This window comes from Tasmannia lanceolata, unplaced genomic scaffold (genome assembly GCF_043159265.1).
Source record: "Tasmannia lanceolata isolate RefF3 unplaced genomic scaffold, GAP_Taslan_0.1 ptg000019l, whole genome shotgun sequence".
Lineage (NCBI taxonomy): Eukaryota > Viridiplantae > Streptophyta > Magnoliopsida > Canellales > Winteraceae > Tasmannia > Tasmannia lanceolata.
Window position 1 is genome coordinate 26,375,813 of NW_027518696.1, and position 144,179 is coordinate 26,519,991.

The 144,179-nt window shown below is 39.1% G+C and overlaps 2 protein-coding genes across 4 annotated transcripts; one reads left to right on the forward strand and one right to left on the reverse strand.

Moving 5' to 3' along the window:
• Positions 1-15,390: 15,390 nt before the first annotated feature.
• On the forward strand, positions 15,391-82,270 carry KEG (protein kinases;ubiquitin-protein ligase). Its single transcript, XM_077361624.1, has 16 exons — positions 15,391-16,466; positions 20,807-21,175; positions 21,933-22,163; positions 22,250-22,375; positions 22,489-22,825; positions 23,274-23,431; positions 41,170-41,327; positions 63,103-63,224; positions 63,414-63,548; positions 71,325-71,449; positions 72,017-72,121; positions 72,277-72,510; positions 79,361-79,694; positions 79,798-79,986; positions 80,091-80,396; positions 80,702-82,270. The coding sequence occupies exons 1-16, from the start codon at positions 15,709-15,711 to the stop codon at positions 81,938-81,940; spliced, it is 4,926 nt and encodes a 1,641-aa protein (XP_077217739.1). The 5' UTR covers positions 15,391-15,708; the 3' UTR covers positions 81,941-82,270.
• A 14,849-nt stretch (positions 82,271-97,119) lies between these two features.
• NUDT16 (nudix hydrolase homolog 16) lies at positions 97,120-121,670 on the reverse strand. 3 transcript variants are annotated; one of them, XM_077362253.1, is made up of 4 exons: positions 121,381-121,670; positions 115,719-115,833; positions 106,619-106,702; positions 97,120-97,621 (listed from the first exon to the last, which is right to left on the reverse strand). In XM_077362253.1, the coding sequence occupies exons 1-4, from the start codon at positions 121,449-121,451 to the stop codon at positions 97,358-97,360; spliced, it is 534 nt and encodes a 177-aa protein (XP_077218368.1). In that variant the 5' UTR covers positions 121,452-121,670; the 3' UTR covers positions 97,120-97,357. The 3 variants fall into 3 exon arrangements, with proteins under 3 accessions (XP_077218368.1, XP_077218371.1, XP_077218369.1); XM_077362256.1 differs by lacking the exon at positions 121,381-121,670 and adding an exon at positions 121,201-121,332; XM_077362254.1 differs by lacking the exon at positions 121,381-121,670 and adding an exon at positions 117,327-117,397.
• Positions 121,671-144,179: the final 22,509 nt, after the last annotated feature.

The following is a 144,179-nucleotide window of genomic DNA, read 5'->3' on the forward strand; positions in this document are numbered from 1 at the left end:
TCTCATTTAGAGTGCTTATCCCTTTTAGGAGGCTTCCATAGCCTCATTTATAGAAACCCTTTGTAAGTTGCACCCCAATTTAGTGGAAGACTAATTTAGTCTTGTGAGTTGCCATAACCCTATTTATCATTGCAAGGGCAGTGATAGGGATACTTGAAGCCCATCTCTGTGTCTAAGAGACTTATTCAGTCTCACTAGCACCTTTGTTTACTCCCTCTTTATAGAAAGTCTTTGACTTATTTATCCCATTTTGGTAGTGTTATTGGCGAGTCTTTGACCTATTTGCACCCCTTCTTTAGTAGTACTTGTCTAGAATTTTATCTTTTTTATTTGGGAGTTTATCTTCTTGTTTAGGAATTTATTATCTAGTTTAGGAGTTTATCGTTTGGTTTAGGAGTTTGCTTGTTAGCATAGACACTCCCTTTTTCCTTTAGAGACTAGCTCAGTCTGATTAGAGTCTACCTATTTGGGATCTTACCGTGTTCGTTTTAGTTATGATACTAGTTTACTCATTTTGGAATAATTTCACTTTTAGTGAGTTTGTTTGTTTGGGGTTTCTCCTTTAGCCCTAGGGTTTGGCCCTAGTGTGCTGTTTTGTTTCTTCCCTTTGGCCTTTGACCAAAAGGTTGAAATCATTTTAAAAAAAAACTCAAAAATATTAGAAATTTGAAACTAAAAAATACTTGAATACATCCGAAATTTGAAACTAAAAAACACTTGAAAATATTTTAAAAATTCAAAAAAACATCAAAAATTTGAAACTCAAAACCATTTTGAAATGTAAAAAATTTAGGAGCGTACTAGGAAAGTTTGTTTCCGAACTACGTTGGCTTGATCCTTTTCCACGAGGTACGTAGGCAGCTTGGGATCTTTATCCCAAGTCCAGTCAAACCTTTGTAAATAAACATTTCAAATTTTGTAAATAAACCATTCATTTAAAAAAAAAATACAAAAGAAGCTTTTCGATAAACATTATTTTTTAAAAGCTCTTCCTTTAAAGTTAGGAGTTTGTACTCAATAAAGTGTTTTGATTGTTGTGTGTTTGTTTTAGAGTTAGGAGTTTATTCTGCTAGGAACGTCTCCGTCCTGTTAGTTGGCGATTTACATCGCCGACTGATGACTAGAATAGGATGTGTTAGTCTACCTACTGTTTTTCTTAGGATACACAACCTAGTTACACATAGGATGTAGGGTCCACCTGCATTAGCTTAAGGCTAACTTGCACTTAGTTAGGGCATATAGGGAATTCTAAAATCCACAATTCACTTAAATTTAAATATCGCAAAAGAAGTTTTAAAAATCAGTCTAGTCTTTTTGGTCGACTCTAGTTTAGTGGTCTAGATGTCTTAGGCATCATAGTTTAGAATGGGCACGAAGAACTACGTTGCTTTGATTTCTGTCAGAGGCAGGGATACGTAGACAGGCTTGGATGAACACCAGACCATCCAGGATTCGAGCGACAACATTTAGACTTTTAGGATTTGTTGTTAGAGTTTTAGGATTTGTGGTTTATCGTTTGATTTGATATAGGTATATGATAGTGTGTTTAGTTTCATACTTTGATTGTTTATTGATATGATTGTTTGTTCTTATGCTTAGCGATATGTTTCTTTGCAGTTTTTTATTATTTTGATTATGGTTGTTAGTTGTTTACCTTACTTCATTTATTAGTTTATCTCATTATATATATATTTATTTTTTTCCATTGCTGCCTATGCCAGAACTGATATGAATTAGGGCGTTATGTAATGCCTAGAACTTATATTATATTAGGGCGTTATGTGTTGCCCTAATTTTATATTTCATTAGGGTGCTATGTGATGCCCTAATTTATATTTCATTAGGGTGTTATGTGATGCCCTAAGTTATATTTCTTTAGGGTGCTATATGATGCCCTTAAGTTATATTTCATTATATTTTTATATGTTTGTTATCTCTTGCTCATTCTTTACTTCATTTACTGTCTTCTCATTTTATTTCTTGATTAACTGTTTAGCTGTAGCTGAGACCTTATACCTTTAGCTGTAGCATGCATGTGTTTGTCCACCAGAACTTAGACACCAATTAGGCATGACAGTCATGACCTAGCTACGCATAGGTGTCACTTCTTTCATTTATCTTGTATGTGCTTATTATTTTTATCCCCGGGTCATGTATGCTTAGGTAGACGTTCTCTCGGGGATATTCGTTCCTATTTCATATAATTTTTGCCCAAAATGAGGTGTTCTTCGGACCTTCCTCATTCGTAATCAGGCACGGACCCATATATATTTCTGGTTATCCATTGCACAGAGGATTTATTTTTATGGGTTCAAGGGCTGACTTCCCTGGATGGCGACTCTGAGTTATTTTAGGTACGTCTATTGTTTCGAGCCCTGGCTCCCTATAAAGAAGTATCTCTTTTTTATCGCCACTCGTGCTATGCTATGAGAGTGGCACAATATCGACAGTTCCTTGGTAGAGCTCTCTTTCACGTGGATGATCCCAAAGGACTAACGGGGATCCGTTCTCTTGCCGCCTCCTCAGGATCGGGGTCCACACCCCTCAGGTCTAAGGACATGTAAAGGGTCCTGTCTGGTAGAATCACCTTACTAACTCTTGTCCACAGGCTATTCTAGTGTGATCTTGTTCAGTGTGCAATCCCTATTGTCTCACACACTCTTCTTGCTTAGGGTATACTACTCAAGTGACTGAGATAAGCCACTACACGACATGTGCATGTAGACAAGACTGGTGTTGGTTGTCTACAGGAAGAGATGTTCAATATCGACCCCAACCAGAAACTTTTAAGGTATGCCAAGAACTGGGATATCATATCTTCCTGCTCCTTATGATCTGTGAATCCTTGATGATGGTATTCCTACTTTGCTACCTAAGGAAGAATATGTGCCAGATAATAATATGCACATCACACATACTCAATGTGATAATACCCCAAAAATGTCATGAAATACTTCCTTTATTATTTTAATATGACAAGATATGCTAAATGTACTAGACTAACTCTAAAAGTGTCGCCATGTATTTCAAATCGATCAATGCACTAGAATTTCCTGGGTCCTACTTACGTCATACACAATTAGGGCTTAGGTTAAGCAGAGGAGAGAGAAGAAAGAAACTTGAGAGAAAATGGTCATAGTGAAAACAAAATTTGAAAAAATAAAATATTATGCGTCATTTTGAGTGAGGCTTTTAAATATTATAAAAATACTTCTCTTGAATAAATGAATGAAAATATAGAAGGTACTTTTGTCTATTGGTGACCCACCATTTGGATGTATGGTGGTCGATCAGATTTTGTGTCCATGCCGGAGTTCACGATCCGAAATAATTGTAGACCTTAGGATATAGATTTAAAGAATACATTTAAAATCCAACTGCTACACCCAGATCCTTGTAGACACCCCCATTTTGCTCTGCTTAAGTCAACAAAGAAGTTAGTGTTTTCCTATCAGTTTTTTCCAGTGTTTTTCATTCTCGTGTCCGTCTCTTACATTTTCTCGAATCTTTTCGGTCATTTTCGCCATGTTTTGCATTTTTTTTCCCAAATGTTTAGAAGGGTTATTCATAAGAATCCAAACAAGAGAGAATTTGGACCCATTTGGTGGGCCCGCATTGAACATTTTGATTAGATTTGGATCAAGCAAGTGTATCCTGCATTGTTTTTAATGAAAATCATGAGTTTCGAACTTATTTGGATCTAATAAATAAAATTTCTTTCCTTGGGGGGGGCATATATGTTTCAGTCAGTATGCAATGGGGTCCACTAAGCGTCGGTTTTATAGAGCAATGGAAAAGATTTAGGGGGCATGACTAATATGTATTGGTGACTCACAAATTGAACGGTTGGATCACCCTACGAACATGATTTATGGGGTACAACATATTCACATTGTGACCCATCATTTGGTACGGTTCGGATGATCCTATAGAAATGATTTGCAGGGTGCGGCCAATTTGCGCCATGGTTCAGTCAAATGAACAGTTAAGATCATCTTTGAGAAATGATTTGAGGGCACGACCGATTGACATTGCCGCCCACCATTTGGACCGTTTGGATCATCTTATAGAAGAGGTTTGGAGACACAACCCATTTGCATTATGGCTCGCAAAACAGACGGTTCGGATCATTCTATGGAGGTGGTTGGCAGGGCACGACCTCCCATGTTATGACCCACCAATTGAAGGGTTTGGATCATCCCACAAAATTGATTAGGTGGTCACAAGCAATTTACGTTGGGGGTCATCAGATGGATGATTTAGATCATCCTATGGAGTGGACCACACCAATTTCAAGAATTATGATGCAATATGTAGAATTCGGCCAATAGTGAATGGGCCCATTAAAAAAATAATATATTAAAGCTTATCTTGTTTCAAGCAGCTACGAATAAGGGAGAATACTTCATTGAGCGCATTCATGGGGGATTCATATTTTTTGGGTTATGGGAAATTGAACTCAAAAAAGAGCAAGTCTTCTTTTATTTGATGTTTTCTGAAATGGCAACTTGGGCAAGAAGTTGCTGGAATATTCCGATTGCCATTTTCTTGTGAAGTTGCTATTGCTCGTGTGTAAGATTGGAAGCTTACCATGCTTGGAGAAGTTTCTGGCATTCTTTCGAGGTGGCTGAAATTAGTAAGATTCTTTTTTCTTTCCAAGCCCATTAAGAAACATACCATTTATATCACAAAAATTGAGAAGCCAAAAAAAAGAAGATTTCATCAGTATAGAAAAAAAAGAGTGCGGCAATTTTTGCTCTTATCCCATTTTAGCAATCTTCTCACATTGGAACCGTGATTTGTTCACTCTTTGAATTATGGCAACTCTTATTTTTTTTAGCTGAGGCAACTAAGGCAACTCATCCCTCAATAATGTGGATTTCCTTTTCTTATTTTGGAATTTTATTGTAAGAATTCTATTTAGAGGAGGGCATTGATGGAAACTCAAAAAAAGAGAAGACAATTGGTAATCTTTTCTCTCCCTCACGGTTTTAGAAACAGTGATGCAACACTTTCTTATACGATATATAGCAGCAGCTGAGGGCAATCTATGGAGGTAATTTTGGAGATCTCTTACACTCTAGATCTCTCTCCCTACTAGGAAGAACGGATCTACTCCTCAATGCCATACATATAGCCTTCCCCATTATTTTATATTGGCAGCCCTCTGTCATCCCTTGATACCCTATTACAGTCCTCTCTCGTCTCCATTACGGGCAGCCCTCTCTCGCTCCCAATACCTACAGTCCTTTCTCCTCTCTAGTTCTCACACAAGTGCGTCTCAGAAGTTACGCTTCTCCCGTGTGAAAAAGAATCATTCTCGACAACTCCATCAATTCTGGAAGTCATATCCTCCGACGACTTTGTCAGCTATTTCCAATTTCTACCACTTTTGTAATTTCTTCTACCTTGCTTATATCAACGCCGCATATCACTATCCTTGGCAGCAAGAGGAGGAGGTTAGAACATCATTGCAATGTAGAAATAGAGTCGGGAGAGCTCCATTCCATTTGAATTGCTTCGGATTATCCATTATCAGGTAAGATACATTTTTTTTTTTTTTCGTGCTCCAATCATTCTTCTTCTTGCTTGTTATAATTTCTGTTTTTTTTAATCATGGTCAGCAATAGATACTTTCGGATTTAGGATTTTGAATCCTAGAGTCAAGGTATCTCTGAATTCTTTTGGGCCAAACCAATTTTTAACAACACAAGATCACTTCACAGATAAATTGATAAAAAACCAAATTTGTCTTGAATAAGCAAAATACAATTCGTTCACACCCACCTCGATTAACCTGCGAATCTAGCTTCATATAAATTGCAAACTCAATTCAATTAAACCTACAAACTCACTTTAATTGAACTCTTAAAAAAACACTTTGAAGTACCCAATAGCCACTTTTGATAACGCCACACCCCTCCAATTCGAAAACACATGAAAGCCAACTCCGAATTGATATTAAAACCCCCATTGCCTAATTGATAACAACAGCCCCATGTATGCCCAATTGATGACAACAGCCCCATCCCTACCCAATTGATAACAACAGCCCACTTCCCAATTCCCAATTGATAAACACATTCCCCATTCAATTTTGCAGCTTCATTTCTATCTAATAAAAGACAACCCACCATTTCAAATTAGTATCCACAGCCCTCTTCATTTGAATAGCATCAGCCCCTATTTCAATTTGATGTTAAAAGCCCATCTTCCCAAGTGACAATAACAGCCCATTAATCACAAAAAAGATAAGAAGTAATATGACGAAACGTGGTGGTGCCAATATCATTCCCGCCATAGTGCTGGTTGCCCGTCTTGTAACCAGATTTCGAACCACTAAACCATAGATTCACAGAAAATGGTAAACTACAAAGTTGTAGCCCTTTGAAAGAATTTTCTAACACATATTTACACTTTAAATTTGGCCAAGCAGATAAAGAGTTATGATAGTTTTAGTAGGCTGTGTTCGTTAAATCTTAAATGGTCAAGGTTTTGTCGAATTTGTGCAATTGTCGAAAGATGGTTGTGTTAATGTTGTTCTCCAAACCAAAACCTAAAAGACACTAATCTAAAATACACCTAACCTAAAAGTCACAAATCTAAATTCACCCATTTAAAAAACCCCGCTTTAAATCCGTTAAAAGTCATTAACCAAAAGACCACTAAAAGTCACAAGTGAAACTAAAGCCTTATAAATAAATAACCTAAAAGACACCAAACACACACCTGAATATTTTCAGTAACAAAAAACTTTCAGAAAACTCTAAAAGACTCAACAAACTCAAAATGAACTCGAAATTCCCAAGAGCTTTTGGATTCAAAACTCCTTTAAGAACCCTTAGAGCCTCTGAGGAACCCTTAGTCGTTAGGCTAGTTCAACCTTAGCTTTAGGTCACTTGCGAATCCTTAAATCCTCTAGGTCAAGCCTAGTTGCACCTAGAAGGTTAGGTCATTTCATTAGTTGCATATAGAGATCCTAGATGGAACCCTTAAGCACACATAGTCAGCAATCACCAGTCCTAGCCTCAGACCTATAAGTTAGGCATTTCAACATGTAGTTTAGGCGCCTAAGGACATTGAACTACGAGTTGCTTGATCCCCAACGGTTGGGGTACGTGGGCAGCTTGGGTGGCCTACAAGTTTAGTCCCGTCCTTCTTTTTTCTTTTTTTGTCTCTTTTTGTATATATTATTTCATTGTTTACTCTCTCAAATATATTATTTACTTGCTCATGATATCCATTGCCTTTTATTTTCTTCTTTGCATACATCATTTTTATGGTTTGCATGATTATTTGCCTCTTGCTTTCTTTATAAATAAATTAAATAAAATGTTAGGTCTCACATTCAAATTAGATCTTGACGTTGCATGTCACATAGATCACATCATAAATTAAGTAAAATGTTAGGAACCACATCGAAATTAGATTCTTAAGTTGCATATCCCGTAGCTCGCACATCTTATATAATCAAACAAGCCTTTTTCAAATAAGTTTAAGTGAGTTATCTTTTGAAATAGAAGACCGGTTTACCGGGCGAGAATGATGCCTAACACCTTCCATTCTTGTAATCAGGTAACGGACCTACACATATGGGATCACAGACTATTTTGCAGTGTCACTTATGGGCCATTTACCTAGGTGGCGACTCTGGTATTTTCTTTTATGTGAAATTCGGATTGCCTTTGTAATCCCAAGTTTACAAAAAAGAAAGCTTTAATAAAATTCATAAACCAGTAAAGAGTAATTTAAATCCAAGCCACCCTAGTGGGTCGTGAAGTGACCTCCTCCTGGATCAAGCTCTACAATCCTTTCCACTAACATTCAAATCCTTTGGATTCGTCGGATTGTTTTGGTCCATTGATACCCTAACTTTATGCCATAGTTCCTCCTATTGCCTCTAATTATAGGGGTGCAACTTGAGTCAGGTTGGATCGGGTTGAGCCAAACCTAACTCAACCCGAGATAGCATTCCCTCAACCCTAACCTAACCCAACCCTACCCGAGCCTCGGGTTGAGGATGGTCAACCTTAACCCAACCCGCCTCGAAATCTCTCAACTCTAACCCAACCCATCTAACTCGAAATTGGGTTGGATTGAGTCAAGTTGGTTCGGGTTCACCTTGGGCCAAACAGAAAAATGCAATAAATAAAAAAAACAAGATAGACCTAGAGGTCGAAGGTCGGTTCGGGTTGCCATGGCGTCAACCCTAACCCAATCCAAAATAAATCGGGTTGGCTTTTCCCAAGCCAACCCGGAGAAATGCCAACCCAACCCGTCGGATTCGGGTTGAGCCCGATCCAAGTTTCACCCCTATCTAATCTGCCTTCATGAGATGATCTTAGCCCCTTGACCGAGGGTGGTGAAATATACCCTCTAACAATTTTTCTTCGTTGCCCTGATTGTTTTCATGCCTCAATGTTGCAAATTAGATCTCCTTTTTTATGTGGGATTTGGGTCAATTGTGTTGTCTAAGGATGGTTCATCAGATTAATGGTCCCGATCACCAACATTGTATTTCTTGTTAATCAATTGACGAGTCAATCTAAGATCACATATTTCAAATAGGAGATATCATATGATGGGTGGAAGTATAAACAAGTTATTTTAGATAATTATGTTGGATTTTTCGCCAAAGAAAACCCACTTTAATTACGAAGCAAATAAATATGTGGATTTAAAGAACCAAACAATTAAGAGAGCAACCACACAAAAGAACGAAAAAGATTTACTTGGAAACTCAAACGAAGAGAGGAAAACCACGGGGCGAATCCGATGAAATATCCACTGATCAAATAAGTAATACAACGTCTCTTTCTCAAGTTTTCATCCAAAACTTGAGCCAATACAAGAAACAAGAGAGATAAAAGGTTACCTCGTTGCGAACAACGAAACCCACTTTCTCACCAAAAATACCCACTTCGATCTTCAAGTCGAAGAAACCCAAATACTCACGAAGTCTCCGTGCAACGAGAGGATTCAACGGCGTGGTGAAAATCTCCAGGAAGAAACGCTCCAAACGTTAGGTTTTGATCCCACACAAAACCCCCAAAAAAGGAGCACAAGAAAAACCCTAGTTTTCTTCTCCTCCTCCTCCTCCTCCTCTCTCTCTCTCTCTCTCTCTCTCTCTCTCTCTCTCTCATTCTTTCTTTCTATCTTTTTTTTCTTATACCGTTTTTTTTCCTTTTTAACATTTTATTGACGTTTTGTAAAAACGTCGCACACCCACCCACAACTCTCTCTCTCTCTCTCTCTCTCTCTGAATTTCCTCTTACAATTAGGAAAGCAATTGTTTCCTATTTCAATTAGACCCACCAACAATCTCCCCCTCCAGGCCCATGAAGAGGAGACACCAACCTTGACTCTCACTTGGAGTCCATGCCAACTATGCCTAAGCCTAGCTCGAGCTTTCCTTTTGAAACAACCATAGTTAACATATCAAATGGATTCTTGTCAGTGCGAATCTTCTTCAACTGCACCAACCGTGTTTTGATCACATCAGAGATCCATCGGTTCCTGAAAATCCATTCCACTATTGACAAGTATTCTTTGCCTTTATGAGATTTTGTCTCTTGAAACCTCTTTGCCTCCCCCTCACTAGTGACCAATATATAATCTAAGGTAGGATATCTTGTTGATGGCCGATGCTCTCTAGTAGATCTTCCAACCTGAGACTGCTCTCCCTGCTCATGATCTATCACAGTATCATGACCACCTGCATCTGATCCATGATCACTACCATCTTCTTGTACTTCTCCCCCATGTGTAACATGCTCGAATGGAGAATGAATAGATGTAAGATCAGTAATACCATCAACCACACTCAAGTTTTTCAACCCTCTCAAAATCTACAAAAGTCTGGTCTTCGTAGAACACAACATCTTTACTTCTGACTATCTTCTTCTTTTCAAGATCCCATAATCTATAGCCAAATTCTTCATTTCCATAGCCCACAAATATGCACGGACTAACTTTATCATCAAGCTTCAACCTTTGCTCTTTGGGCACATGAGCAAAAGCTTTACACCTAAACACCCTCAAATGAGAGTAGGAAACATCTTTTTCTGTCCATACTCTTTCTGGAATATCAAAATCCAACACAGCCAAGGGAGATTTGTTAATCAAGTAGCAAGTAGTGCGGACTGCTTCTGTTAGCCCAAGGGTTCATTCAATCACCTTGTTTTGATTATTAACAAACTCAAATTGATTAGTCGTTTATAGACTGATCGTTTGCCTTGAGTGTTGTGCTAGAGACAGGTAATTCACAGGTCAATCCATGCTAGCACACACCATTGATGGCCTATGCTTGAAGATGGACCAAACACAATGCAAATGAGCTAAAGCATACTTTGATCAATCATACCTTGGAGGATCAACCAAGGAGAAGCTCGACATTAGTTATCTCAAAGCATTGAACAAACAAAGGAAGATCAATGAAAGCCAAAGCTTGTGGATCAAAAACTTGCAAAGAAGCTTGAGCCAAATGGTGGCATCATCTTTAGAAGGTGTCAAGTATAGAAGCTCAACTTTGAAGATCCCAAAGCAAGCCATGAACTAAAGAGAAGATCAAACAATGGCTACATCTAGAGTTCATTCAAGAGAGTGGTAAAAATGGTAGATTGTATCACCTATCTCTCTTGTGTTTTCTCTAATCAAGGCACATCTTAAAACCCCTAAAAATATATTTTTCAAAGAGACCAATAAGCTTAAAGAATGACTTAAATGGATAAGTGAATGGCCATGGTAGTGTACCAACATGTTGGGACCCATATAGCATTCCATCACATTTGAACAAAAACTGAGTTCCGAAGGCCAACCTAGACCAGCAACTAAATCCTATCAGAACTTGTTTAAAATATTTTCAAATATTTTTGAAAATATTTTTAGCATATAGCTCTAATTTTTCTCATATCCGTAGAGTATAAGAACATCGAAATCCGATAAGAAACGAATGAGATATGAATTTTACAAGATAGGAATATCCTGCTGAAAATAGTCTACTCGGAACTCCGAGACAATTTCTCGGAGCTTCGAGAAATAGTCCAGGTTCAATGATTAACCTGTAATGGTCCACTCGGAGGTCCGAGCGCGGAATCCGAGAAGACTGTTGGGGAGTCTAAAAAGGTCATATTTCATTCAATCTCCTCTATATATATGAACCTTATGGCCTTTGGGAAAACACTCGATGATTAATCCAACCTTCCTTGAGCATTTATAAGGGTATTTACATCATTCTAACAAGGAAAGCACTCTCCCCTTCTCTCTTGTGCCTTGACTTTAGATTGTTCTTGAGAGACCTTAGGGCTTTTACTTGTTCATCTTTTTTTGAGTGAGAGTGAGTATTATTTACTTGTAATCAGCCACCTAAGAGGCAAGTATGCTACATCATTTCTTCTCTACATTGTACTTGGCAACGAAGGACACCGTATTTAAGACCATTTAAGCTTGGACGCTCGGATTGTACTTGGCGAAAGGAACGCCGTATTTAAGTTCCTTGGAAGAAGACTAGTGGAATCCTCAAGCAGAGAAACTTGAGAAGAGTGGAGTAGGTCTTGGGTTTAAGACCGAACCACTATAAAAACCTTTGTGTCAAGCCTCTTGTCTTTTCATCTCTTCTTTATTGGTAAGTGCCTTAACTTTTGAATTGGAATCTCATTCTTAATCCTTTTAAACTAAACTAAAACTAGTGTGAGCTAAGTTTTTAAATCCTTAAAGTTTTTTTTAAAAGAAACCCAATTCACCCCTCTCTTGGGTTGTTTAGTGGAATTTCACTTGGTATCACAGCTTAGGCTTTCACATAGGATTTTCTTGAAAACCTACAAGGAAAAGATCCAAATGGCAACCTTCTCTCAAAGTAGTGAGGGGCAACCTTCTCTCAAAGTAGTGAGGGGCAATCTACTACTGGACCTCCCTATTTCAAACGGATTCTTAATGTGGGTGTAGGGCCTACATGGGCTGGACACACCAACAAATTAAACCCCTATTTAGCCACACAAGCTTATCTTCATATCTTTTAGCTTTCAAATAAATAAATAAATAATGTCTCTTTGAAAAGAAATAAGAAGATCACCAGTGAAACTTTTCTTTTCCACTCGAAAAAAATAGACAGAGTAAAGAGTGTACACATTTACATAATTGTTCATTTAGTAGATAGTCAATAAGCGGACCATGTACGAAACCTAATTGTCTCCATTATTGTATAAAATATTGTTCATTTAGTAGATAGTCAACAAGTGGATCATGTACGATGCCTAATTGTCCCACTTTAAATGGATTATACTAGTTCATTAATAAATAAAGGGCTATATTAGTCACTCCCCTAAATATATAATTGTTTTTATAGGCTTGTACATGGTACACAATCCCCCCGTTGACAACCAGGTGAATGTCTTGATAGGTTTTCTCACAACAATTTTACTTTTGGAAAATGGTAAAAAGGAAGTTTCGATTGGGCTCCGTCTCAATATTTACTTTGTAAAGGCCTAGGCCTGTAGTTCAATTGGTCGAGGCATTGTACCTCAACCTTGAGGTCGTAGGTTCAATCCCAATTTGCCTACCAAAAAAAATTACTTTCTAAACCCCATGTTGACTTGACCAAGGAGCACAAGTTCAACCCATTGAAGTTTACTTGAGCTTGATAAGTCGGTTCAAGCTTCTAGATTAAGCATCCTCTAGAGTTCTAATAAGAAAGGAGATTGATTTATGAATGTTAAAAAAAACCTAAAAAAGACAGATTTCCTATAGTCAACCCTAGAAGACACTTGGTTCCCATTTTTTGTCCCGTTCAAGTAATCGAATGGCCATTTTGATGCATCAAGCCTCATTTAGGGTTTTTCCATGAAAAGCTAAATAGACGAGATGTGACCAAGACCATGTGGGTTACCTCACGATGTTCTACAAGTTGAACGATGTTTATGCCACATGCTTGTCTTCCTCTGCTATCATGTAGGACCCAACAACTGATTTTTTACCATTTTTTTTAAACGTAACCTTATGCCTATTCTAGTGGTGCAACTTGCGTTAGGTCGGTTTGAGCTTTTGGTAAAAATTAGATTGGAATCAACCTGAACCTAACCCAATTTTAAGATAAAAGCACTATCCAAATTCCCAAAATTAGGCCTGAGTTGCACCCCCAGCCTATTAATTCTCTTTGGAAGGCCAAATATTAAAAATGAGTTACCCATTGCTATTGAAAAATCCCTAGGGTTGTCCAATGATGGCCTACAAGATCAACAATCTCAATTACACCTACCTGTTCATATTGCTTGATTATTAGGATTGATCCTAGTGGTACCGTTCATATCTTCTAACTCTTTAATCATTTACATTTGCAGCCGTTACACAATCCTTTACTATATTTACAATCATTGATCGTGCACACATGCCAAGTGTACAATACTAGCAAGAGTACAACTTCAGGTGAGACTGATAGAAAAGAAAATCTACCTAGCAAATCTCCAAAAACTAATATAAAATACTAGTATCTGATCAGGTGAAAGAAATAGTGTGGGCGGAGCAAGGGCAAAAGAAAGAAAAAGCCTTCTGTTTTGCGCCCCCCACGCCCCAAAATCCACTCATGGATCTACCAATTTCCCATCCACCCTAATTTCTATTACCCCTCAGATTTCTCCTATCTCTCACAGATTAGAAAAATACAAGACAGAAAAATGAAGGTTACCTCGTAATTTCTACCAGTTCAACCACATTGATCTCACATACATGCCCCCTCTCGCGTCATGTAGGATCCAGCAATTGCTTTTTTTAACCATTATTTGTAAAATTAACTTCACAACTATTCATTCTCTTTGTAAAGGCCTTAATCTTACAAATGAGTTATCCATCTGCTACCAAATAATGCCTCGGTGTTGGACCATGATGGTCTACAAGATCAACAATCCCAATTACATATACATGTTCATATTCTAAACCAAAGCTTGTTTTTAGGATTGATCCCAGTGGTACACTTCATATAGTCCAATTCTTTAATCATCTATCTATCTATAAATAGGGATTTGCTAGTGTCCATCGCATAAGGCATTTCGTGGATGGTCCATTGCATGTGAGAGCAGCCACCTCATGAATGGAGGCAAAATCTACTGAAAAGTGAGTCTGCGTGGCTGCTCTCACATTCAACAAACCATCCGTGAAATGCCTTCTGCGATGGACGCTAGCAAATCCCCTATAAATAATATATACTAACCATGTTTTTTCCGGTTGTCATTGGCCAAGAAAAAAATTATTGGAAAATTTATTATTTATTATTATACCTCATGTTTTTGTGCTGGCAGGGTGGGGCCCAACATTTCATACCCAAGCATAGCATGGCTGTGGGCCACCATTTCACACCTATATGGTGGACCACCATCTCCACCAAAACCCATGCATTGTGTGTGGCCATCATCTAGACCCAAATCTATGCATAGGGTGGAGCCCACAAGTTTACCCCTAAGATTATTGATGTGGTGGGGACTACCATCTCTACCAAAATCTATGCGGCTGCTCACCTTTTTACACCTCATGTTTCGATGGTGTGGGCCCCACCATTTTACACTCATGTATGCATGGGTCCAAAGCACTAGTTTAGCTTTACAGCCTTTGATCGAGTAGCAGCCATGATCGTTCATCTATCACATGAGCATCCTATGCACACACATGCCAAGTGTAAAATACTAGCAAGAGTGCAACTTTAGGGAGAGTCATAGAAAAGAAAATAGTAAAATGAAAGTCACATTTACTAGACTCCATGCTAAAAAACACATACGGGGCCCCATTTTTGTGTCATGTAATCGAATGATCCTAGCCCCCTTGATCCATGAAGGATCGTAGCTAAATAGTTAATCTTGTAGCCCTTGATCTTATGCAAAGGATGTGACAAGACCATGTGAGTTACCTCTCGATGTTCTACAAGTTGAACCATATTGATCTCACATACTTGTCATCCCCTGCCATCATGTAGGACCCAACAATTACCTATTACCGATAAGTTGTGAAAGTAACCTTATTCTCTTTGGATAGACTAATCTTAAAAATGAGTCACCGATTCGCTACCAAAAAATGCCTACCGTTTCCCCATTTTTTGTCAACAATCTCAGCTACACGTAGATGTTCGTCTTCACACCCGAAGCTTGATTTTTTGGATTTATTCCCAATGGTCCTGTTCATACAATCCAACCTTTTAATCATTTATGTTTAGAGCCATTGATCGAGCACACACGCGCACAGTTGAACGTTCATTTATACTTCCAGCCACTGATCATAAGCATCCTATGCACACATGCCAAGTGTACAATACTAGCAAGAGAGCACCAGTAAGACTTCAGGTGAGACTGATAGAAAAGCAAATCTCCCTAGCAAATCTCTGAAAACTAATATAAAATACAAGTTCCTGATCAAGCAAAAGAAATAGCGTGGGCGGAGCAGGAAGGGGCAAAAGAAAGAAAAAAAGCCTTCTGTTTTGCTCCCCCTATATACCCTGCGGCCTGCGTCTTTCTCTACCCTCCCTTTTTCCCATTTCCACCCCCATTTCTACTCCCCTAAACTATTCCTCTCTTTCTCCGATCACATCTCAAATCAAATCCCAATCCATGCCTTCCCTTCACCCCAATCCATTCCCACCCATGGATCTACCAATTTCCCCTCCACCCTAATTTCATTTCCCCATCAGATTTCCCCCATCTCTCTCTCAGATTAGAAAATACATAGAAAAATATGAAGGTTCCTTGTTGTTCAGTATGTCAGATGAGATACAACGAGGAAGAGAGAGTTCCTCTCCTCCTTCAATGTGGCCATGGATTCTGCAAAGAATGTCTCTCTAGAATGTTCTCAGCCTCATCAGATACAACCCTATCCTGCCCTCGTTGTCGCCACCTCTCCAACGTAGGCAACAGCGTCCAAGCCCTTCGCAAAAACTTCGCAGTCCTAGCCCTAATCAACTCCTCATCTTCTTCATCTTCCCCTTTTGATATTGACCTAACCGATTCCGAACAAGACGAAAATTCTGACCAAGAAGAAGAAGAATTCGGCCGCCGGAGAAGCAGCCGGCAGGCGCACGCTTCGAGCTCTGGCTGTAACTCCGGCGGGGTAGGGTCTGTTATTGATATTGGCACCCACCATGATTTGAGGCTTGTTAGGAGGCTTGGGGAGGGGCGGAGGGCGGGGCAGGAGATGTGGTCGGGGGTGCTTTCGGGGACGAATCCGGGTTCGTCGGTGTCTTCTTCGGCTGGGGTTTGTCGCCATAGGGTTGCGGTTAAGAGGGTGAGTGTTGGGGATGAGGCGGATTTGGTTTGGATGCAGAGTCAGTTGGAGAATTTGAGGCGGGCATCTATGTGGTGTAGGAATGTTTGTACCTTTCATGGGGCGATTAGGATGGATGGGAGACTTTGCCTTGTTATGGATAAGTATAGTAGTTCTGTTCAGGCTGAGATGCAGCAGAATGAAGGGCGTTTAACTTTGGAGCAAATCCTCAGGTTGTTTTGGTTTTATTGTCTGTTGAATAATTTGCTTTATCTCTGAATTGATACTTTGATTTCATATTTGCAAGTGCTTCCCCATGCCTGAATTCACTGCCCATAACTTGCTCTACTTTATGTATACGCGATTGTCACTCATTTTGTCTCCTTAAGATGAAAAATTATGTACTTTTCCTCTGAATATAATCTGGGTTCAGAAATTTAGAGAATATTCATTTAAATCTTTATATAGTGATCTAGTTTCGAGAGCTGATGTAGGGAATCTTATAGAAGGATCCTCAGAAACCAAGAAGGTGACATATATAACGAATGGTGTAGGATTATCAAAGATATTATCAAAGATACCGTTTCTAATTTTTAATAAGAAATTAGAAACGAAGGGTGCATGGATGATGATAGAAATCTGTGTTAGAATCAGGAAAAACTATCAAATAAAGTCACCAATTCAAGGAAGAAAACCCATTCCTTCGAATCCTTTAAGCTTTCCATGGTCTAGTTTTGGAGAATTCTGCACCGTTGCTTTTGGGATTATGCCAAACTCGTCGTGCTGGTCAGGGGCTTAGTTACTCCCCTAATTAGGAGACTATAAAATAATCATCACTCTAGGCTGTTATTTGATCTGAATTGATTTAAGAGTCCTTCCGTGCCTCATTTTCTATTATTGTCCATAGTTGCCAAAAACTCCTTGGGCGGATGGGGAACCCGTTTCCCATAAAACGCGTTTCTCGCGGTTGGGAAACTCGTTTACCCTAAAATGAGGGAAACACGTTTTCAAAATATGATACAAAATTGGAGAAATGTTTCTGAAACCCTTGGGAAACATATGGAAAACTTATGTAAATAATGTGTAAACGCATGATAAACGGATGCGACACTCGTAGAAAGTGCATATGAAACGTGTAGGAAACATGTGTGGAACTTACGAAAATCATTTTGGAAAAAACACATCATTTCCTAAGACGTTTCTCGTACGATTTTCTATTGTTTCTCGTTTCTCGTTTGTCCTTTATTTTTTTTCATGCGTTTCCCGTTTTCGTTTCCCGTTTCGTTTCCCGAATTCGTTTCCCACCCTGGTAACTATGTTATTGTCTATGTTTAATATCTGCCTAAGTTCTTCAAAATGGCCACTAGACACGTTTAACCTACCATTCATTACATTAACTATCCAGGTTGTCTTTCTCCCAAGAGTGGTTTGGCATATGGTACCATTCAAATTATTTGTCATCATCCTCCACCTCTATTTGCCTAGCGGTAGAGCTTGGTTCTCTTGCTTGGATCTAAGCAATATTAGTGAATGGTACCTACAACACCATAGAGGGCATTTGCACGGATTTCATGTTGGGTTTATCGCAAATCCAATGTTGTACAAGCTCTACATCTTTGTGGTTGTTGATCAATCTTCTAAGGTGTCACACTTCATAGGTTTTACGAGGACTATAGATACAACCCATATGTTGAATCTTTACATCAAATAGGTCGTGTGTCTACACAGAGTGCTAAAGACCATTATCTCCAATCATAACTCAAAGTTTCTCTCACATCTTTACAAAGGTGGCAAATTGGAGTTGGGAAATCTTGTAGGAAGCCTTTTTGTGAGAATTCAAAGCAGTCAGATACTATTCCACCACAAGCTGAGTTTGCATAGTACTATTCAAGAAGCTGCACTCTAGCAAGTGCCCATTTGGGATTGTCTATGGCGGGCAGCCGATTCATTATTACACCTTGGCTCGTTTGCCCAATCTGGTGAATGCAAGCAAGGAATTGGAAGAAATGACCGAACACATGAAAGAGCTGCACGAGGAAGTCCAAAAAAAAGATAGAAGGCATGAATGCAACATAGAATGCCAAAGCAGATGTTCATCATCGTCAACAAGTATTGGAAGAAGACAAGGTTATGGTGAAAATTTGTGAGACCGTCACATGGGACTATGGACGGTGTTGAAGTGAATCAATGACTGATGCTTATATGATCGAGCTACCCGAACACGTGTATTGACAATACCTTTAATGTAAAAGATCTCTTTCTCTATTGAAGATGCCAAAGCATCCTTGAGAAGCACATAGTTGAAGTCTTGGAGATGGTGTTGGGGAGATGGCTGAATATTTAATGGAATATGCTGACACAAATTCAGAATATGCATTGCGTTAACAATGTTGGGGTTATTTGAACCCTTGAGCTCGTGGGTGAGTTCTTTCAAAAGAGCAGCAATTGGTGCAAGTAATCTCCTATGCATGAAATTAATTAAAGAAGCACTATAGCGATCAAGGAAAAAAGAAACCAGGGAGGTGTCCACAATGCCAAAATCTGGCTTAACTCTAGATTATTGTTGTAGGCCCCACTTGGAGCATATCGGTTGGGACTTGATATGGAGAGGATCATCATCAAATCATGAAGTTAGCTACCTCCAGTTCAAACTTTATGTGGAATGTATGCTTTTGTTTTTATGGATTTAGAATGAGAGAAAGTCCGGTTCATGAAAAAAAAAGAATGAGAGAAATAAGATAATGGTTGAAAACAGAGACAATGGGTTTGGAAATCAACAAAGGAGATTAAAAGGTCGTCATTCATTTGGCTTGTGCAAGTGAAGGATTTTAATGTATATGAGTGCAAGAATATCATTGGAAGTGGAAAGAGGTGAGTGAAAGATGACAAGAAATGGAGAGGAAAGGTCGTAGCACTTCTCAAACATACTAGAACTCAACATCAACAAAATATCATTATGCAATCCATGTCTAGTAGGCATCACTGACTAGTTTTAGTACTGGTAGAGTAGTGGTACTGAGAGTCTAATTGAGTCTATTGGGATAAAGGATGCTAGTGAAACTCATCCATGGTCATTTCTTAGCAGGATTTGTACCTTCTGTTGCGATCTGCCTAGTAAGTTGGTGAGGAAGGGTGATTCTTTTAATGTCATTTTCTTTTAATGTCATTGATAGGGGAACAAAATGTGGTCCGGGCCCACAGAGGTTTGCTCATATCATCGATGATATATATACATATTTTTTTGAAAAGTATATCATCGATGCTATTTAGTTTTATCTATTATGATGATGTCTCTTTTTATCATGGGAAGTTAATAATGTAGCAGATAATTTGGCCAGGAAGGGTGTTCCCCTAGCTGTAAATTTTGTTTTGTTTCGTCCGAAACTGTAATGATTCTCATTGGTAGCAAAACCGGTATGTAAAATTAGAATGAAATTTAATTTGTTCCTTACCGATCCATTTCGTTCTGTTTTGTCCATTTTGGTAGAAACACCCAGTTTCGTCAGAATCTTTTTTTTTTGAAATTAAGCTTTTTTTTTTTTTTTCATTTTTACTATTTTAGCCTTGTTTTAGGCCAGTTTTATAGCTGGTTTAAGGGCATTTTATGACCTTTTTCCTCCTCAAACATATGTGAGAGTTAAGCACACATAAAAATCCTAACACATTAAGAATTCCCAAAATAGCCCTAGAGAAGCAAGACATAACACATAAGCATAATATTTTTCTTAATTTTTATGTGCTTCTACTTCCAAAGCTTTCTACACTAGAGTGAAGATTTTTTCTACTTCAAAATACTCTATTAGAAAGAGGTACCAACTAGAGCCAGGTAGATTCCTTTCACCTTCTTCATGAAATTTTTCTAAAGGATTCATTTAGCCGACCCCAACTAGTTTGGGACAAAGGCTTCGTTGAGTTGAGTTGAGTATCTGTATTTTAGGGTTTATTTTGTTATATTTTTATTTTTATTGGTAATATTTGTAGTTAGCATTTGATGTGATACTAGGTTAGTTTCATTGTTGTTTTGCACTAAATTTGATATTAATTAGGCACATCAAGAGCCAATATAATTCCTAAGGTAGATGTTTGGAGTAGTAAAATGTGTCTTTTTTTTTTGTTGAACTTGGTCGATATAGCATTTCTTATGTTTTTCAAACAATTTTTTTTATTTTTCAAATTTTAACTATTAAAAAAATTCTTTAGTCATCGCATGTTTTTCGAAATGAAACACTGAAACAGCCCGTCCCACTTACCAAAAGAAAACGCTGAACGAAACAAAATTGACAACTATGTGTGTGCTCGTGCAAGAGTTGGTTCTTGGCAACCTTTCTTGATTCGGCATGCATTATTTATCATAAAAAAAGGAATTTCTAATTGCCAACCTGCTACTCCACCAACCAACTCTCGTTACATACATTTTTTTTTCTAGTTAGGGCCAATTTAGTGCTTTTCTTGCTTTCTAATATCACCTTTATGTCAACTTGTTCAAATAATGTGACAATATTCAATATCTTTGGTGTTTATCCGGTACATTGTGACTTCTTTTTGGTTTGACCTATCTATGTTGTGATTGCAGATATGGGGCTGACATTGCTCGTGGGGTGGCAGAACTCCATGCAGCGGGTGTTGTCTGTATGAATCTAAAACCATCCAATCTTCTTTTGGATGCAAGTGGTCGTGCAGTTGTTTCTGATTACGGCCTTCCAGAAATTTTGAAGAAGCCTTTGTGCCGGAAAGGTCGTTCAGTTCCAGAGGATGACACTTCAAAGATGCATTCGTGTATGGACTGTACCATGTTGAGTCCTCACTACACAGCTCCTGAGGCATGGGAACCTCTAAAGAAGTCATTAAACTTATTTTGGGAGGATGCAATTGGTATATCCGCAGAGTCAGATGCCTGGAGTTTTGGCTGTACCCTGGTGGAAATGTGCACTGGATCCATCCCGTATGTTCAGTAATTTTATTTTGGGAAAAATGCAGTTACACCCCCTCAACTTTCTGACATTTTAAACTCTAACCTCGACTTTTAAAAGTCACCAACTACACCCCCTGAGGTTTCAATTTGTATAAGGTAGACCACCTCCTTTGAAACACTATCAGTGCTAATGAAGATCCCGTACCCCCCTCCAAACCCCATATCTAAATCCAAATGCTAACAAAAACACAGTGGGCCCACATTTTTAGGATGCTCCAAAGCGTTCATTTGATGGGCCTTGACATAGATAGGGTGTGCCAAAAAAAATCAGCTCCATAGGATCATCTTAACACTTCGATCTGTGGACGAACCGTCAACTGAGGGGGTCTACCTTATACAAATTGAAACCTCAGGGGGTGTAGTTGGTGACTTCTAAAAGTTAGGGTTATAGTTGAAAATGTCAGAAAGTTGAAGGGGTGTGTCTGTATTTTTCCCTTTTTTTGTTGTACTTGTAGTCTTGTAGCCATGGTTTTAAATTTCAGCCGAAATACCGAAATTTCGGATTTCGGTCGGGACCGAAATTTAAAACCGAAACCGAAATTATAAGATTTACACCGAAATTTCCACAGAAACTGAAACCGAAATTGCCACCGAAATTTCGTTTTCGGTCGAGGCTGAAACCGAAACCGAAATTTCAAACCTTGCTTGTAGCTTAACAATATTAATTAGCTGGGTTCATTCAAAAAAGAAAAAATTAGCTGTGTAAAAGAGGATGTTGTTTGTGCAGGTGGGCTGGATTAAGTTCAGAAGAAATCTATCGAGCCGTTGTCAAGGCCCGGAAGTTGCCTCCTCAGTATGCAAGTGTAGTAGGTGTTGGGATACCTAGGGAATTATGGAAGATGATTGGTGAGTGCCTACTTTTCAAAGCTTCAAGGAGACCAACTTTCCATGCAATGCTAGCAATATTCCTTCGCCATTTGCAAGAGATACCTCGCAGTCCTCCTGCTAGCCCTGATAAGTAAGAAATGTCTCTTATCATTGCCTTACCTTGGAGGTTGTACCATTTTCTCTTATCTTGACATATAAATGTCTTGTAAAATACAGTGATTTTGCCAAGGGTCTTGGAACAACTGCCATGGAGCCATCCCCTACATCTGTCTTGGAGGTTTTTCAGGGTAACCCAACTATTTTGCATCGACTTGTATCTGAAGGGGATCTTGATGGTGTTAGGTGAGTCTGAGTTTTCTGCACAGCCTACTTGTCTGACAGATTTTATGAATAAAGGAACTGTGATTTTATGTCCAACTAAGCTCACGCTTTTCCATTTTTTTTGATATATGCAGAGACCTACTCGCAAAGGCTGCACTGGGAAACAATGGGTGCTCTGTTTGTTCTCTTTTAGAAGCACAGAATTCTGATGGCCAAACGGCTCTGCATTTGGCTTGCAGACGGGGTTCTGCAGAACTTGTTGAAGCTATTTTGGAGTACAAAGAAGCAGATGTTGATGTCCTAGATAAGGACGGCGACCCTCCAATTGTGTTTGCTTTAGCTGCTGGGTCCCCGGAATGTGTCCGTGCTCTCATTGGAAGATCTGCAAATGTTGGTTCCAAGCTAAAAGAAGGCTTTGGTCCATCTGTGGGCCACATTTGTGCTTTTCATGGCCAGCCAGATTGCATGCGTGTAAGCTTTTTGTAGGCGACATGTTCTCCTCTATGTCACAAATATCTCCTATATTTTCAAAATATCGCGACATTTTGATAAAATGACAAAATCCTGAGATTTTAAAAATACAGCGATATTTTCATTTTATCATAAAATATCGCGATAATATCACGTTATTATTCCAATAATTTTACGATATAATTTTTTGGTAATGGAATTTTACGATGTTTTTATTTTATATTTTTTTCTTAAATTTTATATATTTATATATTTTTAAATAATTTTATTTTTATCATATTTTCCTGATAGAAACCAGAAAAAATAAAAAAAATTTAATATATCCCGAGATTTTCCTTTGCTGAGAAATCCCCGAGAACGATATTTGTGACATAGGTTCTCCTGTTTTTCCTACTCCTTGGTTCAACATTTTCTTCAATGATTTAAACTCGTTTTTAATGATACACAGGAGTTACTATTGGCAGGGGCTGATCCCAATGCCATGGATGATGAAGGTGAAACTGTGCTGCACAGAGCCATTGCCAAGAAGTGCACTGACTGTGCTATTGTCATATTGGAAAATGGAGGCTGCAGATCAATGGGTGTTCTGAATTCAAAAAAATTGACGTAAGAATTTGTGCTGCATTCATCATGTGAAGTTAATGCTTTGTGCTGCATTCATTATGTGAAGTTGATTCTTTATTTTTTCAGTATTTATCAGTAGACATTTTTTTGTTGGTTTTCTTCTACCGCTATATGTTGTAGTGATCGTTGTAATTTATTCATCTAATTTTGCCTAACCTAAAGGAAGTTGGTCCACAATGAGGTGTATTATAGTCTTTCGGCATCAAAGGTATTTGACCCACTTAAATGGGGACAGCATACCTGTTTCCTGAATTTTTGGCTTTACCAAACCGTGTAAGGAGACCAACAGCATTCAAAGCACCGTGAGATATGTTATAATCTAACTGCTCTCACCGATGTGCTGTTTGACTTGGGAGCAATCTGCCACCAGCCCACATCCATAAGTCATTATAGATTTCCCCGAAATTTGTTAACATATCTGCAAAATCATTTCCTTCCCGATGGATATGAGAACATAAGTACTTAGACTAGTTAGTGATAATATCATGCATTTTCACGAATTGCCTCCTAAAATTTCAGAACGAAGGTTTCAACTTTTTAAGCCAATGGATAACGTTTAGGAATCCACTTTTGATCCAAAGTTTATGAACATTGCCTTTTTTATCAACAGCCTAACACAAGGAGCTTTAACTAGTTCCAAATTGCCATAACCTCTGGATAGATAGCATGAGCCTTATTACATGGTCTTGAAAAGGAAAGGATAATACCACCATTAGAGTTTGAAAAGGGTGCCCTCATAACCAGCCTTCCTAGCTTAGGGAACTAGCAATGTTCTCCCATCAAAGTTAAGCTTGAGCTAGCCCAAATGAGGGGTGGTCCAGGAATCTAAGGGCTTGGATGGGGCAGAGAAGCCAGTCCTCACAAGGATACATTAAGAAATGATATCTTGAAGGTGAGTGCTCATATAATATTTATTTTTAAATGCATGCCGAGAGCTTAACAATAATCCCATTAATCAACTGCACAGAGCTATTAAACTTCCTATTAAGAAATGATCACTTCTTCCCCTTTAGATTAGCCACATGCATGGTGGAAAAAGGATTTTCAGATGCATTGGAGCCCCTTGTTAACAGTAGAGATGACACCACTGATGTCAAAAGTCCATGTTAGTCTTAGAAAGATCAGGCACGAGGTTTATGTGAAACAGACTAAAGAAGAAACTCCAGATGTGCATTGACCATGAGTACTGAGCAAAGATGTGAATCAAAGTTTCATTCGGAGGTCCATCGAAAGGGCAGTTCATACCTATACTAATGCTCCTCTTATGGAGATTGTCTCCCTTATGGGTCACTTTTGAAAGAGAAGATACCGTAATGACCGGGACACCGCATGATTTCATCCTGACAATCCTGAGAAGGAAAGTAGAAAGAGCCAAGTTTTTCATCCATATTGAGAAACTTCCAGTGGGCTCTAGAAGTGTTCCCTAGCCTCAGGATACTAGATGGTTGAGTTTACATTTCTATTCAAGTAGCTCGCCACCAAATCCTTTTGGGTTAATAGCTTTGGTGAAGAGGTTTGGGAATTTCAAAACGAAGGTAGAGTTGTTGCACCATTCATCCAACCAAAAGTTGGTATCTGCCCTATCACCTACAGAGCGAGAGAAGTTCTTAGAGAATGATAAGAATCCATTTTTCCAAGAGGTATGTGGGGACCTCACTTCCTTTGATCTCCTTGCCAAAGGTTGCCATCGTCTTTCTCGTATTTATCATAAATAACAACAGTTCATAGGTTATATTTGGAGTGGAATAACCTCCACGATGGAGTTTTGGGCTATGATTATTTTAATTGCCAGCCCCCAATCCACTTTGGTTGGTAGACCTTCCAGTTAACAAGATGAACCGTCCTAATTGGAGTTAACAAGATGAACCCTCCTAAGTGGAGGAACATCACCGCCACTATAAAAGAGAGGTCATAAATACACTAGAGTCATTTAAAAAAAAAGTGGAAGAACATCATTCCAGAGGAAGGTCCTTTGGATTTTCTCAATGCAATCCGCAACTGGGGTAGGGAACATGGTACATTGAGAGGAAGTAGGTTGGGGTATTTGCAAGGGCAGCCTTGAGAAGCAGGTGCCTTCTAGCTAAGGAAAGGTGCCTACCCTTTCCAAGATTCCATCATGGCTTGAAATTCTTTCACAACTAGATCGGAGTCATGGGGGACAGTGTTATTATATTACCGCCCTTGAGGGGAAGGCCAAAGTACTTGATTGGAAGGGATGTCAGGCAAAAGCCTAACTCAGAACCTATCACAACCGCATGAACCTCATCCAAATTAATACCACATACCAAATATTTGTTTCGATTCATTTTAAAGCGGAAGTTTCCTCAATAAACGGTTGTTGAGGTTGGTTGAGTTTTGGAGGATTTAGCCATATTGATTGTATCATTGTTGTATTGGAGAAGGGTCACACCAATTCCTCTTAACTTGACTTCGAGACTCTTAAGGAAACCACTCTCGACTACTTCAGATAGAATGTAGCCATTATTTTACGCAGCAAGGGTGAAGAGGAAGGGGGAGAGAGAAAATGCCTACCTAAGAACCCTCGAAGGAGAGAAGTAACCAAATGGACCCCATTAAAGAGGAAGAAAAAAAAATAAGAGCAGTTGATATACTACATTAGACCCATTTTGATGCAGTGCCAACATGGTAGCCATGTCATGCCTAGCTGGTTTTGGTGGAGTTCCAAGGTGCAGTCCCTCATTAATGTTGCTGGCCCGTTTTGAACCTGATTTTTGAGCTTCTAAATGGAAGAATTATGGAAAGTGGTGAACTACAAAGTTGTAGGTCTCTTTGAGATCTTTCCAACAAGCATTTGTGCTTGAAAATTGGACAAGAGGGCAGAAAGTTATGGCAGTTTTTGTGGACTGTGTCTGTGGGTTCCCAAAACAGTCAAAGTTAGTGAGTTCCTATGCAATTAATCTTATGTTAATCCCTAAGCTAGCTAGTGGAGGAGGTTGAACGAATTTGCTTTGGTTTTCTTTTATTTAAAGAGTTAGAAACCATCTTTAGAGGGGATTTTTGATGTTGATAAACTTATGTAATTGATGGAATATCAATTGGGTTGAGCTTTGCCCCCATTTTCTTCTTCTTTTCTTGTTGTGTTCTTGAGTTGTAATTTTCTTCCCTCTTAAGCACCCGCATTATCTGGTATCAGAGCCAACGTTACTCTCTTGGGCTAGCTTCGATTTGATTTTCATGGCGGCACAAAGAGGTAGAGGAAGGCGTGGTAACCAAATGATGGAAGATTTGAGAGATGAAAGAGATGACGAACTTCAAGCACTTCGAAGACAAGTTGAGCAACTTACCATGCGACTTGAACGCCAAGAGGCTCGTAGTGAGTGTGGTAGATCAAGCCATGGAGGTTCTAGTGATGAATCCGATGTGAATCCCTTCGCCAATACTCGTGAAGAGGCTAAGTTGGGAAGGTTCTATCGTGATTTCGACACCGTCAAGATTGACTTGTCGGAGTTCCATGGTCGTCTACAACCCGAAGGTTTTCTTGAATGGCTTAGTGCCATTGAGAAGTTCTTTGATTACAAGGAGACACCCGAAAGCCAACGTGTGAAGCTTGTGGCTACGCTTCAACATGGTGGGATAAGGTTCAAGAGATGAGAATCCGCAAAGGAAAGCGTAAGATCTCTTCTTGGGAGAAAATGAAATCAAGGCTTAAGGAGAAATTTCTTCCGTTGGATTTTTCCCAAAGTATCTTTTCTCAATTCAACAACCTATGCCAAGAATCCAAGAGTGTGTTGGACTACACCGAAGAATTCTACAAACTCATGGCTCGTAATGATATTCAAGAGGGTGAAGATCAACTTGTGGCAAGGTATGTTGATGGTTTGAAGTTTTCCATTCGTGATGAGGTGGAAATGCACCGATCATTGAGCGTCAATGATGCTTATCAACTAGCCTTGAAGGTGGAGGCTAAGCTTTCTCGTCGTGGTGCTAAAAAGTATGTGGATGTTCGTAGTCTCTATCCTTATTCTAAAGATCTTCACATGGTGGAGGAACAAAGTCAAGGTCCGAATATTTCAATCAAAATTCTACAAAATCAGCCCCTACACATCAAGTTGGAAATCAGCCCAATCGTCCCAACGATTCAAATGCTTGTTTCAAGTGTGGTCAAGTTGGCCATCGTTTCAAAGATTGTCCAAAGCGGCAAGTAGTGGCCTTCGGTGATGAAGAAAATGATGATAATTTTGTTGATGATTCAAATCAGCCCATATATGATGAGGTAGATGACATACAACATGAAGAAATCGAACCCGAAGAAAGAGAAAAGCTTGGTGATCCAAAGAGCACTTGCTACACCAAAGGTTGAATTCGATGATGATTGGCTCTGTTCCAATATTTTCAAGACTCGATGCAAATCTCATGACAAGGTTTGCACCATTGTGATCGATGGTGGGAGTTGTGAGAACATCGTATCTCATGACATGGTGAACAAGCACAAACTCAAAACCGAACAACATCCAAAGCAGTATCGGATTGCATAGTTCAAGAAAGGATATGAGAGTAACTTTTTTATTTCCAAGAACAAATTTGATCAAGAGACCAATGATAATGGTAAATTCAATGCTCTACTTGTTGTTGAAACTAACGAGGAGTACGATGAACTTCAACGGTAATTCAATGAATTCATCACCAAAGAAATTGGATCCGATTGCATATTAGGTGAACCGATGGATATTGAAGTGATGGGTGAATGGAAAAATATTACATCGATTTTTTCATTCAATTACATCGATCCATTTTTATTCGATCCTACATTGAAGCTCACAGTTGATGTTTATATATTCAAACATGTTCAAAATCTAGACAAGTTATCACTTCTTCATGGAGATTATGAAGCGGAGTTTGATCTTGGGAAGTTTCAATTGATGATCATTCTTCGATACTTCAAGGTTCGAGGGCGAGTTTTCTTGAACCAAGGAAGTTTAGCAAATTTCAAGATCGTGTGGATGCCCCTTTTCAAGTGCTTAAGAAAATTGGGGATAGTGCATTCAAGGTTGAGCTCCCTCCAAATATTAATACTCACCCAACTTCAATGTTAAGACTTGACAACTTATCATGGAGAGTTTGATGAGAACTCGTGGGCGAGTTCTTTCTCACCCGGAAATAATGATGCAGTGCCAACATGGTAGCCATGTCATGCCTAGCTGGTTTTGGTGGAGTTCCAAGGTGCAGTCCCTCATTAATGTTGCTGGCCCGTTTTGAACCTGATTTTTGAGCTTCTAAATGGAAGAATTATGGAAAGTGGTGAACTACAAAGTTGTAGGTCTCTTTGAGATCTTTCCAACAAGCATTTGTGCTTGAAAATTGGACAAGAGGGCAGAAAGTTATGGCACTTTTTGTGGACTGTGTCTGTGGGTTCCCAAAACAGTCAAAGTTAGTGAGTTCCTATGCAATTAATGTTATGTTAGTCCCTAAGCTAGCTAGTGGAGGAGCTTGAATGAATTTGCTTTGGTTTTCTTTTGTTTAAAGAGTTAGAAACCATCTTTAGAGGGGATTTTTGATGTTGATAAACTTATGTAATTGATGGAATATCAATTGGGTTGAGCATTGCTCCCATTTTCTTCTTCTTCTCTAAGTTGTGTTCTAATTTTCTTCTTCTTCCCTCTTAAGCACCCGCATTACATTTCCTCCAGTAAGCTCCTATTTTTTTTTTCTCCATGGTAGAACCTTGCACTCAATTTTTTCTTATGCCTTCCGGAGGTCCAATTTAAGCAGGATATCACTTTGGGTGCTATTTGATTGAATCAATCACTTAATTAGCGATATTGATGTTGTCAACGATCTGCCTGCCTTTGACAAAGTCAGATTGGTGTTTAGGTACCATAACTAGCATTACCTTTTTAAGTCTCAATGACGAGAATTAGAGATTATTTTATAGATCCCTCCCACAAGACTAATGGGGTGACAATCCTTAATATCTCAGCCATTTTTTGTTTAAGGATCATGACATAATGGACGCATTGAAAGTAGTGCTAGTCTCGTGGCGAAAGAGGAACTCTTCCAAGACTTGCATAATGTCATTTTCATTAGTCTCCTAGAACTCTTGGAAGAAGCCAAAGAGAAACCATTAGGCCCCGAGGCCTTGCTTTTATCCAGGATAAAATTTGCCAGTCCATGTACCTCATCATTGGCGAAGGCAACCTCCAAACACCTTACCGCTCTCAGGAAGAAATGGCATATTGCCGTAGACCCATGGTTTGACACTCCCATTGGGTGCAAAGTTAGATTGGAAATACTTTGTTATTTCTTCTTCTACACCATTTCTATTCTTAAAGTTATGCTCGTTGACGTAAGGCATTGACCGGTTTTTGCCTTCCCCTAAGGTGGCAGACAGGTGGAAAAATCTAGAGTTCCTATAGGTCCCTGGACCTTTGCTCCCAGAAGAGCTCTTGCTAATCATTTATTTTGCAGTCAGCCATAGGTCTTTGGACCTTTGCCTCCAGAAGAGCTCTTTTTTTTGAATGGTAACAGATTTAATTAAAAAGGCAAAGACCGAGAAGCTCCACCCAAACAGTAAAAAGAGAACAACTACAAAAGAAAAACAGAAGCACTAACAAACATAAGGCTCTTTCAAGGGGGTAAGAAATCAAACAATTCAAGATCCTGCTTGTTCACACCCTCTCCAGCAAACTTATCGGCAGTCCCGTTTGCGGATTTTCTCACATGTAAGAAAGTAAGAGAGGAGCCTCGTGATCTATCTTTAATCTTATCGAAAAAGCGAGCAAATTGCCAAGGGGCAACCGACCTTGAGCCACCTTATAACATTGAGAGAGTCTTCTTCAACTATCATTCGATCCAACCTATCTCTTTCCATATACAAAATACCCTGGTGAATCGCCCTCACCTCTGCTTCGCAGGCATCTGCGACCCCTATAGGTCCTGAGAAAGTCCATAGTACCTCCTCTGAGGAGTCCCTTAACATACCCTCAATACCAGCTGGCCCGGGATTACCAAGACTAGAGCCATCGAAGTCTAAATTTATCAACCCAATGGGTGGAGGCTGCCAATGTTGCACAACCAAGGGTCGTACACACTACTCTCCATCCCTCCCATAATTCAAAGGCCGAAACAAAGCGGAAAAGCGGGAGAGATTTTGCCCATGCAATAGTTAGAGATATAACTTTAATAAAAAGGAAGTAGGATGACTTAGCCACTCCATCAAAAACTCTGGCATTTATCTCTTTCCATAGCACCCACATAGTGGCTAGCAGAGAAATCGACCAAAGCACCTTCCCTTTTTTCCTCGAAGGGACCAACGACCAACCATCTAGTAAGTGTTGGAGGGTAGAAGGGAAGACACAATCAATTCCAAACCTGGACAAAATACCACCCCATACCTCTCTTGCCACTCTGCAATGGATAAAGATATGGTCCACATATTCCCCTGCCTCAATGTACAGGGTGCAATGATCTACAATCACCATCTTTCTAGCCCTTAAAAAGTCCACCGTTTGAATCCGGCGACAGAGAGCCGCTCAACTGAAAGTACACACCCTCAGAGGAGCGTGGATTTTCTAGACTTTTGCTTCAATTGGGAGCGCAGGACAAGGAACCAACTGTTTATAGAAAGATTTGACTATAAAAATCTCGGTAGAACCCCAGATCCACACTCTTATCTAACCAGATAAACTTATGTATGTCCCTTCTAACAACTGAAGAAGTCTTTCAATCGACGACAGTTCTCTCTCAAAGAAATTCCTCCTAAAAGGAGGCTTCCAAATTACCCTGTCCTCTGATCTCTCAAAACAATCCTTAATCATGACATCCTTGTGGGTGGCAGCAAGGAATAAATCCGGGAAAATCTCTTTTAGAGGAGAAGAGGAGCACCAACACATATCCCAAAAACTAATCCTTTCGCCAGAGTAGACTTTAAATCTGATGCCTTGATTAAAGCTGTAACTCATGCTCATTATGTCTTGCCAAACTGTGACCCCGGGTTTTCTAAAATAATCCGAAGCTTTCCAATGACCTGGCTCTGAACCATATTTACTATTTACAACTTTAGTCCATAAGTGCGATTGCTCCTTGCCAAACTTCCTTAGCCACTTCCCCAAGAGGGACTGGCTAACCTGTTTAATCTTCTAGATTCCCAAAACTCCTTTTAGCGGCTTACACACATCTTCCCAACTCACTAAGGCAAATGCCCTCTTCTCATCCGAGCCCCCCACAAGAATCTCCTTTGAATCTGTTCAATTCGGTCAACAATACTCATAGGACATTTGAACAGAGATGGGGATATTCGCCATAACTGCCTTAATAACCATTATTTTGCCGCCTCTTGATACCAGGTTCCTCTTCCAAGTGTCTAATCTCCTTTCTATTCTTTCCACAATGGGATCTGCACTATTTTTTTTTGTCTTCCAATCCCCAAAGGAAGGTTGCTCCATTGTGATCTGGTGGTCACAGGTTTGAGTCATGGAAACAGCCTCTCTGCGAAGCAGGGGTAAGGCCATGTACATCTAGCCCTCCCCAGACCTCGCAATGGCGGGAGCCTCGTGCACTAGGCCGCCCCCTTTTTTTTTCAATCCCCGAAGAAAGGTCAAGATATGTTGTAGGAAGGTTCTCCAGACGGCAGCCCATGAGATTGGCTAAACCCAAAGCCCCTTCCTCTTCTACGTTTAAGGCAAACATCCTAGATTTGGAAAAATTGTTTCTTTGCCCTGTAACAAGTTCATAGCATCTAAGGATCGCTTTGAGGTTCAGAATGTTCGAAATATGAGGGAGCTGAATAATAGAGTATCATCCGCAAACTGCAAGTGAGAGACCTCTACTCCGTTCTGGCCAAACTTAAAACCATCCACCAGACCTTTCGATCTGCCCTTCTCAATGAGAAGGCTCAAAGACTCGAAGGCTTAAAGACTCAGCCACTATAACGAATACGAAAGGAGATAATGGATCGCCTTGTCGAAGACCCCTTGAGGACTTGAAGAAACCCCTAGGGGATTCACATTAATGAGAATAGAAAACCATGCAGAAGATACACAGCACCTGATCCATGCTCTCCATCTATCTCCAAAACCCATCTTCCCAAGCAGGTGATCCAAGCACTGCCACTCTACTATGTCATATGCTTTTTCCATATCTAGCTTACAGAAAACATCCCCATTCCCTGTTTTTGCTAGCCAATCCACAACTTTGTTAGCCACTAGAGAGAAATTATACTTGATTAGGAGAAATTATACTTGGGAGAACCACTTTTAGGCGCTTAGCTAAAACCTTCGCCAGGTCTTTGTTGAGGCAACCCACCAAACTGATGGGCCTGAAATCAGAGACCTTCACTACACCCTTAACTTTTGGGATAAGGGCAATAAAAGTAGCACATCCAGACCTTCTGTCTCCAAAAGAGCTCTTGCTAATCATTTATTTGATCCATTCATTTTTAAGGCGTTCTTGGACATGTGATAGCTTTGGAGAGAGGGCTCTCCTCCATTCTATCTAGGGCCTTCTCTCCTTGATGACTTAGAGGCTAGGTTGCCAAAGTGCTCATTGTGCCATTTAGTAAGCTTACGAATTAAAGTGATTGCTTTGACAATAGCATGGGTTAGAGTCCTTTCCTTTCGGTTTGTCTCGGCCTTTGATCTATGCGAGGGATGGAGGGAGGTTTGCTTTAGTGTAAAAAGGCACCCATTTATTCTTCAAAATTGGGAGGCTCCAGCAATTAGGTTGCTAAAACTAAACTTTGATGGCTCTAGAATGGGAAACCCTGCCCAGCAGGCTTAGGCGGCGGGTCCTTAGAGATTCAAGTGGCGTTGTGATTGGGCCTTTTCAGGGCCTATCAGGATAGCAGATTCAAGTGAGGTGGAGGTTAGAGCTGTCCATCAAGGAATCAAGTGTTTGAACAAAGATTGGTTGGATAAGGTGATTGTTGAGGGCGATTCCATGAACTCCGTTTGGTGGCTTAGGGGATTGTCTGCCTCTCCTTGGAGATTCGCCTAGTTCTTTGATGAGATTCAAGATCGACTGGAAGAGTCGTGTAGAATATTTACACATGCCAGATGGTCCGCTATTAGTGTGGCTAATAGACTTGCTAGGGATGGCGTGGGGAAGCAGGGTTTGGACATGCTCGATTTCCTTCCTCCCTGATCCTTGTTCTTATTTTGTAGCTTTTCTTGTTCTTTTTTGTCGATTCTGTTTGTATTTGTGGGTTGACCATCTCAGTCTTCCCCTTTCCGTTTGATTGAAATTTGCAACCATTCATTAAAAAAAAGCAGCTTACGGATTAGCCTGAAACCTGGCTCCCCTCAAAATGGTTAGAAGACCCCCATTTCGTCACCAGAAGCCTAAATTCATTGTGAGTAAGCCACAATTGTGCAAACCTAAATGGATCCGACCTTTCAAGGTCGTCTTCTGTGCCAAAGGGAATCAGGGAAATAATCGGAGATTGGGCATGGAATATGATGATGGAACGGCTAGGGAGGCACCCCTTTCAGTTTGCAGAGAGGAGGAAGCAGTGGAGGAAGCACAAGATTTCTCTTCCGGCTATACGACCACATTGAAATCACCTGCTAGACACCAAGGGCCCTCAAAGTTCCATATATCACCCAATTCAGATTAGAGAATATTCATTTTGGTGTCATCACACGGGTCATAAATTGTTGAGATAAGTTGCACGTGTGATGGGAAGAGATGGAGAATCCTCGAGATTCAATCTTCCCACAGACCATGGTCAAGAAGGTCCCACATGTTTCCAGTTTCCCTCGAAAGACCCCTGGAGGCAAGAAACTGCCCTGGCTCCGTCTCAAATAGTTTTGATCGATCGTTAAATGATTCTAATTTGGTCTTTATAAGATGAGCCACATCATGATTGGCTGATCTAATGACATTCCTCCTATCACAACCCTTGAGATCCCAAACGTTTGAGGATATGATATTCATGGAACCTGTTTGATGATCTTGGTGCCTCCTCGGAGTGTTGTTGCTTTAACGTAAGTTTGCTTTCGTAGTTGACTGTTTTCACTAATTTAGCATGCTTGCAAGAGCTTCTTTTTACGAGGGGAACGGTTATAATTTTTTGAGATTGCATCATGAATGGACATTTCATTGGCGTCGTTTGACAATCTTAAGTTCAGAAGCCCACTCAATCAAGAAGGGAGGCCTTAGCTCCCCCTTGAATGTACCATTTCTCTTGCCAAGAAGCATGGGTAGGCATAATAAATGAAAAATAACACACCTGAGGCACCTTTGGAACGGCGTGCAAAAAGCTGCTATTCATTGAAGTTTAAGGTGTAAAGCTTTCGCCTTGCACCCTTGCTAGACTGTCTCATCACTAAAGGTGGCCGTTAACAACAAATCACCCTCATCATCCTTTAACACATCTCCCACCTTGGTTGGGCCAGCATTTCCAAAGGAGCGTCTATCAAAATTTAGCATTAAATACCTCACAGGTGGACATTTCCATCTCTTAACTATTTTATCCACTGTCTCCCTCTCTCTGCTAGGCAGAATCTCTAACCTCAACATGTATGCTATCCTCACATCTTAACGTACTTACTAAGCAATGGCATTAAAAAAAGGTACTTACTAAGCAAGCCTCCAAAAAATCAGGCTGTTGTTGGAAGGACATGGCCTATGGTAGGGCAGAACAACAATTGAAAGATGGAAGAGATGCATTGGATGGGCAACTCAAATTGAATCATGCTAGTTGCTCTCTTGGAAACTCCTGCCTTGAGTGGATTGGCAGCTTTATTAGAGATTAGGCAGTAGAAGTTAGGATGGTTTCTTCATTCAAAGAAAAAGTTAGGATGGTTTTTGGGGGCGAAAATATCATTCCCATATTCATCATCTGCACTTCTCACTTCTTGAGTCATGTTGAAATCAAGAGGGACTCTTAAATCTGGAACTCAATTGTTTAAGTAAAGGAGGGGTTGGGTTGATAAGGGTGTCCATGAACTTTTGATTACTATCCTACTTTCCTCTTTGTTAGTGTACATGTATCATACACTATTCCCTTTTACCCCTATTGTTTAATAAACTTTCTATTAGCAATCAAAATATACTTATGTAACATTTCCGCATACCAATGCCTTTAAATGTTGTTAGAAATGGAGTTAGGGTTAGAAGAGAGGAAGAAGAAGAGGAATGAGGGGAGTCTCCACTAAGGGAGTTCCTCATGTATATGATGTGTGTGTGTGTGTGTCTCTCTCTCTCTCTCTATATATATATATATATATATATATATATAGAGAGAGAGAGAGAGAGAGAGAGAGAGAGAGAGAGAGAGAGAGAGAGGTGTTCCTGCGCAGCTGTTCAGATAGCTTATCTGAGCAGTTGCTTCAAAAACTCATGTGGCCCCACATTTTTGGGGTGATCCAAAGCATTCATTTGGAAGGCCCTTCCATGGATAGGGTGTGTACAAAAAATGAGCCCTTTATGATCATCCTAACCCTGCCATTTGTGGAGGGAAAAATGGTCAGAAATAGTGTCTATCCATTTTCCCCTCCATCTTTGATTGGGTTAGGATGATCCTATAGGGCTGATTTTTGGTACACACCCTATCCATGGAAGGGCCATTCAAATTAATGCTTTGGATCACCCCAAAAATGTGGGCCACATGAGTTTTTGAAGCAGCTACTCAGATAAGCTATCTGAGCAGCTACGCAGGAACACTATTCTCATATATAGAGGCCCAAATATATGTATTTGGGCATCCAATGTACAATGACAATAATACCCTCTATCCTACAACTAATGCCTAAACTACCCTTAGATGTTATTCAACACTCCTCTCAAGCTGGAGTGTATATGCTATGGAACTCCAGCTTGGTACAAAGAAAACTACAGCAACAACTAAAAATTACAAAAAGTACATAATCTCATCCACACATCCAGCTTGGTATAATACTCATCCTCAAGCTGATGTCGTGAATACATAAGGAAAGCATAACAAAAGATAACGGCCACTATGAGAGTACGATCGTCGAGATCAGCGACCACAAAATAGGAACAACTCCTGAAGCAGCACTATGGCGAGAGCGAACAGAACAGGGCCTCCCCTGAATGAGAGCCTGGCGAATAAAGTTGCAAACCACGAAGGATAGAACAGAAGCACATCAGCAGGGAAATAGTAGCAATCCATTGAGCAAAATGAGCATGCTCAAGGCGGAAGATAACCACCAATGGGGAAACCATCGCCTAGAGAGAAGAATATAAGGAAAAAAGATAACCAACCAACAATGGGGAAACCATCGTTTGGTGACAAGGTCGACGGCATGAACATCGTCGCCTGAAGAGAGCCGACCAACGATGGGGATACCATCGCCCGGAAAGAGAGAGGTCAAAGGGGAAACCACTGCCTGTAAAAGAGCTGACCAACTATGGGGAAACCATCGCCCGGAAAGAAGGTCGACGGGGAAACCACCACCTGTAAAAGAGCCGACCAACGATGGGAAAACCATCGCCAGGAAAGAGAGGTCGACAGGGAAAACGAAATCGTCGCCTGTAGAGCCGACCAACGATGGGGATACCATCGCCCGGAAAGAGAGGTCAACGGGGAAACTGTCGCCAGTAAAAGAGCCGACAACGATGGGAAACCATCGCCCGGAAAGAAGGTCGATGGGGAAACCGCCGCTTGTAAAGAGCCGACCAACGATGGGGAAACCATCACCTAGAAAGAGAGGTCGACTGAGAAAACGAAACCGTCGCCTCTAAAAGAGCTGACCAACGATGGGGAAACCATCGTCTGGAAAAGATAAGGCATAAAAGTCGGAAAGCTAATGCGTAAAACTACTCTAAGAGAAGACACATGACGAAGGAGACGAAGAACATAATCACCAACAATACTCCCCCTCGGGCGAGACTACATGAGCCAGAAGAGAACAAGACAAGAAAAGACAACAAGGAAGATGATAATAATTACCAAGGGGATGAACGAAGAAGATAAAGAGAAGCACAACAACACTCCCCCTCAAGTTGAAGGTCGAATACCTTCAACTTGCAATGAAACAAAGACAATCAAGGCACCACATTGCTCTCGGACATTTCATCGAACACTTGGTGTGCGCCTTGAAGAAGAAGACAAAGGCCAAACACAAGAAAGAGAGAAATAGCATAATGAGGAGAAACACAAAGGCCATAAAAGATAAGAGACAATGGAAAGAAAGAGACGCAAGAAGACAACCACAAGACATAGGACCATGGAAGACAACACAACACTCAACACAAGAGATAATCGCATGACTAAATGAGTAATCGCATGAGGGAGTTGTAATCGTACGGTACATTTGATAATCACATGGTGCGATTACTAGAGAGAAGTAATCGCATCTTGCGATTAACAAGGCATCTTTTCAACTGGAAATGGGGGAGTAAAAGGAAGAGTGCGAGAGACCGAGAGAGAGAATGAGAGATTTTAGGGATCTGATGAGGAAAAGAAGGCGGCGAGGAGATTTAGAGACATTCTAGGGAGAAAATTGGAGAGAAAATATTGAGAGATTTTAGGAAAAAAAACAGGGATTTGGTTTTCCGTAAACACATAAATGAGAGAGAGAGAGAGAGAGAGAGAGAGAGAGAGAGAGAGAGAGAGAGAGAGAGACGTGATGGTGGAATGAAACTCTTCTTCTTTCCCTTTAGATCTTTGCTCTGATACCATGATAGAAATGGAGTTAGGGTTAGAAAGAAGAAGAAGAATGGAGAGATGGAGAGTCTCCACTAAGGGGGCTCCTCATGTAGACGGTGTATATATAGGCCCAAATAGGGCATCCAATGTACAATGACAGTAATATCCTCTCTCCTACAACTAATGCCTAAACTACCCTTACATGTTATTCAATATATATTTATATATCCGACCCCAACTAGTTTGGGACAAAGGACTAGTTGAGTTGAGTTGTGTGTGTGTGTGTGTGTGTCCGACCCCAACTAGTTTGGGGCAAAGGCTTAGTTGAGTTGAGTTGTGTGTGTGTGTGTGTGTGTGTGTGTGTGTGTGTGTGACCCCAACTAGTTTGAGACAAAGGCTTAGTTGAGTTGAGGTGTGTGTGTGTGTGTGTGTGTGTGTGTGTGTGTGTGTGTGTATCGACATAACATAAGTATATTGAAGATGATAAATGCGCCCCCGCCCACTAAAGGTTCATTTATCACAAAACCACTACAATGGGGCATTCGTGGTTAAAAAGTGGGCAATTTATTAGGAAAAGGTTTCTGAGCTCGAGCTCAGCCTGAGCTAGAGCTCAGAAACCACTACTCCCATAGTTGGTTGAGTCATCCAACCCATTTAGTTTATAGGTTATGCTTAGGGTTATGGGTTATGAATGGATGGCTTGAAATTATGGTCCTATAGATCAGATGGTTAGGATTATGGTATGGAGCTGGTTTGTTAGGAACACCCTATCTATGTGAGGTATTGTAAAATGAATGGGTGGGATGAGTCAAACTACTATGGGAGATGGTGTATTATAAGCTTTGGCTCAGCCTGAGCTAGAGCTCAGAAACCACGCCCTCTCTCTCTCGCTCTCTCTCTCTCTCTCTATATATATATATATATATATATATGAGAGAACGGTTTCTACACACATGTGTAGATAAGTTATCTACACACTAGCTTAAAATACAGTGGAGGCCCACATTGTTTGGGTGATCCAAACCATTCATTTGATTGGCCCTCACATAGATAGGGTGTCCACAAAAAATCAGTTCCATAGGATCATCCTAACCCTTCGAATCATGGAGGCAAAAAATGGATAGATTTGTGAAGGTTTATACACGCCCATTTTACCTCCACAAATCGTAGGGTTGGGATGATCCTATGGAGCTGATTTTTTATGGACACCCTATCTATGTGAGGGCCAATCAAATGAATGGTTTGGATCACCCAAACAATATGCCCTCCACTGGATTTTAAGCTAGTGTGTGGATAACTTGTCTACACGTGTGTAGAAACCGTTCTCTCTCTCTCTCTCTCTCTATATATATATATATATATATATATATATATGAGAGTAGTGTTTTTGAGCTCGAGCATCAAAAACTCATGTGGGCCCATGTTTTTGGGGGGATCCAAAGCATTCATTTAAAAGGCCCTATCATGGATAGGGTGTGTACAAAAAATCAGGTCCATAGGATGATCCTAACCCTTCCATTTGTGGAGGGAAAATGGACAGATACTGTTTCCCCACAAATCTGCCCAATTTTCCCTCCACAAATGGAAGGGTTAGGATGATCTAATGGAGCTGATTTTTTGTGGACACCCTATCCATGATATGGGCTTCGAAATGAAGGCTTTGGATCCCCCAACAATGTGGGCCCGCACCTGATTCTGAGCTCGAGCTCAGAAACACTATTCCCATATATATAATATACATTATATATAGGTATGCACAATTTATATAGGATCTTTAAAAAAAAAAAAATTATATATAGGGATGCACAATATATTTGTATGTGTATATACATATATAAATATATGAATATGGGAATGATATTTTCGTCCCCTTTCTAGCATTTTCACCCCCTTTTACTTGTATTTTAGTAAGAATGATTGCATTTCCACTCCTTTAGTTTGCCTTTTACATGTACGTGCTTGCGTACATGAGTACGTGCATGCGTAACTTAATAAGTTAGTAAGTAACGCGATGCGCATGTGGGTGTGTACATACATGCGTACATGCATGCGTGCATGCGTAACTTAGTATGTACGTGACTACGTGCGTGCATGCGTAACTTAGTTACTTAAAATCTGTCAACCTCCACAAATCGAAGGGCTAGGATGATCCTATGGAGATGATTTTTTGGGCACACCCTATCTATGTCAGGGCCCATCAAATGATGAAATGAATGTTTTGGATCACCCAAACAATGTGGGCCCCACTCTGTTTCTGGTCGACGGACGGACTAGATAAGTTATCTAGTCGATCGACCAGATAATGTGAACCCTATGTATATATTTCTATTTAAACACCTTCAGTCTCCTTTTGCTTCTGTTTATAAACACACATCTTGACAATTGATGTTTGTTGAGGCTTGAGAATACTCATCCGTCCTTTGTCATTTGGGGAAAACAGAGACATCTATACTCACTTAAATGCCGTGTTTCCATGTGTAAGTCCTTTGAGAAATCACTTTCCCCAAATCACCAACTAATCCAATCTACACAATTCAGACAAAAGATTGCTATATGTAATGTGAATAAACATGCTTTTCATGTAGGTGATGATTCTGTAATTTTCTTGTCACAAAAGGAGCTGCTAAAGATGCGACTCTGCAAAGGATGTTTCCAGATTTTTGGAATCAAAATTCATTATGTGACCTCCCAAAAATGATACATAAAATGCAATTTTAAAATCTTTGGTTTTCCGTTTCCTCCACCGTTCGATTTTGTTTCATGAATGTTAAATTTTTATTGTTTGAACTCTGCTTCCACCATCCTTCATCATGTGCAAAAACAATGCTCACATGCATACTACTCTTGCTTTATTTGATGAGGAAAGGAGAAAAGCGAAAATAGCAGCTCCTAAATGCGTTGGTTTGACCATTGATTTGAGCTCTTGTGCATTCAAACTCCTATTTCCTACGGTTAAAACTCTCTCCTTTCTCTTCATGATCGTAAATGACTGCACCTTCATGTATGATTTCACATTAAGATGAGCATCTCATTCGTCTTTAAAGCAATAATGGATTGCTGTAGATTTAGAGACGTTTTTGCTTTCAATTGGTTCAGCATTTTCTTTTAGATTCTGTGTTTGCTTTTCATTTTTGCGCTTTTGTTGGTGCAGACCATTGCACATGTGCATATCGACATGGAATGTGGCTGTTGTAAGTAGGTGGGTGGAGGTCGCTTCCCAAGAAGAGATTTATGAAGCAATTGAAATACCGAGTCCGGTTGGAACAGCATTGTGTATGGCGGCTGCTCTAAAGAAAGACCATGAAACTGGTAAGCTAGATTACCTGGTTTGATTAGATATTATCTGATATTTGATTCATTTTTTGGATTGTGACTGTTCCAGTTTTTGTTTTAAAAAAGTGAATTATCTTTAGTTAGAGGAGAGTTTTGAACTAGTTTTGGTAAACTAGTGCTTTCTTCATCCTCTTAGAAAAAGAGGATTTGTCAGCAGACGTAAACTTACATAGGGCATGGGTGGAAAGTGGATTAGTGGTTACTCAAACCTAATTATGGTCAAGATACATTGTTGTTTTGAAGTTGTACAATGTGTTACAATTTCCATTGCCTAAGTTGCCTGATGCATATCTATTTATTGATTTTTTTGAATGGTAAGAATAAATTTCATTCCAAGAAAAAGACAGAGAAGGTCTATACAAGGAATCAAGAACAATAAAAAAACAAATAAGAGCAACCCCAATAGAGGCAAGAAAGAAACTCAAGAACCCGAAAAAACGGGACACAAGGCGGTAGATAATCAAATAATTCCGCCTCCGCCCAACCCCAGCTCTAGCTAGAGAGTCAGCCATATCTATTTATTGATCTACCACTGAAATTGTTGTTTCGGGTTTACCTGTGAAATAGTAGTCATCACTGCTCTTATACAAAATAGGCTGCTCCATCTCTTGCATTTGATTATTATTTTTTGAATCAGAAATATATTCAAGAGGCAAAGGGGATATAAACCTAGCATGCAAACTGAGTGTTCCCAAAAAGAAGCTAAAAAAATATATATAAGAAAAAATCGAGCCGCTGGGCCCAAAAACAACCACTAGGGCCCAAAACACTAAGGCAAAGGGAAGGAGCCAACAACAATAAACAAAGGGTGAGAAAGCCAAATGTGCTTCGAAAACATGCAGTGGAGCAGAAGGTGCTCCACGCATCTACTGCACACTTCGGACAATGATTGACTAATTTGCCAGCGATGCATAAGATGTTCCACAATCAACATTTAATCATGGCATGGAATCCAATCGAAAGCAAAGCAATGTGGAGGAACAAATAAATGTCAAAGTGTAGTGTAAGGCGACGAGGCTCCACCACTCCTGTAGTTGCAGGATTTGAAAGAGCTAACCAAGAGCACCCCACTTGAGGTCCACTTACAATTTGCTTGTTCGTGTTAGCCGGATGAATGTATGTTGCTTCGCTAGTCTGAATAGACGTTCCACATCCTCAGTCTCCAAATTAAAGAAAGGACGACGAAAAGGGATGGCCCTGGTGACATTTCTATCTTGGGCCTTGTAGGTCTCTGTGCTCACCCCCTATCTGTGACCACACTATAGAAGGGAAGGAAGATGGCCAACAATGGCCTAATAACACACTAGGCATCATGCCTAACTTAACCCTTTTCCCCACTCCGACGATGAAGTTGGTGCCTTGGGTGAACTCCTCGAACAAATGATAGATTTCACGAAGGCACCGACCGAGGTATAGTCACAGGTGGCCCTGAGGACTAACAGCCCCAGCCCTCAATTCCAAACCATATTTTATAGTGATCACATCTCTCTGCTTCCTGTCGCACTTAGTACCAAACGTCCAATGGCAATGCTTAACCTCCCTCAAGCTGCTAATGCCCGAACAACCCTCCCTATGCTTGCAGACAACGACCCAATCAACTAGGTGTTATCACTTTTCTACACCGTCGTTCCACATGAAGGCCCTCTAGAAAACTCCATTTTGCATAAAACAATTCAATAATAATTTACAACACTTTCAAAAATCTACAACCTTAATGACTACGGCCACACCTATCCCCGTGACATGGTCGAAAACCACATAACTTTCCTGTATGGCAGGGTTCACAGCCATAGAAGGCACGTGGGACAGAAAGCATGATCATGCTACCAATGTTTAACCCCCAGTTGACAGGATCCAAATCATAGTCATGCCGAGAGTTTAAAGCAAATACAGAACAAAATATATCTAGGGATTCATAGAACAACTCCAGAGTATCACAGATCACAACGCATACTATGTTCACAAACCAGAATCGGTACCTTGAAGTTTGTACATCAAAATCAAATCAATTTCTGAGTAATTATATGTCAATTGACTATTTTGCATATTTGCTCCGAATAATAGATTTAAAACAATTCCATTTGTCAAAAATAGATTCAATAACAGGTTTTCTTTTCAAAGCTGTTTAAATATCAAATGAGAATTCATAGCAAAATCATTTTTCGAAATAACTTTGTCATGAAACAATTTAGAAACGATTTTCACATAAAACGGTTTTCAAAATTATGACATAAAACGATTTCACTTTTCAACATGATTCAATATTAGAATAACTTTTCTAAACTATTTTAATATAAAACTAATTTTAGTAGATAACTAGAGAAGGTAGATGATCACTTACATCTACGGAATCCCTTTGAAAACCCCTTTTTGCAACACCAGCTCAAGACCTCTTTTTTTCTGTCAACCTTGTCTGGAAGACTTTTTCCTTTTGTGAAAACCCTCTTTTTTAAATTCTGTTCTATTCCACAACCCAAAGCCGGGAGCTCCTTCCCTCACAAGATATAATGAACTCCCCTTTTTTATCATACAAAGCTCTACCCTTCCTTCAGAAACCTGAACGATAATAAAAGGGCTCTCCTTTATTTCATAATTTCAAGAACTCTTCCTCAACGTGGAACTTACCATAAAAGAGATTTCTTTCTTTCTTCTTCCATCAACCAAAATCGTTCCTCTCTGTCAAGAATAGGAAACTCCCATTTTTCGTCCAAGGCCATCCTTAACAAATCATGTGTTCCCTCCCCAAGACAAGGAGGAAACTCATCAATTTATTTTCATCCAAAGCTCTCTTCTTTTTTCTTGCGGTTTATATCACAAACATCCCATAAATATGGACAACTATCTCATAAACAATCGCTATGAATCCACCGAAACTTAAAACACACTTTAGGTACGCTTTTATAGGAAAGACTAAACAACCAATAACACTCTCAATAGTGAAATTTTTCATTCAATAAAGGGCTTGCTTTTTGTTAAGAGAGAGGAGTATTTATAGAGATAAATCTTTTTTCAAGTAGAAGTCTTGGATGTTTAAACCGACTTAGCCTCAGATGTCTAAACTGATTTGTTTGTGACGAACTGTTTGACTCACAAGGAAACAACAACCTACAAAAGAAACAACTCCATGTATATATATATATATATATATATATGAGAAAAGTGTAGCTACACATACGTGTAGCTAACTTAGCTACACCGACGGCTTAAAATACAGTGGGCCCCACATTGTTTGGGTGATGCAAACCATTCATTTGATGGGCCCTCACATTGATAGGGTGTGCCCAAAAAATTAGCTCCATAGGATCATCCCAACCCTACGATTTGTGGAGGCAAAAATGGACTTGTAAAAACCTTCACAAATCTGTCCATTTTTGCCTCCACAGTTTGAAGGGTTGGGATCATCCAATGGAGCTGATTTTTTGGGCACACCCTATCAATGTGAGGGCCTATCAAATGAATGGTTTGGATCGCCCAAACAATGTGGGCCCACTGTATTTAAGCCGTCAGTGTAGCTAAGTTAGCTACACGTATGTGTAGCTTCACTTGACTCTCTCTCTCTCTCTCTATATATATATATATATATATATATATATATATATATATATATAGCAGAAGAGAAACGGAGAGAATTATTTGAATTTCTCCCAAAATTCTAATAGAATTACACATCACTTTTTTTGAATTTTTTTTAACAAGGGCACCCCATTCAACCCACATATTTTCAATCCTACCCCCACCTTTATGCTTTTTAACAAAGGCATCCCATTAAAGCCACATAATTTCAATCCTACCCCCTCCCCCCCTTTATGTTTTTGTAATAAAAAAAGTGGACAAAGTCAACATAGTGACGTTTTTTCTTTGCAAAATTACGGATTGGGTACATATGTTACATAATACTACGGATTTTTGTGAACATATTATATAATACTACGGATTCAGAACCCCTTTCAAAATATTGACAAACCTGATTATTTTTTAATACAGAACGTGTTCATTTAGTACATAATTCTACGGATTTCGGCCACCTTTCAAAATATTCCGGGTCCCACTCGAATGCATGGGTTTGGCTATAGATGGTGCGTGAGACCCACCTGTCAAAGCATGAGTGTGAAATACTCCACCGCATCAAATGGGAAAGTGATTAACCATTTATATTTTTCTCGCCCCGTGCATCGCACGGGTGTTTTTACTAGTGTGTGAGTGTGTGTGTATATATATATATGAGGAAAATGATTGTGAGCTTGAGCGTTGGAACCTTATGGTGAGCTTGAGCTCTCAAACCAATGAGGCCCACATTGTTAGGATGATCCAAAGCATTCACTAGAAAGGGCCTTACATAGATAGGGTGTGTACAAAAAATCAGCTCCATAGGATCATCCTAACACATCCATTTGTGGTGGTCAAAATGGACAGACCACAAATCTGCCCATTTTTGCCCTCCACTTTTGGAGGGGTTAGGATGATTCAATGGAGCTGATTTTTGGTACACACCCTATCTATGATAGGACCCATGTGATTGGTGTACTCAAGCGCACCATTTCTTATTAGAGCTTGAGCGCACGAACATATTCCTCTATATATATATATATAGACACACACGAAACAACGATTTAGAAAAAAAAACAGTAACTAAAATAAACTTGTAGTGATTCCTTTTGTGAAAACTCCCTTTTTTTAATTTTTGTTCCATTCCACAACCCAAAATCGAGAGCTCATAAGTAAAGATAAAAGGAACTCCCCCTTTTGATCATCCAAAGCTCTACTCTTCCTTCAAAACACTGAACCATAATAAAACGGCTCTCCTTTTTTACATAATTTCAATGACTCCTCAACATGGAACAGATTGCCATGAATAAGAGTTCTTTCTTTCTTCTTCCATCAGCTATACTTATCCCTCTCTGTTAAGTATAGGAAATTCCCATTTTTCGTCCAAGGCCATCCTTAACGAATTATGTGTTCCCTCCCCCAGAAAAGAGTTTCGTCCAAGGCCATCCTTAACGAATTATGTGTTCCCTCCCCCGGGAAAGAAGGAAACTCCTCTCTTTATTTTTGTCCAAAACTCTCTTCTTCTTCTTCTTCTTCTTCTTTTGCTTGCAGTTTATCACAAACATCCCATACATACAAATAGCTATCTCATAAACAATCACTATGAATCCACCGAAAGATAAGCAGCAAACACACTTTAGGTGCTTCTATAGGAAAGACTAAACAACCAATAATACTCTCAATAGTGAAAATTTTCATCCAATAAAGGGCTTGCTTTTTGTTAAGTGAGAGGAATATTTAATTATTTATAGAGATAAATCCCTTTTCAAGTAGAAGTCTTGGATATTTAAACCGACTTAGCCTCATACATATAAAGTATAAATTGTTTTGTTTGCTAGGAACTATTTGACTCACAAGGAAACGACAACATACAAAAGAAACAACTCCTATATGTAACAGTCATTTAAAACCAGTAACTAAAGTCTATGCTACAAATATCTCCGATATTTTCAAAAAAAAAAAAAGAGGGCGGCCCAGTGCATGAGGCTCCTGCCATTGCGGGGTCTGGGGAGGGCTAGATGTACGTATTCTTACCCCTGCTTTATAGAGAGGCTGTTTCCGTGACTCGAACCTGTGACCACCAGGTCACAATAGAGCAACCTTACCGTTGCACCAAGGCTCGCCCTCTTCCGATATTTTCAAATATTTCAATTTTATCGCGATATTTTGGGCTAGATGTACGCATTCTTACCCCTGCTTTACAGAGAGGCTGTTTCTGTGACTCGAACCTGTGACCACCAGGTCACAATAGAGCAACCTTACCGTTGCACCAAGGCTTGCCCTCTTCCGATATTTTCAAATATTTCAATTTTATCGCGATATTTTGATAAAACAACATCCCGAAATAATCCCAAGAACTTTAAAAATATAGCGATATTTTCGTTTACCCTGATAATATCACTATATTTTTTGTTTTTTTCTTAATTTATATATTTTTAAATAATTTTATTTTATTGTTTTTTGCTCTATATAAACCTTATATATATATATATACACCCTAGATTTTCCGTTGTCGAGAAATTTCCGAGAACGATATTTGTGACATAGACTAAAATAAACTTGTAGTGAAAACTCCTAATAGGAATTGAATTCCTTCTCCTAACAACTATAATCAATTAGAGATAAATTAGGATGTCTGGTTGGGATGTTCCCACCCGTTTTTTTAGAACTCCAAACCAACTAAGATACATAAATATCCACTCATTATCAGGATAGGATTCCTTTCCCAACAAAATTAGAAAATCCAAAAGAAATCGAAGCCTATTATCTTATCTTTTAAAGTTGGAAAGTGTTAAAAAAGGGCTTTAGCCACTTTTGACAAAAGCACCCCACATAAGTTTAAAGAACCACGTGCTTTAATTTTGATATTAACGCCCTCTTCAGTTAATCTACCCGAAATGAAAACTACGCGAAATGAAAACCGAAACGTGTGTGTGTGTGTGTGCATGGGGCCGCGTGTTAAGTGGTAGCTAGATTTCTCTTATTTCAAGATTCCCAGTTGTTGATTTTTTTTCTATTCCTCTTCTATTGGTTGATGAATGCCCATTTAATATTTAACAATTTCTAATGCGGAAGGGATATGCTTGCTACCGGTGATATCAGAACGTGTGATCGACTTGTAGTTGTACAAACTGGCCTTAGGGACCAGAAGGACAAGCAACCAAATGGAAAACACTGAAAGAGAAAACTGGATGAGGGGTGAAAAATCCATAGTAGCATTTGGGGATGCATTCAGCAAAACCAGTTTTATCGATAAACCAAAGCCAATATTCATTTTGAAGAACATCTTCTTTTCCAGATTCAAAGTACGTGAGGGGTGGAGGAAAGGAAACAAGTGATGATGAATATGATGACTTCAAGAAATACACGGTGTCAAACATAGCAACCTTGAATGGCCTAATACATGTACATGCTTGTTCAACCATATTTTGGTATTGAAGACATATCAACATACTGGTCTTCATAAATCATACTATATAGATTAGCTAATAGAGAATCCATGACCTTTTTAATACAAAAGGATAGCACCTTAGAGATGATTTTGTAAACACCCCACTAGATTGATGAATGGAATTCACAGATATCTGAAGCATTCTAGTTCTTTGGGATCAGCACATAAAGAATAGATTAAAAGGATCAATCACATAAAGAATAAATTAAAGGGATCAATAGGCTCAGGACAATAAAAGAATTTTTAAATAACCACCATTGCATCTATCTTAGTTATTTGTGTTCTTTTCTAAAAATATTGGAAGAAAGATTTAGATAAATCATATGTGCCTTTTCTGTTTAGAATGCTAATCTTATTTTATATTTCATGAAAGGAAACTCGAACAAGACTCTATGCCAATCCAGAAAGGAGGAGTTTCACCATAAATATATTTAGGGGAGATATCTCCATTATAATCTTAACACATTAAATTAATCATCTGTTCCTTTCTCCAAACCTTTACCTACTACATGAGATGCACCCTCAACAAGATGCTTATGGATAAGCTTCTTTTTACACTTAGAGCATGTAGTTCTATGTAGAAAAGAAGTATTTTCAATCATTCGATTCTAGTTGCAGGGTTCTCTATCTTTGAGGCCAAACAGTGCCTTCACGATGAATATGCAGGTCCATTATTTTAGGTTTTGCTGAGATTCTTTTCCATTAGAGAAGATGCTTGAGGTTTCTCTTTTCCATACAGTAGATTGAGCTGTAAACTAAACTCTTTTCTATTTGAATGTTTACCAAATGTCTCCTACTGCATTTGTGAAGCTCCACTTCAAGTCGTATGGGCTCAACAAGTCGTATGGGGCTCAAAAATCTCTGACACTTCCATGAGAACTCCACGTTCGCCCTAGAAAGAGGAAAGGGGAAAGAAAAACTGAAAATCACATCAATTATAAAATGAATACCCACTGGCCTCAACCCCGCGGCCTCGACCTTCATCGCCGCCGGCCATTCCTAACAGATCGGAGTGCTTCTCTACTAAAGAGAAGGGTCTGCAAAGATGATCTTTCAAGGCGGGTTTCACAAAGAAAGGGATTCTGGCATTTTGGGTATCTTCTCGGATTCGCGCGCCACCGATCCAACCAGATCTGTGGTGAGGGCCATTGGGTGAGGGCGTCGGGAGATTCGATCTGATTCGTGGAGGCCGGGAGAAGTCCATTGAGGCCGGATCTGGCTGTTGAGGCCGGATCTGGCTGTGGAGGCTGTCTGGAGTCCGTCATTAGGCCCTTTTAGGACGGATCTGGAAGGTCGTGGGAGGCTGTGGAGACCGGATCTGGAAGGTCGTGGAGGCGCCGGATATGGAGGCCGTGGAAGGTCCGTGGGTTGCCGGACCTGGAGGTTGTGGAGGCCGTTGGGAGGCCATCGAGGCGGGACTTAATGGGGGTACACCGGGGCTTGGTGGTGGTGCGAGATGAATTTCGTTGGAGATTGGGTGGTGAAGATGGGATATTGATTTTAAAATGGCGGAATGGGATGAAGAAAATGGGTTGTGGTGGAGTTGGGTTTAGATCTTGAAGAAGATAGTGGTGGTGGCTAGGTTTAAGAGGTGGAAATGGATGGCTTTGTGGAAGAGATGTAGGAGAGACTGGAGGTGGTGACCGTAGAGAAGGAGGTGGTGGTCGGCGGGGATAGTTGCTGGAGAAGTCTACCGGCTCTCTCTTTTCCTCTCTCTCTCTCTGAAAATGCAGCCGAAGAAGATGGCTTGGCATACATTAGAAGAAATGGCTATCATGCACGGTTAGGGGCGCACAATAGCTCTAGGTCTTCTAGTGGGATTTTTGAAAATCGAAATCGCCAGCTGGGATGAGGTGGAGAAGTTTGTGTGGCATGGCGGACACGTATTATGACTTGGTATGGCCCACAAATATGGCACTTTTGTTGGATCTGATACAAGTTAGGCTATTGCGTAATTTAATGGGGAATGGGGATGGGTAGCATATAATGGGTATGTAAGCAAATCCTACTGTATGTAGGGGGCGGTACTGTTGTAGCCTGTTAGGAGACAACTTGTCCCTTATTTGGCACTTTTTTGAATAAAAAATGTCAATTAAAAAAAAAAGAATATCCACATTAGCTCATAGCTGGAAGGCGAAGACTTCATATGATGTTTGGTATTCAAGTATAAAAGATCCTTGGTGAGTCTCCTTCCACTAAACATAAGCCATAATTAAGTCCAATGTACACATAGTTGGGGAGGTTTGACCATTTCATTTGTGTGAAACCCAAAAATACCCTTTTGAGATATGAATTCCAAAAATCAAAGCATGGTAGAGGAGATTCAAGTAGAACTTGAATTTTTCTCCAGCCATTTGGCTGTGTTAAAGACTACTTGATCATCCCAGGAAAGCACTTTTGATTACTTTGATAATTTATTTAAGTTGAATAATTTCTATAAGTTCCAAGTGATTAACTTATTTTAAGTTTTGAACTATTTATTTTTATCTTGGAAGTTATTTCTAGGTTGAAGTTATTTGTAATTTCTGTGACTTAATCTCATGTTATTATATGCGATTATTATGAATTCTCTGTTTAAAGATTCCTTTTAGAGTTACTTTACTTTATACGTGATAGGACTTTAAAAGGTATGTTATGACTTATGCAACACATATCAAAAGATCGCTCTTTCCTTCTATGCTCGTCTCACTTTTCTCCAAGTCCGGCATTTAATATAATAAGAAGAAATAAGTGAGGATTCTCTTCCGGTTTCTTTACAGTTAAGTCTTTCTACTTTAGTGGAAATCTCATTGCCCCCTAGAGTGTGCTTCTTTGGGTGCGCAATTAGTAGTGGGAGAATCCAAACTATCGAATTTCTGAGGAGAAGGGGTATGTGGCTAGTGGATCATTGTCTTTGCTTGGAGGATGGGGAATCCATAGATCATATGTTTATCCATTGTAAAGTAGTGAGAGAAATTTGGGGTTTGATACTAGTGAGATTTGGAATCCAATGGTTGTTCCCATTATCAATATTGCAACTTCTTGAATGTTGGGATTTTGTGCTTTGGAAGAAGAAGGGGAAAGTCTTATGGAGGATTTGTCTTTTGGCGATGATGGAAAGAAAGAAATGCGAGAGTTTTTAGGGCAAAGCCAAGTCTCCATATTGGGTGTTCATCAAAATAATTGCTTTAGCTATTCTGTGGGCGAGGAGTCTTCCTTTGTTTAAAATTTGTATCGGATTTTGACCTTTGGGAGGGTTGGAGGATTGTTTGCAATGAAGTGGAAAGAAGACCTCGAGTTAAGCAATGGGTCCCGCCTCCTCATGGCTATTTCAAACTAAATTTTGATGGAGCTTGCTTTGGCAACCTGGGTCCATCGGGTATTGGAGGTTTATATAGAGATGATCTTGGGGAGGTTGTGTGGGCGTTTTCGGGCCCAAGTGGAAGAGTGGATTCAAGTGAGGCGGAAGTTAGAGCGGCGTACAATGGAATTTTGCACTTAAGTAAAGAAGAATTGGACAAGGTGATAGTAGAAGGTAATTCTTCTAATGTTGTTAGGTGGCTATCGGGGGCAAGGTTTTAAATCTCGGTTTCAGTCATTAGCGAAACCAAAACGTTTTACCGAAATTTCCGAAATTTCGGGTGAAATTTTGTACTTGACCGAAACGTTCCACGTAAATTTCCGAAATTTCACCGAAACGAAACGTTTCGGCCGAAATTTCCGAAACGTTTCAGCGAAGTTTGGTACTTTTCCGACTCAATGTGAATTTCGTTTCGTTTTCCACCGAAACCGAAATATTTCGGCCGAAACAAAATGTTTCTGCTTTTCGGCATAAAGTCACGGGTATGCTCCCTGTTGACGAGTGTTCGAATCCCGCCTCCGACTTACCTGATACACGTGGTGTGTGTGTCGTTGCGTGTATCCGTAGGGACTAGTCCTACTCCCGAAGGGGGTGGGGACATCCTACGTCATAAAAAAAAAACAAAAAAACTAAACATTTCGGCCGAAATTTAAAACCATGATCGGGGGTGGTGTCCCCTCCTTGGAGGTTTCTTAAGCTTTTTTGATGAGATATCAGATTGGGTCACCAAAGGGAGATTTTAGTAAATAACCAAATATAACACTTGGGCTAAGGGTCAAGTTGGTAATTTTTCTTACGTCTCCCCCCTCGGGAGCCTAGGTGGCAGGGTCCTCTATCATCTTTAGCCATGTTAGAAGAATGAGCAATGGTGAAGCCGATTTGTATTTCATTTTTCCTTTATGTAATGCTTGAGGACCATCTCGGTTCCCCATTAATTCAATATATCATTATTTCAAAAAAAAAAAGAAGAAATAAGTGAGTTAGTATCTTTTATGAAAATTTTTTTGACCATTATTAGGATATTTATTGTAAAATAATGTGTGTGCGCGTATCGAGAAATTGAGTATCTTGGGATGTATATAATTATTGCGAAAATATGGTCGTGTTTTTTAATTTCTTGGTGATATTTTCCTCTTCACACACCATACTCCATATCCATGGAAAGAATTCTGCCCAGATGTGCTGCCCCTCGATATGATTGGCATGCTGCAGAAACATATGCCATTAACCATGAACTAGTATGTGTGTACTATTCACAGTGTTCGTGCCAGCTGTTATCTCTCCAGCTTTTACTTTACTGAAATTCTTCACTCTCCACAAAATGCTTATTAGTAACATTAATTTGATTAATGAATCTATACTAATACTGCTTCTCTCTTTGATTGTCTTATGTTCTCCTAAATTGGCTGATGTTCATTTAGTGGAAGTTCTCCTAGTGAGAAAAAACCACAACCAATTATGAACAACAGTTATAGTAGGCTTCAGAATAGAGTGGTGAAGTAGCCCTAAAACACCATCCACTTGAGTTAATGCTATGATACTTGTTTTTAAGGGAATGTTTGGCAACGTTCTAAAGAATTGTTTTTTGTGTTTTTTTTTTATTTCAAAATTGAAAAATCATGTTTGGTTAGAAAATCAAACTCTAAAAGAATCATTTCATTTTTTTCGGCTCTAGAATCGTCTTGGACGAAACAAAAAAAAAACTCGTTTCGCAAGGGTAATGAAACATAAAATTGTTTTATCGGCATTTCTCCCCCCCAACACCCACCCACCCACACCCACACACACAAAACTCGCCAGCTTGCCAATATGCTGACCGTCCAGTCAGATCTCTCTCCCCGACCTCTCTCCCACCAACCTGGAAGCAGAACAAGGGGCCGTTTGTGTTCCTCTGGAATCTCTCCCAGTCTACGGTGTGGATCATTGAGTTCAAGCCAGGAAAAAAACAACCGGCTGATGACAGAATTTGAAATTTCTTGGGTTTCGCCATTTTTTCTGCTTCTAACCCAATATTCTAGGGTTTTGCCATTTCTTCTGCTTCTAACCCAATATTCTAGGGTTTCACCATTTTTCTGCTTCTAATTTCCCCACATATATGCTTCCTGTCAATCAAAACAAAAACAACATTTGATGGCAGAATTTTCACAAAATCCAGCCATCTGTGTCTGGCTTTGATTCTTATTGGTGAATTTGGTGAAAATTCAACCGTAGGTTTTATTTTCTGCCTCATCTTCCTGAAGTTCTAAAGGCTGATGTGATGCCTGCTCTTCAAAAGGAGGTTAATTTTCATAATTTTTAGGGACTCCGGATGTGTTTCTTAATTTTGATTCACTGGCTGCTGATATGTGTGGATGCTTAATCAAAATAGTATCTTTAATACTAGTATCATGGTAAAAGATTTTCAAGAATTTAACCCATATCATTTGTTTTTTGGTAGGTAAGCTGGGATTGAACCTGCAGCCTCAAGGTTGAGATGCAAAGCCTCAACCATTGAGCTACAGGACCAACCCAATTTATCCCATATCCTTGTTTACATTCTCAAAAAAATTGACGATTGTAGGGTTCCATGCAATTTATACTATTTTCTGAGAGGAAATGAAACATTCGCACATTTTTATTACCCCTTCAACATGGCATATATTACTCTCTCATTTTATATTACAAGATGCCCTTGCATCTATCATTCCTATCAGTTGTATTTTTTTTTTTTTGAAAAGTGACAATATATTTATATACTGAAATCGTTACAAGAAACAAGGGGGACCAAGAGCCCCCCTAATTACAGCATATAAACGACATAGAACAGGTTCTTATGCCTAAAAAACCTACAGAGACTAGAAATAAAATTTACATATTCCCCCAATTACCAACTTCATCAAACCGAGATTATCTTCATCTAGAATCTCGTAAAAACATTTCATAAAAAACCTTTCATGTGCCCTTTTACTCTAGCAAAGATAGAGATTAACAGAGGAAAAATCCTCGAGCAACGAAGGACCTAAAGTCCCTCAAGCACACTCAGAAAATCTCAATAAGTGTCCACATCTTCAATAAAGGTAGAGGGTTCCATAACCAAACCATTAATAACTTCCCCTTCCATCCATCAAGACAAAGACCAGACACAAACAACCTTCACAACCCTTCCAAAAGAACAGAAACCTCCAAGACAAAAAACACAGAAACCCCCTAAAAAACATTTACACCAGAAAAGAATAAGAGCCCCTTATTCTTGAGAGCCTTTAGCTCCCTGCTCCCCTTAGCTAGCGTCTTACCCTTCTCTATCCCATCCTGCTTCTCAATATCTAGAAGAATCTCCTTTGTCTTCTTCACGTTTTCCTCAAAACCAATTCCAAGGTCCTTGCCCATTTTCGAAATTTCTCCAATTCTTCCAAAAATGCTTTCTTCTCCTTATCTACCATTTCCACCTTCTCATCCACCGAATCCTGTTCGGCCCTTCTCAGACAACTCTTAATCTTCCTGCTAAGATCTGCATCCATGGAATCTCTGGATTGAACCGTCTCCTGATTGCTGACTACGTCCTCCCAATCCTCCTCCTCTGAGTCCGTCTCCACTTCCAAAGTCTTCTTTTCTTCAGCCAACGCCTTTTTGAAGTGGGGAAGCTCATGGAGAGGGATGCAGACCTCTTCCATCGATATCTTGCATGTAAGGGCTTCAATTTCATCTTTCTTATCCTTAGCTTCTTCTAAGAGCTTCTTCCACTGATGCTCCATATACGCCTGTGTGATTTCACCTTGTGAGGCTGATTGCTGGCGCTTCGATCGTTTGGCATGGCCATGTTTTTTGAAAGACGTTTCATCAACTCCTAAGCCTTCCTCCCCTTCCATTTTCCTTTTGCCCGTTCGATCAAACCTTCTTTCTCTCTCAGAGGAGCTGCAACTTCCGTCCATGTGAATAGGCTCCAAGAGATCAAGGAGGTTAGAGACAAGTTTTCTCTTTTTTGATTCGTATATGTCAAAACCCTTACCCTCCCTTTTCTTATATAGGAGAGGACCGACTCTTGAGTGCCTTGATAAATAACTTTTCTCGATTCCGTAACTACAGTGCATGTAGGTTGCGGGATTAGTAAGAAATCCTTCTGTATACCTTTTTGTGTATTTTTCTCGATATCTTGGATGAGGAAGTGATACAATAAATCTATGGCTGGTTTTCGAGACTCCAAATGATGGTTATCTATTAGCGGTGAAGTGAGATCCCTCTCCATCCTCGAGACTCGACGATATTTAATATTTTGTGTCGTCTTCCTTCTATTCTCACTCCCCATTTTCTTCACACCCTGAGCAGGGTCATTTAATGCCCTACTCTTAGTCGTTTTCCGGACCAACCATCTTCAGCCGCGTGATGCCCTATTTTCATCGTTCCGGCCAATGAGGACTCAATCTCCTTTGATCCTAAATCAAATTTGAAATTGGCGTACAACGGTCTTTTGTCCTTTCCTTGAGGTAGAGCTTTTTTATCTCTGCTAGCTTGTGGGGGTCTCATCATTCCAGCCAATGATGTTTCCACCCTATTAGACCCCAATTCAAATTTGAATTCAGGGTTCTTCAACGGTTCGCTCGTCTCGGCTCGAGCTGGTTTTCCTTTACTCATCTCGCCAGAGATTACCTTATCCTCCGGTGTTAATATACCAGACTTATTTCTTTTCGCAGGGCAGGACATATCTTCCAAAAGGGATGTATCATTAATGTTCATCCCACCATTAGTAATTTCTTCTGTCAAAATGTTCATGACCCTTATTAAATAACTTCTATTCTCAACCCTCAAGTTAATAAATGGACATGAATGTTTCCAATGTGGGGTTAGAATTTTTGCTGACGCAAAAGCCATACAATGATCATGGTATCCATGCATTTTAACTTGAAGGACCTGGCCAAATGACTAACCAAGGGACTTGATCGTCAATGGTATCCATGCGTGAAGTAGAATGTCGTAGAATCTTACCCAAATGGATTTAGCCCAATATTAAGAGCCGGGTGCCATGGTTGCAAAGAGGCAAAGCAATTTCCAATGGCCTCGCCTCCCCGATATAAAACTTCACTTGCTTGTTTTTCCGATTCAAATTTGAATAGAATTTCATTGGTGCTGATTAACATAGGTTTCTGGAGATTGGGCATTCCCCCACAATTTTTTGGCCCACACCGAAGCCTCATCAAGCTTCTAGGTTCTAATTTTCATACACCCCACCAAGCATGACTTGAGAAACTGCTTGCGTTCCTCAATCTCTTTACCAGAAACAATTACCTCCGGAAGTTTGCCATGAAATCCGGTGACATCATCTTTTACCTCCAAACATTTAGAGGGTCTCCGCCATCAAACTCCGACAATGCAATGTCTTCTAAAGTTTTCACAAGCATTTTCTACATCGACTTCGTCCCCCAAAATTATAATAACCACAATTAGAGCATTCCCAATCCTCCCTGGAAACTTTTCCTATTCGCTTGTGTTGCTTGAATCCATACACACCTCTCCCATTTCTTTTTCCCCTCGACAAGATCCTTTGGTATTTCATTTTATTTTATGTTTTTTTATTCAATTCATGATAGATTTTGTTCTCGTTAGTAACTTGTTTTGCATCCATTAGCTGTTTACAAGTTTGGCTTTTAAATCCATATTATAGTCTTAAGTCCATGTCAGTTTTACTTCGGGACTCGTATAGTTAATCCTCATCATGACAGTAGTTTTGATTCCTTTTTTCTCCCTCATTGTAAGGTTAAATCTCTCTTTTAAGTAATTTTAATGTTTCCATCTTCTAATCAATGTTGTTTCTAACTCATGCTAGTCTTTAATAATAATTTGTGTAGAGTTGGGTTATGCTGGTTTCGATTATGTTAAGTTTACCATGCTAGTAATGATTTCAAACTCTAATTCATTGTGTCAAATTTGTCCCCACCATTCTAGTTGTATTCTCAATCTTTAATTCATAGTGTCAGTTTTTTCATGCTATTTACTAAAGGCCATTTGGAGTAAAATAAACAATAATAAAATGATTTTTCAGTAAAGAGGAGTTTTTCAAACAATAGGGTGGATTTTGGAAACTCAAAAAAATAAAATTAAAAAGGATAAAAGGTGGCATGAACAGGGAGTTGGGTTTTGGAAACTCCAAAATTAATAAAATGACGAAAAGGGTGTGTGAACAGTAAGTTGGACTTTGGAAACCCAAAAAAAAAAGAAGGGTTGTGAACAGTATCTTTGATCCAAAGATCCAAAACGAGAGAGAGAGAGAGAGAGAGAGAGAGAGAGAGAGAGAGAGAGGGTGAATAAAATGAAATCAAAACAACAAGAGAAGAAGTTGAGGTTGAGTTCTCAAGTTTTGGCAAAATAGTGGTCCTTGAAATTTGAATTATGTCTCGGAAATAAGAATCGTGTGGGGAATCATAGTGTTCTGGTTTTATTTGAAAAAAGGCAACAGTGTTTGTTTTTTGGAAATAAAAAACAAGGTTTGGCTTGTTGTAAAAACTTGTTTGGGATTTGCCCAAATCGCACATAGTATTTTGGCCCTTGTTTGGGAAAGAAAACCGAGTTTGGGATTGGTCAGTAACATCTTAAACCATGTTTTGGAAATAAAATCATAGTTTGGTCTTGGAAATAAAATCGAGTGTATTTTTTTGGGGAAATGGTATCAACACAACCATATTTTACTAATTACACAAATCCTGTCTTGTCATTTGTAATTGAATGATGGGAGCCTTTTTGTAATGGTAATCACCTTTGACAGAACCTTTTTGCCTGCTCTTTAAACAATAAAACACAAGCAGAACTGGTGCAATTATTAAAGCATGGTTGTGTTAATATCGATTCTTTTCTCCCTTTTTTTAACCAAGTCAGTAGTATATGGTTCTAAAGCAAAAAGCATGGGGGAATCGTAATAGTTGGAAATAAAAATCATGTTTGGGATTTGTCCCAATGAACCCTAGTATTTTGGACTTCGTCTTCCTTCAAATCAAGTTGTAACCGAGCAATAGTACTAGTGTTGTTCTGAGGAATAACAATCGAATTCAGATTGTTTGGTTTCGGTCGTAAGGAGCATGAATCAAGCCAAATTTAGTGAGGATAAAGGAAAAAACTAAAAAGTTCGATTAGAAGGAAAATCATGAAAACTTTAAACAAGTTGGAAAACCCTTCTAGAGAACCCATTCCTTAGGAAGAATCCTTCCTTTAGAAAATTCAACCCTTAGGAAAATCCAATACTTCTAGAAAAGAATCCAATCTTTAGAAATCCCTTAGACACACCCCAACCCAAGTTCAACCCAGGCTCAACCCGAGTTCAACCTGAATTCAACCCAAGCCCAACCGCAACCCGACTTCACCCAACGCTGACTCAATCGATCCAACCCGGTCCAAACTGAACCCAACCCGACCTCAATTGGATCAACCCGACCCAACAGATATTATTACATACATCTAAAACTCCCCCTCAAGCTGGAATGTAGATATTATACATTCCTAATTTGTTACAAATTTCATTGAGTTTAGCTTTACTTAAGGGCTTGGTAAACACTGTCGTAAGGGTTTTCATCCCAAGGAAAAATCGCTACGCGCAGCGGTACTAGAAATCGCGTAGAACAAACATTTTCTTGCCGATTAACTCAGGATCCTAGGGTCTAGATGATCTGATGGTGATTTAAATAAAAAATAGAATAATTACCTCTGTGGCTGTCCACAATAATAGCCTCTGCTTGATCTACTCCTCGAATGGCCACGGTCGATCTCATCCCGCATATCCGCAAGTTGAACCGATGGATTCCTTCGAATTGCACATGGAGATTTTGAATAACTTTTATTCTTGTTGTGGTAATGATCATATCAGTACCCTAGATAGGAATATCGAATTTAATCTATGGAGCTTTCATGATTTTGTTTTACAAAACTAGAAGAAGAATTGGAGAACTAAGAGAGAGAGAGAGAGAGAGAGAGAGAGAGAGAGAGAGAGAGAGAGAGCATCAAGGGACGTTTTCAAAAGACGAGGGAGACGAATTTTTCACCAGCCCAAAATGTCCCATTGAGATATATATAGAGTTGGATTTCCAATTCCGACAATATCTCTTACAATCCTAGCTTAGATGAGAAACTAGTTTTCTAGTTTTATCTCTTTCCCTACTTTTCCTATTTTTTCTCCAAAGTAAAAGGAAACTAAAGATATAAAATATTATATAAAGTATCCACAAAGAAGGAAAAATGTGTTTTTGTTCGGTGAGGGGGGGTTGCATGTGGGGTCCACCCCAATGCAAAAACCCAAATCGATTTTCCATTTTTCAAATTGAATTCTTGTTACAAAGCTGGTGGCCAATTTTTGATATCGTTTTTGGACTATTAGATGGCCGAATCAGGAAAAGTCATAAACTACAAAGTTGTAGACCTTTCAAAGGTTTAAAAAAAAAAGTACTAACAAACTCATCTTGGCCCAAAAATTCAGAGATTTATGACTGTTTTAAGCTAAATACACACTTGTTATTTAATTTTTCTAATTAAATAAACTTATTTCCTCTCATCCAATGGGTTAAAATCTCCATCCATACTCAATTCAACTCAACTAAGCCTTTGTCCCAAACTAGTTGGGGTCGGCTAATGAATCCTTTAGAAAATTTTCATGAAGAAGGTGAAAGGATCTACCCGGCTCAAATTGACTTAGTCTAATCCTGACAGTAGTTGGGTTCATCTACGTGGATCATTTTCTTCCATTCTCTCCTATCCAAGGTCATGTTCTCTGTTATGACCTTGGATTCGTATACATGGATCATAAAAGCTCCAACCATAATATTCAATAATTTCCAAAATACCCCTAAGTTAACAATTAACTGTTTGGGTATTCCAAATGCGTCCTACGGTGTGTATACACCAAAGAAGCTACATAAATCTTTTCCCTCGCATCAAATGCGACGAATCTAGTTAGTCCGTGGGATCTAGTAAATGTGGGACTCACATACAACAGTGCATGGCCCCATCCCATACGCCAACATCATACCCAATAATACCATAGGCTATATCCATCAGACCATACCTCATCATCCCAATGTCTACATCCATCCCATACGTCATAACCCATTTTATAAACCATCAGACCTCATACCCCACACTCGTTATCATAACAACCAAATCCAGTCCAACCCGGACCCGCCGCAACCCGGCTCAACTCTCACCTTCACTACCAGATCCATAATAATGTTTGGTGTTATCTAGTTTGAAGTCTTCCCTTCGACCATCTCGCCTCCCAATCTGTAAGGTATTTCGACCAAAAGATTGTCGTTCACTATCACTACCAGAGCCATAGACTCACTCATGGTTACTTCTAGGTGACGAGCGAGTCGAGTTGCTGATATTCTTCCCATTACCGATTAGGATGGGGTTCTTTCTACAACAGTCTCTATGTATCTCCAGAGTTTGAAGCGCCTCATAGATGGAGTAGGCTGCTTCTATAATATCGAGATAGGTCTCTTTCAGGCTCTCAATCTTGTAGCCACAACTACAAGTTCCCCTTCCAATCGAGCTACCCAAACAGAGCACATCTGGGGATCCATCCCTCCTCTACGCAAAAAAAGTTTCGAACAGTCATCCCTTGAATGATCGGCATGTTTCCTTATTATTATGTTTTTGGAATGGAATTGTGATTTGCTGATAAAATTGATGATTGATTAATCATCAATTTTATCAGCAAATCATAATTCCATTCCAAAAACATAAAAATTATTATTTTTATGCTAGTTACCAAACATGATTCAGACTCTAGAATTAAAATTAGAATTGATAATTGAAATCAAAATCAAGAACTAGAATCAGAATTGTAGCCAAACACACCCTAAGTTTCATCTTCTTAGTTATTGGCTTTCACTTATTTCAAGATTCGAATTGATGGAATGTTATCTAATATTCTTCTATTCGATGCTTGATTTCCATTTAATATCTAACATTGTCTATCTTGTAAAGGATATTCATGCCAGTGTTGAACATAGGCACAGGGTATCAAACATAGCAACCCTGACTGGTCCAACGCATGCACATCCGCAATTAACCATATTTCATCATCAGAGATTTATAATATGTACCAATGTTGTCGATTCTGTTCCATTTCGGAAATGAATGAAGCAAAGCGAAGCAAAAATCAGCAACATGCATACTGGTCGGATATCCATTCCGATCATGTCCTTTTCAGTATTTTTTGTCTGTACTGCGGTGTTTCAGCCGTAACCAGATGAATGATCCGTTTTGTCCAGAATGCGTTTCTTTTTTAAAACTTACAGATTTACCCCACATCGACCCTTTTTTACTTTTTACTGTTTTACCTTTTTTATTTCCGTTTTGACCTTTTTATATCCGTATGAAGGGTATTTTCCTGTTTTTGCATCCCCAAACAAAAAACCCTATACAAACCCATCAAGCCTCCATTTTCTTCACTTCGTCTACACACTATCTTTCTCAATTTCTTCTACTCATCTAGGCCCTTATATAATATTTTTTAATTAATATTCTCACCTCTTAGTAATCAGTCACACTTTATATTTAAAGTTACTCATTTGAGTTTGTGAATTTGCTACCAGGGATTTACGGAGAAAATCATCGACCACTAGCGACCCTATTAGTTTAGAGAATCTTGATATTTTAATAGATTGGGTAGCAGACAATGATCATGCTGTTTTCACAACAGAGGATTTAGGTTGGTAAGGTGTGGGAGATCGTAGTGGTGTTATTGATATGGACAACAAAGATGAACATGTTGATCCTGATGAAGTTCCCTGCAATGGTGGTGATGATGAGTATTCTCTCTATTGAGTATGAGGATCCGTCTTATGACAGCCCCTAGGAGATGACTTATGTTTTTTTTTTTTTTTAAATGGTGGGGATGACTTATGTTTTAGCATTGAAATGTAATTTGTAACATTCCTAGCATTCTGTATGATTAATTTTTTTTTGTGGTCATTAATGTATTGCAATAAATTTAATGTTTTAAGTAATAAAATGTGTCTTTTTTGTTAAGTTTGGTTGGTATAATAGTTTGCCATATTTTTCTAATATTTTTTATTTTTAAAATTTAAAAATTTTTAACTATTAAAAATATTTCCAGTCCTAATGTCTTCTCCAAAATAGAACATCAAAACAGCCGAAACATTTTGTTCCACTGACCAAATCGACCGTCGAACATAACGGTAGTGACAACTACGATATGTAAGCTCATAATTTTTTTACATTTGAAAGATACACAAACGATGCAGTAGACATGAGTATATTCACACAAGATTGCTAAAATTCATGATGGGTTATTTTTTGTTGTTTTCTGGGTAAGTGTTCCTGGGACAAGTTTCCTCTAATTTTGTTTTATAATAATTTAAGTGTTTCATTTGCACTTATTTTCATTTTCTTGCTACCTGCTTCATTGGTTCTACTACCTGGCTACTGTTTTGCAGAGGGTAGAGAGTTGGTGAGAATATTGCTGGCAGCCGGGGCAGATCCCACAGCGCAAGACACACAGCATGGGAGAACAGCTTTGCATACGGCAGCTATGGCTAATGATGTTGAATTAGTGAAGGTAAGCCTAGTGCATTCCTAGTTGTTGTTTTTTTAAATATTCCTAGTGCATTCCTGGTAATCCAGCATAAACATTTTTTTCATTGTCATCCTTTTACTTATGTTTGCTGCTAGGGAGTCAAGTCCTTACCAAGTACTTTATTTTCAAAGTTTTCATTTTGATATGATACATTTTGCATTCTTTGAGTAGATTATTCTGGATGCTGGAGTTAACGTAAACATTAGGAATGCACACAATGCGATACCTCTTCATGCTGCATTGTCTAGAGGTGCAAAATTATGTGTTGGATTGCTTTTATCTGCTGGGGCAAACTGTAACTTGCAGGTAACTTTTTCTTTCCTTTTGTTATGTTTATTATGTATATTTAATATAGTAAAGGTCATGTAGATACATGCCCATTTATGTTTTTGAGTACAGTTAATGCCTGCTAATCTTGATTTTCTGTGCTGTGACTTATTGGGGGAGTTGTTTTAGGTTCACAAAAATGAATGTTGAGAAGAATACAAAGATATAGATTTAAGTGCAAAAACTTAAATGGACTAAATCTTACAGTGGTCACCTCTAACGCCAAAGGATTAGATATCAAAATGCATATAACATCTTTGTTACAATTTACTCAAAATTGGCCAGAGATCAGCCAACAATTTTCCTTCACGATGAAAGGGAACAAAAATTATCTTCATAGGCTTGCTAAGAATGAACCAATGTTTTGAAATCGGAATCGAATCGTAAGTCGTAATAGGGGTCAAATCTGATCGTAAATTGTATCATAAATCGTAAGATTCATCCAGAAATAAATATAAATTTATAATAAAAACTTATAAACAAATTAAAGAATAAAAAGTAGCTAATTATTCTTTTTTCATCCAAATTCATTAATTCGAATAGAAACTACCATGGTAAGTCATTCAATATCGTAATACGTATTATTTGCTGACAAACTTGACGCATACTAATCATCTATTTCTCGTCTAATCCCATGCATATTGGATAATAATCTTCAAAATAAAAAAAGACACAAGATCATATCATTTCTCGAAGTTTCAAACATCAAATGGCAAATATCAATCATAAAAGATTGGAGTCGTCAGTGTTGTCCTCATTATAGTTGTTTCTCACATTGATATAAGGGAGTCGTCGGTGTTGTCCTCATTATAGTTGTCTCCCGGTGTTGTCCTCATTATAGTTGTCTCCCACATCTATATAAGTAATGGCCTCTAGCCATGCACTATGCTTGACTGGTTCGATTTGTTCGAACTTTCACTCCCTGCCTTCTTCCTTCTAATGAGAGGAATTTTTAGGGCTTGTAATGTAGAAAGGAAATGGGGTCTTTCTAAAGAAAGTCCTATTTTATTTTATACGAACTTAATTTGGATAAATCGCATGAATCGTACTATTTACGATTGAATCATAAGATACGATTGAATCTATTGAATCTCATGGGATTCAAATCATTATGCATAATATTTGATTTGAATCATAAAATCGAATCGTAAATCGTTAGATTTTCAAGACAATGGAATGAACCATTGCTCTAATTCTCTTGAGAGATGCTTAGAGGCATGAATCCTTTAACCAATTGATCACACGATATAAATGTCCAATCCACACATTGAACCTCTATACAAAATGCCTTCCCATGTTCTGGTCAATGTCCTGGATGGATGAGTACAAGTGAAGAATGGATCTAGAAATGTCAGTCTTTACTCCACCAAATGCCAACCAGCAGTACCCATGTTTCATTTTGATTTACTTTGTTGCTGCCATTGAAATTTAACTTTAGAGCCATCCTTGGAGAGGCATTCCTTCTCCTATTGTAAAATTAAATTCCATCCAGGTTGTTCTTATTGTAGTTTTCAATAAAGAGCTTCTTTATCAACTTGATGTCAAGAATGCATTTTTGCATGGTTATTTACCGGAAGAGGTATACATGACTCCCCCTCGTAGATTTGTACCTCAAGGGGAGAAGGGATTAGGATTTTTATATTGAAAATTCTAGTTATGGACTTAACAATCTCCTTCCTTGTGTTTGATTTTAAATGTTTAGTAGTGCTCTTATGTGGATTGGATTCCATAACAGTATTGATCACTCCTTAATATTGTTAAGAGAAGGCTACAAGGAACTAGTATCTTGGTTGTACATTGATTATATTGTCCTAACTGGAGGTGATTCAAAGTGAAAGAATGGTCTGAAATAGCACCTTCTGCTTTAGGATATTGTTTTGGGAATTGAAGTTGCTTGATCCTCAAAAGTTATATTCATATAACATAGTAAGTATACTCTTGATCTTCTGATAGAGACAAGTATAGGCACCCCATTTTGTCAAGATCGGACTAATGATAGGTTGCTGCGATGATGGATCCTATGATAAGCCCCGAAGCTTCTCTAGTCTTTCTCTCAATATCTCTCAGTATTTCTCTAGGTTTTCAAGGACACAAAGTTATCCTATAACCAAGACAACCAACAACTAAGCCCACATCCAAAACCATCTTAGTTCATCAAAAACTTCTGATTGTGCCCTGAATTGGTCAAATAGATGTCCTAGGGATCAAGCCGATAGCTCGGCACCCGCCTTTTACGGCAACACCAGATCCTGAAGATCCAAATCACCAAAACTCAGTAAAAGCTCCATCAGAAGCCATTTCTAGGAACCAGAACCACTTTTCAGTCACCAGAAACCATCTTTTGGGAATCAGATACCCCTTTTGGCTACCAGGAACAACCTTCCTAGAGCCAAAAGCCAGATGTCAACCAACCTACAGACTAGAACCGGGAATCCGGGACCAACTCCCAGGAACCCACTTCCAGGAACTGAAAACCACTTTTCGGGGGGCCCACCCTTCCTGCGACTTTGAAACCCCCAAAGTCATAGCTGCAACTTTCCAAAGTTACAGCTGCAACTATAAAGTGCACCTGCAAACTATAAAGTTGCAGCTGCAACTTTCCATGGAAAGTCTATAAAATGAGGCCCTCCCCTCCTTCATTTCTCATGCTTAAACACCTTCGCACCCATTTTCCTTCCCATTTTCGCTTTGCTCTGGTTTTCATCCCCCCTCTTTGATAACCACACCCCCTTTAGTATTTAGACACCCCTCTCTTTTGATATTCACACCCCTTTCCCCTTTGGTTTTAGAAAATCCTAGAGAGAGAGAGAGAGAGAGAGAGAGAGAGAGAGAGGCTTGGAGAGATTTTCAGAAACTAGTCCTACCTAGTTTTTATCGAAATCTCTTCTGATACACATAGGACGTCGGAGTTCTACCTAAATCTCCGCCGATATACCACCGGATGTTGGAGTTCTGCTGAATTTATGAGGATTCGAAGCGGCACCAGCCTTTATACTAGGTATATTTACAGCTTTCAGTACTTTTCATTACGAACCGGTAGTGGGTGGCTACAGGATTTGGGGATCCTCTACCCCCAAACCCTATAGCATAAATCCCCTCCCCCTCCCCCTTTTTATTATTAAAGGATGTTTCCTTAATTTCTGTTCTTTATATCCAACAATCAATCAGATTGAGATTGACCATGCTTCTAGGTGCTTAGAGCAAAGTGTTGTATGGTCTATCTCAATCTTTTGGGTATTGTTGTCTATATTTATCAATTTATCAACTAATACTTTGTCCCAAACTAGTTGGGGTCGGCTAATGAATCCTTTACAAAAATTTCATGAAGAAGGTGAGGTATTGTTGTCTATGAATAACTAAATTAAAGAGATTCCTTTATCTTTTGTAAAGTCTAATTAAATGTGGTTTCCTTAATTTATGTTCGTTATATTAAAAAATCAATCAGATTAAGATTGACCATGCTTCTAGTTGCCTAGAGCGAAGTGTTGTATGGTCTATCTCAATCTTTTGGGTATTCTTGTCTATGAATAACTAAATTAAAGAGATTCCTTTATCTTATGTAAAGTCTAATTAAAGGAGATTTCCTTAATTTCTGTTCTTTATATTCAAAAATCAATCTGATTGAGATTGACCATGCTTCTAGGTGTCTAGAGCGAAGTGTTGTATGGTCTATCTCAATTTTTTGGGTATTGTTGTCTATGAATACCTAAATTAAAGAGATTCTTTGATTTCCCTCTGTATTGTTTTTCTTTATTTCCTAAGTCATATAACACAAATTCTATTTCACTCTGTATTTGGGAGCGAAAGTCCCACTTTCCTTACCTTTATTCTCTTTCCTTCTGTTTAAAATGCAACTCAGGAATAAGCTTAATCGTGAAAAGAGTTTAAAAATCAATTTTGCTAAAGTTTTCCCATATCCACCAATTCAAGTCAAGAGATCGGGTTTTCCCTGGCATTAAGGGTGCCTAACACGTTCCCCTCATGTAAGCTTATCCCTTACTCAGATAAATTTGAAAGACCATGCCGAAAACAGAGTCAATAGGGGCCTAGGCTCCAAACTAGATGGCAACTTTGGTTATCGCCTTTCTCGTGAAATTCAGATTCTTATCCCAAATTCACTAGAAATGTAAATCATGGGACCTAGGCCCTAACCTAGGTGGCGACTCTGAGAACTTCTCTTTTCCCGTGAAATTCGGATTCTTATCCCAAATTCATTAAAAATGCGAATCATGGGTCGTAGGCCCTAACCTAGGTGGCGACTCTGAGAACCCCCTCTTTTCCTATGAAATTCGGATCTTTATCCCAAAGTCACAGGAAATGCATACACAAACACACCCCTAACCAAAAGGAAACAAGAGAACAATAACTAGACACACACCCAAGTGTGGTAGCGAGAACTCCAGGAGGAGGAATCAGCCCAACGGCCATCGGGAGGACCCCCACCCAGATTTTCCGCAGGAACCCATGAGTAATCTTGAAGTGAAACCTATTGGCACTCCATGGATTCTAATCGTCATTTATCTGCTTATGATGCGGAAACCCTAACCAATCCATATCGTTACAGACCCCGAACTTTTACCAGACTAGATCTCGCTGATGCCATTCAAAAAACCAAAAAAGATGTCGCTGGTGTTGTGATTGTTGCGAGTCAGTTTATGCATGCCCTTAGAAATACTCACATGGAAGCTATATATATATATATATATATATATATATATATATATATATATATATATGAGAGAACATTTCCTACACACTTGTGTAGGTAAGTTACCTACACACTACCTTAAAATACAGTGGGGGCCCACATTGTTTGGGTGATCCAAACCATTCATTTGAATGATCCTCACATAGATAGGGTGTCCACAAAAAATCAGATCCATAGGATCATCCTAACCATTCAAACTATGGAGGCAAAAAATGGACTAATTTGTGAAGGTTTATACACGTCCATTTTACCTCCACAAATCGTAGGGTTGGGATGATCCTATGGATATGATTTTTTGTGGACACCCTCTCTATGTGAGGACCATTCAAATGAATTGTTTGGATCACCCAAACAATGTGGGCCCCCACTGTATTTTAAGGTAGTGTGTAGGTAACTTACCTACACAAGTGTGTAGGAAATGTTCTCTCTCTCTCTCTCTCTATATATATATATATATATATATATATATATATATCATATTTTGAGATATAAAAAAGGGTCTCATGGTCGTGGTGTGCTATACAAAGACAATATGCATGCCCTTAGATATATTATTTTTCTCTATTGCCGATTCGGCATGTCTGTTGATGTTAGAAGATCTACTTATGGTTATTGTACTTTTGTTAGCGTAATCTTGTTAGTTGGACAAGTAAGAAATAACGTGTCATTGTCGTTCAAGTGCTGAAGCAGGATATAGGGCATTGGTGTGACGAGATATGTGTTGATTTGGTCAAAAAGGATGGTTAGAGAGTTGGGAATTGGAGTAAGTTACCCTATACATGCATTTTGTGATAGCCAAGCTGCCTTTCACATTGTGTCAAAACCATCTTTCCATGAGAGGACTAAGCACACAGAACTTGTTTTAGCTACTCCCTACATTCTTACTACAGTCTAGTTAACTCCAAAGAATTAATACGGAATCATCATTAGTTTATCAACACCAATCTAGGAATGATTGTCATGTATTCTCTAGCTTGCAAAGTGTTGATGGTTGGAATAACTTTTTCTACTTATCATTCATTAAGGGAAATATTGTAATTAAATGGTAAGTACCTTTCTCTCCCAAAAACTTCTTCCTTTCCATCGCAACACACAAAACTATACTGCCTACGAAGTTTTGGAAAGAATCCCTTTGGGTTGCTTCACAACCTGCTGTGAAGGTGTTACGCTTGGTCAATGATGATCTCAAGATTGCCATAGTCTGATTGAGCCTCTACTCTAGCTCAATGGTTGATGCAGCTTATCTACCAAATAAAAAAATCTTGCAAATGAGAGTAAGGACTAAAGCCCTTTAATACTATTGCAAAGTATTAAAATCCAATCTTGTGCATCATTGTTGTGAAGATGACACATTTAGGACAACCTCTCCATTAAGTGAATTTTTTGCTTAAAATCCTCTATTGTGCAGCATGAGAAACATGTCAAGATGATGTGGAGAATACATCTTGTTCAATATCCAATTGATTACTTTTAAATACAATCTTGTTATTCTTTTGATTCAGTATTTCTAAATCTTTATGCTTTCTTGATTCTCTTAGTTCTTTTTTATTACCGTGGCTTTCAATCTTCAATTGTAGTTCTCAAATCTGTTTTCGTTATTCTCGTCAAACCCAATCCTAATTCTTTATTCTCCTAATTCTTTGTTCTTCTTAATTCGTTCATCCAGTTATCCAATTGAATCCAACTGTTTGCTTTCTGTTATTTTTTATTAATTCTTTCTGTTACATTTTTTATTCTTGATTTTGATTTCTTGAATCTGTAGAGTTGTTTCAAGATTTAAATTACTTTTTTTATTCTCTATCTCTATTTCTTGACTCTGTATCGTTGTTTCAACATTTAAATCTAGTTTTATGCTGTCAAATCTGTTTTTCTTTGTACTAAACATCAATCGATTAGAAAGCACACTTGTTCTGATCCAATCACAGTGTTTAGTACGACTGAATTGAATCTTCCTTTCAGTTTCTTGAAAATACTGACTGCCAGTTTCTTGATTTGTTACACTTGTTCCTGAACTGGATTTTGTCCTATTTCCAATAATTCCTGTTTAAATTGTGTTTCTTTTCTTTAGCTCATTAATTGGAATTTTGTTCTACATCTGGTTTCTTTAAACTGGAGTCTGTCCTATATTTTTTTAAAAGCAACTGTAATTTTATTAAACAAGTGACCAGAATTACATCCTTCGAGACAAGTTGTCCCACCAATGTAATTTACACAATACATGCCCTCCCCTGCGAAAAGTCTGCAGACCGAAATCACCACAATAAAATCCACAGGAGCTATTCCTCGTCAAAAGTTAGGTTTGGACCAACTGTGCACAGCAAAGACAAAATTGTGGCCTCTAAAACTTCTCATCACCAAGCAACAATCAACAGATTAGTATCTGTCTTGTATTTCTAATCCAGTTTTCTTTCTTTAGTTTTTTTTTTTTTTCTGTTTGAAACTATTCTTTATTTTCTGATATGAGATTCCTAGTTAATGACCTTTTCCTAAGGTTCTTGATTCATGCTCTTTGTGTTTTCCTACCCCACATTTCCATATGTTATTCTTGTAGATTCTTTTAATCTCATAAATGTGAAAACAATCACGCATGTTTGTTTTGCCCCTTATTCATTGTAAGCATGTGGAGAATACTGTCTCTATTTGGTATGTTTAACCTATTTTATTAAAAGACCATTGCATTCTTACTTTTGTCGTATATGAATGTTTTCTACTGTAAAGACACAACGACGTAGTTTTAAGATCATTTATTTTCTTGACTAAAATAACATGACTATAAAGAAATTTTCCTTATTTTGTGTCCGATGCCTTTATGAACTTTTAGGAATTTGTCATTGGTTTGTTTTCATCATCTCTGCTAGTTTTCTATGGTGTTTTTCTATGCCCCTACCTGTCGATGATTAACTTCTTGTCTTTTGGGACTCTGATTCTTATTTTTTTACATATCATTTGATAGTGAATATAAATTATATGTAGCTTTCCCTCTATATTTCAAAAGGTTCGCTTCATTCTGACTGCTTAGTTAAAATGTCTTTGCTCGTCATGATCAGGATGATGAAGGTGACAATGCTTTCCATATAGCAGCCGATGCTGCAAAAATGATACGCGAAAATCTTGAGTGGATTGTTGTTATGCTCCGGTATCCAGGTGCTGCTATTGACGTCAGAAACCACAGGTAAGTACTCGTCTAGTAGGCAAATTGGACTCTTTACTCTTCTAGGCATATAGTATGAGTCACGTTCTTTGCTATTGTTTGTACCTGTGTCACAAATATCTCCAATATTTTCAAAATATAGCATTTTTATTGCTGCATTTTAATAAAAAGACAAAATCTCGAAATAATCCTGAGATTTAAAAAATATAGCGATATTTTCATTTTTATCATAAAATATCACGATAATATCACTGTATTATCCTTATTTTTTATGATATTTTTATTTTATATTTTTTCTTGAATTTTATAATTTTTTTAAATAATTTTATTTATTTTTATTGTTTTTCCCGATTTAAACCAGAAAAAAATAAATTTTTTTAATATATCCTGAGATTTTCCCTTGCCGAGAAATTCTTGAGAACGGTATTTGTGACATAGGTTTTTACCCTTTAAGATTTGACAGTGCACAGTTTCCAAACAAATAAATTAACCTTTTCATATTTGGCAGTTTTTGGCATAGACTGGTTCTTTAAATGTTGATTTGCATCATACTAGTGACTGGTTAATAATTCTCTTGATTGGAGACAGTGGTAAGACATTACGCGACTTTTTGGAAGGCCTACCTCGAGAATGGATCTCAGAAGATCTGATGGAAGCGCTCATGAATAAGGGAGTTCATCTGTCCCCAACCATGTAAGCAGATCCTTTCTTGTGTTGCTATTATTAAAGCTCTAGCATTTTTATTGTATCATTCATGATCTTTCATTAAATTATTGTAATTGCTTGTTCATAACTCCTAATATCTGGCATGCAAACTAATTTAAGCATTGGCTGTGGATGGTAATTAGATACAACGTAGGGGATTGGGTGAAGTTCAAAAGAATTGTGAAGACTCCTACATATGGATGGCAAGGGGCAAGGCATAAAAGTGTTGGTTTTGTTCAGAGTGTCCTGGACAAAGATAATCTTGTTGTATCATTTTGCACTGGGGAGGGTCATGTTTTGGCAAATGAGGTCGTGAAAGTGATCCCTCTAGACCGAGGACAACATGTGCAACTTAAACCAGATGTTAAAGAGCCAAGGTATTCTGTTTTAATAACTGCTATAATGATTTTTAATGCAGATTCACTTTAGTAATGCTGTATTGTTCTTAACTTTTTCAGATTGTCTCACTTTTAGGCTCTACTGAGATTTGAACTTTGTTGTTATATGACTGTTGAAAGCTCTATTTTCATGGCGTTGCTTTATAACTAATTGTGATTGGACGACTAGATATTTAAGTTGTTAATCTGCTGACCTGTGTTGCATGGATTCTTTGTCCCCCTGTGCCGAATCTGTGTCGATACGTCCCTGAATCGAACATGGATTCACGTGGGACACACCCAGATTCTTGGCATAGCTGTGTCCCGAACGAATCCTATTTTTTCGGGCGAATCCGATTCATCATTATCTCTTTTAAAATGTGAATCCTGTATATTTTCCCTTTAAACGTGTTTCCTTCTTAACTTTTTTTATATGAAAGCACAACCCGTACTCTTTTAATAAAAATCATAGCACCTCGACCCTTGAACATCAACCCCCTTCCTTCCCTCTTCTTCGACTCTCGTAATAAAAACTCTAAGGCCTCACCCTACATCCTCAAATTTTTCATATTTTTTATTTTATTTTAAATTATTGAATCCGAATCCTAATTTTTGGGGTTTGCCGAATCCGTGTCGGATCCTAACACACGAATCCGAATCCATGCAACATAGCTGTTGACCAACAAAGGAGACTACTTTTACAAATTGCATTCATGGGTCTATTGTGCTGATGTGAATTTTCACATCTCCGCATCATACACAGACATACTCTTAATGGATCCATTGGTCTACAGATCCACACCCAGGAGCTCATGCATGGAGAATATTGAAGATTATCTCCCACCTTGCACATTTTCAAACACAATATAGGCATGGATATGGGGAGTAGATATATAACTCGACATTTTCCAAAATTTAGGACACATGGGTAAGGAAATCATTTGAAAACGACACAACACATGTAACTGAATAATTAGAAAACTCAACTACAATTGGGGCTCTTATAATTAATACTCCATAAATTTATAATCTCTTATATCCTATCGCGAAGGCCAGGAACCAACGTTGTTCCTACACTGGTAATTTATATTCTCTTATTTCTATTGCTTGATACAAAATTCTAGTGATTTAAGATGTAAGAGATTATCTTCTTAGAAAATGTTGTTCAAAGTGTATACTGTACGAAACTATATGCAAGTACAATATATAAGAAGGGAGAGAATGAAAAGGGCGTCAAAATTTACAGATCCCAAGCTCGCAATTGTATTTTATACCACTAATGTTTTGACAACATTAGAGTTTGTGTATGCATAGTAAGCATATTTTTAACCCAACAAAATCGCGGATGTCTTTTTTCAAATTGTGCAGTTTTGCTCCCCTGCTCCTTCCAAACATCACTTCGCAGCTTGAAAAGATTTAAAATCTCCACCTTTATTTTCAACGAGGTCCTTATCCAGTCTTCCAATCTCAATGTGCAAGGCAGCAAGAAGCTTTGCTGGTACAATGTCACATGCATCATCATCTTATTCTTCTCCTTGCCTGGTCTCTTCTCCTACTGCTCGTCACTTATGAAGATTTGGTGCATCGAGTTCCTCTATCAGGTTCAACAAATTTTCATGCTCATAGGTTGACGAATCCGCAACTTTTTTGATTTGATCTTGCAAGACCATAGTTAGCAAAACTCCGTTTTAAACGGCGTTTTTTTTGAAAAAAAACTCATTTTATTGGTGTGCCATTTAATACTCGTTTAAAACTTTTACGATGGAAAAAAACTCCGTTTTTTCAGGCAAACTTTTTTAACACGTCTAAAATGCGTTTTTTGGCCAACTTTCCAATTTTACCCCGACCATATTTTGTAAATGACAAAATTTTGAACACTTTTTCTTGTGTTTCCATATTTTTGAGTATGTTTTTTTTGAACCGGTACCATATTAAACTCGAATTTCTGCCGTCCTGTTTTTTTGCCGAATCACGTTTTGCTAACTATGTGCAAGACAGCCTAAATCTCCTTGTCTAATGGCAAAGGGTTGAAGTTCTCTGCTGCTGCAACACATGTAGCTTGCCCAATGATGGATCCATCTGACTAGCGCGGGTTAATGATCCCGCAATGCCTACTATAATTCTTGATTGTCATTGTCGTCCCCATACCATGCTGCCTTTGTCCACCACATCACTTGAAGCTAGTATCTACTTTCTCTGTCTCGTATGCATGGGGTAAGGGGCAGTGGTGATGGACATATTTTTCAATAATTAATATTCTCCAATATATTATTCTAGATAAAGAAAATATTTTTCTAATTATATTTATAGCTGTAATTGAATTACATCGAAGAGGGCGAACCTTGGCACAACGTTAAGGTTGGTCCATTAAGACCTGGTGGTCACGGGTTCGAGTCACGGAAACAGCCTCTCTGCAAAACAAGCGTAAGGTTGCGTACATCTAATCCTCCCTAGACCCCGCAATGGCGGGAGCCTCGTGCACTGGGCCGCCCTTTTTTCCGTAACTGAATTACATCGAAGGGGACAAGATGTCCCAGAAATGCAAAACTATATAGTGGAAACCCACAAAAACCTCGAACCCTCACCCATTTATACATCAGGGTGATATTGATGAAGCAAAACCTCAAATGCACAGTAGCTGGTAACAAGCTGTGACAAACTTGCGTGGCTCCCTATGATCTGCAGCTTACCGACTTCAGCCCTAGTAATCCAAGCCTAGATCCCCTTAAATTTTTGCTAATGTATTTTTTTGGTGAAATGACCCATAAGCCATTTTTCTGATCCCAACAATTTGGTCATGAAACGAACCTGAAAGTGCCTTTTTATGGAAAGTAATGTGTTTCCATTGATTCACAATCCACTCCCTCGGCCAACCGATCGACATCCTGATTTGCTGTCCGCCTCAAATACACAAATTCCACGTGTAGCGTTAGACACTGGTCGCGTATTTTAGCAATTATGTTAGCCAACTTCCAAGGACCCTGAGCTTTGTTACTAGCCCACTCAATGACATTAGATGAGTCCCTGTCAATGATTAATGAGGTGACTTGTTGACAAACCATTGCAAAGCCCACAAAAGGGCCCTCGCTTCTGCCTCATTTGATACACTCACCCTGGTTAGACGGAAAAGGTAAATAGAGTGCGCCCATCCCAGTAGCAAAATGAGTCTCCAATCCATGCTCAGCCCAGATTCCCTTTTGAGCTTTCGTCGGAATTGAGCATAGTCCATCCAGATGGAGGGGGTTGCACTTGATTTTTTATTCTCTTTCCTAGATGTCCGTTCTCCATTCTCGTAAAATATCTCCCATTGTGTATGGTGCTAAGGTGAAGTCTTTCCTGCCCCAAGAGATAGGATCTACTTTGATTTTTGTTATAATCATTTCGTCTTTTTTCTCCTTTTCTTCAAAGATGCGGCTATTCTTCTCTCTCCAAATGTGTCATATGAAGGTGTATGACACAACCCTGCAAAGTATATGCCCCAATTTGCCAAAGGGGCCGCTATTCCAACACAAAATTGTTTCTTTATAAAGTGGTAAAAAACCCATGATACACCAAAGCTCCTGGTATTACCCACCAAAGTTTGAAGAAGAATGAACATTGAAGCAGTACATGTTCCAAGGCCTTATTTTTACATAGGACGCATCTGTTGGCTACTGCAAACTTTCTCCTCTTCAGCCGTTCATGTATTTATCCTTTTATCTGTCCTTATCCAAACAAACGCTACAATCTGAGGGGGAATAGCAACTCACTAAATTCTTGATATTTTTGAGTTGTTTTCCTCCTCTCTAGCCAACCTGTAAAAGGAGTGAACAGAAAAAGAAACAGCGGTATTAGGGGTCCAAATTCTTTGAGCAGAAGACAAGGGGAACAATACTGGCATTCAAGAAGGGAGAAAGCATAAGGGTGAGGCTAATTATTTCACTTTCTTTAAGGTTTATTCTAAGAACCGGGTTCCCATTTCCCTTCCTCTCCGGGTAATCGCATACTCTTACCCCATTATTGGTCGCTAACCGGAATAGGTCTGGGAATGCATGGCATAAAGGGGGCTCACCTAGCCAACGGTCTACCCAAGAATGAGCCCCTTCCAGAGTGATGCTTTGGGAATGCCATACCCCAATTGGAGTCCAAGGTATCTAATAGGCAGAATTTATTTTGCAACTGATAGAAAGTGCATGTTTCTCCACTTCTAAGGTCTTAATATTTGTCCCAACTGCCATACTTTTGGAGAAGTTTATCATCAACCCGGATGCCATTTCGAACCATCAAAATATTCGCTTGAGATTTTTTGTGTCCTCCATGTTCTCATTTGGATAGAGAAATTATTAATGCATTGATTTAGCATGTACAAAAATGAGGGTAGCTAGGACAATGGGAATCCATGTTGTAAAAAAAGAAGTTATCTTTTATAGTGACACGTGTGCAACACAACAAAGGCAAAAGCTCGAATACCAAGAAATGCCAAAAATACTCTCGAAATGACTAAATCACCGGCCAATTAAACTGTTGTCTTTCTTTTCTAAACGGGATCCTGTTTTAGAAATGTTTTCCTATAAAAATCATTCAACAAGAATGCTATATTTTTTACTCATTAGAGTTAATTTGATTAGTAGCCATGTAGTATCAACTTTCAAGTACCATTGTCAGTGTCATATTGTGTTGGGCACTATACGGTGGGCCTATACGAGTATCCGGGTATCCTTCTATGTTGTATCTTTCCTTGTAGCTCATCCAGTCACATTAAGGAAATCTCAATCCCCTTCAATGATTTATTTCTTTTCGTGATAAATTGGAAATTTTTGTAAATGTAACAAGACACTAGGGGCAAACTACGCTATAGGCGTGTATAGATAGCCCAGTGCTAGGAAGATATTAACGTAACAACTAATTACTGTCAATGTATTGACAAATATGTTTCAATTTCTTTTTGATATGGGAATGTATGCCCAACATTGGGGTCCGTGGATCTTTATTAGTTTCTATTTTACTGGTTGAAGGGCCATCCTTTTCTCTTGTCGTGTTTGCTTTTAATGAAGCTTGCTCAACTTTTCCAGAAAAATAAGGGGCAGCATAACTACTAGAAAATACCCTAGCATTCAGTTCCTATATTCAAGCCCAAATGGTATAATGGAAGAGGATGCCTGAAAACCCCATTGCCCGACGGCTTGCGGCCAAGCGGACTAGAATTTAGATTTAAGTAACACATTAAACAATTGAAGAAAAAAATCTCTGTTGTGTTCAATTATGATGCACAAGAATATGAAAAACTATTGTTTCTATATCACCGCGGCGATCACTACCACACAAGATAAATAGGGGAATATCACATTTAACTAACTGTTCAAATACTTGAAACCATAACAAGGCTGTCAACTACACACGCGCACACACAAAAAGAAAAGGAGGGCTCGTACTCCTGGATGAATTTCCCACAAACATAGCATCTCTAAACTTCTTTGCATGGTTAGATAATTGTTTGCTAGTCTGCAATAGTTTCTATCTCAATAATTCTTTGCATAGTTAGATAATTTTTTCTCTAATTTGTATAGGCCAGGCAAACAAGTGGAGTTGACTAGTCACCGTACCTAACGTCATCCCGAAAATGGAAATCTCAATTTGCGTCAAGCTCAAACTTCCTTCTTGCGTTCGTGTTTCTCCTGGAGTACACACCATAATAATAGTTAGAGATCTACTACTAGCATACTCTGTCAAATGGGGTTTTTCTCGCTCACTACCGACCCCATAGTACCGTTTTCCTTTATCCTAAACCAAATTGCGCTTGGAAATCAGTCAAGCCCTCCACCGAGACAGTCATGGCAGCAGGCCTTTCAACCTACCTAAGACAAAGACCTGCTCAACCTTGCATATATTGCCTCCATGCATATAAAGATATTGATTGAGCCCCCCTCATTCCGGAGTCCCTATTTTTATTTTGAATGATAACAATGTAAACATTATTAAAAGAGGGAACAATACAAAAATAAAAATGGGCACAAGTGGTGCCCGGAAAAGCATGTAATAGGAAACACACAGTGAGGGACCACAACAGTTACTACAAAAGAAGGATCTCATTATCAACTCTTAGTTCACTCCCATCGGCAGTCACATTAGCAATGCGCCCCTCACTTCAGCACTTCTTCAGGTGTGATTTAGAGTTGGCGATTACTCATTACTGAGATCCTATATTTCCAAAATAGCATTCCAAGCCTCCAGAGACTTGAACTAGATGCCAGAGCAACAACATTTTATGAATTCTCCTCCAATCATAAGAACATGAGAAAACCTTTTCTAGATCTGATAAGTAAAGTACGGAATTTCACTTTTAATATTAAATGCTGATTGGTAAGAACTTTTATGGATCTGATAAGTAAAGCATGGAATTTCACTTTGTTTGAGTATTAAATTCTGATCGGCCCTTACAATATCATTAGAATTTCTCCATTGCATTCCTAAACTCTGCCAATGCCAGGCGAGCCCAGATTTCCTTGATAGAATCATTTTGAATCATCTTAGTGTGTTGAGGAGAAGGTCACTGTTTCTCATTGTCTCAAAGTAAATAACAGGGTAGCAACCTCTTCTGCAATTGCATTAGCTATGGGTGTCCATCCAACATCGGCAAATTTGAACTATCCCGTCATTAGTGAAAGGATGATTTAGGGTAGGAGTTATACTGAATATTTTGTATCTTCTGTTTCTAAAGTATTTTGTGATAGGTTGGTATCAATTTTTGGTACAGCCATAGATATTTGCACACCATGTTGTACCTAATGCTTGTCACTTTTTTTACTTAATTGATTTTATTTATCCATGTCTACGTGCACAAAGTAAAAAATGTTCATGTTTCTGTTATCAGGTATGGATGGCGTGGTCAATCCCGTGACAGCATTGGAACTGTTCTCTGTGTTGATGATGATGGGATTCTGCGTGTTGGCTTTCCTGGAGCATCTAGGGGATGGAAAGCTGATCCTGCAGAAATGGAAAGGGTTGAAGAATTCAAGGTCGGCGACTGGGTTCGGATTCGCCCCACTTTAACAACTGCAAAACATGGCTTGGAAAATGTAACACCTGGGAGCATTGGGATAGTGTACTGTATCAGACCAGACAATAGCCTATTGTTGGAACTGAGCTATCTACCGGGTCCATGGCAGTGTGAACCCGAGGAGGTTGAGCCTGTTGAACCATTCAGGGTAAGGATATACTTTTATAGGCATATATGATATTTCTGGAAGAATTTGGTTAGTTCTTATTCATTTATTTTTGCTCGAAGTTTTATGTTATTCAACTTTTCAGATTGGTGACCAAGTATGCGTGAAGAGATCTGTTGCAGAGCCAAGATATGCATGGGGTGGTGAGACACATCACAGTGTTGGAAGAATAAGCGAGATTGAGAGTGATGGCCTACTCATAATTGAAATTCCGAATCGACCTATTCCATGGCAAGCTGATCCTTCTGACATGGAAAAGGTGGAGAGTTTCAAGGTAATATCTGATCTTTTGTTCTTATATTTTATTTGAAGTAAAAACTGTATTATTTTCATTATTCTGAAGGTGAAGTTTTTGACTTGTGCATTTTCTGGGATTAGGTTGGGGACTGGGTGAGAGTTAAAGCTTCTGTATCCTCCCCAAAATATGGATGGGAGGATGTTAAACGAAACAGTATTGGGATAATACATAGCCTAGAGGAAGATGGTGACATGGGTGTTGCCTTTTGCTTTAGGAGCAAGCCTTTCTGTTGCTCAGTGACAGACATGGAGAAGGTGTTACCTTTTGAAATTGGACAAGAAATTCATGTGATTCAGTCTATTGCTCTACCAAGACTTGGATGGTCCAATGAAACTGCTGCCACGATTGGGAAGATCTCAAGGATAGACATGGATGGTACACTTAATGTGAGTTATTAGCTTGTCCCATATTTTATATGCTTATGTACATATATGTGTTACATCTATGTGTGACAGTTTGCAAATGCATGTGAATCCTGATCTTCTTAGGTGCGTGCATCCATTCAGATTTGCATGTGTATGCTCCTTATGTGTGCCAGTGCACATGCATGACAATGCGCTTGCATAACTGCATTTGCTTTGACACATGCATGATTGTATGTTGTGATTGCCTGCATCCATGCATGGGCATCCGTGCATAGGCGTTCATGTTGTTTGTATTCGTATTTGAATTCTTTGCTTTGGCTATTTAGGTGAAGGTGGCCGGAAGACGTTGCTTGTGGAAAGTTGCTCCTGGAGATGCAGAGCGTCTTTCTGGGTTTGAAGTTGGTGATTGGGTTCGTTCAAAGACTAGTCTTGGGACTAGATCCAGTTATGACTGGAATGGAATTGGCAAAGAAAATTTGGCAGTGGTGCACAGTGTACAGGACAGTGGTTACTTGGAGTTGGCAGGCTGTTTCCGGAAAGGGAGGTGGATGTGTCACTACACAGATGTCGAAAAGGTAACATCATTGAAAGTTGGACAGCATGTCCAGTTCCGTGCTGGACTTGTGGAGCCACGGTGGGGGTGGAGAGACGCTAGCCTCGACTCCAGAGGTGTTATAACCGGTGTGCATGCAGATGGCGAAGTAAGGGTGGCATTTTTTGGAATGTCAGGACTTTGGAGAGGTGATCCTGCAGATCTTGAAAAGGTGGAGATGTTTGAGGTGGGAGAGTGGGTGAGAATCATGGACGGTGGCGATGGCTGGAAGTCTCTAAAGCCCGGGAGCATTGGTATAGTACAAGGAATTGGGTATGCAGAAAATGATGTGTGGGATGGAAATGTACTTGTGGGGTTTTGTGGGGAGCAAGAAAGATGGGTGGGGCCTGCGTCCCAACTTGAAAAAGTGGATGGTCTTTTAATAGGACACAGGGTAAAGGTGAAGAAATGTGTGAAACAGCCAAGGTTTGGGTGGTCTGGTCACAGTCATGCGAGTGTGGGGATCATATCTGCAATAGATGCAGATGCGAAACTGAGGATATATACACCGGCAGGCTTGAAGGCCTGGATGCTGGACCCAGCGGAGGTCGAGAGGGTGGAGGAAGAGGAGATACGCATAGGGGATTGGGTAAAAGTGAGGGGATCAGTGGTGACACCGACACACCAATGGGGAGAGGTTAGTCATGCGAGTATTGGTGTAGTGCACCGGATAGAAGATGGGGAACTATGGGTGGCTTTCTGCTTCTTGGAGAGGCTATGGGTTTGCAAGGCAGGGGAGATGGAGAAGGTGAGAGCATTCAAGGTGGGAGACAAAGTGAAGATTAGAAGGGGATTGGTGACGCCGAGGTGGGGATGGGGAACGGAGACATATGCGAGCAAAGGTGACGTGGTGGGGGTGGATGCAAATGGGAAGCTAAGGATCAGGTTTAGATGGAGGGAAGGGAGGTTGTGGGTAGGAGACCCTGCAGATATTGTTCTTGACGATGAAGACGGCGATAGTAGTTATTTTTAGGAAGGGAACTGTCATTTGTGGTCTCCTTTCTGTTTGTAGTAATATATATACTGTCCCACATCTATCATTCTTGACCATTCATTTATTTAGTCAGCTTGCGAAGGAGCTACGCTACATGATCGTTATCTTGTTGCAAGCAATAAAGAGCTGGGGGCAAGACCTTGTTGGTATCAGATGAGAAGAGACAGCCCCTAGAGAAGAGAAAGGATGGTTGGGTTGCAGGGCATTTGTATTCATAATATTATTAAGTAGTGTATGTAGGTTGAGATATATCTGATTATGTAAAATTCTTGAAACTATAAAACTAAAACCAGGTTTTCTTTCCTAAAAGAGTTTGTATGCCGCACACTTTTTGTTCCTTCTTTTCTGCTTGTCTCTATTGAGATGCAAAGCTCTATGATGATGAGAGTAAAGCAAGTATTGAGTATTGGTGGGAATTTTTTGGGGCTGATCTGCCCTTCTCCTCGCATCCCTTTTCATGTCTCGCCTTGAATGCACGTCTTAGATCGAGGCCTAAAATTATGATTGGTTGAACTTTACAGGAGTAAACAGATTGGGATAATTTGAACTTTAAGATGTTTTAGCAAAGAAGCGGAATTTTTTAAAAACATGCAGTCGTCACTACGATATTAATGGTACTAATATGATAAAATGCAACACCAAGTAGTGAGATATGGATAGGAAGTGTTGAAGAGTGAAATTGAGAGTGAGTAAGGCATTAGAGAGGGTTGGAAATTGGAAACAAAAAAACAGTCATCTAAGCAACGCAGTTCCCCTATTTCTAGGGACTTTTATGCTCCCCACTCCCCTCTCTAAGGTCTGTCCCTTCCCTCTCCCATAACTGGTCCCACAAATATTCCATAGAATATTTTTTCATGGTGGTCAAACATGCCCTTAGATTCATTCTAGGTTCCATTTCTTTCAACTCTAAATGGGTGTTTTTCAGGCCATGTTTGGCAACTATGAAATGTATTTCATGGAAAATTAGCTTGACGAAGTGTTGAGAGAAGCATAGGAAGAGTGGGAGGGGGAGAGAATTGAGAGGGCATGAGTGAGCAAATGGTGCGACATCCCTGAAAGAAAACAAATTAAAACTCTATTTTTAGTGGAGTTTTTCTTTTACTTGTTTTTGATACCCCTCTCTCCTTCACTCATGTTTTCTCAAGCATCTCCTTGTCCCAGCCTCTTGGCCCTTCTCTCATCACTTGATAAACCAGGTGATCGGTGGCGACGACATCAATGGAAAATCTTCAAGTAATTGGAAAATAAGCCACAGTGGAGATTGCTGGGAAAGTTGTATTTTTTTCCACTATATGTGAGAAGAAAAATATAAACTTTAGATTTTCGAAAACCTAATGAATGAAAGGCCCTTGTTTGCAACGACCATAGAAGGGTGTGGCGGCAAGAAATGTGGGCACGAGGTGTGTGTGTGTGTGTGTGTGTGTGAGAGAGAGAGAGAGAGAGAGAGAGAGAGAGAGAGAGAGGTTTTCTTCATTGGGGGTTCTCGTGTTTTCTTCTCGAGTCATCTTTGGGTTTTTCTCAGATTGTCTTGTGTTATTCTCTTGTACGATCTTGGATGAGAGGGCAAGGAAAGGGTTGCAGGTTTATGGGTTTGGGTTTAACCCATTGAAATATTTGTATATTGTTTTTCTCATAGTGGAAGATCGTGTTCTCACCCGTCAGGGGCGGAGCTACATGTAGCATAAGGGGAGCAGTCCCTTTTGAGTTGGGCCAAACTCTTTAATAGGCCCAGCGTTATGTATAACCTGCGCCCCTATGTATAATGACCTCCTTATGTATATAACCTGCCGCCCTTTATGTATAAATCCTGCCTCTACCACTGTCACCCGTGGACATACGCATCTTGGTTGAACCACGTAAAATCTCAGTTTTCATCTTGTGGCTTGTGTTTAACTCTACTTTTCCGTTTACCTGTGCATGACCGATCGGATTTGCCTGCGGATTTTCTCAACTCCAGCATTTCAAGGAAAAGGCTTTCATGGCAGCCAAACATGGCCTAAAACCTAAAAATAGGCGTTAAATTTGTTTTAAGCTTATTTTACGTTGAAAGCCATGGAGCCTACGTGAAAGATTTGTATCACATGTGGCCCTTTACTTCATCCTATTGGGATTATTAGATTAATGATATATTCACCCTCCTTTCTTTACATGGGACAGCCCCTCAGTGTATTTATGACTACTCTTTTCTACACTAGAGGAGGCTGTCCCACGTAAAAAAAAATGGGTGAATTTGTCACTTCCCTTCTTAGATAAATCATACCATTATGTGCGAAAAAGATGCGTCCATGATGAAAATGTAACGATTGAAGGGTTAGGATCATATGTTTGGAAAAATTATATGGTGCACCGCGGTGCTTGCACATGCAGCCTGAAAAAACTAGGGGGCCCGCATTATTTGGGCCATCCAAACCATTCATTTGTTGGGCCCTGACATAGATATGAATAGTTTGGATCACCCAAATATGTCGGACCCACAGTTTGGGGCTGTACGGGCATGCACGGCCATACACCACTATGTAAATTCTCATATGTTTGGGGATGACCCACATTCTTTCTTGTGATGGCCAGCATAATACAACACCAGATGTACTTGAACAACAAAAAAGCCGTTTCTTACCCTGACAACCATCTCCACCCTACACGTTGCATATGTCTTAGCTGATAGGGTAGGGACTATTGATCTGATCAACTACATCTAAAAATTGTAAATTTTAGGGTCACCTTACTATTACTACCTTCAAAAATTATTTGGACATAATCTTATATGCAAATGGTTTTGAAGTTAACTATGATTAGAGGAATGATAGATGCAAGGGCCACCTTGAATAAAGAGCTGCTAAAAGGGCACTTGATTAGGAGATTTTATATGGTGGCCGACCTTTTACATGTAAAGGTCGGAGAGGGAAAACACCCCATCCCTTGATTTTAAATCCATCAAAAGCCCCCCCTTTTTCACTTTTCTTTGGATCTAAAATCAAGGTTGCAGGTTCTCTCTCTCTCTCTCTCTCTCTCTGCCCTTGTGATTTCACGGTCAACGTATAATTTCTCCTTGATTAGATCCATGTCATTTTCGGTAACCTTTAAAATCAGTTGATTGAATCCAATCGAGGGCCCTTTTCAGCTGTTTATACAAGGGCGCCCTTGCATCTATCATTCCTCTAATTATTTACAAATAACAGTTTTAATAATTTTTAAAATGACATAATTAAATGGGGTCCAATGAGGCCTTATGAGGCTCTTAGTCATCTCATCAATAATCGGAAAGATGTATGTTTGGGGAAAAAAAAAAAAAAAAAGGTTGCTTAAAATATAAGGGCTTTTAAGGGCCCACTCAGCGAAGCTTCTCATTCTCCAACTTTGGGAGGAACAGAAATGCCCGAAGAAAGGGCTTCTCCCGTTTTTTAATTCTCACATAGGAAAAAAACACAAAAGCCCGGAGGAGAATCGTTGCCGAACACAACCTAAGTAATAAAACATTCAAAGGGAAAAAATTGCATAAATTTCAATTGCGATTGGAGGAGGGAAAACATCTGTTTAAACGCATCTTTAGGATATCTTTTTCATCATGTTAAATCAACGGTTTAAAATCCCCCCATGAGGGTGAGACCAATGGCCTATCAATGCCAATAGGCTGGATTTGAGATGGCCAACAATATGTTTTTCCCTAGCTCTCTAAAGTAACGAGATTTAGGGGTACAACCTATTCAAGGTGTGGCCCAACAAATGAATGGTTTGGGAGTGTCCCATGAAGTGTACTCCACCGTACTTATAAGACTTCACGGTCAACATATAAAATCTCTTAAAGTAACTTTGGACATGATTTCTTATTCAATTGATACAATCCGCCATTGCTTGATCTTCTCTTTAGTGGATGGCTTGCTTTGAGATCTTCAAAGTTGAGCTTCTTTGTTTGACACCTTCTAAGGATGATGCCACCATTTGGTTCAAGCTCATTTGCAAGTTATTGATCCACAAGCTTTGGCCTTCATTAATCTTCCTTTGTTTCTTCAATACTTTGAGATAACTAATATTGAGCTTCTCCTTGGTTGATCCTCCAAGGTATGATTGATCCAAGTATGCTTTAGCTCCTTTGCATTGTGTTTGGTCCATCTCAAGCATAGGCCATCAATGGTGTGTACTAGCATGGATTGACCTTTGAATTACCTGTCTATAGTACAACACTCAAGGCAAACGATCAATCCATAAACGACTAATCAATTTGAGTTTGTTAATCATCAAAACAAGGTAATTGAATGAACCCATGAGAACCCTTGAGCTAACATCTAGAAAGAAAATCGAGATTGGCTTTTGCATTCGCATATGACCGTCTTGTTCTCTAAACTAGCCAACTATAGATGGCTATGGAAGGCCATAGAGATTAATCATTTTGATTTAAATCCCCATTTTCAACTTAATATTTTATAAAGAGGGTTTCTTTTAAGTGTGAAAAACTTATTCTTATGCATGCATGCATCTAAAACACCACAACCACATCCATAAGTTTAATTTTGACATCTTGGATTTATAGGGATTCTCTCACTAACTATTTTAGAATTATCTAACTATTTTAGAGTTAGTTAATCCCCATAATTTCATATTACCAAAATTAAGGGTGAAATTTAGGCAACTACTCGCAATTCGCAATAAGAAAAATCCGCCTACCTCAAGGCGATTTTTCAAAGGTATTGGTACTGATATACTTCATCACATGAAGTATTTTAGATTAGTAAAAATCATAAAGAATGCGTCCGCCCTCCATTGAATCGATAGAATTGAGGTCCGCCATCATCTATAGCCTTCTTGAAGCTTCGACATGTCCAAGTTTTCTTTTATTCTTCGATTGACTACATCAAGAGCAATTTTCTTTCTTCATTACTTCTTATGTAATATGAAAATAAACTACCCTAGTGTCCTACATTAGCCTAAATAATATGTACATTGAAAGAAATTCTCCATGGGAAACCAGTTGTCGCACAACTGCCTAGAAAGAGTACATAAACCAATAAAATCATTAATTACAGACTTTTAATTGCTACATTCCAGCAATTTCAAACCATAAAAATAAATAACAATTATCCATAAATATTATCCATATGCATCTCATGCATGCATAGAAGTCGAATAATCATTTTTGCCCAATTTTTACCAGTAAAGATTAAATCATGTTGAAATTAAATTAAATAATTTTTCATTCAGTCATAAAAACTACTGACATCTAAAGAAACATGACATAATCAATTCTTATGATGTCAAAAGTCACCACAAAAATTTCGCGTAAAAACAAAATTTTTGAGCGAGAAAAGCTCAAAATAATGGTTTTCGGGAACCCTTTCATAATAAGCATAATTTCCAAATATTTTAAGTGTGAGAGAAAAATTATTCGAACTACCATATTAATTACTGCTTATGCTTATAATATACCTAAATAATGTTTGAAAATTTTAATCTTGTGCTATAAATTTTTCTCACAACATTGAGGTCATTCTGAAATAAAACATGTAATTTCCGAAATAAAAATCAGCAAAAGACTGTACTTTTAGCCTAACTTGTAAAATCATATCTCCCAATCCGTTCATCGGATTTTGATGATTTTTGATGCGTTGGGATTTATCTGAGTCTACTTTTTAACCATCAAGGTTGATCAGATAAAAAATCACATTGAGTAGATCAAAATTACTGATCTTTACACAACATTCCATATGTTGATTAATTAACACTACGGACTAACAACCTTGGATAGCAGGGATAGAACATCCGGACTCATAGCGGATATACCGCATGACCTATCTTTGGTTAATTTAATCCCCTAATATGAGCCCCAGTTGCTCTGATACCACTTGAAGGAAGGTTATCTCCTTCTGGCAAGATTGTTATGTGCAGCGGAATAAAAATCGCATAGAGCTTAAAATTTTTCTTTTCGATCTTGCAATTGCCCAAGATCCTAGAGTCTAGATTAGTTAATTATGTTAATCAAACATAAAGAAATACCTATTTGAAGAAGAAATCAAGGAACCACGCTGCTTGATCTACTCCTCGAACGGTTGTGATCGTTCTGAACGCTACAAACCCCGCAAGTAGAACCGATGGATTCTTTTTCTTTACTCGGACTATTGTGGATGTGAATAACTCTTATTCACCTCTTTAAGGTCTGATCTAATCAGTATCTTTGTTGTAGAGAATAGATAAATTGATTGGAAGCATTTTTCTTTGAACTTTTTCAATTGGAACAGAGATAGAGAGAACGAGAGATATGAAAAATGATTTTTCAAGGGGGGAAGCAAGGGAGAACGAATTTTGGAGTATTCCTTGCATCAAAATTCGTTCAGCCCTCTCTCATTTATAGAAAATAGAGTTTTGGTTCATAAATCCTGGTTTCTCTCTCCCAATTCCTATCCAATTGATAAACCAACTTGAATTGAAACTCCTCAAGCCATTGGGACTCTCCCAAACGTCCAAGGCTATGTGGGGACAGCTAAGATATATGAGAGAACGTGTATGAAGTCTCTCTCCAGCCCTTGTTGCCTTATCTCATAAGAATTGGTGTTGGAAACAAATTGCTTGCTTTGTAGATCCTACAATTTAACAATTCTTATCCAACAAGGAGTTTGAGTGTAACTCAAAGTAGGGCTGGCAACAGGGCGGGGAGGGGCCGGATGTTGCATTCCTCGTCCCCGTCCCTGCTAGAAGGATGATTCCTCGTCCCTGTCCCCTACCCGCTTCGGGGATGGCGGGGAATCCTCGTCCCCACCCTCGGGGAATTCCTAATCCCCGTCCCTATCCTGCACAAAAATCCCCACCTCAAAAAATGCTTTTTAACGCCCATGAAGAAGAAAAGACAATCCATGTTTGTGCACTTATCAAAATATAGTAGTGCCAATATCACTAACCTAAAAGAATTGTTTATTGTACAAAAGAAACGCTAAAACAGTACTAAAATAAGAGGGTATTCATAATATCTTGCATATTGAAACAGGGCGGGGCGGGACCATCTCCATTCCCATCCCCGCCCCGTACCTGCTCCGGGAAACTTTTTAAATCCTCATCACCATCCCCATCCCCACTGAGATCGGGGAATCCCCGCCCCGAGCAGGGCGGGGTGGGGCGGATCCCTGTTTTCAAGGGTGAAATTGCAAGCCCTAACTCAAAGTCCTTGAGCAATTGAGACTCTTTTCCCCAGCTCTCTAACTGATTTGGGAGTGTAGTGGGCCCCACAAACCTTATCCAAATGTGTAGTCCTATCCCAATTCCCAAGTCTGTTCCAATTCCACAACTTTTGCAAAACTGGTTTGGGAATAACTATCCTCATTTGGATTATACATTATTCTGTTTATTATTAATTAAATTAATAATACATAATAATGTAACTCACATTCATTGGGAGTTATTTTGGCTCCAATTTGTCTTCGAAAAATTCTCTTACTGCCTCTTGTTACTTACTTAACAAAGACATGTATATATACATATATCAACATATATATATATGTATATATGAAAAAGTGTTTCTAGTCCGGCCGACTAGAGATCATTCTTTAGTCCGCCACTCAAAAACACATGGGTCCCACATATTTGGGTGATCTAAAGCATTCATTTGATAGGCCTCATCATAGATATGATGTCCACAAAAATTCAGCTTCATAGGATCTTCTTAACCCTTCGATTTGTGGAGTTAAAAAATGGACAGATTTGTGGCGGTTTATAGCCGTACATTTTAAGCTCCACAAATCATAGGGTTGGGATGATCCTATGAAGCTAATTTCTTGTGGACACCGTCTCTATGTCAGGGCCCATCAAATGAATGCTTTGCATCACCCAAATATGTGGGACGCATGTGTTTTTGGGTGGCGGACTAGAGAATGATCTCTAGTCGGCCGGACTAGAAACACTTTCCTCTAGTCGCCCCAATCACATGGGTCCCACATTTTCTGTGGTGATCCAAACCATTCATTTGCAAGGTCCTATCATAGATAGGGTGTGTACCAAATATCAGCTCCATAGGATCATCCTAACCCCTCCATTTGTGGAGGACAAAAATGGGCCGATTTGTGGACAAATAATGTCTGTCCATTTTGACTTCCACAAATGGATGGGTTAGGATGATCCTATGGAGCTGATTTTTGGTACACACCCCATCTATGTAAGGGCCTTTCAAATAAATGCTTTGGATCATCCTAACAAAGTAGGCCCCAATGTGATTGGGCGCTTAAGCTCACCATAAGTTTGGTGAGCTTAAGCTCACCAACACTTTCCTCATATATATATATATATATATATATATATATATATATATATGAGAATAGAGTTCCTGAGGTTAACCTCATATAAGCTTATATGAGGTGGCGCTCACAAAACATAATGCGCCCACTTTGTTTGGATGATCAAAACCATTCATTTGCAAGGCCCCATCATAGATAGGGTGTGTACCAAAAATCAGCTCCATTGGATCATCCTAACCCCGTCAAAAGTGGAGGCAAAAATGGGCAGATTTATGGGCAAAAAGTGTCTATCCATTTTGCCCTCCACTTTTGGATGGGTTAGGATGATCCAATGGAGTTGATTTTTTGTACACACCCTATCTATGATGGGGCCTTTCAAATGAATGCTTTGGATCATCCTAACAATGTGGGCCCCTTATGTTTTGTGAGGGCCACCTCATATAAGTTATATGAGGTTAACCTCATGAACCCTTTTCTCATATATATATATATATATATATATATATATATATATATATATACTTAATTAATATCCACATTAATCTAACGGATCATATCCGTCCGTGCAATTACATAAAATGCGGAACCCTGGTCCGTTTGGATATTATCGGGTCATTCGAGTTATCAGTGGGATAGTCGAAGGGATCTGATGGTCAATCCTGCAGAACCCTTTGGTGGGCCCCACTACAATCTCACTATGTAGTTAAACTATACTCGCATTAGGTCAGTGGCCTCCATCGAGACGTAACCCTGAAGATGACCGTCAGATCATCTTACCCCTAATCACATCATGTATGTGCAAATCCTTTCTTCGTAACTACATTTACTGAGTTGAGTCATACATGAGGTGTCTAGTTCCGTGCTGGACTGGTGGAGCCTTGGTGGGTGTGGAGAGATGCTAGCCCAAACTCTGGAGGTGTTATGCATGATGGCGAAGTGAGGGTGGCATTTTTTGGCATGTTAGGACTTTGGAGAGATGATCTTGCAGATCTTGAGAAGGTGGAGATGTCTAAGGTGGAAGAGTGGGTGAGAATCAGGGATGGTTGGGCTGGCTAGCCAAGATTTGGGTGGTTTGGTGACAACCATGCAAGTGTGGGGATCGGGGATCATATCTGCAATAGATGTAGATCGAAAACTGAGGATATATACCCAAGCAGGCTTGAAGGCCTAGATGCTGGACCCGTCGGAGGTGGGTAAAAGATGAGGGGATCAGTAGTGACACTGACGCACCAATGGGGAGAGGTTAGTCATGCGAGTATTTAGGGGTGTAAATGGATATTCGGAAATTCGATTACCGCCCGCATCCGAATCCGTTTAAAGTGAATATTATCCGAATCCGTTTCAAGCGGATATTATCCGAATCCGTTTATGAGATATCCGGCTCTTAGCGGATGCGAATCTGGTAAATGGTATATCCGATCCGTTTAACATCCGAATCCGAGAAGTAAATCATTTTTATTTATTATTAATAATATCATTAATATTTATTTTTAGTAATGACCCACTATCTTTTGTTTCTAAAAGAAAAGTGAATTTTCTTTATAGGGTAGGAAATGAAGTAATCTCTCGGCTCCGTTTGGTTGCCAGTTAAATTTTTGTCCCAGACAGTTTTAGTAAAATTTTGGTACCATCCCATGTTTGGTTGCATTTTAGCACTAGGTTTTTTTTAATCCCACTCTTGTAATGAGTGCTTGTGTGGTGAATTTTTTAATCCCACTTTTGTAATGATTGCCTTTTCATCCCATCCCAAAATAATCCCAGGAACAAAAATAAACCCAGGAACCAAAAATAAGCTTGAGAAAACAAATTTTCTTCCCAACAGTTCAAGCAACCAAACAAAGTTTTTTTTTCCCCCCACCATAGTCCGGTCAACCAAACATGGGTTTTTTATTTTACCGGGATACTTCTAGGACTTTTTTTTCCCCACCAATCTCCTGGGATTTTTTTTCTCCCACATAAATCCCAAGAACCAAAAAAAACCTAGCAACCAATCAGAGGGAATTCTTGGAGTTTGACATAGCTTCTTTATGAAGCAACAAATGTGGGTTGTAGGATGAAAGAGACAAATGGATGATGGTGATTGAAAGAAGATGGCATAGCTTCTAAAGAATTCTAAAGTAAAAAGCCCATCTAGGTCATTAATGGTAAATTGACGGCTCAGATCAATTTTTCAACTTAGGGTTATGAAAAAACCCAAAATGCAATTAAAATAGGGGACTTCTAAGGTTTGCAAAGAGAAGCAAGCAAGAGAGAGGAGAAAGGAGGAGGCTGAGACACCTCTTCGGCATTCCTTGGTGCCTCCAACCCCACCAAAATCCACCGCCGCCCCTCTCCACCTTCTCACAGCCACCTCCATCACCACTAGTCACCTCCATCTCTAACCTAATCCCCATCTCCATCCCCATTTCTCTTCGTCTTCCACCATCAGCACTCCCACTTCTCTTGTTCAAAATAGCCCAAACCCATTCCATCATATAAGGACACTCCAAAGATCAATGACTACTACCAACACCATCATCCATCCCCACCGCCTCTCTCTCTCTCTCTGCCTTTGTTTTAAAAGGAAGAAGAGGATCTCATATATTTTAGGATTTGAGAGTTAATTTTGTGAAGAGAATGTAGAGGTCTAGTTTTAGGGTTTAGAAAATTCATTCATGGAGTAAGAAGGAGAAAAAAGATAAAGTGCTGCAATAAAATGTTCGAATTTACCGGATAAACGGATACGGATAATATCCGAATTCGAACAATATCCGGCGGATATGAATTCGATAACAGATATTAAATATCTGTCGAATCCGAATCCGAATCCGAATTCGAATAGTGTATACTGTAATCGAATTCGGATATAGCCATATCCGCTCCGAATTCGATCCATTTACACCCCTACGAGTATTGGTATAGTGCACAGAATAGAAGATGGGGAACAATGGGTGGCTTTCTGTTTCATGAAGAGGCTATGGGTTTAGTGACGCCTAGGTGGGGTTTTGGAATGGAGACATAAGCAAGCAAAGGTGAGATGGTGGGGGTGGATGGGGAAACCAAAGACGTGGTTATTTGTAGGAAGGGAATTGTCATTTGTGTTCTGTCCCACATCTATTATTTTTTACCATTCATTTATTTAGTTAGCTTGCACAGTGAAATTTTTATTCATAATATTGTCAAGTACTGTATTTAGGTTGAGATCTATCTGATTGTGTAAAATTCTTGAAACTATAAAATTAAAACCAGGTTTTCTTTCCATTCTTTGTACGGCAAAAAAAAATTCAAAGATAACAGCCAATTTTATTCCGATTTAAAGATTTACAGGTGGGACAAGAAGTCCCCACAATCAATCCAGGAGGCATTCCTCTATCCCCGGATGGAAAAAAAATACAATAATTCAACTCGGATTGTCCATGAAGTTAGAAATGATGATCCTTGTTTCTTCCAAATTGACTCCCTCCTTTGCCAGTTCATCAGCTGCCGAATTTGCCGATCTGCGCATATGCTGAAGACGAGGATTAATTATCCTCATCAGGTCCCTGATAGCGTCAAACGTCTAATGAAACCTCCATGGTCCGCTTTTCCGGCTTGAAGCCCCATGCAATTGTATTTGCCGAGTCACCTTCAATAATTAAGGGACCAGGATTGTTTTTTTCATACCACTGTAGGCAGAATAACAATGCCCTCGCTTCAGCTTCGTTGGCATCACATATGCCAGCAGATCCTGCATAAGTCATAATAGTTCTTCCATTTGCATCACGGATAATTCAGCCGAAGCCCGCACTCCCTGGATTGCCAAATGAACTGCATCAAAGTTTAGTTTCAACCATCCGTCGGGTGGCTTTGACCACCTCGGGGTAATGCGGTCAGATTTTTTTCTTTCCGTGGTGATTTGATTCCAGAATCTTAAAATGATCCCTGCCGAGTAGGGTAATCCCGACTTCACCTTCGTCCATGCTACAATTGATATTTTGATATCCAGGGCAATATGTTGCCAAGACATAGATTTATTTTGGAATACACGATTGTTGCGTTCCTGCCATATGAGCCATGTAATTGCATATGGAGCAGCCAACCACATAGATTGATCAAGGCGCCCGGCAGAAGCCTGTCCCCAATTCTTGATTGTCTTCGAAATCCGACCTTGAGATACCCATGACATGCCAAAAGATCTGATAATGGACATCCAAATGCTGTGGGCGTAGGAGCAATGAAGCATGAGATGGTCAAGAGTTTCCTCTTCCTTGCAACACATACACACCAGCTGGTAGGCTAAATCCCCTCCTCTTGAGGCGATCGCGTGTATTGATACAGCGATATGCAATCGTCCAGGCAAAGGCAGCAATTCGAGGTGGAATGATAGACGTCCACTCCCTAGCCCACCCAAAAGATGGTCCACTTCCACCGTTTAACTCTTTAAAGAAAGATTTAACCGAAAATCCCCCTTCAGCATCTGGCATCAATATCCATTCATCTTGATTGTGTGGCGATAAGAAACATTTCGATAGACATTCCATAAGCCTTCCGAAATTTGCCATGTCCTCATCCTTAAGATCCCACCGCATTCTAATGTCCCAGAAAGTGGTCTCGAATCCACTAACACGAATCAAATAGTCAGAGACCTTGGCATTCGGATTAACAGCTAAGCGATATAGGTCTGGATAAGCGTCTTTGAGTATGCATTCGCCTATCCAAAGGTCCATCCAGAATCGAACATGATTTCAAACGCCCACCTTAAATTGAAGATGAGGCGAGAAAGATTACCATGAACGTCATGCACCGGATCCCTTTCCGGAGGATGGTCCATAGCACTCCCACTTCCCCCCATCCACGTCCATACTTGTCCTTATTAGTTGATGTCACAGTGCCTCCTTCTCAACCCCAAATCTCCATAGCCATTTACCATAGAGTGCCCTGTTTCGAAGTCATAGTTTTCCAATACCAAGTCCTCCCTTCCGACAAGATTTGCATACCTTTACCCATTTTTGTAAATGTTTCAGCCTTTTCCCCTGCTGTTTACCCTCCCATTAGAAGTCCCTCTGGATTTTCTCAATTCTCGGCGCGACTTTTGTCGGTATTTTGAATAGCGACATAAAATATACCGGCATATTGGATAGCGCCGCTTTGATAAGTGTGATCCTTCCTCCAAATGATAGATATTGTTTTTGCCAAGTGCCCAGTTTCCGTTCGACCGACGCCTTGGGGATCCCATATCCTAGGGGAAGGCCGAGATGCTTGATTGGTAATTTGACATTCATGCATCCCATAAAAAGTGGCGTGACCGGTAGTCCGTTGATCCTCCAGATTTATACCCACCATCGCGCTCTTGGCAAAATTGATCTTCAACCTAGAGACAATTTCGAACCACCAAAACAGATGCCTAACATTATCTATTTGATCCACACCATCTTCAACAAAGAGAACGGTATCATCGGCAAATTGGAGGTGCGTGATGGTATCTGAATTCAGGCAAGGTCTCAATCATGGAAAGTACCCTTTTTGTTCAGCCTTGGTAAGTAACAGGCTCAAAGCTTCAACTAACATGATAAAGAGATATGGGGATAACGGTCACCCTGTCTGAGGTCACGCGAAATGCCGAAATAACCCTCTGACGTTCCATTCAGAAGGATAGAAAAATACCAATGCAATTCCGTATCCAGCACCTCCATCGATCACCAAATCCCATCCTCCACATGACATAATCCAAGAATCGCCAGTCAACATGATCATAAGCCTTCTCTAAGTCTAACCGCAAGATAATGCCCCTGTTCCCTTCCCTTCTAACTGTGTCCAGCACTTAGTTGGCAATCAGTATGCCGTCGAGAATCTGTCGTTCGTTGCCGTTGAGAATCTGTTTAATTTTTGTCATCTAATCATTGTGCACATTTTTGTTCCATCTTTTTTCTGCCTGTCCTTTCCCTTCTCCCACCCCTTTTCATGTCTCACTTTGGATGCAGATCCCAGATCATGCAGACATTTAAGGTGTACTTTACAGGGGTTCACTTTTAAGAAATTAACAAAGTATTTTCCTCTTTTAATAAAATAAAAGAAAGTATGATCTTTTTAATAGCCAAAGTCCTGTTGTCCGGTGATCTTAAATGATATTTCTGCAAACATTTAGGGCCTGTTTGGATACCTCATATTTTCTATTTGGATTTGGAATTGAGTTTTGAATACAAAATGAATAGATCTGCCAGCTCATGTTGAGGGAGAGAGAGAGAGAGAGAGAGAGAGACAGGAGAGGGGAAGGAGGTACTTCCTACTAGAGGAGGGGAGAGGTTGAGAGCAAAGAGGGTGAAGGAAACTGCCAGATCTTTAGATTTCCAATTAATTATTTCCATAGCATAATTGAAAATCTGATTTTTTTTCACTCAGTCGCTGATTTGAAAATCCAAGGATTTGATCCTTAGGATTTCCAATTACTTATTTCCACAGCATATATCTTTTCGATATATGAAAAGTGATTTTCTAAGAAAATGTCAAAATGAAGAAAAAATTATGAAGCTTTTTTTATTTAAAAAACTGTACTTTTCTAGGTAGAAGTTTTTCTTCATTAAATAAAAACAACACATGTTTTACCTGCCATTTTTCCTGAGAAAGAATTCACTAAAAGGAAAGAAGAGGTTGGGGGCGTGGGTGGGGGAGGGCCATAAAAAAAATTCAGCATAATGTTAAAAGTGTATACAACAAAGAATTTTGAATTATAGACTTTTGGTTCAAGGAGATCCAAATATAATTTGAAAATGATACTAATTTTCCTCTGTTGGAATGCCTGCTGGTTTCAGGCGAGTGGGTAAGCTTGAGTCCGACGCTGGGAATTATGGAAGAAGGGCGTCTATTTTCTTGTTTCGAACACATGATTGATCATTCCGCTAATTTTGCCACTTATTGTTTTAGGTAGTCACTGAAATTTTCTTTTCCATTCAGCTTCTGGTTTAGAGTTGGCTGATCATGAACCAAATGTTATGAAGATATTATATGCATACACAATCAGTTTAAAGTGCGGGACACGAGGCAAAGGTAAGTTAGTAACAAAAACATATTAAGAAAAAAGGAAAAAACTGGAAAGTAGGACAGCATCCTTCCATTGATAAATTCCAACTTCCTAAACAAAAAAATTGACTAACCAACAAGAGTTTGTATGTGAAAAAAGAAATGCATGGCGAGCGGGAGAGGCAGAAAGGGATCAATCCGAGGAAGTTTAATCCTCCTCTGGAGTGCTGATCATATTTTCCGCATACCACTTGGAAAAGCCTTCCTCGAGGGCCTTCTGCATCCATGGATGGCGACAGTGCTCCACTGCTTCTGGAATGGTTACCCATCTCCTCTGGCGAGTGCTTTGTTCTGGCCATGACTGAAGCTGTTCCTTTACGAGCAATGCAAACATTGCAGCTCTACACGATCCATCCGGGCTGAACTCATCTTGGTGAGTTTTGCTCTTAAAGTTGTAGTCCCCCAAGTAACCCTGATATATAGAAGAAAGATGGTCAGAAAACATACATTCAGGAACTCAGCTACAGCTACATCACATTCAGGAAAAGAAATGTTGGCATCAATCAATTACAAGCAAGAAAAAAATAGCAAACCAATATAGATCTGTGCATGCAGGTACACCAAGCACCCTGTTTCCTCATCCCCCTTGTTCTGTGATGGCACATGCTTTAAATGTTTCATTTCAGAATTTCCATGTTATTTGACAAAGGAAAAGCTTATCAATCTCCAAATAGTAGGGAACAAATAATGAATGCAAAGCCAAAAGATATGATATGGAAACATTGTTCATACTGTCAATGGATGTACAAATTTGAGATAGATGACTACAATTAGACTATATGCCCTAAAAGTTAGTGATTTGTACTAGAATTTTGATTATAATATTTGATTTCATAACACTATGATAAGGTAATTAAAAGGAATGTGTAACGTGCTTTATTACTGAACACATGTTTTCTCAAGGTAACTTGTGTTCAGTAAATGTTAATTAATAAGAAATTGATGGATGCATAGATGAGGAATAGTGTGTGAACCCCCCCCCCCCCCCCCCCCCACACACACACACAAGGAAAGTAATATGAACTAAATTTGGAAATTGGAGTGGGACTCCACACATAAACGAAGGAGTTTCCCCTTTTGAGGATGTCGACCAAGTGAAAGAGGGGATCCCTCTTGTGGCTAAAAAGTAAGAAGGATTTCGATTAAAAAGCGAGAGGTACATCCTCCCTACCTCCCTCGCCCCTCCGCCAACTATATTCAATTTCCCTTCTTCCCTGCTTAAAAATCTCCCTCCATGAAAAGGATTTTACTAAACTTTAATGGTTCTAGCTTAGGGAACCAGGGCCCTGCTGGTATGGTGGCCTTCATTTAAAGTCCTAAAAGTGCTATCAGTGGGCCTATTCTGGCCCGGTGAGTCTGATTCCAACAAGGAGGAAATCCTTGCTTTATTAAGAGAGTTACGTCTTGTGGACACCTCCTTGACACCCTAGTGGTGGAAAGGGACTCTCTCAAGTCTCAACACCGTTCGTTGGGTGGACAAGAAGAGTTTTACATGGAGATTTGTTGATGCTATGGCGTAGATCTTGGAGACGATGGAGGGGCATGTGATGTCTTTCCAGCATGTCCTCTACTTCACTAACAGTGAGGCGGATTTGTTGCTCACCAAGGTGGAGTCATTTTTTAGGTGTGTGATCACCTTCCCCATTGAGAGGTTTTCTGTATCTTTTGCTTTTGTTTGGGTGTCGCCCATGGACCAGCTCGGATGAGGTTTCTTTTTTTCTTTATTAATAAAGCTTCACCATTCAAAAAATGATGTGGAAAAAATACAACAATTAAACTAGACATTACGCCATTCAACTGGGCATACAACACATACATCCATTTGGTCAAAAACAAAGGAGATGACTTTCTCATTTGCGTATGGAATACAAGCTATATTTCCATCGAGATCCAAACATCCTCATTGCATGTCTTAATATTAGAAAGTAAGGTCACCGAAGTAGAAAAAAGAAAAGAATAGACACGTGCAAGTCAATCTCTTGGATTAAATGTATTTAAAGTGTATTGGACCATATGAATATCTACATTTTAGTGGAAACCTATGAAGCACGGATACGGATACAGGGTGCAGGTATGACACAATACGGGTACGGGTATGGGTACGTGATTTAAAAAAAAAAAAGGATACGGGTACGTTGAACATAATATATTTTTATATTTTTTATATATTTATAAAAAATAAAATATTAAATATTTTGTTAAAGAATTCAAACAATTTAATTGGAGAACAATCAAATAAAAATAACAATAACATCACCAATACGGATGCATGGGCCTACGGAGAGTACCCGGTACGCACACAAGGCAGATGATGAGGGCCTCCGGAGAGTGCGGGTGCGCCCGGGTATGCCCTCATCCTCCCAATGATGTTAGGGTGCGTACCCGGTACACATCCAGAGCGCACCCGCACCCAATACGCATGGCTGCGTGGGCCTCCGGAGAGTACCCGTGCTTCATAGGTGGAAACCATACAAATCTCTCTCTCTCTCTCTCTCTCTCTCTCTCTCTCTCTCTCTCTCTATATATATATATATATATATATATATATATATATATATATATATATATATATATGAGGAAAAGGATTGTACGCTCGAGTGTACCAAGCTTATGGTACGCTCGAGTGCCCAAAAACATGTGGGCCCACTTTGTTAGGATGATCCAAAGCATTCATTTGAAAGGCCCTTACATAGATGGGGTGTGTACCAAAAATCAGCTCCATAGGATCATCCTAACCCATCCATTTGTGGAGGTCAAAATGGACAGACACTGTTTGTCCACAAATCTGCCCATTTTTGCCCTTCACTTTGGAGGGGTTAGGATGATTCAATGGAGCTGATTTTTGGTACACACCCTATCTATGATAGGGCCTTGCAAATGAATGCTTTGGATCACCACAAAAAATGTGGGGCCCATGTGATTGGGCACTCAACCGTACCATAAGCTTGGTACGCTCGAGCGTACAATCCTTTTCCTCTCTCTCTCTCTATATATATATATATATATATATATATATATATATATATATAGTTGTCAACCCGTGACTCGACTCGTGACTCGTAAGAGTTTTTGACAAGAACGGAAATTTAGTTGAAAAAATATAATTATATATAAAAAAATGAAGCATGTAAAAATTATAACCCAATATCACACAGATAAAGCACTAAGCCCAAAATATAAATAACTATATGCTAGTAACTTGCATGCACAAAAATAATTAAGTTCTGGTTGGAAATTAATCATGGGTGAAAACCCTTCCTTGCTTTAGATTTGTATCCACCCATGATTTATGGTATGGTTGGACCCATGATTTGTACTGGGCCAAGAACCCAAGATTGTACAAGACGGGAACCTCCTGCACATGGTTTTTTGAAGCTAAACTTTGTCGGGTCTAGCATGGGAAACCCCAGTCCTGCCTGAATTGGGGGAGTCTTGAGGGATGAAATTGGATTCTGCTATGAAATGGGCCTTTACAGGTGGAGTCACAGACACTAATGAAGCTGAAGTGCATGCTATCTACTAAAGAATAAGGTATCTTAAGAATGAAGATTTGAATAAGGTAGTGGTAGAAGAGACTCGCTCAATGTGATATAAGGTGGCTTAGTGGCTCTCATTTCTTCCCTTGGAGATTTGTCTCTTTCTTTGATGAGATCCAAGACAGGGTGGGGAATGTATCATCGATTTCTTTCCATCATGTTAGGCAGTCATCTAATGGGGTGTCGAATTGAACAATTTAGCTAGAGATGGTGTCTCTAGGGCAAGAGTTGAGCTATTTGACTCCGTTCCTCCTTGACCCTTGCAGTGGGGCTTGTTCCTCTCTTTCTTTTTCTCTCCCTTTATTTGTATGTACTTCCTTGGTCTTTTTTTCGCATTTAATGCAATTGCCTACCATTACCCCAACTAGTTTGGGACAAAGGCTTTGTTGAGTTGAGTTGAGTTGAATGCAATTGCCTACCACTCAGAAAATAATAATGATTAAGTTCTAAATTCCAACTTCCAAATTTTCAACCATCAAAACAAGAAAGCCCAGGCCCAGCGACTCGACTTCACTCGTAAGAGTCATAGTTTTTCGACTTGACTCGCAGCAACTCGTAAGAGTCATCAGACGACTCATAAGAGTCTTCAACAGAGGCGAGCACCCGTATGACTCGACTCGAAAGCCCAGCGACTCGACTCGACTCCAAAGTTAACTCGTACGACTCGTAAGAGTTTGACAACTATATATATATATATATAGTTGTCAAACTCTTACGAGTCGTACGAGTTAACTTTGGAGATATATATATATATATATATATATATATATATATATATATATATATATATATATATATATATATATGAGGAAAAAGATTGTGCGCTCGAGGGCCCAATCACAAGGGTCCCACATTTTTGTAGTGATCCAAAACATTCATTTGCAAGGCCCCAACATAGATAGGGTGTGTAACAAAAATCAGCTCTATTGGATCATCCTAACCCCTCCAAAAGTGGAGGGCAAAAATGGGCAGATTTGTGGCAAACGGTGTCTGTCCATTTTGCCCTCCACTTTTGGATGGGTTAGGATGATCCTATGGAGCTGAATTTTGTACACACCCCATCTATGTAAGAGCCTTTCAAATGAATGCTTTGGATCATCCTAACAAAGTGGGCCCACATGTGATTGGACCCTCGAGCGCACCATAAGCTTGGTGTGCTCGAGTGGACAATCTTTTTCCTATATATATATATATATATAGAGAACATTTTCTACACACTTGTGTAGGTAAGTTACCTACACACTACCTTAAAATACAGTGGGGGCCCACATTGTTTGGGTGATCCAAACAATTCATTTGAATGGTCCTCACATAGATAGGGTGTCCACAAAAAATCAGATCCATAGGATCATCCCAACCCTACGATTTGTGGAGGTAAAATGGACGTGTATAAACCTTCACAAATTAGTCCATTTTTTGCCTCCATAGTTTGAATGGTTAGGATGATCCTATGGATCTGATTTTTTGTGGACACCCTATCTATGTGAGGACCATTCAAATGAATTGTTTGGATCACCCAAACAATGTGGGCCCCCACTGTATTTTAAGGTAGTGTGTAGGTAACTTACCTACACAAGTGTGTAGGAAATGTTCTCTGATATATATATATATATATATATATATATATATATATATATATATATATATATATATATATATATATATATATATATATATATATATATATATTCGAGAAGAATTTGTTGTGCCTATGCAAAGAAAGTCAAAACTAGCGATCTTAAGGTTAGCGAACTAAAGCTTAAATGAACCCAACAAAAGAATCAAGCAAACCCACAGGGCAATTTAAGCTTGAGTTTCAAGGGCATTATGTGATTAAAAAGGTCCTCTTAGGATATGCCTTTAACCTCACCAACATGGATGTGAGGCATATTCCCAAGTCCATTAGCAAAATGCTTGTTAAGCCGTATAACATCAAAAACTATGATGGACCAATCAAATGACATCCAACGACATCAAAGAAGTAAATTCTAGTGCATCTACCCTTCCATTTTACTCTCAATAATCCCATCTCCAAAAAGCATCTCTTCCATCCCATTGCTCCAAAAATATAGCAACTACACAAAATCCCTTTTGTAATAAAAGAAAAGGTTGAACCATTCAAAAAGAAAAAAAAGAAAAGAAAAGAAAAGAAAAGGTTGAAATGTCCGGAAGAAAAGAAGCTTTGTAATTCCTTAAGTTACCTCCCTACAAAAGGTTTATAATAACCAATAACGATAGGCCATTTGAAAAGGAAAAGAAAAAGATAACTAGGCGCAGAAGTTTGTTGAGGCCTCAAACAGAAAAACACAGAGAGAGAGAGAGAGAGAGAGAGAGAGAGAGAGAGAGAGAGGAGGGAGAAATCATCCTTCTGGATGATGATACTCATGGGAAAGGCACTTTTAACAAACCCAATTTCATGGAAAACCAATAGACATTTGTATATTGCCCTATTACAAGTGCAGATTTCAGCCTTTTTGTGTTTTTTCCTTGCATCAAGCAAGCAAACAAACTTGTGTATGAGGTCAGAAATTCATTCAAAAGGAAAATTTTGGAATATTTTGATCAAACAGGGGAGGAAACCACTGACAAGACTAAATGTAATGAAGGAAACACCCATCCCTCGACCCAGTCCTAAAGGAAAAGATGAAAGGAAATGCAGATTGTTCAAGGCAGAAAGAATTCTAGAGATAAAAGGAGTAGCTTTTATAGAGAATTCGGTTAGGCTGACATCACTACGAAGTAGATAAGATTTCTATCCAATGAATAAAAAATACTTTTTTTTATAGAGAATTTGAGTTATGCTCCTGATTTATTTGCTAACTTATTGAAGTATAGGATCGTTAAAGGAATCGTCTAAAAGGTACTATGGTAAGTTCAGGCATGTAGTTAGTATGACATGTGGTAGGCTAGGTTCCTATAAAATAGTGGAAGGGGTATGTAAAAACTGATAAGCTTAGCTCTACATATATAAGTAGGGAAATGATAACTACACTTCCTGATTTTTATGATGACACTCCTCTTTTCCTTTTATACTATTCACTCATTATCTAATATTTTTCACTCATTTATTCAATTTATACTTTTCTAATTAGTTAAATGTTGTTATAATTCCCAAAAAGCTATCAACAACCAATCATAGAAACATTTCATCGAATGAGGAGTGCATCAATAAACTCACGAATTCTCTAGAATTAAAATGGTGGCAAAGTCTCTACTGCCAAAATACAGATACAAAGACAACAACAACAACACACCCACACACATTCAAGATTTACTAGACATAACATAGAAGAAGGAATTAACACTATATCGCAAATAAGACACACATACATATTCAAGATTTACTAAGTAACATAGAAGGAATTAAAACTATATGACAAATAATAACACTAACAAATGGAAAAATATGATGTTTAATACAACGAGAATGCAATCTATTTCAACAATGAAAATTAATATCATATTGGACACGATACCTTGGGCTTATACATGTTACCAAGTATCACAAGTAAATCTTGGGACACAATTTCCCAATGTGTGTGTGTGTGTGTGTGTTGTTGTTGTTGTTGTTGCAGCATAATAAGAAAAGCCACTTCTAGATAGTGTAGGTTGATGAAAGGGGAATCCTATCAGTGATAGTGGTTGAAACCAAAAAGAGGTGGCAATGGAAGTGGGAATGAGTGGAGGCAAATGATATCATTGTTTAAAATCAAAGAAATCCTATCTACCGTCTATGAAAAAACGGGGGAGATACTCTCTATACAAAGACGTCTCTAGTCATGTAGATATGAATCCCAAGCGAAAATACAAAGAAAAAAGCATGACTTCTTAAATAAGAATGTCCCCAAATGTGTAGAATCTACAGATCTAAAAACCAAGAACCAATTGAAAGAGATATATTTTGTAGAAGAGATATGACGAAGAATCAAAGGATGATCACGAGGTAGTTAAGTAGGAAAATGTGAACCGGAGGATGAAAGTGAAAGTGTAAGGATGGGAGAGAGGGACAATCGGAATAAATGGTAAAAGGAAAGGGAGTTTCTTATTCGAAGTAGTTGGTAGAAGAAAGTAAAGGACATCTTTTAAAAGTAGTTATTTAGGGAACCAGGTCTAGAGATGCCAATTTCACTTCTAAAGCATAACTTTACAAAAGCACTTGATAATTCCCAATTAAAGACAGGCAATTAGTAGGCTTAAAGACAATTCGGCATAAAATCTGCCCATCACATGATTTGCATTGAAGGAATTGATAATTTGCCTACAATTGCAAAGTGAAGCTAGTTTCTAAAAGTCAAAAGCAAATACGGTAAAATCTAAGCAAAGTGGATCAAAAGAATAATTTTGAGGAATGCAAAAGGGTTTCACCTTGCTTGAGTTGTTAAAAGATGTAACAGGTCTAGGGCAGAATTTGGCCCACATTCCCAAAAGAATAGTAGGTTTTGGTACTCTTTTATCACTTGCTTGGACAGCAATAACATACTTTAGTTGTGTGTCAGCGCGTACGTGGGCATGTGTGTGTGCTATCTGAGGTTTATGAGATTGCAGGGTTGTTGGGCCTACAATCAACCCTAAGCAGCTCATGTCCAAATATTGAGTGCAAGTAACTAAATGATGTGATCCAGACTGGAGCACCTTAGGGGACTTTCTATTTTGATTAGTTTCTATTTTAGTTTATTTCCTAAAGTTTTCCAGAAAAACCTTGTGAACCTTGGGTTTGCACCACTAAAGCTCCCAAGTTGTTGAGGCAAGCAAGGTATTGGGTTAGAGTTTCATGCTTTTATGAAGTCCAGAATCTAGATCAATACTAATTTTGACGTCTACTTTTACTTTGGGAAACGTTGCATCCCTAGGGCATTGAGTTGGGGAATTTTGATAGCCAAACTGAATAACTAGGATCAAATAATAGTGCTTGGAAAGAAAAGATTTTCTATCAATAATTATACTATCATTGACAAATAGAAGAATGTTAACCTTGAGGTGGAATACTAATTTAGAAGCACCTTTCATGCACAACTAAGAGTGCAACTAGGGTCTTTGGGAACTGGGGTTGTGCTTTTACATTAACATCGGTTCAGGCTAGCATTGAGTTCAATTCACATTTTGCAAAAACCTGACCCAAGTTGCACACCCTTATGCACAATACATAGAAGAAAAAAATGACATGAGTGCCCTCAAATTAATAAAATCGTAAAAGAAAAATTGAGGAAGATTGTAAACCAAGTTGCACACCCTTATGCACAAAACATAGAAGAGAAAAATGACATGAGTGCCCTCAAATTAATAGAAACATAATAAAAATAAAATTGAGGCAGATTGTGATTGAATTATCTGCTAAACACACAGCATTTTAGATCCATAACATAGAATATCATTTATCGATGGGAATACACGCCTTTTGGTTGATACAATTCAATCATCCTTTAGACGTCATTAACAGAGTTGATGCTAATTGGATCAACAAACAAAATTGATGCATTTGAAACATCATATAGTCTACTAAAATCTCCCACCCTTTGGAGCAATACTTGAGTCTTGGAAGCTAAATTAATTAAATATCAATCGTTAATTAATAATGGACCTAATGGAAGTATAATAATTAAGGTTAAATGACTAGCATAAGAGGGACAAGTTGGCTAATACATATGTCTAACATCCAAAAGTGCATAGAAAACGAAAGGAAGCATTTCACAAAGATTTCCCAATTCTCATAGGGACTCTCTAAAAAATTTGCATTCAATTATGCAGGAGTCATATCATAAATGAGGTAAGAAATAATTCTATTAAATGGCATGGTTATTACTATATTAGATCATGGTAACACCCCTAAGCCTTTAAAAATATAAATAGGAAAACAACATTGAGTGAATAGTCACCATTATATCCCCTCGAACTCCAGCTTCTTCAATAGCTTCACGTATTGCTGCCTCCTCAACTGTTTCATCATTTTCCCATCCACCCTATGAAAATATAATAACAAAGGCATGTAAGTAAGTGTGACTTCATAAAATCCAATGTGTTATGATGAAAACGATCATAGAAATAAGTGCACGTGTATATAAGCAGTGTGAATGACAGAACTCAATAAGCACAAGAAATGCATACTCATTTAGATGCATAATAATTACTTTTTATGTGATATTTTCTTGTCAAAGACAATATAATGTAGAATTGTACTTGACACCAAAAAAATTATGCATTTTCCAATGTTGTGCATCTTTTGATTTGCATTTGTTTTCTACATATATATGACAAACTGGCATATGCATCATGCCTAATTATATGGGTATCAATATCAACTCCCATTATGTATAGATAGTGTATGAAAAATAAGCAAATATATCGTGCCTGTTCGCAATGAGAAAATTTGCAATATATTTATATTGTCTTCCCACTTACAATGTACATATTATTATATTTTACATGAATTATATGAGAAAAGATGGCATAAAGAGATACTTAATTGTGCATCCAAACAGGACCTAAATATTTGGGTATAACCAAATACCAAAGTTCTCCGAGAGGACTTTCTTGACACCTTGACTGATGGTACCAAAATTATACCAATTAGATAAGTGAACAAAACACTGCTTCCAAACAAAATCATCCTAAATAAAAAACACTAGTCTCCAAGCATATTTCTTTTTTACGAAATGTCCTAATAATTTAGCTTTTGATCATCATCATCATCATCACCATCATTATTATTATTATTAAAATAACAAAGAAAATTTTATACTTTTCACAGTTTATGATGCACATCAACACCGATTACTATAGTATTACCAAAAATCCATTCCCTTTAACAAAAGCTACTTCTTGATGATTCAATTGTATATTTTCCTAGAATATATATATATATATATATATATATATATATATATATATATATATAGGGAAATGAAATTCCAGCCCCTAAGTTTGCCATTCCACCTCTCTACTAAATTTTATTCATTTTGTTACCGCTAGGTAAGGTATATATCTTATCAGATGGTTACCCGTTTTAATTAATATTTTTAGATGATAAAGCTGCTTTTAAACCGTAAAGCCAACTGCATAGTCAGATGTCCCTTTCCTACAAAAGAAAATAATTAAAATGGAATCCCAGATTCGCTGCCTAAGAGAGGAAGCATCGAAGAGGAGTTCTCTACTTAATGAATGAAGGCTTTGGGACCCTGCCATAAGTGTTGAATATGTATATATGCCATTCAAATATACTGTTGGTCCCCATCTCTCTCTCTCTCTCTCTCTCTCTCTCTCTCTCTCTCTCTATATATATATATATATATATATATATATATATATATATATATATATATATAGAGAGAGAGAGAGAGAGAGAGAGAGAGAGAGACTGATGGGGACCATCAGTAGCTCCCTAAACTTTTAAAAGTGTCATTATCATGTCAGGGCACCCGTATCATTTATGAGCATATTTTCAATGGGATGCCATTAAGGATAGGATCCATTAAACCTATATATTACATGAGGTGATGTCATGTCACTTAAGTGACAAAGGGCCCACAAACAAATTTTAATTGGAATTGAATGGAGTTAGGTATTTCAAGAAAGTTTATTCTATGTAGGAGTTTCTTTAGTAGTTTACTTCTATAAGGAATCCTAATTGTAGGAAAGTTAGGTGTTAGAAGTTGTCTATGATTTAGTCTTAGAACATGTCGTATGTTCCTATTGGAACTCCCATGCCTCTTTGCTATAAGGTCTGTTTGGTTGCACAAAATCCAGGATGGCTTAGGGGTTTTGCTTGGCATTTGGGTGGCACGTCAGCAAAACCCCCCTGTTTGGTTGCCAATATAGCATTGAAATACCTGGAGACCATCAGGGATTTCACGTGGTTAATCATTGCATGTCTGTTGATGCATCACCTTTGTCTCCTCCCAACAAAATCCAAGTCAAAAACATAAAAAGAGTGGGTTTGCTTGGATTTCTTGGGAATGATGCTTTTTTCCCTCTTTCTCTCTCTTCGCTCTCTTCTCTCCCTATATTGGTAATGACACTCCCTACGACTACTCTACGAGGTTCACAACCAAACACTACTTACCACTATTCTACGATGCAAGTTCCAGGTAAATCCATTGCTTGTCTCCTCGCTGTTAACTACTTGCAGCACTACCCTACAAGGTAAATACCTGCAACCAAACTGAGCCTTTACGATTTTTGAGAGATTGGAGTTTTCTATATTATCAATGTAATGGCCATTGAGCTTGAGATTCATGAGTGAATGATCGAATAATGTGAGTTTAGACTCCAAAGCTGTGGTGTGATACCTCTAGCCCAGAAAAAGATCCAGGTTAGCTTTTACTCTCTTGCTTTCTCTCTTCTCCATTGTTCATTCTCTTTCTTTTCCAAACTAACATCCTATAAACCCATCAACCACCACCACATCACCCTCCATCTGTCCATCGACCACCTTACCCAACCTTCCCTAACCCACAACCCTTCGGATCTTTACAACCTAACAACTGATCACCTTCTCCCTTCCCCTTTAAAATTTACATCCCTTTACCATATCCTTCTCCCTTAGGACCCTTACATTTCCAGTTCTCCCTAAAACCCACATCCCTTTACCTAAAACCAGATCCCTTTCCCCTTTCCTAAACCATATTCCCTTTTCCTTTACCTTTCTAAACTCAAACCATAAGCATCCGATTTTCTTCTCCATCACCAATCATCCCTAAAGTAACCATCATCATACAACCAATCTAACCCTCCAATTCCATCCCCAACTTCACCAATCTATAATAAAGCAAACTGTTCAAGAACCGTTTTAACCCACCGAACAGCCCATTGAATCCCTTTTTAATATCCTCCAAACCCTGGCCTTATACCCTAACCCCTTTTCTTTGCAAACATGAATTGTTACATAATACATATTCAAGAAACCTTCCCAGAACACATGGTAAAAATTGTTACAGATTTAATTACAGACTCTCTTACAATTTTTTGTTGCAGAATTGTCTTCAGTTTCTAAAACTTTTATCCATCTACAACAATTGTCAGAAGCCCATAAAATTTTCTGCACCCTATTCCTAACCAAAACTGATCCAACCCTATTCCAAACCTGTTACAGATTTGAACAAGTCCTAAATCCTTAATTGAAACAAACCCTTTCTCAGTCAAAATACCTCCAAGGGGTTGGGCCAGTAGCTCAATGGTTGAGTCTCTGTATTTCAACCTGGAGGTCGCAGGTTCGATGCCAGCTTACCTGCCAAAAAAAAAATCAAAATACCTCCTATGATATATATTTTGAATGGTACCTCCAAACATATATTACTAACATATTATCCAAATTGTCCAACAACAGCCCTATTTCTTGGACTGCACAACCTGTGAAGTATCAAACTAGTCCTATGTCCGTGCTCCTAAACCCCCTTTTTTTTAAATTGACATTTTATTGAATAGTGGTTGGGACAAGATGTCCCCACCATTGTACAAGCGTACAAAAGTGGAACCACGTCCAGATACATTTCTAAAAGAAATTACAGAGATGTAGTTATCATAATTTCAGCCTTTTGAACTCCTGATTTGGCTAAAACATCTGCCTCCTCATTTGCTGATCTTCTCCGGTGCTCAATCCTAGGTTGCACAACTCTGATCAGATCTAGGATTTCCGCTATAACATTTTGTAGATGCCACGGCCCTATTGAAGAACCCGAAGCCCAACCCACCGCATTCGTAGAGTCCCCTTCCACTATTAAAGATCGCAGATTATTTTCATAGGCCCACCGTAGTCCAAAGAGTAATGCCCTGATTTCAGCCTCATTAGCGTCACAAATTCCAGCTGGGCCCGAAAAGGACATTATAAGCGAATGTTGGGAGTCCCTGATTAGGCCTCCAATCCCAGCCCTTCCCGGGTTTCCTATCGAGCTCCCGTCAAAATTGAGTTTAACCCATCCGTTCGATGGGGGCACCCATTTGGGCTTGGGTTTAGTTTGAATCGCTCTGTCCCAGATGATTGCCCACCAATTTCGAATTAGATCTCCCACTCCATATGGTATTTTCCTTTGTCTCTAGCCCATGTAATCAGTTCTACTTTGATATCAGTTGCCATGCGCCCCAAGCTTCGACTCTCATCTTGAAAGATACGCCTATTCCGCTCCTTCCAAATATTCCATACAATGGCGAATGGAAAGGTGGCCCATAATAGTTTCCCAACCTCTCCAAAAGGACCCCCCCTTCCAGTAAATAAGAAGTGAACTTATTGATTGTGGAGAAACCCAACACATCCCAAACGCTTCAATTGCCCGCATCCATAGTTGGTAGGAGAAGGGGCAGTGCAACATCAGGTGGTCTAATGTTTCCTCATTTTGGTGACATAACACACAGATGCTTGCCAAATGAAAATGTCTCTTTTTCAGTCGGTCATAAGTATTTATCTTTCTCTGCACCAAGGTCCATCCAAAGGCAACCACTCTCGGTGGAGCTAAAGAACGCCAAATACGCCTCTTATCCAAATTTTGTCCCGAACTCAGTTCTGTGAAAAAAGATCTTACCGTGAATACGCCATTTAATTCTGGGGCCCACAGAATATCGTCATCAATAAATATGGAGCAGTACATCCAATGTAGCTGTAGCAGTAGCCTCTCAAGATCCTGTATCTCCTCGTCTTTGAGATTCCTTCTTAAACGTATGTCCCAGAATCCCCTCCCACAGTCACCCTCTCGTTTGAGATAATCTATCACCAAAGCCTCTTGATTAACTACTACCCGATATAGCCTCGGGTGTTCCACCGAGAGTAATGTTTTATCACATCAAAGATCCTTCCAAAACCTGACATCTTTCCCATGACCCACTTTATATCTAATTCTCTGAATGAACTCCTCCCTAACCGAGCAAATTGATTTCCAAGAACTCGATCCCTTTCCAAACGCCAAACTTTTGACAGTCCAGTCTTCATTTTTCATGCAATATTTAGCGTCCACCACCGTGCGCCATTAAGCCTTCTTTTCTTTACCATATCGCCATAACCACTTCCCTAACAGTGACTTATTTCGCAAATGTAACTTCCCAATTCCAAGTCCACCATCGCTTCTTGATTTGGTTATTGTGTCCCAGTTCATCAGATGACTTAATTTTTTTGTCTCTCCGCTACCATCCCAGAGAAAGTCTCTTTGTAATTTTTTTATGCGCAGTGCTACCTTCACCGGGATTTTAACGAGCCACATAAAGTAAACCGGCATGTTAGCTAGAGCAGCTTTTATCAATGTTATTCTGCCCCCTAGAGAGAGATATCTTTTCTTCCAGGTTGCGAGTTTTCGTTCCACCCTTTCAATCACCAGAGCCCACTGTGACGCCGATGGTATACCAAAACCCAGTGGCAATCCTAAATATGATATCGGAAAGACCCCCGCAATGCATCCCACCAATTCCACTAGGTTCTGAACTTGTTGTTGTTCCATATTGATGCCTAGTAACATACTCTTCGCAAGATTAATTTTGAGCCCCGAAATAGCCTCAAACCATCGAAAGATTCTGATGGCATTAGGAATGGTTAGAATAGATGGCTGCAAGAAAACCAGGGTATCGTCTGCAAATTACAAGTGCGTAATCTTGTTAGTTCTTGCTCCTAAACCCTTTAACCAGTACTATAGCTACCCTGAACCAAACCTATACCCTTTACTATCAATTGCTGCAAAATTCTAGGAGTATCAGCAGACAACAGTCATATGTGGTTAGCATATAGTGGCAAGAGTATTACTTTGTCATCGAGAACCAGATTCATTAGCAGATGCATCATCCCCATCTTGAAAGAGAGGGATATTTGATTTGAGCCGGTCATAACTCATGTGGTATTGACAAAGGGTTGGGGTCCTTGGTGAGATGAGTGGACATTGTACATTCCTTGTGTTGTACTGCTTTGTTATTATATTGTACTACTTCATTGTATTCTACTTCTTTATGGAATTAATGAAAGAATTGATTTCCTACATTTTGTGTTTCCTACATGTCGTGTGGTTGTATGCATTTTCATTTTAGAATGAACCTTATTGTTACAAGTTTCAAACACCTACCGACATGCGCGCTCGCTAGGTGTTAAATATTGTTAAACAATTATGGAAGGTTATCTTGCTTATGTGATGGTTTCTAACTGTGTGTTTGTGCATATTTTATCATTTTTCTGTAGTTTCGTCTTAAATTTCCATCTATTGCATATGTTCCACTGTGATTTTATAGGATTTCCCCCAAAACTTTCAACCAAAATTGACATGTTTTCATGTCAGTGGTGATCGAATCCAAGGTTGCCAGAGCGGGAAGAAAAGCGGGAATCGAAGGCTCTCAGGAAAGTGGTAAGCAGGAAGGTCGGAGAATTTTTTTTAATAGTTAAATCTTTAAAAAAATATATTAAAAAAATATAAGAAATAATTATATGAACCAAATATTAAAAAAAAATACTTTTTATTAAAAATTCCAACATTTACTTGAAGGAAAATCACTATCAGCTGAAATTGTGTTGACCAACCTGTTGACCAGTACGTGGACCAGTGCCTAACAAGAAGAAAAAAATTTAGAAACCAAATTATGAGATTTTTTTTTTACCGAACTTTTGAGATTTAATAATATTTGGGCATGATAGAATTTGTCGCTATCTTGGTCCAATCCTACATAAGGAAGTAGAGATTGAAGAGGATGTTAACCACATAATAAGAGCAGGTTGATTGAAGTGGAAGCACGCTTCAGGAGTTCTGTGCGACCGTAAAATACCTACCAAGTTGAAGGGAAATTTTTATAAGACAGTTGTGCGGCCAGCCATGCTGTACGGCTCATAATGTTGGGCCACCAAGAAGAAGCATGTTCATAAGATGAGTGTAGCGGAGATGCGAATGCTTAGATGGATATGCGGCCACACAAGGTTAGATCGAATTAAAAATGAAGACATCCGTAAAAAGTTGGGGGTGGCACCAGTTGAGGAGAAGATGAGAGAGCACCGCTTAAGATGGTTTGGGCATATCCAATGTAGGCCTATGGATGCTCTAGTGAAAATAAGTGACTCGTGCCAAGTTGATGGAGTAAAAAGAGGTAGGGGCAGACTGAAAACAACTTGGGTAGAAACGGTGAGGAAAGGCTTGAGGGCTAGGAACATAAAAGAGAACATGACCTTGGATAGGATAGAATGGAAGAAAATGATCTATGTAGACGAACCTAACTAGTGTGAGGATTAGACTTAGTCAATTTGACCCGCATCCGCATTTTAAAACACTGGTTCTAGCACAAGGCATCTAGAAGACTAGAACTAGGAAATGTTGATAAACGCATTAGGCTGACAAATAGGGATTGCTCTGTCATATACAGTTATCCAGTTAAAACCTTTTCTCATATAAATCTCCAACATTTTAATATAATTTTTGTTGTTTTTTGAGTGTTAGTATAAATTTCATACAAAAAAATTAATTTAAAACCATTCAAAAAAAATTAAATTAATTATAATAATTTTTTTGTATGGAAGTGAAATAATTAAAAACAACCAGAAATCTTATAGAAGAAACTTGAACCGCATCCTAGGTTATCCTCTGCAATGTGTGTAAGATTTCTATCAAAGAGGATCCATAAGAAACTAGGATTAATGGATTCAGTCATCTCTCATCAAAAGCTGCATACTTCAATCCAAATGAGAATCACCTCACTTGAGCAAGTGCAAAATAAAACATCAAACCCCAAACACATCACATGCAATAAATCCTCTACTTTGCAAGTCCAAGATCACCTATACAACATTGACTATCAAGAATCCAGTGAATTTCAGTCCTCTTTATTTTATTTTATTTTTGAATGGTAAATAGTATTAATAGTAAGGAAAATGACTGAGAAGGTCAGTACAATTAAAGTGAGAAAGAGAACAGAACGAAAACAAAGAAACAGATCATGGGGGCAGGAAGTCAAACTACTCCAAGCTCTCCCTAAAAACCCCCTCCATGGGCTAGCTTGTCCGCTACTCCATTTGCGGATCTCTTCACATACTCAACTCAACTAAGCCTTTGTCCCAAACTAGTTGGGGTCGGCCGCGGATCTCTTCACATGATGGGCATTAATAGTTGCTCCTCCGATCCTAATCTTGGATTTCATCAAACAATGCGGCAAACCTCCATGGGATTGAGTGAGTGTGCCACTTATCCATCTTAGTAAATTCAACAAATCTCCTATTTCCACCTTTTCCAAATCTACATCCCTTAGAAGCTTAATGCCGTGATGAATCGCCCGCACCTCCACCTTGTTTGCATCTGTGACTCCTATAGGGCCTGAATAGGCTCATATAACATTTCCTTGGTCATCCCTTAAGACTCCCCCGATTCTAGATGGACCCAAGTTCCCATACTAGAGCCATTGAAATTAAGTTTCAATAGACCTTGGGCAGGAGGTTCCCATACTTGGATCACTTTGGGCTCTTCTCTTACTCCATTACATATTACTTTCCAGCCATGCCATAAATCATACGCCGACACAGATGCAAAACTTGGGATGGTTCTTACTTCTTACCCAAGAAATTGTAATTGCTATCATCTTGTTGAATATGAAGGTCTCTTTGACAAGCCTTTAAATATTGGTGTGTTTCTCTCTTTCTATAGGACCCATAAGGCTGCAAGAAATGATACCTTCCACAAAAATTTTCCTTTACCCTAGCATGGGGTCGTTTCCAAATTCTCTAGCAATTATGTTAGACTAGCTGGAAAGACCCACGCCACACCAAATCTGGACAATAGTCTTCTCCACACCTCTCTTTTGCCACCTTACAATGCAATAGTAAGTGATCCACCGTTTCCCCCGCTTCTAAGCACGTGGCTTGTTGTTTCCACCATGATCCACAATTTCAGTCCTCTTTATAACCAATTAAAAGGCAAATTCTTATTGTTTATGCTTGTTTGTTGAAAAGAGTATATTTTATAAGCAATGGACAATATCCAATGCCCTATCCAAATCAAGAATATAAAAATATGCAAAAAGAAAATTTCCACAATATCATACCTTCGGAAACAAAAGACCCGGCCCACTTTGTGAGTTGATCATAAGAACCTCAACGATCTTCTTAGGCTTAGCACCACAAACCTCACTAGAATATCTGTGCTTAAATGGAATACACCTGTCAAACATTCACCATGTCAGAATATGTCATCTGGGAGTTGAATAAAATAGTAACCTAAACAAACTACTCAATGAACATCAAAACCTTAATCTGGTAACAAGTGCAAGAAGCTACCTAATCAACCTTTCATAATTGGTAACAGTAATTTATTCAGAAAGGAAGGAATGTACATTAAGATTTATTTTTATTTTTATTTTTTTGGTATGTAAGCTGAGATCGAACTTGAGACCTCAAGGTTGAGATGCCAAGCCACAACCATTGAGCTACAGGCCCAACCCCTTATATAAAGGAATGTACATTAAGATACATGCTGATAAAAGAATCAAAATAGAATACAAGTTACAACAAAGAGAACTGAGACCTAATAAACTACAGTCACTCATGGTACACACCCTCCTTAGAAAGAGAATCTACCTCCTCATTTGCTTTACAACGGACATGAGGAAAGGAAATAGCAAGAGGTGTACCACCCAAAAAATCTCCTCAAATTTCTCTGCCAGTCCCACAGGAGATATCACCACTTTTTACCCACACACTGCCATTCAGGGTGCCCTTCAGGGGGTATGGGGAAGGTATTTATTAAAGATACAGATCTCGCGCGCAAGCAAACGCAATTTGTAAGTTACCATTTGATTTGTGAAGAAATTACACAATATAAATCTGAAACATCATGGACTTTTTAGAAAGTAAAACTTCTTCAATTGATTGTTTTTTATTGTAGTGTTATAGGAAACTTCCAATAATAAGTTTCTGAAAAACATGCCTAGAAGTTTGTCATCCACTATATAATAGAGAACCATCCATAGCAAGAGAAAATGTGTCCATTAAGTTATTGTACTCTAGGACTGGTCACACGGACTCCTCTTTTTGGCTAATTATCCAGCATAATATTTGGTCCAGTGAGGATATATGTCATCTTGACAATCTGGGTCAAAATGCTAGGTCCAACATCTCTTAGATAATATTAAATACACCAAATAGGGTTTTCTTTCCTCGTCTTGCATGTAACTTACAGAACTGAGCTCCATCATCAGTCGAAAGATGAAATGGGCACACAGCAATTACTCATACCCACTGTTTTGCCTCCCTTATCAGCCTCTCCCAGAATTATAAGTTCAGCTCAATTGACACCATGCAGTAATTCATGAATATAACAGCATTTATTTATTTTTTGAAAAGAAAATGAAATGAATATAACAGCATGTTGGACTTAATCATTGTATGAATCATGAGCTTAAACAAGACAGCTTCAGTTTAAAAAGCAGTTAAAGTAAAATATGCAAGGATTAATATTTAAGGACCTGATGACAAAGTGTGAAGCATTGAATGTTATAATAGAAGTGTGGACAATGTGAATGCATATTAAAAACTGAAGAAATACAGCAAATAAGAATCTCCTATAAAGACGAAATTGCAATAAATAAATTCTGTGATTCTTATTTGTCAAAAGACAAACTAATTGAGGAAAAGAGGTGAACAACGCAAGAAACCTTGGGAAATATTTGAAATGAAAGAATATAAATCTCAAAAGGCAAAGAAGGTCCATTGACACCCCCTCCTTAACAAGCTCCTCGACCTCCACCTCCACTTCACAATAGATGTGATTAAGAGACACCCATAAGGATGTGCAGAACTCCAGAATCTCTTTCACTAAAGAATTCTTTGATTTGAAGGGATTTTTTTTTTTTTTTTGCTTTTTTTTCTTTGAAAAAGTGATTCATTGATAAAAAAGAATGGAGGCACTAGGCAGGACAACAAAGAGGAAAGAAAGAAACAAAAATGAATCACAAATCTACCACCTCATCCCATATTGCTACATCATTACACTAAACACCAAAGTTAGCAATCTTACTTGGTGGTTTTTTTAATGGTCTTATGCGATGGTTTTTTTTAGTGCATATTTGGACTTATTCTAGCAATTCCTAAATTTTCATCTTAAATGTCCATCATTTGCATGTGTTCATACATTATTATGATTTTATAAGATTTTCACCAAAATTTTCATCTTAGATTGACATGTTTATATTTCCACCACGACTGAAAAGCATACCGAAAATGAATCCTGAGACTTGAGAAAGGGGGTGGAAATGATTTGAAATCTTCAGAAGGTTTTGAGGCGGATTGTGGGATCACGACGATAGCTTTCCCCTTAGATTTTTTAACTGAAAGCCTGTCGGGGTTGACCATAGGGCTGGATGGCACCTTTGAGATTTCACCATTATGCTTTATTTGGTTGCACAAAAGCTCGGCAGCCGTCGGAATTTGGTTAGTATTTGGCATGCTATTCCACGTTTGGTTGCCAAAATGCATTGGACTCCCATTGATTCCCTTGGATTTCTCATGTAATGATTGCTTGTCTCTTTCTTGTCCCCTTATTCCAAAAGCAATGAATTATGGTTGAACTTTCTAGGGAATGACGCTCTCTCTCTCTATCTCTCTCTTCCCTCTCTCTTCTCTCTCCATATATTGGTAATGACACCACTTACTTTTTCTCCTACTCTCCCATTATTTGCCGCGCAAGCAAACACTACTACACCATTTTCCGAGGTAATTCTAGGCAAATCAAAATTCTTGTCTCTTCCCTTTGACTTCCTATTCCACTACTCTCCGAGCCAGTGCAAGCAACCAAATGTAGCATTAATGGCAAGTATATTTGCAAGAGCCTGTGAAGGAGAATTAGAGGATGGGGATTGGGCTTTTGTGGTGAAGGAAAGTCGTTACCTCCCTAGTTACAAAGAAATATTTTCCTTAATAATCCATTATTATATCTAATATTGAGGGAGCAATCTGATCCATCTCCACCTTTCAGGTAAATTCCAGACATCTCAAGGTGGCGATGACTGGGAGAATCCTCTTGAGCTTCCCCAACTTCCTAGCCATAGCAAGAATGTGGAAGCATTGCAGAAATCTAAAGACCAGTGATTTTTACCCATTTGGGAATTGAGGCAATCTTCTCTAAAGAGTTACCATCCCATTCCCATTTCTTTAGCATTAAAAGTCTCTTCCCAAACCTGCAATAATCTTTTGATACAATGGAAACGGCTTATTCCCTAAATTGAAATTGCAATAGCAAGCATAGTCACAAATATTTGCCTCCAAAATTTCTAGTGGATGGTGTATCTTGAGATTTTTTTTGGGTTTATATCAAGAAAAAGTAAAAAAAAATATCTTAAAATATATAAACATATAAATTTAAGAAAAATCGGAAAACAAATAATATCATGAATTTATTGCGATATTTCTTGATATTTTTGCAGTAAAAATAAAATATGAAGATATCTTGATATTTATCAAAATCTCAGGATAATTTCGGGATTTTGTCGTTTTATCAAATAATCACAAAAAATTGAGAGGTCTCCTTAGAGATGATCGAGAGTTGACCGGTGAGCTTTCTACGACCCCATTGGAATCACGGATTCGAATGAGGCAGAAATGAGATATGTCTTGCAAGGTATTATAATTATTGAGGATAGAGATTTAAGCAGGTTGATAGTAGAGGGAGATTCACTCAATATCATCCGTTTGATGGGTGTCAGTCATTCCCATCCTTGGAGATTTGCCGATATGGTTGAGGAGATCCAGGAGTGAGTAGCAGACTTCCATGTGCGATTTCGACATGTGAAGAGGTCTGCGAATAGTGATAAGTACGGACAAGCTTGACTCGGTCTGGTGTTAGTAGAGAGGAAATGGAGACATTTGCTTTCCTCTAGCCACACCTTCTTGTGTTTTCTCTTTTTGTTGTTCTTTTCTTTTATCTTCTTTTTCCTGACCATCTCGGTTGCGGCTGTCTTCTTTTGCTTCTCTTAATTTAAATCTTTTACCATTAAAAAAAATTGTGATATTTTCAAAAAAAAATTGGAGATTGTTCTGACTATGATAGGAGGGGAACCCTATCCAAGATTAGCTAGGATGAAATTTTCTTTTCGGATCTTTTCGATTAGTTGAAGAAGAATTTGAAGTCTGGTCGAGAATGGTAAAGTTTCCAAACAAAGCATTTTTGTCAAGAGATTCACTGCAGGAAAAGGGGCTTCTTCTAAAACTAATAGCCTTTTGCCATTCAAAAAAAAAAAAAGAACCAATAGCCTTCCTTTCCCATCCTCTTCATGAGAAAACTCGGGGGGATGCTGGAGTGAAAGTTGTCACCATTACTAACCCATCCAATCCTATGAAAAATGCCCACCACCTCAGAAAAGAAAAAACTTTAAGGCCTTCAACAAGAGTGGGCAGCTCCACATCACTCAAATATGTTTTATGTAAAAGGCCCCAAAAAACCAATGTTACCCCATGCAAAAAATCCCAATTGGGGGTTGTCAATGTACGTCAGAGATTGCCCCATTGCAAATGCATCCCTACTCACCCATTGGCAAGATGATCAGTCAATAAATTAGCCTCTCTAAATACATGAGTAAAAAAGATACACATGTTCCTACATATATCAATGAAAAGGGTAGACTTTAACACAAACCATCCAACTCGGCACTCAACCCACAAGACCACCTTCAAAAAACATTAGAAACATTTTGGGAATGGTTGGCAATCATTATAAAATATTCCATGAAATATTAGTGGGGCCAGTTAAACCCCCTGAAAAAACAGGGGGGGGGGGGGGGGGGGGGGGGGGTGGAGGGGAGGAATCCAACTTGAAGTGAGGTATTATTTTCACTGTTGTTAGGGATTTCTCATGCTGTCTCAACTAGTACTCTCGCATGTCTCTCCCCTCCCTTCTTCTCAACTCCTCTTTCACAACTAGGCCCACCAATATTCAATGAAATAATTTTCCATAGTTCCCAAACATGCCCTTAATAAAAGAGCAACCTACAAAGGGAGCACTGTGATATGATACCCAACAAATAGAAACTAAAGCAAGAAGAGAAGCGGCAACGAACGAACTCCGGGCAACCTGATTGAGTTACAAATTGTTCAAAACTCAATAACACCTATGCAAAACAAATGCACAGTGGAGCAGAGACTTAAAAAAGGATATACACATATTTTGCTTATTATCAATAAAATTTAAGGTCAAGATAAATTCCGGGTTCTTTTTCTTTTTTTTTTGAAAAAAAAACAGAGAAAAAAACATATACACATATTTGATTCCGATACTAGATTTTTATTTCAGCAATGTTTCGGTTATGTCATTTCGATACACCATAGCCCAGTGGGAAAAATAAAGAAGAATCAAAAGTAAGAAAAAAAAAATAGAAACCCAGTAACACCCATCGAAATCAAATACAAGATATTTATTCAGCAATGATTTGCGTTACCTGGTTCAAGCACTAGTGGAGTGAGCATGGAATAATGGAAAAGTAAGAACAAAAAAAAAAAAACGAAAAGTATAGATGATGACTGTGTGTATAATCTCACCCTGTCTCCATCTTTCTCACCCATAGCTATCAAATGGAATATTGTAAATTCCCAAAAAGAAAAGAAAAAAAAATAAAGGGGAAAAAGAGGATTCTGAATAGATGGTTACTGAACAATAGACTCAAGTTAGAATAATAGTAGAGAGAGAAAGAGAGAGGGAAAAGGACATAGAGAGAATACCCCGCGACAAGGCGACAACCGGCGTCGTAACGCTGCTGATGTCGACCCGTTCGGGCTACCAAATCAGTCATTGTTTGATCCTACCGATCATCGTCTCTTTAAACCCAAAAGAAAAATCTCTCTATCTCTTCTACCTTCTTATCTTCTTCCTTCTAATCATGCAAAAAAGCCAAATCAAACAATGGCAAAAGAACAAAAGAAAAAATGGGCGTCTTAGAAAATGAGAGAGAGAACCCTAACCCGAGCGCGAGGCTCGGATCAGGAAGGTCATGTGGCTTTCTTGTGCCGCACGGTCTTCGCGTGGAATAAGTCAGACGAGAGAGAGGTGGTTGGAGTTTGGACTAGCCAGAGATGGAATGCTCACCGTCGGATTAATATTAACAATCAATTTTTTGGTCCCACATGGGAAGTTTAATGTGCATTTGTGACCGTTGATCTTGGACATCTATCATTGTTATTGATCGGGATCATGTGTCCACGTGGAACAGTAGGCCTCGAAAAGTAGCTGGTAAGAAAAAGGTTACCAAGTTTCTCTGTCTCTGCACATTGGTCAACATACTAATAATTCTACGTGTAATCTAATCATCATTATTTTGTCCTTAGTCCAGAAAAAACAATAATCACTTAGATCTGAAAAGATTACAAAATTATCAGTCAGAAGAGTAGATTTTAAACTTATTGACCGGTAGATTGGCTGTACCAAAAAAGACCAAACTACCCTTTTACGCAGTGTCTCAGAGCACAGAAGATGCTGACGTGTCTCACCTTCATCGATACAAAACATCCTCTCCCACATCTAAAGCTTCGTATCACAAATTGTAGGTCGCTTCTTCCTCTACCTTTCTTTGTTTCTTCCTTTGATTAAACCATGTCAAGGGTTCACCGTCTGTCTTTGTGAGTTTAAGATGTTGCTCCATGGAAAAAGCAACGGGTCGCGAACCAAGGAATTCTGCCTTTTCTAAAATTTCAAGTGCATACTTTCGTTGGGATAAGTAAATTCCACTCTTAGAACGAGCCAGTTCAAGTCTCAAAAAATATTTGAAGGGGCCAAGATCCTTCAATTTGAAACGGCTATCTAGGAAATCTTTGAATTCGGTGATAAGTGAAATATTGTTGCATGCAATAATAATATCATCCACATATACAACCATTGCAGTAAATTGAGTAGGAGTGGAGCGTATGAAGAGCGAGTAGTCGGCCTTTGATTGGAGGAAACCTGCATCTAATAAGGCAGCCGGAAACTTAGTAAACCACTGGCGAGATGCCCGTTTCAAGCCATATAAAGATTTGTTAAGCTTGCATACACGAGTCTCCCCCTGACGAGAAAATCCAGGAGGAATTTTCATATAAACTTCTTCCTTTAAATCAACATGTAAGAAGGCGTTATTAACATCCAATTGATGTAGATGCCACTGTTGAATTGCAGCAAATGGCCAAGAGAACGCAAACGGTTGTCAATTTTGCAACAGGAGCAAATGTTTCACCGTAATCTAAACCTTCCTTTTGGCTATAGCCTTTGGCAACTAGGCGCGCTTTGTATCTTTCAACAGAACCATCAGAATTATGCTTTATTTTGTATATCCACTTGCAACCAATAGGTTGCTTATCTGGAGGGAGAGATGTGAGGGTCCAAGTATTGTTGGCCTCAAGAGCACCAATCTCCATGGCCATAGCTTTACACCAATTTAGATCTTGAATAGCCTGCTGGAAAGAATGAGGTTCTGCAACAAAGGAAATGGCTATAGAAAAGGCATGATGAGCCGGAGAAAGATTATGATAAGATAAGAAATGCGATAAAGGATAGAGAGTGCTTACTTTTGCACTTGTCGTTGAAGCATGTGACGAATTGGGGAGAGGTGCACGGCCAAACCACAATGATAGTCCTTAAGATATGAAGGAGGTTTGGAAAGGCGAGTAGATTGCCTTTGTTGAGGTGGGAGAGGTGGTGGAGGTGACAGAGCTAACGGCATGGATGATAGGTCCAATGCGTGGGAGGGTGAAGAAGAGTAATTGACAGGATGAGAAGGTGTTGACACCTCGGTATGATCTTCAATAGGTACATGTAGAACGGTGGATGAAGAAGAATTGTAATGCATCTCATGAAAGGAAAATATATTCTCATGGAAAATAACATCACGAGAAACGAACAAGGAGTGATTTTCTAGATCATACACTTTGCATCCCTTTTGTCCATGTGGATATCCAAGAAAGAGACATCGTTTTGCACGTGGATCAAATTTGTGCGTCCAAAGGCAAGAGTGGAAGCATAACATAGGCAACCAAAAATTTTTAAATGCGAATAGGGTGGCTTAGTTTTGAACAATTTTTCATAGGGAGTTCTTCCTGAAAGAACAACCGAGGGTGTTCGATTAATTAAATATGTTGCAGTTAAAATACGTTCGCACCAAAATTGGATAGGCAAGTGAGCTTGAAAGCGCAATGCTTGTGCAACATTGAGGATGTGGCGGTGTATGCGCTCGACTACCTCATTTTGCTGTGGAGTTGCAACACAACTATGTTGATGTATAATCCCATTCTCGTGAAAGAAAGATTGCATATCAAACTCTAGCCCATTATCAGTCCGAATCTGTTTTACCTTTAGATTAAATTGAGTCGCAACTAATTTAATGAAGGACTGAAGAAGAAACCGAGTTTCAGATTCGTGTGCCATAAGATAGACCCATGTAGCACGGGTAAAATCATCAACAATAGTGAGAAAATAGCGTGCCCCAGTAAGCGATTTAGTGTGATACCCTCCCCATATGTCACAATGAATTAATTCAAAAGGATTCATTGTAGTTATACTACTTAATGGAAATGACAAACGAGATTGTTTTGCAGGTGGGCAAACTGAACAATGATTAATATCAGAAATATGAATATCAGAAACATCTTGTGAACGTATGTTTAAACACTTATTGGATAAATGTCCTAAACGTTGATGCCAAAGATCTGCTGTGGAAACAGAACCAACTGAACATGTGGAAGCACTCGAACCCGAGAAATGGTATAAGCCGTCCTGCTCTCTACCCACTCCAATCATCATCTTCGAAGACAGGTCCTGGATAAGGCAAGAACTCGATGAGAAAATTAGTGAATAATTTGATCCATGAGTAAGTTTGCTGACCAAAATGAGATTAAAGTTAAAAGAAGGAACACATAGGACATTTTGAAGAATCAAGAAAGGAGTTAATTTAACTGTGCCAATGTGTGTAACAGGAGCTTGACTTCCATCTGGAAGTTTAACAGTGGTGGTGCCAACAGAAGTAATGGAAGTAAGAAGAGATGTAGAGCTGACCATGTGATCGGTAGCCCCACTATCAATGATCCATGGTATATGACGAGAAGATAGGCTTAGAGATATACCTGATAAAGTAGTAGTAGGGTGGCTGCTACCTGCTTGATTCGCCATTGCTTGTGGCTTATTGATTAGAGTCTGCAATTGTTGGCATTCATCATTGGTGAAAGGGAAGGTAGAAAAATGTGAGTCTGAGTTCACCTTCTCACATGCCGATGCTGCAACATTTTGTATATTTTCCTTGGCAAAGGATGACTGGGAGGATAACCATTAAGGCGATAGCATCGATTGATCGTATGACCGACCCAACCACAATGATCACATGTTGGTCTCTCTCCTTTTCCTCCTTTACTAACTTTTTTGAAAGATTTCCGATGGTCGCGTTGATCCCTACTTGAGTTTTGATTAAAGCCATGTTTGGTTGTTAAGGCTGCAGATTCAGAAACATGTGGGTTTGTGGCAAATACATCTCGTTGCCTCTCTTCTTGTAACACAAGAGAGAACACCTTCTTAATGGAAGGCAAAGGATCCATGAGTAATATTTGTGCACGGACAGCACTATAGGATTCAATTAATTCCATTAAGAATTGCATTGTTTTCTCTCGCTGATGAAATTCCCAGGATTTTAGAGCATTACAAGAGCAAGGAGTAAGGGGACAATGAGAAGAAAGTTCGTCCCAATAGCTTTTTAAATGAGTAAAATAAACAGCCTCAGACTTTTGCTCTTGATGTAGTGAAATGATATCTCTCTTTATTTGAAAAAGACGCATTAACTTGAGAGAAATGTTCCTTGAGATCAGTCCATACCTCATATGCAGTTTCAGCATAGATGATGCTAGATGCAAGCTCTTTCGACAAGGAGTTGAGAATCCAAGAATTTACCACGTTATTGCAACGTATCCATTGATGGAGATCTGGGTCCTTTGGATTCGTAGGCTTAGTAACAGATCCGTCGATGAGCCCAACTTTGTTTTTGGCTTTGAGTGCCATGACCATTGCTCTGCTCCAAGTGGAATAATTTTCTCCTGTTAATGGTTGGGAGACAAACATAATGCCAGGATTGTCACTGTGATGTAAGCAGAGTGGGCTGTTGGGGTCATCATGTTTGCTAGAACTATTGGAGGCATTGTTGGGGTTCTCCATGCTGAGAATGGACAAGGAAAAGAAGACGGTGGAATGACCGTAGACAGTATTTTAGATACGAAAAGATGCAGACTGGACATATCTAAAATGGGCTACACCGATATGGGTTGCAGCAGTGTGTCAAATAAAGAGGAGAAGTTATGGTTGCGAAAAGAAGCAGACTTGATAGATCATTTGACAAAAAAAATTGCTGAACTGAACTAGGTTTTAATAGCAAAGAAATGGATGAACCGAACTGGGTTGTTATGCTATGCAGACAAAGAAATGAAGAGTGGATGCACCGAACTGGGTGCAAGACTGATTGCACCGAATTGGGTTGCAAGAGTCTCCAGGCCAAGAAAAGAATCAAAGAGAGCTTTACTGCTCTGATACCATAGTAAATTTGATTTGGGAAAAAGATAACCGGACTGTCTTGTATTGCCTCTATACATAGATTACAAAGAAGATCCCCATATCTTTGAGATATTAATTGGGGAAAGGAAAAACGAAACTGAGTATTTACAGCTCTATAAAAACATGTGCTAAATAAGTTGGGTTGGCTTTCTTGCCTAATACACATTTAAGAGAACGTTACAAATCTTCCATGATATTCGTGCCTAATAACCTTCTCTCCGGAGAACAAAGTAGCTTTGGGTTTTTCTCTACCAAGACAGGGGAGTCGGGACTTTAACCTCCAAGGCCATTTCTCTGATTTATTAATTTGTTACCATTGTATTATGAGAATATCATGTACCACTATGTTTGGGACCCGGGTCATCAAGACCAAGAATATGAATCGACTGTGAAGATGTTGAAGCTAATCTCTTCCTTCTGCTCCATTGTTGCCTTTTATCGGATGTTGAGCGTCATCACCACATTTTATATTAATTTTTTGCTACCTAAAAAGAACGTGGCTTATTTCCCAACTCTCTTGGGTTTCCATTTTATATTAATTTTTATTCTGATGATGCCAAAATTCGTACCTGAGAATCGGATGAGCGTTGTAGACGGATACGGCTGTTCGGGTTGGTAGAGCTCCGATCAGTGGGTGCCTGCGCTCACAGAAAATAACGTTAGAAGGGCCCCGAAGGGGACTCCGGAGGCACCCTCCGACACTCAAGTCAGAAATCGGCGCTAACAGACATCTAAGCAAAATACCAATTCATAGAGAAAGAGAGCATTTTGGGGGTAGAGGAAGATGGTCACCTTTGAGCGTGGGGGTACCTTTTTATAGGAGGGGAGACCCATGATCTCCATGGCGCCAACCAGGCCTTTGATTTAGCTCACATGGAGCGTGATTGGTGGAGGATCAAATCGTGGGGAAATGATTTGGGTGTGTAGGACCCGATCCCGAGAGAGGGGTGCGACGCGTGACCCGCCTCCATCTCTCTTGGTCTCTCGTACCAACGCGAATGGCGTGTGCTGTTTTATTATTATTATTGATTTAATTCATCTTTTCCGTGAACTTGGGATCACTAAAGCAATCCGAATTACACGCAGAAGAGAATGACAGAGTCGCCACCTAGATAAGAGATCTATGACTCATAATTGACCAGAAATCTAGATTTGTTACCTGATTACGAGAATGGAATGTATGAGGAGTTACCACCACATGCACCATTCTTGCCCGATAATCCGGTCTTCAATTCCAAAAGTTAACTCTCTTGAATTTCTTTTAAATAGCTCATTTAACTCTATATTAATGTGCGAACTATATGACATGCATCCTAAGATCTAATTTCAATGTATTTCCTAATGTGTATCTTGATTTTCTTAATTCATTTGGATTCAATCTATGTGAAAGTTCTCCTAAAATTCTAATTTGGGAAAAAGTCCTAAGTAATTTAATCAATTTTAATTTAAGATTTTAAATGATAAAAGAAAATAAAAACTACCATAAAAAACCCCACTGATTGTGTGTGGGGCCGACTCATGATTGGTATGCCATCAAGCATCCAAGCTGCCTACGTACCCAAGCCTCACTGTGATCAGAGTCGACGTAGTTCGGTGGCCTAAACTAAGCTACATGCCTATGACATCTAGGACACTGATCTAGACTGGACTAACTGTTTTGACAGTTTAAGAGAGATTATTTATTTTAAGTTGAGTAGATTTTTTTTATCCTAGGACTCCATCTAAGATGCTAGCTCTATCTAAGTACAAGACGCTTCCTAAACTAATGTAGGTGAGTCCTACATCCTAGGTTAACTAGGCTTGTCCTACAGGAAAAAGAGGGTTAAGTAGTGAAACTAATCTAAAGGTCAATTGCTAATAATAGCAATCGGCCGTGATGAGGCTGGACTCCTAACTAGGACACCCTAAAACCTAGAACACAACATGACGTAAATGTTCATAAAGCGGCTCTAAAGGTTCCTACGAGGTGGGACCGTGATCCAACGGTTCCAAGATTGACTTGAACATCCTAAATTATTTGGTTAATGATTTTCAATTCTTTTAAGGGTTCCTAACACCTAAAATTTGGAAAAAATCTAAGGCTCTAAGGGTTAGTTATTTTCTTACATGGGTTGAATTCATGGAAGGGAATCGTGCTTTCTACCCTTACACAGTTCGGCAAATAAATCATAATATACTGTTGCTTGGCATTTTCTCAAACTTTTTGGGGACAAAGACCTCGGAGCCAACAATATATTTAGATTTAGATGCTAAAAAGTCAATGGTTGATCGCAATGAAGAAACGATTATGAATAGCAATCCTCTCATCTAAAATGACCTAGATTAGCCAGTTATGATATTCTGAAATTTTACACAATTTTTAGAATTAAAGTGAATTTTAATGATTTTAACAAAATCAGACCATATTGATACTGTTACAAAGCAACATATAGCAAACATGCTCCAAACCATTCCAAATTTTTACTATAATATGCTCACAGTAATATCAAATCCCAATAAAAATTTCACATATTATTTCTGAAATTTACTATTTTAAATATATTTATTTATGTTCTGTCTGATTCAAAGTTAAATCATACAAAATATCAAAACATTCACAACAAATCCGAAAACTCATAATATCATTTTTCGGGGCTAATTCATCTTATTACAAAATTTCAGCTTCCGAGGAGTTCATTTGATGATATCTCCTTCATACATGTGAAGATAAATAATTTTCATTAAAAAATTCCAGTAAATACAATAAATAAATTCAAAATATTTTGAAAACTTTTGTATGATATTTAAATATTAAAATACTACTAAGAATACAACTTTGTCCAATTTTGAATTGTTTTGATACATGAACGAATTTTTATTCGTCAAATTTCCTTTCTCTAGGTATTTTTTGGACAAATCTTAGAGTCATCAAAATAAATAAATTATGGTGCAAATTTTGGACTTCTAGTGTTCTTTTATCCCAATTGAAACTCAGGAAATATAACTTTGAGAAAAATCTTTAGTTTTAAAACACTTGCTTTGTAAATCGACTTAAAAACTGCTTGAAACCCTAATCGGTTGATCGAATTTTAAAGCCATCAATATAAATGAATTCTATTGGAACTTTCAGATTTATAGTATTTTTTAAATCCAATTGAAACTAGAATATATAACTTTGCGAAAAATCCTTAGATTTGAAACACTTGCTTTGTAAATCTATTCAAATACTACTTAAAACCCTAATTGGTTAAACATCCAATTTTCTACATGTAACATGGTTCTTCTTCCACCAAAATCAGTAATAAAGTAAATTGACCCATCATAAATCATATTAGATCATGCAAGACAACCTCTCATGAAATTCTCTACAAAAACCCATGAAGAAAACAAAAAAAATGACACCTCTAACATGTTACTAGTTCTAGATTACATAGAATAAGATACTAACCGTTGATCGCTTTTCTTGTCTCTAAGGTGTGTAAATCCAAGATGTACGCTTTGTCACACCTTGTATACGCAAAAGAAACCCCCAAAGATCGCCCAATATAATCCGGTTTTGATGTTTGTTGAAGAAGAGACGAAGAAATCCAAGTGTGCTTTGAAGAAAAAACAAGTAATAGAAGATGATCAAGAACACCACAATGGAGGAAGGAATATTCTAGAGGGGGAAGACAAGGTGTGATGTTTTTCCAAGAGAAGAAAAGCCTTGGGTGGGTTTGCTTTTATAGGCACAAGGCTAGATTTGAGTGAATTTGGAAGTTTCCAATGTAAGCTCTCTCCTTTTGGCTTGTTTCCAATTTGTACTTTGACTTTCTCATTCTTTGATTTTCATATTGAACTTATTTCTAAACCTTATTTCTTGCAAGCTAAGCAATGCTAAATTACACAATGGAGATCCTTCAAGATCAATCTAGAAGCCTTCTCACATAGGAAACTAGCTTTTATGAATGATTTTTGTCCAAAGAGGGCTGCCCAACATCTGAGCTCATTTTTTACCTATTTAGAGACTGATTCAGAAAAAGTTGTAAACTAGAAAGTTGTAGATATTTTTGAGACGTTCGAAGCAAGTATAATTGCAATTTTTTTGGATCAGAATATAAAATGTTATGGCCATTTTACTAACCTGACCATACTAGCTCTTTCTAATTATATCTCTTCATTTCTTTATTATTTTTTCAAAACAAATATGATGTCACCAACCACCTCATCCCATGTTGGACATTTTTGCATGTGGTCTCCCCATGTGGGGCGCCCACTTATATGGCCGACCTACATGGGTGTGTCCACATGGACCCCCACCTTATGGGCTTTAGCCCAATGGGCCATATGACATGAATTTGGGTTTTGTTTCAATGAAAATTCAATAAAATCCTTTAAATTCAAAATTTTTATTGATGAACCCAACACATAATATTTATGGTGCATCCTCGACATATGGTCGAACCATCCCCTTTAGAAGAAATAATTTTTCGGACCAAAATGCCCCTGTTTGATCATTACGCACTCAAAGGCAACTAAAATGACCTTAAATTGGATTGCCCCTAAAAGGGAAAGTTAAAAATATAAAGTCTTCATGGTCAAACTTAAAAAATAGAAAGTTTTTAAGTTTGCTTCTTTTGGTGGGTGATATCAAACAGGATCACTTTGAATCGCCTGAAAATACCCAAAATGCCCTCGACACACAAAATTTTCAAATCAAGCGAAACCTCTGAGAAATTTCAAATTTAGCAGGTTTTTCAAAATTTACGAAATGACTCGTGATTCCTTAGACACACTCTAGAGATCAAATGAAACACATTGGAAATGACCAAATTACCCCCGAGGTGCAAAAATAGGCTAAAATGAGGGAAATCCTGAGAAACAAAAAAATAGCAGTTTTTCCTACTTGATTAGAAACTTGATTATTCATCTTCCGGAGGCCAATGGAACCCCTTAGAGACTTTCAGGATTGCGAATCAACTTCAAAACTCCTAAAATGAGGTGAAATTCACCATAAAATGCAAAAATACCTAATCTAATAGGAAAGACCGACTCAAGACTCGATGAAACTACCGAATCTTTTGCTTTTTAAAGCGTAGCAAAATGGGGGTGTCTGCAGGGTGGAGGATAAAATCTTGGGGATATAATTTCATGAAATTTTGGGCGGAGATCGTGGAAGGTGGTCTTGGCGGGATGTTTTGAATTTGAATTCGAATGTGGCACCTTAAGCGTAAGGGTTGCCCGGATTGATCGCTTAACGGCGAGATTCTTGCGATCGTGTCTGGTTCTTCTTGAGGGTCGGTACCGATGGTTCTCTATGTGAGTTTAAGTTGAGCCATTTGTGTGCCATGGTTTGGTCTAAGGGTCGGTACCGGGCATACCGATTTTACCCCCAACATACTGCCCCCTACTTTCTTGTCCCGTTATGCAGGTTAAGGAAGTAGATAAGTTTTTGAGAGGTAGCCCGGTACTGACCTTTAATAATGTGCTTTTAGATGCTCGGTCGAGCTTACTGAAGTTCGGTGATATGAAGTTCGGAAGTGTAGAGTCTATCCTTGGTGTATCTGAACTTTGGTGGAGATCCTTTGTTGGAGTCCAAGTTGTGTCTCCTTCAACCTTTGGAAGTTGAATGCCCTTGAGCAAGGGCGATCGATGATGGAGAAGGTAGACGCTCTACCGAGCCCTCTCAGGGCTACGATTTTTTGGGAGTACCTTTTTGTTGGAGAATTTGGAGAAGGTAGATACTCAACCGAGCCTCGCAGGGGTTTGGTTTCAGAGTGTACCTAACGTTGGAGAAATTCGGCGATGGTAGACACTCTACCGAGCCTCATAGGGAATTGGTTTCATACTGTACCTAACGTTGGAGAAACCGTCGGTGGAGAAGGCAGACACTCTACCGAGCCTCATGGGGCGTCGGTTTTCGAGCATACCTATCCGTTGGAGAAATTCGGTGATGGTAGACCCTCTACCGAGCCTTGAGGGGCATCGGTTTTTTGTCCCACCTTAATGTTGGAGAAATTCGGCGATGGTGGACCCTCTGCCGAGCTTCAAGGGGCATCGGTTTTTTGCCTCTCCTTTTATTTGTCGAAGGTAGGCCCTTTACCGAGCCTCAAAGGTAGGCCCTTTATCGAGTCTCGAGGGATTCGATTTTTTCCGCCTTGCCTTTTATTTGTCGAAGGTAGGCCCTTTACTGAGCCTCAAAGGGCTTCGGGTTTTTGCCTCACCTTTTATTTGTCAAAGGTAGGCCCTTTACCGAGCCTCAAAGGGCTTCGATTTTTTCCCTCACCATTTATTTGTCGAAGGTAGGCCCTTTACCGAGCCTTAAAGGGCTTCAATTTTTGGCCTCACCTTTTGCCAGAGAACTTGGTGTAGGTAGACCCTTTACCGAGCCTCAAGGGGAGTCGGTTTTTTGTCCTACCTTTTGCCGGAGAATTTAGTGAAGGTAGACCTTCTGCCGAGCCTCAAGGGGCGTCAGTTTTTTGTCTCACCTTTTAACCAGATAGACGCTCTACCGAGCCTCTTGGGGCATCGGTTTATGGGTCATATCTTTTAAGTAGATAGACACTCTACCGAGCCCCTTGGGGCGTCGGTTTATGGGTAATATCTTTTAAGCAGATAGAAGCTCTACCGAGCCTCTTGGGGCATCGGTTTATGGGTCATATCTTTCAAGCAAATAGACGCTCTACCGAGCCTCTTGGGGCATCGATTTATGGGTCATATCTTTTAGGCAGATAGATGCTCTACCGAGCCTCTTGGGGCATCAGTTTATGGGTCATATCTTTCAAGCAGATAGACGCTCTACCAAGCCTCTTGGGGCATCGGTTTATGGGCCATATCTTTTAAGTAGATAGACGCTCTACCTAGCCTCTTGGGGCTTCGGTTTATGGGTCATATCTTTCAAGCAGATAGACGCTCTACCAAGCCTCTTGGGGCATCGGTTTATGGGTCATATCTTTTAAGCAGATTGACGCTCTACAGAGCCTCTTTGGGCGTCGGTTTTTGGGTCATATCTTTTAAGTAGATAGACGCTCTACTGAGCCTCTTGGGGCATCGATTTATGGGTCATATCTTTCAAGGAGATAGACGCTCTACCGAGCCTCTTGGGGCATCGGTTTATGGGTCATATCTTTTAAGCAAATAGACGCTCTACCGAGCCTCTTGGGTGTATGGTCGATCCGCCCTTGGAGATACCCGTAGAAATATTGGAGATGCACGCAACTTGGAGAGAATTGGGGTCAGTGACCTTTTACCCCTTGGGTGTATGGTCGATCCGCCCTTACTCGGGTCGTCCGAGGTACGGAGATGGTCGGCGATGGTGAGGGACGGTGACCATTTACCTCAAGGCGTCCCTTGGGTTTATGGTCGATCCACCCTTGGAGATATCGTTTTCCAGATCTGCACGCTAAAAAATCTCTTACACAAAAAACACACTTCAAATGGATTAAGCTTTCACATCCAAACTAACCACCAAGCTTTTAATAAAAGAAGAGTGTTTCTTTTAGAATAATAATTTCCTGCAAAAAGGAAAGTTAAACGAAATAAAAAGGAAAGTGATACTGCAGTCCTGAATAATTTTTTTGCTTTTGACGGGTGAAGCTTCATCTTCGGAAGGGATTTTCTTTAGCTCGGTCGGATCATATCGGCGAAGCTCGGTTTTAGGGGAGAATATTGGCTCGGTCGGACCTTGTAAGGGAAGCCCGTCCTTGAAGGAGATCTTTGGTGAGGGTCGGTTTAGAGCTTTTCAACTTGTCATTGATTGAGTTTTGAAGCTCAGTCTTGAAGGAGATCCTCGGCAAGGGTCGGTCTAGAGGTTCTCAACTTGTTCCTTGGCAGACATTTGAAGCTCGGTCTTGAAGGAGATCCTCGGCAAGGATCGGTCTAGAGCTTCTCAACTTGTTCCTTGGCGGAGCTTTGAAGCTCGGTCTTAAAGGAGATCTTCGGCAAGGGTCGGTCTAGAGCTTCTCAACTTGTTCCTTGGAGGAGCTTTGAAGCTCGGTCTTGAAGGAGATCATCGGCAAGGATCGGTCTAGAGTTTCTCAACTTGTTCCTTGGCGGAACTTTGAAGCTCGGTCTTGAAGGAGATCTTCGATAAGGGTCGGTCTAGAGTTTCTCAACTTGTTCCTTGGAAGAGCTTTGACGCTCGGTCTTGAAGGAGATCCTCGCAAGGGTCGGTCTAGAGCTTCTCAACTTGTTCCTTGGCGGAGCTTTGAAGCTCGGCCTTGAAGGAGATCTTCGGCAAGGGTAGGTCTAGAGCTTCTCAACTTGTTCCTTGGAGGAGCTTTGAAGGTCGGTCTTGAAGGAGATCATCGGCAAGGATCAGTCTAGAGCTTCTCAACTTGTTCCCTGGCGGAACTTTGAAGCTCGGTCTTGAAGAAGATGTTCGGCAAGGGTCGGTCTAGAGCTTCTCAACTTGTCATTGACTGAGTTTTGAAGCTCGGTTTTTAAGGAGATCTTCGGCAAGGGTCGGTCTAGAGCTTCTCAACTTGTTCCTTGGCGGAGCTTTGAAGCTTGGCCTTGAAGGAGACCCTCGGCAAGGGTCGGTCTAGAGCTTCTCAACTTGTTCCTTGGCGGAACTTTGAAGCTCGGTCTTGAAGGAGATCCTCGGCAAGGGTCGGTCTAGAGCTTCTCAACTTGTTCCTTGGCGGAGCTTTGAAGCTCGACCTTGAAGGAGACCCTCGGCAAGGATCGGTCTAGAGCTTCTCAACTTGTTCCTTGGCGGAGCTTTGAAGCTCGGTCTTGAAGGAGATCCTCGGCAAGGGTCGGTCTGGAGCTTCTCGACTTGTTCCTTGACGGAGCTTCGACTTAAAGGAAGGACTTCAACACAAACGCTAATCCCAAGAGTAGTGTTGAAATAAGAAGCCGTGGAGATGCCGGTGATGCCCTAGCTGAGTTCAACGGTCTGCTCCATCATGTTCTTCTTGTGACACTTTTTGGCGTAGACAAGCGTGAGGGGAAGTGGAGGGCAACGGAGCTCTGAGATCGACTAGTTATTAGGAGAATTTGTCCTCTATCCTCTTGAGGACAAAGGGCTATGAATAAGGCAACCCTTTAGGCAAAAATCAAATAAGAAGCCTTGTTGATCATACTGTTGGAAATATCTTTTTGTTAAAGCAATTTGGCCGCCCTTCATTTTATGTACCAGAGGACCTTAAAAATGCTTGGTTCGAGTATATATTAGGAAACCGGCATTAGTGTGGATCCCTGGTTTTTGAAAGAGTAACGAGAGGCATCGGTCACGGTTGGATGCGAGAGAAATCCGGATGGCGTAATCCAAGAGGAGAACTTTCTGTTATATGACTGAGAGGGTGAGAGAGATTGCTGCAATCTCTATCCAATCTTGGAAAGAAAAGATTGCCGCAATTGCCGAACTTCAAAGGGGAGACGTGAAGAGGGGGGAGAACTGTATAGTTCGATCTTGAAGAACCACTTTTATTTCAAGCGCCATTGCTTGGGATATTCAAGGCTGAAATGTGACTGGATGAAGGACAAAGCTCGTCTCTTGTGGATTGTTCAGAAACTGGATCAGATCATGAACATAAATAAGGGAGAGTGATCCCGAGGCATGGATCTTAGCTCGGACTCCCTCCTTGCCCCCCAGTGCGCCTTCTTCTCTCGGACTAGCATCATGCTCATATTTTTTTTTCGTGTCTGGAGGTTGGATTTGGAGTACGAACTTCACCTTTTGCCCCCCAACACTTTTCCGGATGGAGATTCGAGAGAGAGATCCAATCTCCTACCCCCATTGCAATTTTCTCCGAAACCAGTGTCGTGCTTAGATTTATTTTTTATTTTTTTCGGGTCCCACGGATGGCGCTATTTTGATGACGCCAAAATTCGTCCCTGAGAATGGGATGAGCGTTGTAGACGGATACGACTGTTCGGGTTGGTAGAGCTCCGATCGGTGGGTGCCTGCGCTCACTGAAAACAATGTTAGAAGGGCCCATCGAATGAATGGTTTGCATCACCCAAACAATGTGGGTCTGCACTGTATTTTTGGCCGATGGAGCAGATAACTTATCTACTCCATGGAGTAGACACTCTTCTCTCTCTCTCTCTTATATATATATATATATACGTGTGATACAGAGAGACATAAATACCCCCAAAGAGGGGTGCACACATATAAAACCATAGTCAACACTCCCCCTCAAGCTGGAGTATGTATATCATACATTCCCAGCTTGTTACATAAATCACTCAATCTAGCCTTGTTCAATGGTTTTGTAAATATGTCTGCTATTTCATCATTTGATCTTATGACATTGCAAATCTCCCCTTCTTGAATCCGATGGCGAATAAAGTGACAATCCATCTCTATATGTTGTGTTCACTTGTTAAGGACTGGATTCATGGCTATATGAATGGTGGACTTGTTGTCACAGTAGGGTGACGTAGGTGACTAGTAGGGTAAACCAATCTATGACATGAATGACCTCAACCAAGCCAACTCACAACCTGTATCAGCCATGGCTCTGTACTCAGCTTCGGCACTTGACCTTGATACAACATTATGTTTCTTGCTTTTCCAAGACACTAGGTTACCTCCAAGGAAAGTACATTAACCATTTGTAGACCTCCTGTCTGCAGGAGTCCTGCCAATCTGCATCTGAATATCCCTTAATCCTCATATGACTATTTTCTGAAAGGGAGTCCTTTGTCAGGAACTTTCTTCAGATATTTCACTATTTGAATAACTGCCGACCAATGAGATGTCCGTGGTGCACTCATACTAACTATGCCAATTGCATAAGTGATATCCGGGCGTGTGACAATGAGGTAAATCAACCTCTCAACTAAATGTTTGTATTTGCCTAGATCCTCTAGTAACTCCCCTTGATCAGGTGAAAGCTTTTCATTTGGGTCCATGGGAGTCTCAGCTAGCTTTGCTCCCAGAAGACTAGTCTTCTCCAATATATCCACTGCGTAGTTTCTTTGTGATAAAGATAGCCCTCCACGTGAATGTGCTACGTCTATGCCTAGAAAGTATCTCAGATGACTAGGATCTTTGGTGCAAAATTCCTTCTAAAGAAAGTCCTTCAGCCTTTGTATATCGACACTGTCACTCCCTTTAATTATTATATCATCGACATAAACAATCAAGAAGATCCTACGATCTTTGCCCTGAGAGCTGAACACTGAATGGCATATGGCACATTGTTTCATGCCAAACATAGTTTTAAATTTCGGCCGAAATATTTCGGTTTCGGTTTGGACCAAAATCGAAATTACATTGAATCGGATTTTTACATGATTTCCCTGAAATTTCGGGGAAATGATTTTTAACGGAAATTTCGTTTTTCACCCTTATTTACAAAATTTCTACCAAAATGTAAAAAATTTCCACCGAAATGTAAAGATTTCCACCGAAATGGCCGAAATTTCCACCGAAATTTTTCTACTTTTCGGTTGAAAGTTTAAGGAAAGTGAGATTTTTGTCAAATTTTTACATGATTTCGGCCGAAATTTCCACCGAAACCGAAATATTTCAGTTTTCGTTGTGGCCGAAACCGACATTTAAAACCTTGATGCCAAATCGTATCACTGACTCACTAAATCTTCCAAACCAGGCACGAGGGGACTGCTTAAGGACATATATTGCCATTTGTAGCTTACAGACAACATGCTAAATCTCCCCCGAGCAACATACCTAGGAGGTTGCTCATGTATACCTCTTCCTGCATATCATCATGCAAGAAGGCATTCTTGAGATCGAGCTGATAGAGAGGCCATGACATGTTCACTGCAAGGGATATCAAAACTCGTACTGAAGGGATTTTTGCGACATGAGAAAAGGTTTCCGTATAATCAATACCGTAAGTTTGTGTATACCCCTTTGCAACCAATCTAGCCTTCAATCTCTCTACTGTCCCATCTGGTTCGTATTTTACTGTGATCACCCACTTGCAGCCTATTACCTACACTCCTGGAGGAAGAGGGACCAAGTGCCACGTATGATCCGACTTCATAGCACCCATCTCTTGCGAAGGTGTGCGACATGTTCCTATACAGTCCTACTGTAAACCGTGATGTCGTCCTGATAGGCCACCACAAACTGGTTTCAGAATTTATTGGCAAGAGGTGGCCGGCGCATTCATCAAACCGAAGGGCATCACCTCTGCCTCCATTGCTGCTCGCCAACCTTGATGGGCCATAGCCTCTACAACAGAACGTGGAACAGAAACAGAGGACATTGATGATAAAAAGAGCTATAAGTGGGTCAAAGATGAGCATAAGAAACCACGTCGGAAATGGGATGATGTGTAGAACGAGAGTGTGTACGAGATGAAATAGGGGTCTCACCAAGAGAAACAATTACCTCTGGAGCAGTAGGGAGTCCTGCGAGTTGTGAGGGAGCTAGTGGGCATGAGGCGTCGTCTCGACATGAAGGCGGTGAAGACTGCTAACCTCGACGAGAATAAACTTTCAATGGCTCATGTGACAAATTTGGATCGCCATGGATGAGGACAGGAACATAATAGAGAACATGACCTTGGATAGGATAGAATGGAAGAAAATGATCCATGTAGACGAACCCAACTAGTGTCAGGAGTAGACTTAGTCATTATGAACCGGGTAGATCCTTTCACCTTCTTCTTGAAAATTTTCTAAAGGAGTCATTACCCGACCCCAACTAGTTTAGAACAAAGGCTTAGTTGAGTTGAGTTGAGTTGAGCATGGATAAGGACAGTGGAACCTGAGAAGCAGGAACTGGTATAGAAACAGAATCAGTAAAATAAGGGGTATCCTCAAAAAATGAAACATCGGCAGACACGGAGACAGGACGAAGTTGAGGATTATAACATCTGTAGCCCTTATGAGTACGAGAATAGCCCAAGAATACACATTTGATAGCACGTGGATCCGACTTCTCGACTCGAGTAGTAAGATCATGAATAAAGCATGTCCAATCAAAGACTTGAGGAAGTAAAGGGAGGGGATTGCCAGATGGATTTAAAATTGAAAATGGAGAACGGTTTTGGAGAACTGTGAAGGAAAACGATTGGCTAGAAAACATGATGTGAGAACGGCATCAACCCGATATGACTTCGGGATATGCATCTGTTGAAGAAGAGTCCTAGCCATGTCTACAAGATACCTAAGGTTCCTTTCAGCAACATCATTTTGCTGAGAGGTATGAGCACAAGATGATTGATGAATACTGCCATGGCTAGATAGAAATTTGTGAAACCCATTTGAAAAGAGAAGAGAAGTATTCGCGTGCATTGCCAGTACACAAGCATTGAAGAGAACATGAGTACTGGTTAGTAATCTCAGCATGAAAAGAACGGAACACAGAAAAAACTTATGAACGACCTTTTATTACATGTAACCAAGACTTTCTTGAATAATCATCCACAAATACAATAAAATATCGATATCCAAATAAAGATGGAGTTCCATGGACCCCAAATATCAGAATGCACTAGGTCAAATGGACTCAAAACTCTACTAACAGAATGAGACAGAAAGGAAACACGATGGTATTTTTCATACGGATAAGACTCACGATAAAACTAACTATCATGACTTGACACAACTGAAGAATATTGTAGACGATCTACTGGAGGGTGACCAAGACAGCAGTGCCACATGAACGAATCAACTGCAGCGCGCAACGCAGTGGGTGGAGTATCACATGAAAGTAGTAGAGTTTATCCACCTCATGGCCCGTTCCAATCCTTATTCCATTCGCAAGATCCTTAAAAGAATGATAAGGGGAAAAGAAGGTCACATAACAATTAAGACGACGAGTAAGTTGACTAACAAAAAGAAGATTATGAGAAAAACTATGAACACATAAAACATATGTGAAATCCTAATAGGCAACACAAGAGGGGAGGTGAATTGCGTAATTAAATTTTTTTACCTTAATTAAGTGCAATATTAAAGTCAATTTATCTAATTAAGCAATTATAGATCTAACCCTTGTTCATATGAGCGTATTAATGGAAAGTAAGGTTTAGATATTGATGAATACATTTATGTGTGAATAGTAGTGGTAAGATGCATGCATATTTTATATTTTAGAGCGGTGTTACTAAGGTATTTTCTATGTTTTTGGTGTTTCAGGGTTATTTACGGATTTTCAAAGAAAATGGAGCTAGCGAAAGAAAATTTTAAAGAAAATTTAAAGTTTGGAAAAATCTTAGCCGAATCCAAGTGTACAATCCAACCAATGGTCACGATCGTCATATGGAAATAGTTGGGGATTCAAATTACATCGAGATCCAAAATTTGGATGGCTCGGATTAGCTTTGGGAAGTGAGAGGAGCAGTACAAGTAATTTACATTGAGGTTCACACAATGAACGGTTTAGACCAACCCACGAAAATGGGTTGGGAAAATAACCACCGACTTTGGGCAATCAAATTGAGTGGTTCGGATCACTCTTATGAAGAATATTCTTTGGGCGCATTCTACTTCAATTGTGGGCAATTAAAATGGATGGTTAAGATTATAAGTGTGGTTCGGTCAACTTGGTGGGGCCTATTGAGTTTTTTAAAAAAAAATAAGATTACTGAATTCATTGTGGTGCTCGGCCAAGTAGCAGGGGGACCACCACTAATTGCTCGAATTTTACATTCTTACTGAAATTTTTCCATAGGGTGGGACCCACTTTAAGAGGTGTTTTATCCTATTCAAAGAAGAGCCTTGATCTACACCATTGGATAAAAGAATCAAGGGCCTTGTTGAACTCCACTTGACCTTGTGTATGTTATCAAAGTTGGAAAACCTTTTAGTTCAAACAACTGCCGTTTGGAACATTTTTCTTTCATCATGATTTTGGACCCTTGATCCATGAAACCTTGTTTAACAAGAAAAGATAGATCATTGATGGGGCCCACGAGTTTCACAAATTGAATTGTGTCCACCATGATGATCGGGCATACATAATGTCCATACAAGGTAGCTGAAAATTCAAAAGGAGTGCCATTATTAAGAGATGAAGGTTAAATTTTGGTCCTTAGTGGGGTTACTTTTTCTCTCCTATTCCCATCACTTTCCAACCGTAGGATGGAGATTTCTAAGGAGTTTATTTTTAGACAGACACTTGACAAGAATAGCAATAAGGGTATTAAAATAGCAAGCTAGGAGATGAGTGTCATTGAAATAGTAACTCTATTTAGCCATTTGCTATTTTGAAAACGAGGAAGTGAAGAAACCGAAACAGCAAGTTGCTAAGCTTAGAAGAATTGCATGGTGAACCATGTTGCTGCCATATGGCATTTTCTTTTGAAGGGATATGAAGATATGGTAATTGGGAATAAAATATTCAAGGTAAGTCAGCTATTGAAATTGGATATATTCTCTCCCTCTTTTATTAAAAGAATGAAAAGAAAACGGTATATTGTTGTATAAAAGGGACCCACCTAGGTGTTAATTTAGAATGCATGGTATTTACTATTCCCGAAACAGTAAACCATTCTCATGATAAATTGGAGACGGCCAAACGTGAGACAAAAGACATATTCAGCATGTTAAATTTGGGGAAGAAACTATCTATTTCTGCTCATGCAAGTGGGCCCCTAAATGGCTTTCTTCGGTCTTTCTTTTATTTATTATTTGCTGAAATAGTAACATGGAAGAGAAGTTGTTGGAAGATGCTTTTGTTAAGTTAAAAAAAAAGAAGAAGGAAAGGGTTGGGCTATTTTCCTTTCTTGGATAAGATATTATAGGAAAGTAGTGTTGTTTCTTTTTTAAAAGGAGAGGAGGGTGGTCGATCACTACACTATGTTGTTTTTGTTCTCTCACTACTCTCTCCATCTCTTATTCTCTCTTCTTTCTCTCTACAACTCTCTCTCCATTCTCTTTTCTCTCTACCACTCTCAAGCTCTCTCACTCTTTCATATTTTTTGGTTCTCTAGTTTGTAATACTTGGAATTTTCATCAACAAAGATCTCTCCCACTTGGAAATTTGGTTCAATACTATTCTTCTTCAAGTTTATGTTTCGGCACCGTCATATCTCTCGGCCAAGGATTCAATCATTGCGAAAAGACTAAGTGTTCTTTATTTTTGTTCTTTCTTCCAAGAATTAGTTCAATGTATTTTTATTTCAAATTCAATTAAAGTAGAGCTTTCTTTGTTTATTTAATGGCAATTCCAACTCCCCTCTCTATTTTCTGTGTTTCTTTCCTCTTCTCCATGAGTAGCTAAAGCCACTATACTTAGGGTTTAGATGAAGCCATGGGGAAAGAGAAAGAGAAGTAATTAAAACAAGTAGATTATATAACAAATTATGTAGGGTTTTGTTTTTGAACAAATCCCAATCATCCATGCCATTGGCTTTCCCCTTTCGTATTAATGATTGTTGATTAACAAATATAAAGTTCTATATAATCAATGTAAATTGGAGAGTGGATTTGATTAATTACTTATAAGGAATAACATCCATTTGATCTTATTCCTTATTGACTAGTTAATCGAATTTTCAACCCAATTCAAGAGTTGTTTTAATTAATCAATTTAATCCAAACCATGGTGGATTCTAACCCTAAGTAATCTTTTATATTGAATTAAGGATTTTACACTATTCCAAATTACTTTTGTAATTTTCCAATTCACTTAAGCCCTTAGAATTTGGTTTTCTAATTAAATTAGATAAGTAGTTAATAGAGATCATTAAAATTTGGTACACTTTGCCTAAATTAGGATTTTAAATAAAAAAGATCTTAGTTGAATTTGATTCTTAGATTGAATAGAATATACGCTTATATATAGTGTTGGCTCCGAGGTCTAAGTCCACGGAAATCCTGAGTCCATTCCAGGCAACATTATATCATAGCTAGTATTCTAATCAGTATAAGAATAGGATTGACAACTAGATTTCTCTTCCTTGAGTTCGACCCGTATTTATACGATCCGTGCACTTGCGGTTATTTAATTTATCAATCAGATATCACCAATCACCACAATATGAAAGAGAAAGAAGATAGGAGACGACGGAATAATTTAGAGCGGTTAGGTCACAAACGGACCTACCCAAGTACTTGGTTTTTCCTTAGAATTTCTTTCACTATTTGAGATTCCGCACGCCGAATCTCCGGGCTTTACAACTTGACTCCTCTAAGGAACAATCACTCTTCGCAAAACCGCCTACAAGGAAATCACTCCTCTTCGCAAACCTCATCCAAGGAAATGATCCCTCTTCGCAAGCCGCCTCAAAGGGAGTAGCTCCTCTTCACGAGAACAATAAAAATAATGAAGAAGTTTAAGCTCACTCAAGCTTCTAAATAGGCAAATACAATATTCAAAGCTCACTACAAACTCTCTCTCTCAGAGATATACAAGAATTCTAGATCCAACACTTTTGGATATATTTAAGATCAAGGAACAAGTGTATGGAAGAGGTTTGAAAACCCAAAAATGAGAAGACAATGGTTTAATTGGTCTTAGGCTATTTCAAAAATGATTTCATCAAGTTAAAATGGAGTTAGAACCTCATTTATATAGCCCCTGAAAGAATATACCCGTTGGGGCAAAAGAGTAAAAACTGTGTCTTATTGAAAAGTGTACACGAAGCCCTAACAGATCTATTTTCGCGTGGTAGCGGTCGACCGGGGTGTGGCGGTCGCTCGCGGGCCATACGCTGGTTAGATTTTTAAAAACAAAATTCAGAGCGTCGCGGTCGACCGAGGTAAGTCGGTCGTCCGCCGCTTGGTTTCTGACCATTTTTCAATTTCACCTTTATAAAGGGCCGGTCGACCGGGGTGCTAGGGTTGGTCAACCGCCGATTGCAAAAACTGCATTTTTCATTTAATTTTTTAGGGTTTCTTTCGTAATCTTTTTGGGTTCTCTCTTGGACATTAAAAACATAAATTTGGGGGTCCAAGAGAGTGCCTTGATAGAGAAAACATCAAGAGTGTTAGAGATACAACTTGTGTTCGAAAAATACATCTCCTGAGTCTTCTCTTGAACATGATCTTCAATATGCTCCGATCGATGCTTGAGTTGGTTGAGACCTCCAAATCTTCACTCTATCTTGTACGATCTTCTATCAAATGCCAT

What these genes read in the sequence shown, in the direction of transcription:
- KEG (XM_077361624.1), top strand. Translation starts at nt 15,709, where the DNA reads ATGAAGGTTCCTTGTTGTTCAGTATGTCAGATGAGATACAACGAGGAA. An exon ending in AAAGAAAGACCATGAAACTG is followed by an intron (nt 41,328 to 63,102) that starts GTAAGCTAGATT and finishes ACTGTTTTGCAG; the next exon opens with AGGGTAGAGAGTTGGTGAGA. An exon ending in ACATGGATGGTACACTTAAT is followed by an intron (nt 80,397 to 80,701) that starts GTGAGTTATTAG and finishes TTGGCTATTTAG; the next exon opens with GTGAAGGTGGCCGGAAGACG.
- NUDT16 (XM_077362253.1), bottom strand. Translation starts at nt 121,451, where the DNA reads ATGACTGATTTGGTAGCCCGAACGGGTCGACATCAGCAGCGTTACGAC. An exon ending in CGGGTCTTTTGTTTCCGAAG is followed by an intron (nt 106,703 to 115,718) that starts GTATGATATTGT and finishes ATATTTTCATAG; the next exon opens with GGTGGATGGGAAAATGATGA. An exon ending in GAGTTCGAGGGGATATAATG is followed by an intron (nt 97,622 to 106,618) that starts GTGACTATTCAC and finishes TCTATATATCAG; the next exon opens with GGTTACTTGGGGGACTACAA.